General features: G+C 39.3%; 9 protein-coding genes across 14 annotated transcripts in view; 7 read left to right on the forward strand and 2 right to left on the reverse strand.

The window, feature by feature from the left end:
* Positions 1-4,731, forward strand: part of vangl2 (VANGL planar cell polarity protein 2) — a 21,071-nt gene extending 16,340 nt beyond the window's left edge. For both annotated transcript variants that reach the window (XM_063462699.1, XM_063462698.1), the window contains exons 5-8: positions 85-218; positions 419-554; positions 674-917; positions 1,768-4,731. In XM_063462699.1, coding sequence (XP_063318769.1) covers positions 85-218; positions 419-554; positions 674-917; positions 1,768-2,028 — 775 coding nt within the window. In that variant the 3' untranslated portion in view covers positions 2,029-4,731. The remainder of the gene's footprint in view (positions 1-84; positions 219-418; positions 555-673; positions 918-1,767) is intronic.
* A 6,277-nt stretch (positions 4,732-11,008) lies between these two features.
* Positions 11,009-33,974, forward strand: nectin4b (nectin cell adhesion molecule 4b). 2 transcript variants are annotated; one of them, XM_063462187.1, is made up of 11 exons: positions 11,009-11,261; positions 16,118-16,318; positions 19,332-19,499; positions 22,574-22,852; positions 25,634-25,751; positions 29,332-29,483; positions 29,787-29,952; positions 30,090-30,165; positions 30,438-30,494; positions 30,695-30,880; positions 31,978-33,974. In XM_063462187.1, exons 1-11 carry the CDS (start codon positions 11,210-11,212, stop codon positions 32,239-32,241), a joined length of 1,719 nt encoding a protein of 572 aa, XP_063318257.1. In that variant the 5' UTR covers positions 11,009-11,209; the 3' UTR covers positions 32,242-33,974. The 2 variants fall into 2 exon arrangements, with proteins under 2 accessions (XP_063318257.1, XP_063318258.1); XM_063462188.1 differs by having other exon boundaries at positions 32,014-33,974.
* Positions 33,975-36,646: 2,672 nt separating this feature from the next.
* LOC134616478 (zinc finger and SCAN domain-containing protein 22-like) lies at positions 36,647-40,150 on the reverse strand. The gene is made up of 2 exons (XM_063461298.1): positions 39,877-40,150; positions 36,647-37,913 (listed from the first exon to the last, which is right to left on the reverse strand). Exons 1-2 carry the CDS (start codon positions 40,148-40,150, stop codon positions 37,006-37,008), a joined length of 1,182 nt encoding a protein of 393 aa, XP_063317368.1. The 3' UTR covers positions 36,647-37,005.
* Positions 40,151-40,178: 28 nt separating this feature from the next.
* tesk2 (testis associated actin remodelling kinase 2) lies at positions 40,179-75,711 on the forward strand. Of its 2 annotated transcripts, none has more exons than XM_063461295.1 (13): positions 40,179-40,282; positions 47,168-47,580; positions 47,840-47,953; positions 51,744-51,865; positions 55,199-55,247; positions 60,597-60,743; positions 61,994-62,076; positions 64,313-64,397; positions 64,661-64,744; positions 65,595-65,681; positions 67,777-67,915; positions 69,552-70,082; positions 72,969-75,711. In XM_063461295.1, exons 2-13 carry the CDS (start codon positions 47,458-47,460, stop codon positions 73,256-73,258), a joined length of 1,854 nt encoding a protein of 617 aa, XP_063317365.1. In that variant the 5' UTR covers positions 40,179-40,282; positions 47,168-47,457; the 3' UTR covers positions 73,259-75,711. The 2 variants fall into 2 exon arrangements, with proteins under 2 accessions (XP_063317365.1, XP_063317364.1); XM_063461294.1 differs by lacking the exon at positions 40,179-40,282 and adding an exon at positions 41,845-42,254.
* Positions 75,712-75,820: 109 nt separating this feature from the next.
* Positions 75,821-81,237, reverse strand: si:ch211-155e24.3 (uncharacterized protein LOC100150696 homolog). Of its 2 annotated transcripts, XM_063461297.1 has the most exons (5): positions 81,140-81,221; positions 80,745-80,977; positions 80,542-80,660; positions 79,825-79,927; positions 75,821-78,437 (listed from the first exon to the last, which is right to left on the reverse strand). In XM_063461297.1, the coding sequence occupies exons 2-5, from the start codon at positions 80,956-80,958 to the stop codon at positions 77,476-77,478; spliced, it is 1,398 nt and encodes a 465-aa protein (XP_063317367.1). In that variant the 5' UTR covers positions 80,959-80,977; positions 81,140-81,221; the 3' UTR covers positions 75,821-77,475. The 2 variants fall into 2 exon arrangements, with proteins under 2 accessions (XP_063317367.1, XP_063317366.1); XM_063461296.1 differs by having other exon boundaries at positions 80,745-81,237.
* Positions 81,238-84,286: 3,049 nt separating this feature from the next.
* si:dkeyp-68b7.12 (rho GTPase-activating protein 30) lies at positions 84,287-97,501 on the forward strand. Of its 2 annotated transcripts, none has more exons than XM_063461782.1 (14): positions 84,287-84,327; positions 84,887-85,265; positions 87,225-87,327; positions 87,428-87,572; positions 87,664-87,746; positions 88,506-88,613; positions 88,940-89,058; positions 89,155-89,326; positions 89,548-89,645; positions 90,008-90,085; positions 92,096-92,803; positions 93,506-93,714; positions 93,855-94,471; positions 95,532-97,501. In XM_063461782.1, exons 2-14 carry the CDS (start codon positions 85,178-85,180, stop codon positions 96,862-96,864), a joined length of 3,861 nt encoding a protein of 1,286 aa, XP_063317852.1. In that variant the 5' UTR covers positions 84,287-84,327; positions 84,887-85,177; the 3' UTR covers positions 96,865-97,501. The 2 variants fall into 2 exon arrangements, with proteins under 2 accessions (XP_063317852.1, XP_063317853.1); XM_063461783.1 differs by having other exon boundaries at positions 92,096-92,755.
* Positions 97,502-99,067: 1,566 nt separating this feature from the next.
* On the forward strand, positions 99,068-103,775 carry LOC134616898 (zinc finger protein 250-like). Its single transcript, XM_063461963.1, has 2 exons — positions 99,068-99,431; positions 100,846-103,775. Exons 1-2 carry the CDS (start codon positions 99,161-99,163, stop codon positions 101,787-101,789), a joined length of 1,215 nt encoding a protein of 404 aa, XP_063318033.1. The 5' UTR covers positions 99,068-99,160; the 3' UTR covers positions 101,790-103,775.
* Positions 103,776-104,972: 1,197 nt separating this feature from the next.
* On the forward strand, positions 104,973-117,716 carry LOC134616896 (sal-like protein 3). The gene is made up of 4 exons (XM_063461961.1): positions 104,973-105,362; positions 108,551-109,138; positions 114,111-114,866; positions 115,377-117,716. Exons 1-4 carry the CDS (start codon positions 105,125-105,127, stop codon positions 116,183-116,185), a joined length of 2,391 nt encoding a protein of 796 aa, XP_063318031.1. The 5' UTR covers positions 104,973-105,124; the 3' UTR covers positions 116,186-117,716.
* A 3,464-nt stretch (positions 117,717-121,180) lies between these two features.
* LOC134616897 (zinc finger protein 8-like) lies at positions 121,181-125,713 on the forward strand. Its single transcript, XM_063461962.1, has 4 exons — positions 121,181-121,529; positions 121,770-121,834; positions 123,822-123,915; positions 124,007-125,713. The coding sequence occupies exons 1-4, from the start codon at positions 121,322-121,324 to the stop codon at positions 125,071-125,073; spliced, it is 1,434 nt and encodes a 477-aa protein (XP_063318032.1). The 5' UTR covers positions 121,181-121,321; the 3' UTR covers positions 125,074-125,713.
* Positions 125,714-127,871: the final 2,158 nt, after the last annotated feature.

Below are 127,871 nucleotides of genomic sequence, written 5' to 3' on the forward strand. Positions count from 1 at the left end.
CTGCAGCCTGTCCGTTGTGCAGTCAGCAGCTGTTGTTTGACCTGTACTTACTGTGACACTGACGACAGATACTCTGTGTTTTAGCATCCAGCGGGCAGCTGTCTGGGTTTTGGACCGTTATTACAGCGACTTCCCCGTCTATAACCCAGCTCTCCTCAACCTGCCCAAGTCCATCCTGTCCAAGAAGATGACAGGCTTCAAAGTTTACTCTCTGGATGGTAAATATAGTTTCATGCTGGCTCTGACGTCTGTCTTTAATCCAGAAGTAAATCGTTTTTTCTTTAATTTTCGTTGCCGTTTGTTGGTCTACGTCAGAAGCAGGTGGCTTTACAGCAAGAACGGGAAACATAAAGAACTTCTTAAACTACCTGTCTGAGTTCTAATGTGCAGTCCAATAATCCCTCCTTCGGTCTTACAGAAAACACGACCAATAACTCCACAGGCCAGTCCCGGGCCATGATAGCAGCTGCTGCCAGACGGAGAGACAACTCCCACAACGAGTATTACTACGAGGAGGCCGAGATGGACCGAAGGATCCGCAAACGGAAGGCTAGGTCAGATACACTCCACGCTCCTCGTCGGCCTCGAGGGCCATTTATCACCTGCAGAACTTTTCAGTTTTTCATCTTTGATCTGTTGGGTATGTCACCACAGTCCTCTGTTACTCTAATAGGTTGGTGGTGGCGGTGGAAGAGGCCTTCACGCATATCAAGCGCCTCCAAGAGGAAGAGGTGGCCTCATCTCCCAAGCACCCCAGAGAGGTAATGGATCCTCGAGAGGCAGCCCAAGCCATCTTTGCCCCGATGGCCCGGGCCATGCAGAAGTACCTGAGAACCACACGGCAGCAGGCCTTCCACAGTATGGAGAGCATCCTCACACACCTTCAGTTCTGCATCACGCACAACATGACACCCAAGGTGAGTCGTCAATAGTTCCAATACAGCAAACAGCCTAATTGATATTAAAAGATTTGTTTGTTGGTCTTTGTGGGTTTTTTTTTTAAACATGTTTGAGTATTGATGGCTGTTTCTCAGCAGAATTTTCTACTAGAGAATCGAATACATTTCTAACTCAGAGGTGCCTAAGTCCCTGATGATAGCAGCCACTTGATACTGTTTTCAGTCTTGTCCTGTGTGTACAGATACTTTCTATTGATTATCAAAACCCTTCTATATTATTTACCATAAGGATGGTTTTATTTATTTATTTATTTTTTGCTATTTAAGCCCAAACAGTCCCTCATTGAGTACAGATGTACCTACCTTTACTCCTGAATACTCTCTCTTTTTGGGACACTTTCTTTTATTTAAAAAACAAAACGGCTTCTATCATTTGCTGTCTTATTCACAAGAGGTCAACACACTGGATCAATGTGCATATTTGATCTGGTATGGATGCTCCTTCCATCCCAACATGGCCCGTCCGAGGGATTTGTGCTTCCTTTCGGTCTCGAGAGGGGAGATGCCAGGGATCTAGTGTTAGCCAAATATGTTACCACTGTACGACAGAGCCACTTTAATTAAATATAAAATAAATACAACACAATAAGGGGATCTTTGCCACTACAGAAAGGCAGAATTATTGTAGGATAGTATTTCTTTTACTTGTTTTAGCGAACAGTGTAGATCGATGAAATGATCTTCAAAGCCGCATCATTAGTGACGTAAATGTAGTTAAGTGCTTCGTGAGTGTACTTGGGCACGGTACTTCAGCACTAAGACAACTGGTGTTTCCCTGGTGATTAAACTCCAACATCCTCCTTTTCAGGCTTTCCTGGAGCGTTACCTCACCGCCGGCCCCACCATGCAGTACCAGCAGCAGAACGGTAGGGGGCGCCAGTGGACTCTGGTGAGCGAGGAGCCGGTGACCTCAGCCCTGCGTCAGGGTTTGGTCTTCTCCCTGCGACGCCTGGACTTCTCCCTTGTTGTGACGGTGACGCCGCTCCCCTTCCTGCGGCTCGGGGAGGAGTTCATCGACCCAAAGAGCCACAAGTTTGTCATGAGGCTACAGTCTGAGACCTCGGTGTAAAAGCGTCCAGTAAAACATCTTCTTTTTCCTACACTTTCCTCTCCCCTCGTGCTCACTCCTCCTGGATCACTGATGCGGTGGGACATGCGGAGGCCATGTGGTCTATTCTCGCCCAATCATTTCCCCTCTCATCAACAAACAAACCATTCAGAGAGGAACATCTCTGCAGGCCTCCTCCTTCCTGTTTTGTGATCATCACAGATGCTTTGCGTCAGACTGTGATCAGCTCAACGATTGTTCAAACCCTGGAAGTAAACAGATGCCTTGACCTTTTCTTTTCTTGACAATGTCTTTACGGCACACTGTAAAATTCTTTGTTCCTCTAAACGGGGACTTTTCCTCCTTTTGCCTCTTCTTTTGCTGTAACCACTGGACTAGTTTACTGTGCTGACTCAACACGTAAACACCAGAGGAAAGGGATTACATCACATGTGTCACTTCCTCTTATTTGTGTCTTAAAATCAGTCCAACTGGATTTCAGCTCTGACTGCAACGCTGATGTACCACTGCCCTCTGGTCCCCTGTCAGTCGTTGTGTTTAACATAAGCAGGACTGTTGTTGTTTTTTTACATATATATGTTAGAGGAGTGACTTTTTAACTTTCAGAATGTAGCATTTTGTGCAGTGAGTTAACATGTTTCTCTCTTGTGGCCTTGAAGGGCCAGTATGTCCTTTTTTTTAAATTTTTATGTGACTATTAAGCAAAATGGAAGTACATTCCTAACTCATTGCAACTCCAAACTGTATGTTCACGATTGTTTAAATATGCAGCTTTAGTTTATTTAACACTGGTACTTTTACTATTGATGTCACAGTTTTAGCAGGCCATGTTACAGAATAAAAATGACATTTTCACCTGGTATTAACTGAGATTCTGAACATTACTTGCGTGAGGATCTTAAAGTGTGAGCTTGACGGTGTTCTGAATTTTTCATACTGTCAACAAATTCAGCGAAAAGACCAACAGTGCACTCGTCTCGAGTGTCATTACTTGGAATCTATTCATTGCTGCTACTTCCTAAGAACAACTCATACATGCATTATGTTGTTATTCTTTTTTAACTCATGGATACTATGTTTTTGGAAATGTTACTCATGCCTAAGTAGTAAGTGGATTTACTCAGTGCTATTTATAGCTGGTGACTTTTAGATACAATTGAGTATTTTTGGCAGCAGGATGGCGTGAGTGGAAGAATAAATTGCACAGCAATGGAAAAACTGGAGCCAGTAACAGGCCGATGCCACTCTTTACAGAGTAAAATATTTCTAATGTCACATAATGGCTCATATTTTCAGAATATTACTTAGATTCTTTGATAAGTTATACTCGCGCTTTATGTTCTGTCTGCTAGTCAGAGTCTCTCCAATGGACAAACTAAAAATACGTCTTGATATCAGCTCGTATCATGCCGATACTGAAATATGTGTACTAGTGGATTTTAACCTGATATATTAGCTGTGCTTTAGAGAGAAAAAAATAATATCACATGGTATATTAGTGTTCTGGGTGTAGTTTTTGGATAGACCAGTAAATTAAATCAGGCTCTCAGTACACATACAAAGCGTGTTTGTTTTTATTTGACAATATGAAAAACAAGAGTATTACCAGCCTCACTCTTTAATGCAAATGCAATCTGTGCGTCCGATATGTTGAAATGCTGGTAAAATCTTTGCATTTTAAGCGATAAAATCTGCAGATTTTCTGTGACTGACTGGAAAAAAAGCATACTCTGTGCTAAATTCAAGTTAACTGTTTGTGCAACCATGTTTCAAGAGTTTCCTTAACAGATACCGACAGAGTTGCTGCATTATTGAGGGTATATTTAGATTCTGCGGAAGAAGTTACGCCTGCACACCAACTCTAAGCCACCCTAATAATCAGATAACAGCATTTCGAGTCACTGTGTGCAGGCGCTCATCTGTCATAAAACTTCACTCTATCTGAAAATGCCCTGATTATTAATATTGGAAGTGAAATAATACAGTGTATCGTTACAGTGTAATACCAGGTGTAAATGTAGTCACTCACACTTCTTACACAATTAAATGAATCCAGATGTGGCAGCTGTAGTTTAACTATGAGCTGGCTTATTGTGGTTTAATGTTTTTTTACATGCATATCTACAAGAATCCCAAACCAGACATGTGATTGTAACTCCTCTCTGCAGCTCCTCTGCAGCAGTAGCTTATCACCGCCTCGCCTTGTGCCACGAGCTGAAACGGGCACAGTGAACATGCTGCCTATGACCTTTCCTCAGCCTTAGTTTCCAGATGTGGAGGAGCAGCAGACTCTGACTCCCCCACCCCTTCGTCTGCAGGTCCCGATACTTAACCCGATGTTTCCACCCCACATGCTGAGCCACAGAAACAGACAAAAGCAGACTGACTGCTTTTGTCAAATGCGGTTTTAAAAAGTCCTTCACATTTCTGAAAAATGAAACCAACAAACACCAGGTCCGATTTGTTCGATATTTCATCTGATTTTTGTAAAAAAAAATAAAAAATACAAACGAACAAAAGAATGCATGCATAGATTTATTTTGGGCTCCAAATCCTTTTTATAATAAGTTGTTTTCTATCATTTTTACGGTGCCTAAGTTATGATAATGCAATTTTCAGAATGTAAAAAAAAATTGTAGATCTGTGTTGTATTTTGTTCTTTTTGGTAACTGTAGCTTGTATAGTGTGCTAGGCTTTTTCCATTATTAAACCATTTATTACTTACAAGTCTCCTTGTTTCCTAACTTGCAGCATGGGGAACTTTAGTCTGTAAAGCAAAACATGTGACTGAAGCTAAGAAGCAAAAGGAGCTGAGACTTCTTTTTTTAATGTGGTTGAAGAAAATTAATATCTGCATTTGATCATTTTGGTTTGCTTTAATAAGAATCTGTTCTTGAATGCTGTTACCAAAGGCCGATTTGGGCCTTTGGACGTGAACAATTTTCACCAGTTTTTCACAAGACTTTTAGAGGAACTTCTGTCAAGTTGGGGGATGGCAGTGTGGTAGGCGTGTGGTTTCATAGCTTCAAAACGGACAGAGAGCCACTGACTTCCTGTTCGCTGCTTCTCATCTCTGTGAGTATAAGACATTTCGCTGACAACCTACAAGGGGAAAAACAAAGCGGATCAACCATCTTATCTTCAGCCCACCCGGTAAGAGCACTCATTGCTCTCTTTTTGATCCTGCTCTAGTAGGAGTACTTTTGAGATACCTGTGGCATTGAAAAGGGATGACACGGAGTTAGTGTCTCTTATCATTTTTCCTCTGTCTGTGTCGAGGATCGCAACTAAGTCTGTGTGTTATGTGTACAGACAGCATTGAAGGCATGGATATATGTTTTATCCTGGATGGTATTCTCATCCTATATGGCATCATCCTCACCGTGCTGTACTGCAGACTGAGGGTAAGGCAAACAAGAACCACACATGAACACACACAGATCGCCATGATGGACTGTAGAAAGTGTACAGCTGTTCCTTCTTCCTTCTAGACAGCGCGTGAAGGAAATGCACTTAAATGCAGCAGTTTGTTTAAAGTTGCTCTTTATGTTAGGCTGGAAAAAGTATAGCAAGTGTTCTATTACTCTTATAAAACTAACTCAATCTCTTTAGATAGACAACTTTCTTTTAAAACTTGTGTGTTCCTTGCAATAGCGTACGAGCATTCTTTTGAGTCAATTATGTAGAATCATTTCACATCCTCTTCAACATTTCACATGATTAATAAACTACTATGGGAGTCACCCAATCACATGCTTTCTGATTTCTTTTTTGACAGATGAGTCCGTCCAGCAGCTCGTCTGGCAGTTACCCAGAGGTAAAATTAAATCTCTGTTATTGCGGAAAATTATAAAGAAATGGGGAATTTAATATAAACTCAAGTATGTATAGGAAAGGGTTTTTTGTAACATCATATTTCAGCTTAAACACCAACCCTTTTTTATAATTTCCTGTAAGCAAGCTGACCACCGACCTATATTATTTATACTCTATGTATGTCGTCACAGTTTCCATCAGTGTTTTTTTGCACCAAGTAACAGTGTCAGATCCCACTTCCTGTAAAAAGGGTCTAGAGTTGCACATTACTCATATCTCAAAATCTTAGAGTAAATGAAAAAAAAGAAAAGAAGAAAGACTGCCAAATGGCAGTCAGTACCTGAAGAAGCATCTAGTTATTTCACATGTCCAACACTTAGTTGAAAGAATTGCCCATGAACGCACTCTTGATCATGTCTTTATTTCCATTCACGCAGAAACAACCTGCCGGGGGAGGCATCTATGCGGTGAGGCTTCTCATTCTAATGCTTAAAAACATATTTAAAACGGCACATGATGGAAAAGTGACAGCACATTGCACAGTAGATGTTTTTCTTTTTTATTTATCTCGCTTGCTGTCACAAAATCACACTTAAGAGTCAGTGCAGGAAATGAACAGTGTCGTTTTAGAGCAGCTTTCACATCAGGTTTGTAACACTTCACAGTATGTGTGTCTGTCTGCTTGCGTCCTGCAGGGTCTGACCTCCCAAAGTACTGACACCTACGAGACCATCAGAATGGACAAAAAGCCCATTGTCTGAAATAACACAGATCTGGTTCAATGAGGATGCTGTTCACAAAAAAACAGTGTTACACCTGTTGAAGCTTTATACTGTATAATACGTTGTGTTGTCTTGTAGCGGGCCGGGGCATAAATTTTCTATATGCACATTTTCACATTAACTTTGTAAAAAACGCTTCCTGTATTCTTGAACTTTATAGTGTGCATGCATGAGATGTAAAATTACTAAATTAATTTAACTGTTTACTAATAAAAGCTGTGTCGATGAATTTAAACTGTGTGACTCTTTGTGTCTCACAGCTGGTCTTACTGAAGTTAAAAAGAAAAGAGAAGTTTGAGGTTTCTGTTCAAGTCTTCCCTTTTTTGATTTGAGCTGTCTGGACTAGAACTTCGAGTCGTGCAAACAGAGCTTAACTTCACTAACCGACCTTTAGGAAAAGCTTTATAATCCCATTGCTTTAATCTGTCATCGCTTTAGTTTAATTCTAGCTGATCGATGCTCTGTGTCGGGAAAATTCTGATGACTATAAATACCGGTTTCTTAAAAGCTTCTTTTAATGTCTTTAAGAGGCTTTATTTTTAAAGATCTGACTAACAGGTGAAAACACAAAGACGCTCAGTTCACAGATGACGTCAAAGAGGTTTATGACGATAACTGAGAAGCTGGAACCAAATTGACAATAATGAAACAATTGTTTCTGCATTTCTTCCTTTCTTAATAAAGACTTTATGATTACTTATTAATGTCAGGTAACGCTTTTTAGACTAGTTGCAAAACCAAATGTAACACAGTGACTGATGCAGAAAGATTTTTTTTTTAATGTTGCCCGATTCCTACTTTGGAAACATCTTATTTCTTTGTGTTAGTTTTTTCATAATAGATGTCACCTTTTTAGAAGAAAATTCATTTCTGAACCAACTATTATGTAGTGGCATTGCTCATAACTCAAAATGTTTCAAACAAACTCAACGTATGATGGTATTTCACAAGTAATCCAATTTATGCAAAAAGTCAGTATTTTACAATTTTGATCCTTTTTTTAATAACTTGTGCTGATCTCTGAGGCCCACCTTCAGTGATTCATCTTTATCACAGTTTGTATAGCAGAAAAGTAATTGATGATACTAAAAACGTCCTCAAAGACCAACTTCTTCCAAAGGCCCTGAAAGTTTTCTGTATGATGAAGTACCACATTAAGAGCCAAATGTGATAATTAAGTTGCACAGAGATCAGCAATTCAACACTTTGGATCCTATCCCCTGATCTTAAGCCAATCAAGAATCTACTGCCAGGATGTAAATGACAGGTGGACAAGCAGGACCCCACAAATTGTCATCAGCTTCCAGCAATGCTACAGCAGGAATGGATCGCCACCAAGCTTTGGGTCAAAAGCTGATTTCCAGCATGCCACAAAACTGTAGAAGTTACATTAACTCTCTGGAGAAATTTGATTTATTGGCCAATAAAAGCGTGCACAAAATGAACAAAAAACCTAAATAAAAATGTAGGTGTATGAAAAAACTACTCAACCTTTTTTCTTCCTTAAAAACAAATATTAGAACACATGTCATAAGACAAAACACACAAATACTTTAGAAAACTGTCAAAAAGGTTAAACTATATTCTTATTTTTTTAGGAATTAAAAAAAATTGGCCTGGCCTACATTTGTATAGCGCTTTACTCAGTCCCTAAGGACCCCAAAGCGCTTTACACTACATTCAGTCATTCACCCATTCACACACACATTCACACACAGGCAATGGCAAGCTACATTGTAGCCACAGCTGCCCTGGGGCGCACTGACAGAGGCGAGGCTGCCGGACACTGGCGCCACCGGGCCCTCTGACCATCACCAGTAGGCAAACATGGGGTTAGTATCTTGCCCAAGGATATTTGGCATGCAGCCAGGGGGCAGCCTGGGATCGAACCACTTGTTCATATTTTATCATATTTTAAAATTTAAAAATATGATTTTGATTTTTTTAAGTATAAATTAGAAAATAATTGTAATTTAAAAAAAAAAGTATGTTACATTTTTTGTAACATCCTCTCTGTTGATTGCAGACGCAGGGAAGACCAGATGATACCACCAACAGAAAATCCTGATATGTGACTGTTCTGTTTAGGTGTCTAGATCTCACAGATAAATGTAACAGCTGCAACAAAGGACGTTTAAAATGTCTTTATTTGTCTCACCTGCCTTTGACATGGAAATATAACTGGAAATATATTCAAAACAGACTCACAGGAGGCTGTACTTACCGGCTGTGTGCAGTTTTCCCCGAGGCTCCTCGCAATGACAGGACAAACTTGCTCACACTGAAGCGTCACACGAGCATTCTGCTGTTACAACATACCTGCATTATCTCGTGAATCAAAGGAAGAAGTAAACATCTATGTTTGTGATTCCCACGGCTCAATGACGCATATTTTTTCCTTTTAATATCGGGGGGTCTCCCCCCCCTCTCCCCCCTTTACTGCTACGTTTTTTATAGTCTGCAAAATGATAGATGCGTCTTTAAAAGGCCATTTAAAAATATAACAGGAAATGGTTTAAATAAAAAGCTGATATGTTTCAGACTAAGTGGATCGAGTGTTAGAAAGTGCAGCAAAGGTCCCGTGTATCAAGTCTTGCTGAACAAGTGTTGTCAGAAACTGCCCTCAAGTCTAAAGCTTCCTGTTTGCAGTCTGGGTTTGTGGATCAGGCCATCTGAGCTTAAGCCAATAAATAAACCACTGAAACTAAAAACAAAAACCCTCACAAACTTTCAGGTTATTTTGGAAAAATAGAACAAACTGGCATCGATAATGGTGTTGCCTTCAAGTACTCCTGGGGAACTCAGTTCGATGAATGCTGTAAAAACAAAATTTATCCACCCGTTTTCTTCCACAGAGAAGAATTGGGGTCACATTCCGAAAAGAAAAAAATGTCTCAGGGTTAATTATATATTTTAAAAAACCTTGCCGTTTAAATTGCTGGTATAAATGGAAGATGAACATTAGGGGAGGAATTAAAGCATACACGGTTATGTGAGGATTGTTAAAGAAAGGGGGCCAGAACCAGGCCGCCGAAAGGGTTAAATCTAGGCCACAAGCTTTGGATAACGTGAAAACAGCGATGACAGAGGGCATAAATGCTTTCTATCAAACGAGACAGTGTAAAAAAGGAGAAAAATTCATAACATAATGTGTTACTAAAGAATAACACACACATTATGTTATGTCTAAAAACAACTTGGTCGTACGCGGTATGCATCCTGCCCACGTAAGACTATGTTGTGGCCCACCGTGTAAGATAAGTTTGACACCCCTGGTTTACACAAAGAAACATCAATAACATTTGCACTATTGAATCTTCACCGTCTCCCCACAATGAATACTTTTTAATGGCTAATGATACTTGCGGCTTTTCAGATCCTTTAGATGCTGTCATTAAAAAAAACGTAGCATCTAAAATTCTTCCTAACAAACAGGAAAGTAACTATTCTACACTCATACAAGCATGAAAGCGAGTCATTTTAAACCATGTTTGTCCAGTTCACCTGTTTATTTCAGTTTCATTGTCACTGGTAAGCCACAGTAGTGGGGGTTTTAACCACACAATATTAACTACTGTTTTATTCTTTGTGTTCTTTTCTCTCTTTGACCCCTTTTCCTTTACTTTTTGATCTTGTTTTTCTTCTCTTATTTTGTTCTGGTTTTTCTTTGTGATCTGTTATCTTGAATATAAAAGGTTCTTGATTTTGGTGATTAGCAAAATGGGAAAAACAAACAAACAAACAAACAAAAAAGAAAATGCAAGTTTAGCTGATAGACAAAATAGATTCATAAATAAAAAAGTAGCCACTACTAATACAGTCGTTTCAAACAAATCTGATAAATACTCTCCAGAGTAAGGATTTTATTTACTTGCGTAATCGTAAGAGGACATTGTTGGATTTGTCCAAGAAGAGTAGGGGTGTTAATTAGTGTTACTTTTATAGCTTATTGATAAAATTGCAGACTACAATCAAATGATCAACAGTTTAACTGTTAATTTGATCCCTAAACATGTGTAGTTAGATATAAGAAGTTAATCTTGTGAAATTGCTTGACATAAAGTATATTTTTGGTTAATTTTCCGACCCTATCACTGCATTTTCATCTTGCCTCACCTGAACGCAGCGCTAGTGGGCGTGTCAGTGGGCGGGGCGGAGGGAAACAGGTGTAGCGACTCAAACCAAACCTGTATTCTGGTGCTTCTGCCTTCGCGTGACAAGCGAGGTTGTTCTTTTATAAACACGAACTTTATTTCTCTGTCGTGTGCAAGCTCTAATGCAGATTTAACAGTTTCCGTTTATTTGTTCATTTCACTGGAAATGAAGGCAGAGCCTCTATCAGCTTTTTGCATTGTTCTTCTATCGGTGGACGTGTGATTTTTTTAAACATTATCTCTCAGTTGAACAGGAAACATCTGCTGCCACTGGCATCTTGCTCCGGATTTTTTATTTTTTATTTTTTTTTTAAGTTCTTTAAACCTGCCCTCAATTTCCCAACTGAATTTGAACATGGAAGCTTAACACGAGATCTGAATTTCCCAGAAGGAGGCTAATAAAGAGAAACTTTTACTTTGGAACCAAACATGAAGTCAGCTGGAAAAAGTGCTGCGCTCCTGGCATTGCTTTCTTTAATCGGTGAGTTTTCTGTTACATTGATTTGCATGTAAATTAACAGTGACACTGCTTCATAAAACACGAATCACCTGTCTAAGCAAGTGATTTGGAGAATTCTGTGTTCTCCTTTCTGTTAATTGGATCTGTGACGATTAAACATTTGACACTTGGATATAGTGTCTAAAATCTATACATTTTGGACTTCGTGGTAGCTTCTTGTGTTTAATGTTGGTGTAATTAACCCAGCAATCTTCCTATGAGTGTTAAAACAATGTCCTTTAATATAGGAGGGCTCTTTTTTTTTAAGATACTGAATTATTATTATTGCAGTCTTCATAAGTCTCTCTGCCTTGCTTTACTTGCCATGGTTTTGGCCCAATTGTGCAAAATTGTTTTGTTACAACATGCAATGATTTCTGTCTCCAAATCTTAAGCTAATCATGTCAACAAAGATGTATAAATTTAGAAAACTTTTTAATTTTTGCTTTTTGTAAATAGACATATTGGATTTTTTGGCTACTTCTGATCTTTTAGTTGCATTAACTCAACTGGAGAAATGAATGAAAAACCTGAACTACAGCCATCTTTAAACTCTTTAACTTGTGACAAGCTGTTACAAGCAGGGGCGTTTCTAGGATTTTTTTTAATGGGGTGGCTGGGGGCATGGCAAAAAAATCAGTCAGGTGGGGTGGGGCGGGGGCAGTTTTGCTAACCTGCACTGCAAAGGCAGAAAATGATCAACCTCGCAATGTAACATCTAGATAGACAAAATAAAGCTGACTGCGTCACTAAACGGATATCAGATCACCTCAAATCGTCTCAGTCTAAGCGAGTAATGTCAGAATAAAGCAAAAAGACTAAATTTCCAGTTTTTGTTGTTGCAGTTTAAGGTGCTGGTGAGAAACCATATTAGTTTCACATTGTGTGTAGTTCTTTTTCTTTTTCTTTTTTTAATTGCAAAACTATTGACTACAACTCCCTACAGAAATGTAAGTTTTTAGATTGCAGTGAGATTCTAGGGTGTGCCTCATCAAATTACCTTTACATTTTTAATTTTTGCGCACAGATGTACTCGAAAGCAAGAAAGTAATAACCAGGGTAGGATTTAAACCTGTACAACATGCATAAAAGGAACAATAATTTACAATAATTTAGAAGACAGTCTTTTGTTTCCTTTCCTTCTTTGCATGTGCATTAGCTGCACCATCACATAGCTAGGCTTTTTTTCTGCTGGCTACTAAATATATATATATATTTTAAAAAAACCCCTCAAATGAATCAGAGTTCATGGACAGGTGCCACCTCATGCCCTTCTGGACCTGCCCTGGGTTGCAAGTAGCTTTATATGGTACAACAAGCCAATAAAACAAATGTTTGTTTTGGACAACAGTGTCCTTCCAAATTTTTTTGCAATATATTTGGGAATGCCTTTTGCTTTTTTAGATAACCTGTATTGACCTGTGCAACAGATCTAGCTACCCTCAGATAAATGGTTCTCAATTCAATTCATTTCAGCTGTAATTATATAATGTCAAATAACCACACAGTCACCCCAAGGTGCTTTATACTGTACATACTGAACAATAAGTGAAAAATAAATTCCCTTTTAACAGGAAGACACCTCCAGCAGAACAAGGCCTGTTTGGGGGGGGGGGGGGGGGGGGGGGAAGCGAAGTGCTCTGCTGGGACAGTATAATACTATGAGATCTTTGATATGATAAGGTCTGATTATTCAAGATTATTGAAGAGAAGGTAATATGAGAGAAATATGCTCTCTCTCTTTCTAGTCCCTGTCAGTACTCTCTCTGCAGCATTTTAGATCAACTGAAGGCTTTTCAGGGAGGTTTCAGGACAGCCTGATAATAATAAATTACAGTCCAGCCTAGAAGTAAGCAGTTTTCCTCATCACTCTGAGACAGGATGTTTCTAGGCAGTCCTACATATTTGCTTAATGTCAGCACTGAAAGAAATATCCTGGTCAAAAATGACTCCTCACAGTGTTATTGGACACTATTATTAACACTGATGGTCTGTTTGAATCTCTGCAGTAAAATGTTGTGATCAAGGATAGCAAATGCTGCACAGAGGGCTAGCAGGACACGCATAGTGAACTCCACCTTCCCAATACTGTTTCAGTGATGTGACTAACTCTAAATCCTGATTCGTGTTCTTCAAATGAACCATTCCTCTTCCCACAATCACATAACTGCACTAAAACTCCTTTTTGAGAAGCTTTTAGGTAAAGGTGGGATTTGCTAAGACAGCTAGATCAAGTAAATGCTTTACAGACAGCTTAAAAGTCTGTAGCTTGAAGCATCTTAACAGAGATAAGTTGATCGTATTTAAAATTGTAGCATTAATTAACAGTCTGCTGTTCTGCTGCACTCGTGAGGCCAGCTGACTATCTCAGAGTTATCAGTAATTCTACAGCCATGAACATGGGTGAACTGTTCTGGTGTCCACATACTTTTGTCCGTGCAGGTGTGGAGAAAGAAGCAGCAGAACAGAATGCAGCTCCGTCACATTCTTACTCTTACTAAGTGATTTAGAAGTCGTGGCCCAACCTGCGTCTTCCTGTTTTTTTTTGGTGACTAATTCTGATAATGTTCGTCTGCTTTTGTTTCCTCATCTAGTGGAGATTAACATCATTTTACATTTAGTTTGGACTGTTCTGCTCCAGATGAAGGAGCAAACAGATGATTGTGAATGTGTTGTTTTTACTCTTGACCGCAGCTGTGATAAAGTTACGGTCAGTTTGAACGAACAAGAAAAGCTTGTACAACAGCTTTGTGGCGCCCCAGTGTTTGTCTAGAGTGTGTGTGTGTTTGTATAATTCTTTCTTTCAGTTTATCTCTCGGCTCACATTGTCAACTCGTCTCCTTCCTCCAAAAATCTGAGTCTATGTTTATCTCGAGCTGTCTCTCTCGGTCTGGTCCTCATTTAGGTCAGCCACACTGTAGTTCTTTGTACCTACTTTTGAACTTTCTGTCTGTGTGAAGAGGCATGTCGCCTCTCCTGTCTGTGCCACCGCTTTGTCAGTGTGTCCTTGTACTGACTATATCAGATCTGTGGGAGTCCCTGTCCTATATTGGCTTCTTTGTAATCATTGATTAAGCTTGTGAATCAGTAACCACAGAGCAAGGAAGAAAAAAAACTTTAAACCCAGAAATCAAAGTGCAAATGTTTTGCATCTCCTGTTTGAGTTGTTGATGTGGCTCTCACACCCATTCCTGTTTGTCTCGCGGTTACACGTAGACATTTTACCAGGTGTGATAAATGATCCAGCCATTAGTCAGTTCCGATTCATGGCTTTTCAACAGTTTTGATAGTGAAATGCGTCACTGAGAGTCGACAAGAACCAGTAGTTGCCTTTTTGTGCTTGAGTTGCTAAAATGTTGGGTAAATCCTGGATTTTCTATAGAATATCATTAAAAAGCATCTACTTTTGTGCCAGAATGGATTCAGTGTGCAGGCAACATTTTGCAAAACACTGAATTTCCTTAAACACGCAGCACTGAGTTAATTAAATGCAAGTTTTTATTCATCAAATCTACATTTATTCCTCACACAGAAACCTGAGCTCAGGTGATGAAGAATTTGTTTTAGTTTTACTCTGTCGCAAAGCATTCTTTAAAACCAAAAGCAAGTCAACCTTGAAACATGGAGATGCAGAAAGACAATACGAAATGAAACCGAATAAAGCAAACTTTGAACAGCGGGAAGATCATTGGAAACAAAATGAAATCAGTCAGCAAACAATGAGACAGCAAAACAAAAAAACGAGTTGAGATCCAACGGATAAGATGGAAATATGTTTCTAATGCAATCAATGTGAAATGTAAAACAATAGAAGCGTAAACATGTGTTGGCGGGCAGATGTTCGTAGTCTTCACCCCCTTGGACCCCTACTGGGAGTAAACCTTGTTTCTCTCTCTGGTAGTTCAAGCCTGCTTCGAAAAATTAATGACTGGTTTTACATAAGGAAAAAAAAAAGCAAATCCAAGACCTATTTTAATGGTGGTCAAACCACGTCTTTATTGATATATACTTAGGTGTCAGATCTCGTTATTAAGGGCTCATTGGAGTCAAATGCTCTTTTTATGTGGGAAAGGGTTAAAAGAAACTACACACGCAGAAACTTTTCCGTGTTTCCTAATATAAAGGTAGTCTGTCTGAATTGTTTACTGTCAACAAGGAAATATGAAGTAACAAAGTTTTTGCTCTGTCATGAATAGCAAGTTTGTTCACAAACAAGAGGCAATTTCTTCTTTTAAAAGTCACCTAAAACCAGTTTTTAGCGACTTTCTCGGTGTTGGCATGTCAACAGACAAGCTGGTTAGGTGAATGAGCGAATGCCTGTAGTTGTAAATGTTTGCCTATACACAAACCTGTATAGGCTATACCCGACCTTCTGCCTGGAGCATTATAGGATAATGTCGAGCTTTTTATGATCATCCTGAACAGGATTGGTCATAAGAGCTGTCTGGAAGGAAGCACAAACAAACACTAACAAAAGAGTGGCAAAAACACTAAATAGTAGCAAAATAGTTGTCACAGGTTCCCAGGCCCTAAGGTCATATCTGTTTTGTATTTCTTCACTTTGAGGAGCTGGAACAAAATATTTGGGTGTGTTGGCACTGACAGTCTGGCGGGTCTCTGTGAAATTACGGAGAGATTACTATGATGAGTAAAAATGACTGCATGCTACATCACTTGATTTGGAAATTCCATGTTATTGCGAAATACCATAAACGTAATTTAGTCTTCAAAATGTACAAATGCCAATGATTTGCTGTGTTTCCTAATCCAAAATCGCGCTCTCCAAATATGCCTTATCTTCCACTGATTAAATCCACATGTTTCTCTTCCCTCCTCAGCCATGTGCGTGGAGGGTGGATTTGTGGAGCCTGCTAACCCCGTCACCACCCTGCGCTCCGTGACAGAGACTCAAACCAGACTCCCCTGTCAGTATCAGGTGGAGGGTGAGGAGCAGGCGGTGCAGGTCACCTGGTACAAGGAGCTTTCAGACGGCAGCAAAGATCAGATCATCACAGCTCACTTCACTGACGGCCATACAGGTACTTGACTGAAGAAGCTCCTGTAAAGTCCCTGGGGAAAATAAATATTTCAGTAATAACATCTTGGCAAAGCTTTTTTCTTTTCTCTTTTTTGGGGGGGGGGTAATGGGCGAGGTGCAAGTCAAGCATTGTTTTCCCAGCAGATACTACAGCTGCAGTTGCAGCAGTCCTTGGACATGATACTTAGCGCAAGCATTTATTATCAAGACCAAAACAACTATTTGGTGCATCCTTTGGTTCCAAATACACTTACAGACACTGCCCTCATCAGGTTATTGTTTATGGATTTGAACCTCAGTTATTAAATGCTACATCTGCTTTATAACTGTTTTATCTTAAAAAATATATAGATAATGCAACCTAAGCATTAATGACTTGATGCCAACCATACCTACACTTATTAGAATATGCTCTATACTAATCAGGAACACTAAGGTAAGGTGGTTCTTCATTACTGCAGACCAAAGTTCACTCAAAACCATAAGCACATTTAATAAATTGCACGTGACTGCGCATATAAGTTAAATCATATTGTGAAAGAAATACTAATAAAGTGGTCAGCTAATAACAAAATATGGGAAAGACTTTGCTCTTTGTAACTTTGTTTGCTTTGATACTAATAACATTAAGAATATCTGTATTTCATTTAATTGTTCCATTTTTCAGGTTATTAGAAACATGTATTGTTGTCTTGCTAAAGTTAAAGTGTACCAATAAAGCTCAGTTTCAGCTCTGTATTCTTGTTCTTGGAGCTTTACTTGATTTACAGCAAACACTTCTCAGTTTAAAGATACAATCAGAAATAAAAAAAACAACAACATTATTTAATAATATATATATATATATATATATATATATTTTACTAATAAATACGCATTAGTGTTTAATTATGTCTTCTAATAACTGATGCATTGTGATCAACTCAGAATTAATCAATTAGAAATGCATAGAAGCAGGCGATGGTTTGTCATGTTGGCCTGCCATCTTGGATACAGTGGCTGAGATTCACACATAAAACACGATGTCAATAGAGACTGGCCACGTGCGCAGTATGCCAAATATGGAAGAGAACAGGGCTCACAGTTGTTTGCATGCTGTGGTGGCAAATTTGAATTTGTATCTGAACTTTCAGACTTAAGATATAAAGAATCATATTAATGTTTTATAATCTGAGAAGGGTTCATTTCACCAAAGAAGCAAAAATGCAAAGGAAAGATACAACACGGCAATCGTCTAGATCAGGGACGTCAAACTCATTTTATATTGCAGGGCACATACAGCCCACTTTGATATTATGTGGGCTGGATCGGTTAAACTCCAATTTCTGTCAGTGTAAAATGTTTAGCTACGCATTCAATCAATGAGATGTCTTAATATAAGACGTGGAAGAGCAATTTCAACATTATGGCTTAGCTTTTCTACATGGCAAAAAAATGCTGCTGTAGTAAATAAAGGAAATTTGTTCACATTAGTCTTTAAGCTTCAGTTGTAAGAACTTATGTGTAAAATTACAGAAATCTATAATTGAATTCTTTTGGCATATTGTGAATGGCCATGAGAGAGGTTTTATGGGTGGGAAAAGCTGTTAAAAAAAAAAAAAAAAAGTATGCTGTCTCTCACATTTTCCAAAGCCATCCAGCGGGCCGGATTGGGGTCTTTGCCAGGCTAATTGCGGCCCCTGCCCTTATGTTTGACACACCCCTGGTTTAGATGTAATATCATCCTTTTCCTCAAGCCTCAGGCCTCAAGCCTCATCTCCTGATCTCAAGTCAGGGCTCTGACACATAAAAACGTGCATAAACATGCTTATCTATTCCCAATATTGTCACAATTACTTTGTGTCAGCAGATTTGACATCAGCATGAACATCATTGACTCATCGACTCATATCAGACTCCTTTCACAAAGTTTTACAGCTCCCTCCCAAATCAACATGGACATGTATTGACAGCTGAGGTAAACAGCGGACTGTCAACCTGCGCTCACTACAGATGAACTTCAGAGTTTGTCCTACAGCGAGTATTATGCACTTCAGTTGGGAGAGGCAAGAAAACAGAATGCAGTTCACTGCAATCTGTAATCTATCGACATCTAGCGAGAGATTTTAGATACTGTAACTTTAAGCAGACTTTCTTCTGATTGGCTGCCCCTCATAAAGTTTTGAACAGAAGGTGGGTGGAGCTTCTGTGCTCATAGCCAGAGCTTTGTGCCTGAAATTATGACATTAGGGATATCCACTTTCAGTAACACCGTATGGAGCTAAGAATAGAAAAAAATGTCTGAAACTGAACATAAAGAGCAGTCTGAATCCCAAGCTTCAAGGAAAAGCATTTTAACATTTACAGTTTTGACTAATCATAACAGCCTCAGTGCAAGATCTGGAGGTTGGAGATTTGCTTTGTGAATTGGTGGAGAAGTCAGAAGGTTGAGGTACATGTGCTGGTTAATGGAAATGTATTTTGATCCAGAGGCCCACAGCTGGTCCAGTGGGCCATGATTGTATGAGTGAATGTGAATCATGCGCTACATCTACCTTTGTTAATCGTTTAAATACCTTTTTCCTCACTGCTGTTGTTAAAGAGTACTCACTACTATGAGTAGACCTGATTTAACGGCTGTTACATTACTCTGCTTATAACACACATCATTTCACTTTCAGATTTATTCATGTAAAGATAAATTAGACGCATCATCTTTAATAGCAACTTTATCCATAAGTTCAAATTAGAGTCACAAGTTAAAAGTACACACACGAGAAAATAAAACAAAATAATTGTTGCTGTGTTTGTCTCTAATTGGGATGTGGTTATTTGAAATGAGATCATCCCAGCAGCTGTACCTGGATTACTCTTTATTATTTGTCTGTTGTGACGCTGCTTGATAACTGGAGGCTTATTTTAACAATGTCTAACCATTTATTCTCCTTTCCTGGAGCTAATGCTTTTGACAAAGGGTCTGTTTGACGTTTTGTGAGTGTTGAAGGTGCTCACCTGAGGTTTTTGTTGTTTGTCAGAGTTTGGGCGTTACTCTGGTCGGGTGAGGTTCGAGAACAGCAATCCCATCAAGAACTCTGCTCTGATCATCCTGAACACAGAGCAGTCGGACGAGGGCAGCTACACCTGCCATATCTCCACCTTCCCCAGTGGAAATTTTGAGAGGAAGATCGCCCTCACCGTCTGGAGTAAGACTCATCATCCTTTCTCTCTCTCTCTTTTTTTAATCTTCTCGCCCACATGTCCCTAATCCTGAGAGAGCTGCTGTAATGATGTTTACACCATCATATCTTCATAGAGGAACTGGTGACTGGGGGAATTCAGAAGGTGTACCAACGTGGGCACAAGCACTGCCAGCTTACTTTAGGTTTTAGCGTGTGAAAAGCCAAAAGGGAAATTCTTTTAATTCTATATTATTCTATTACTCAAACTAAAAATTAAGAAAAAGTTTAAAATATTCTCAAGTATAAAAAACACCACAGAATCTGCAAAAATATGTTATGCAGATTCTGATTCTGGTAGGTAGATAGCAGCTCAGCTGTCAAAACATTTACAAGTTTATTTGGTGTTCCAGAAAGGTGGAGAGGGTTTTTCCAAGATCCAAGATAAATAGGTTTCTACCACAAGGAGTGATTGAGTTTGAGATAAGTTTGGCATTGATGTAAGTTTCGTATATAGCCTTAAATCACAAGTTTACATAAAGAGCTTTACACCCCCATAATCTTTATAATCTTAATTCTTCCTCTCCAAAGAAGGGAGGATGATAGAGAAACGACTGGAAAAAGCATGTTGTGTATATACAAAGAAAAGCGAAATAAAAAAGTATAATCACTATTAAAAAGTATGATATAATTGTGGAAACAGGGTTATGCTTTAAAGAGCTGCCAACTTCGATTTCCCAGGTCTGTGGCAGAAGAAAAGCTTCCTCTTTAGCCTAAAATCACCTGTTTCCACTCCTTAGTTTGTCTTTTGAAAGATCTTTGGAGAGGTTTTGCACCCAACTAAAGCCTGGCACAAGTAATTTCCCACTGAGAAAGGAGCTTAAAATTCTGTCCCCTTTCAAATGTTTTAAAAAGTCATTTTGATGTATACAGTTTCTGTGGTGCCGCTGTTGTCCCCGGGCTTCCGCCTTTACAACCATAATAACAGCCGTGGGAATACTGTTTTTGGACGGATCCTTTGTGAAGTAAACCCTGGAATGATGCTATCATTTTTAAACAACTTTCTCATTTCGCTGCCAGTCATCTGCAGTAACAGACCTGTCTCAACACGCCCCAGATCTGACAAATCAACAGAAACACACAGAGTAGTAAGAGACAACCTCTAGCACTGAATTCCCTCCATGTTGGAACATTCAGCTGTAAAATGTTGATTTGTAAGTGGAGAAACTGATGCAGGAGGCTACCTGCCCACGTGTTACTGTCAAAAACTGTAAACTGAACAAACTGGGCATGTTGTTCTTAATGTGAAACAATAGGTTTTAGAGAAATTACCCTACTGTGAATGCACTATGCCGAAAAGTCACATTTGGACTTGGAATTTTTGTTAAAAACTGGGTGTTTGGTTTACAGATACATTTATTTTAATTGGATGAAAAATGACCAGGATAGATGTATCAGCATGTTTTACAACACAGCTTCTTTCATGAAGGCACTTTTCAGATAAGTTTGTCAGGTAAATAATGTGAGAGCTGAAATATTTGGAGGGGAGAACATCTCCCCTGCTCACTTTTTCTTGAATTGTGTCTTTTCTTGGCTGTGAGTCAGAGTCATTTATCACTGTGGAAGCTGGAATCATTCCTTTATTGCTGTAAGCTAATGAGTGCAGCATATTTCCCTCGCTGATATGCCGCACTGTCCTTTTGTGTTTTTTTTTTTTTTACTAGTTTCTGTTTTTAAAGGTTTGAGCTTTCCTCAGGTGGTGCCCTTTTCTTTGTCAGTTAATCCATAATAGTTGTTGTTGTTAATGCTACCTACTTGTTTTGTCTGATGTATTAATAATCCAAACATTAGTGGAAAGAGTTAACCAGCCAGTGACTGTTTACAACAGTCATGACTTCAGTGTGAATCACAATCGTGTTAAACCAGTTGGTGACAGGGCAACAAAAACAAAATGTAGCTGTGTGAAAACATCTTAGGGGACCTGTTCTGAGAGAGTTTTGCAACTTGGTGTTCTTACACAATTCCAATGAATTTGATGGTACTTTTAGTTGGAAACCCACAACTGTAATATGTGGGAAATTCTCCAAAGTAGAAGTGGGCACATTAAAACACAAAAAGAGTACTCTATTCATACACTGTATATAAAAATGGAAGTAGATTTGCATTAGCTGGATAGCTTTTCCCATTTTGATTTTTTTTTAACCTTTCTTTTTGGTGTTGCGACCTGCTAACACTTGGTGCAAGTTGCATTAATGCACATGGTACAGAAACGGATACCTGCTAATGTATAATAAAAAAAACCTATAATTTAATTGTTACATGTATTACATCAAAAATACATCAACAATAGTCAAATTCCACAAATACCATGGAGAGGTCCAGTTCAGTGACTCATTATCAGGTGAGGCTGAGCAGACAGCTAGAGCTACACGAGTGTCTGCCTGCACCTGTCAGTCACATAAGCCACACCCACTAACAATGCCCAATTCCAGCAAGGTGGAACGAATGGGCGACGATGACTGTAAAGTTCAAAACCTTTTCTTTCTTTCTTTTTTTTAACCAGGTTTTAAACATGTCCACATGTCCAAGTGGTTATTTGAAGAATAATCTAGAGGGATCAATGAAGGTCACCCTGCTGGTGGCACTAAATAGAAAGTCAGCGGATCTGTAGCTGGTTCAGCAACATAGAAGATTTCACTGCACTCTGTCTGTTTTTTTTGCTTTAACTTTGCATTTAACTTTCGTAGATCAAATAACATTTTTACAAAAGGTATGCGGAAAAACACAAATGTGAATCTGTTGTTGGTACTGCAGGAACGTTTTTGAATCATTAGGCAGTTCTATGACTTGAAAGTCTGTACAAACTTTCATGCTAATCCCTCAAACAGATTTCATTTGCCAGTCAGGACAAGTGTTGGATCATCTACTCCCTTACCTCTAAGAGCCAAGAAGTGAAAAATAAACTAACTTGGGAAAGAGACTTTGTAATCTGATGACTGAACTCATTGTGCATTTTTTTTTATTTAGTACTTCAGCAAAGGATCAGCTAGAAAGTCCAAACCAGAAGACTTAAGTTAACCTCTTTCCTTTTCGTTGTCTAGTTTTACCCATCTCCTCCCTGGATCCAGTAACTCTTGTGGAGGGCCAATCCTTCCGTGTGGCAGCCACCTGCCGGGCTATAGGTCACCCACTTCCCATTCTCTCGTGGGACACCGACATCTCAGGAACGGTCCAGAACCGCACCAGCGAGACTGGGTCAGTGTCCAGCTACTTCTCGCTCCACCCCCTGCGTAGCATGAACGGCAAAAAGCTGGACTGTTTAGTGTGGCATCCCGGCCTGGAGGAGCCACGTAGGATCAGCAACCGCCTGGAGGTTCAATGTGAGTATAGCTGTGGAGCAGAAGTAAGACAGACTGGAGCTGTGGCATTAACATCATATTTTTAAGTGCAGAGTTGGGTTTTACTGCAGAAATAATATTGCTGGTTCAAGGAAGAACAATAGAAGGAACCAGAAAAGTCACAGAGTATGATATGGAAAAATAAGGGAGAGATTGGTACCCCTCACTGGCCCCTTCCCATTCTTTACAGGTCGGGGATCACACATCGCTCATTCTTGCCCGTCAGAAAAACATTTCCTGAAATAATTCAAGCAAATATAAAATGTGGAGAAGTTAGAATGTTATCTGTTTTTACCAAGTTATTTGGTAGCAAATTCTGTCTCCATACAATATACAGCTCTATAATTTAGCCTTAACATACAGCACACCAAGCTCGAGCACTGATCAGACGTCTTAAATCGCCTCAGTCATGGTGGATCGTTGCCAGCGAAACTGTCACCACCGAGTCGCTCACTGATACTGCGACAGTGACAAAAGCGCTATGGCGGTGACCTTTTTTTCCTTCCCCTTGTCTGAAACAAATGTCTCACTTCAAACTTCATTCATGGGAAAGTGCAGGAATGTGAGCTTTGGTTTTGTATACACTGTCCATCCATCAGACACATGACTTGCAGAAACCAGAGAGCGAAGGGTGTGGATATTGAACAAAGCAGTTTTAGTCAATTAACCATGAAAGTTTCAAAACAACATGAAATAATTTATCTTGACATTCATCAGTAACTAATTTGCACATGTACACAAAGGTCACGTGTAGTGGTGGCTGCTGCTTAATAAATGCCTGGACCTGCTACTATTTACTGGTTTAATTAGTAGATCATCACGCCCCAATACTGCTTTCTCAGTGACATCCATGTTTTGTTTTGGTGTGTTTTGCAGCTGTAAATAGATACTCTGTAACCTTGCATTGTATGAAACAGTGTACGTCACTGCAAAGAGTTTTAAATTACTACACTTATGCTGTTTAGTGCAAACATTACACTCATATAGAATATGTAAAGAACTGGGACACACCTGGCTTTTTAGTTAATAACAAGAACAAATAAAGGAAAAAATGACATAAGTGTTTTTACTCTCAGATTTCTTAAACACTGTTTTTATAGTCCCACCTTTCTCCTTTCACTTGAAGCTTTGCGCTGATCCTTGACGTATTGCGATTTAATCCTTCTTCCCTCTGCTGTTAAATATTTATAGGTTACTACTAAAACCAGCATACGCTGATGTTTTAAAAGCGGAAATTTGAGTGCATAACAGCAGTTATGCCAGTTATAGAAGGTAACATGACAAAAACAAACATTACATTCATGTTTTTTGCAGATTTCTTACAGTATTGTAGAAACTATGAACACTCCCAAATGACAAAAAACTATTAGATTAAAAAAAAAACATTTCTCCTACATCTCATCCAAAATAGTAATATTCACTTCAAATGGACACTTGTTAAATATTCAGCCCATACCAAGAATATCACAAGTTGACCTAATAAGTTGGTCCCTCCCTTTTATGTAGGTGTGTTTGCGACGATACGAAGCCACTAAGTTAATATTTATGTTTGAACAACTCCGAAGACTAACACTTAAATGCAACACAGCTATAACTAACAGTACTAACCACGCCCATGTTTTTCCTCTAATGGTGTCAAAATGTCGGCATTGAAATCAATAAAAATATTACATTTTTAAAGTTTTTTATATTTTATACTCGAGAAGTTAAAGTTCTATAACCATTTTTGATACTGCCAAATTCTCCCATAAAATTAATACTTGAATACAGTATGTATACTACCTGTATATATTAATAACATTACATAAATGAAGATATTATGGTGATATAAAAGAAGCATTATGTGTGTGGTCCGCCATCCATCAGTCTATCACTGATAACTCAACTTCATGCATCTGAGCAAAAGTTACTTTCAAAATATTAAATTTATTCTTTATAACCTGCAGCATTCCTGCACTTTCTTCAGCATGTTTTCATTCTTTGTATCTTTGAGTACCGCCTTAATGTCTCGTTTTTTGTGAGTGTGTTGTGGTGGGAAAGACAGAGCTGTTTTCAGCATGCAAACTAAATCAGCTCATACTTATTAGTATGCTATATGGAATGACACTGCGGTTGCTCTTTGCTGGGCTATGGGCCAAATTTTAAGCTCTTCCCTTTAATGGGAACGAAAGCCAATTAGATTTTTTTCACTCTAGTTGCCCAGCAAATTATATTTATAAGGCTTAACTGTCAGTCTTTGAGATTAAAGAGCTGGGTAAATATTAGCTACTATCGGCAGATTTGATCCTGCGGTGGGAAAGTTTATCAGTAATAGTCTGTCCTTGACTACTGTTACTGTATAACTGTGCCAAAACTTTAATTGTTTCAACAATTCCTCTTTGTCTGATTTGAAGGACATTTGTTAAAGGTGTGGACTTGAGCTGTGCCAGCTTGCTTTTAAAATGGGATTAAATACAAGGTTTCAAGCAAAAATTTTCTGCTAATCTTATGTACTCACTGTCACTGTTAAAATCACTGAACTGGTGCTCAATACCCTTAGTAATGACTCCAAACCTCCCAGATAACATTTGAAATTTTGAGACTTGCGAAAATCTTTTTGTAGATTTAAGAGGAGGAAATAACTTCATCTGTTGTGTTTAGGTGCAAACAAACTTCTTTGTATCTTCTCTGCTGCTCTACAAAGTTCTCTATTTGATCTATTATGCAGCATAGGAGACACTAGGTTGTGATGCTGCTTACTTAATATTTGTGTTTCTGTGTCAGACCCCCCAGATGCTACGATCACGACGTCCTCATCTCGTTGGTATGTGGGTTTGGAGAAAGCTGAGCTGGTGTGCGAAGGCAGGGGACACCCCAAACCTCAAAACTTCACCTGGACGTGGTACTTTCTGCATTTTCACATACACATCTGTCACTCTGGCAGTCAACAAGACTGTGATGATATCATGTTAAATCCCACCTCCCCCCTTTCTAATACTATTTATGCTGCTAATGTTCTTTTTACATGGCGCTGGAATGTAAGTCAAAACATAGATAAGCCACTACTAACACACATACACATGGAGTACACACCTGCAAACAACAAAGGAGTCCGCTCCCATCTAAAGGGGGGGTCCTATCCTCTGCTGGCTCAAATCACTGCTGAATAAAAGGTGCGGTGTCGCGTTGCGAAATTTGAAGTTAGAAGATTGTGTTTCACACGAGGGAGGGAGTGAGCGACACAAGGAAGAGCAGGAGACACATGCTAAGCGTTTAATCATAGTGCCATGCTTTAAATATCACTCTAATGCCTGGTAAAACACTGGGTCTGTACTTTAATTAAAGACGCCAGCCATTACAGCTCTCCCTGTGCACACAGTGATCAAATGTTTTGTGCTGAGTGAAAAATATTTGGGTCATGAGGCAATCTTGAAATATTAAAGTTGTGCTAGTTTCAACCTCTCCACTAAGCCATCCATCACCGAGGCCCCACTGTGAGGAAATCCACTGATTAATTTTAGTTACAATGTCAGTAAACGTTTTGAAATGTTGACTTTCTTTTTCCTTTGTTTGCTTTTTAACAATGTAAATATATAAAAATACAACCAATAGTCAATATGACTGGCTGACTGCTGGTCTCTCCATGTGAGCATTCACAGAACAAATCTGTAGTTTAATCTGCGTTGAAAACACTGCGTAAAAGAAGCCATTTGTCATTTAGTGGGATTATATAAAAGATTGTTGACTAAGGAAATGATCCTACACGTAAGCCATGTGTGGAATAAATAAACTATCATTTCAGCTTTAAATATAAGAAGTCATGCTAGCTGTTTCCGTGTGTCGAGTCTTAATGCTAAATTCTTGGTTCCACTTTTATATGAATTGGCAGATAACATAAATTTTATCAGCAACCTGTGCATTTCCCACAATGTCTCACTGTTCCTCTAATGGTTTCCAAGTCAGCATTTATGTACATTACATCTACACACGCCATCCACTTTATTAGATATAATTGTGCTCTCGGCTCCAATCAGCCGTGGAAGCATGTAGACGTGGTCAAGACAAGCTAGTGAAGTTCAAACTGAGCTTCAGAACTGGGGAAAAAGTGGGATTCAAGCGACTTTGAGTGTGGAATAGCTGAGGGTGCAAGCCAGACTATTTGAGAAATAGTGGATCTATTGGGATTTTTCTCAAGAGGCCATCTGTAGAGCTTACAGAGATGGTCATGTGGGTGTCAATTCTCTGGGTGAAAATCCCCTGTTGATGTCAGAGGTCAGATGAGAATGGCTAGACTGCTTTGAGCTGATAGGAAGGGAACAGTAACTCAAATAAGCACTTATTACAATCAGCATATGCAGAAGAGCATCTTTTAATGCACAATACTATTGGACTAGAGCAGCAGAAGACCAGCCTGGGTGCCACTCCTGTACGAATATCCACTTGATCCATCTCTATCCACAAGACAATATTTTAGATGTAGGAGAGTCACAGCATGTACAGTACTGTTAAAAGTTTTAGGCAGAAAAAATGATGTAAACAAAGAATGCTTTCAAAGATGGAAGTGTTAATCATTTATTTTCATCAATCAACAAAATGCAGTGAATGAACAAAAGAGAAATCTAAATAAAATCAGTATTTGGTGTGACCACCCTTTGCCTTCAAAACAGCATCAATTCTTCTAGGTCAGGGGTGGGCAACTCCAGGCCTCAAGTGTTGGTGTCCTGCAGGTTTTAGATGTGTTCTTGATCCAACACAGTGGATTCAAATGGCTAAATTACCTCCTCAACATGTCTTGAAGTTCTCCAGAGGCCTGGTAATGAACTAATCATTTGATTCAGGTGTGTTGACCCAGGGTGATATCTAAAACCTGCAGGACACCGGCATTTGAGGCCTGGAGTTGCCTACCTTTGTTCTAGGTAGACTTGCACACAGTTTTTGAAGGAACTCGGCTGGTAGGTTGTTCCAAACATCTTGGAGAACTAACTGCAGCTCTTCTGTGGATGTAAGCTTCCTCACATCCTTCTGTCTCTTCATGTAATCCTAAACATACTTGATGATGTTGATATCAGGGCTCTGTGGGGGCCATACCCACCACCATCACTTCCAGTACTTCTTGTTCATTAAGATAGCTCTTAATGACTTTGGCTGTATGTTTGGGGTCGTTGTCCTGCTGCAGAATACATTTGGGGCCAATAAACAACTATTTATATTTCTGAAAGCATTCTTTGTTTACAGCATTTTTTTCACACCTACCTACAACTTTGGCATAATACTGTATGTGCAGCCCAAAAATCTGCAGCAGCTGTGTGATGCTGTCATGGGAATATGGACCTAAATCTCTGAACAGTGTTTCCAGAATCTTGTTCAATCTCTTATGAGGAGAAAGGGGGCCATCCAACCAGTAGGTATACCTAATAAAGTGGCAGATGAGTGCGTATTTTATTAATCAGAGCAACCCTAAAATATAGAATGTGTATGTACAACAAGTGTATCAAATTCACAAATACCTTTCTTGATCTTCTTATAGCTGCTTTACGTTGCTCCAAAGACAAAGTCATTGTTAAGTGTAACAGATAATACCATAAAACATGTAATTTGCTTTATCGAGTAAACTTTTACTTTTGGCGCTATCGAGGTCAGCTACGTTCTTATCCTCAGTTTTTTGATTAAAAAAAGTGGCAGTAGTTTCATAATATGTTTTTATGTATAACCCATGTAGTGAAACTATATTGTACTACTCTAGTTTCAGTCATTTCACAATAGCTCTTTGCTTCATTGCACTGATACTGTGGTAAGTCACAAAAAGAATAAGTCACGGGAGAGATTAGAATCTTTTTGGGCAGTGAAGCTGTATTGCACACCTTATCTGTATCATTTCCACCATCCTCGCTGTGGCAGATGCAATCTCTACCTGTGACTCGATTTAGAAAAGGCTGGTCAGAGAAGCTAGGCGGGGTGTTGAGAAAAGAAATCTGACCCGGGGCGACTTTGACGGGGGGGTAAAGCAGTAGTTAAATAGCTGGTGGAGCACAGTGAAACCAGGGGGGAATATGACCCCTCTCAGTGGACCTGATCAGAAACTGCCTCTCCATTATGTGGCCTGTACAATTTAGGGCTCAGAAGTTGGGCTTGTTTCAATCCCCAAACCTAGTATTTACCTGGTTTATACAGATGAGCCCGGCATGCTTTGGTTCAGGTGGTTTCACTCTGTGATGAACCTGATCCTTCTAAGTGTTTACCTAAGCGGATAACTTCCTTGATTCAAACCAGTTTTTGCATTTTTCCTGTTGCTTGCGAGCAAATGTCATTAGATATTTGTATATTTCCAGCTCTCTGGTTTGAACTCTGCGCCTTTCATTTTGTTGTTTGCAGCTATGAGTCACAGCTGTTGTTTCAAACAGTGAGTCATAGGCTTCTGCGTAGTTCACCTCTTTGTGACATCTGCAAGTTCATGGTAACATTTTTCTTTTGATTGCTTGCAGGAAAGGGGGAACTCTGCCTGACGGGGTGTCTGTGGTTGGAGGGAAGCTCGTCTTTCAGCGGCCCGTTCACTTGAGTGACAGTGGGGCCTACGAGTGTATGGTCACGAACAGTGTGGGAAGGGGAAAAACTGAGTATATGCTCAATATAGATGGTAAGTGCAATAAAGCTAATTTTGCATACATTTGCATGGGATTTAATGGAGAAACTGTTCTGCTGCTGTGAGCTTTGTTGATGTTTTTGCAGGTGGAAATTTAGACTTATTTGCCAAACTCCTTCTGAGTTGGTGTAATTTTGAACATTTGCTGCCCCCTCCTGTTAGATACAAGGCATTAACAGTTGAACTCAGTCTGGATTACAAAAAAAGTATTAAAGGAAAGATGTAGCTGTGTTGTTGTTGAATGTATTTATATGCGAGAGAGTCATCGGATCTTTTCATATTTTTATATTTTTTTAGAGATGCAATGGCGCATTGGTGAAACCCCTCCTGATAACCTGCTGCTGATCATAATTTGTGCCTCCACCGGAGGTTTAGTCCTCCTCCTGATCATCATCATCTTGGTGGTTCACCGCCATCATCGACGTAGAACGAACAAGCTTAAGAGACAGCTATCTGAAAAATCGTGAGCTAAAGCACATATTGTTAAAGAAGGCTTTTATTAATAACTTCAACTGGGATTTAAACTGATCTATTTTGTGAACATGCAGGTTTTCCAGAAATCCTCAAAATGTGTGTGTGGTTTTTATTTTTTTCTCCCAGGGATGAAATTAGGAGTTTCTCTAGGCAAGCCTCTTTCAGGAGAATAAACTCTACCAGCACAGACTTCAGATACCAGGTAGGAATACGCACACAGACAGACACACACACTCTCCTGCTGACAACAATAACCTGCAAGCTTGAAGGAAACCAGGTTTGACACACCTGTCCTGCTCGGGTGGAGCCGCTGGCAGCTCAGGCTGATGATTACAGGCTGCTGCAGCTTCAAACAACACTAAAATGTGCAGCGTTCATAGACACATATCATTAATATCTAATTTTTGGCGAGTTGTTATATTCCTCTTTGTGTTCTGGTTCACTGATTTTTTGCGACTTTCTATTTTTCTCCAGGGTGAAGACTCCATGCTCAGAATAGACAGCCGAATGAAAAACAGCCAAATGTCTCTGGTGAGTGTCTCATTGTGATGAAATATATCCAGGTAGAGGTAGAAATTGCTGATCTTGGTTCTGCCTGCGCTGTCTCTAAGGAATTGTTCATATAGCTTCTTCTTTCTAATGTTGAAGGTTTTTTCAAAATAAAATGCTTTAAGATCTTGTCTCAGATTTGCACTTTATCATTACATTGAATGTCCTTTCCCTGCCTACAGGAGCATACCCATTCCACCCTGGGTGGGAGGTGGGGGCCAGAAGATGTAGAACTGGATGAACTGGGACGTCCGGTCATCTGGTGTGAAGGCAGCGATATTCCAGGAGGAGCTGAGGTTGACGGAGGGAAGGAGGCGCAAAGGAAGAGGGTGGAGTCATACGTGAAGAGCAGTAGCAACATGTCGCTGGTATGTGTCAGCGTCTGAGAGATTAAGTTTGAAATGTGTTTAGATTTGTTTTTAATGTATCATATGGTAACAGCATGCTGTATTTATTGCTGAGTTTGCATAATCACTGAGGGTGACGTGGTATGTGACATAAAGACGGGTGAAGGACTCAAAACAAAAGGGATTCAAATGACAGGAAACGTTTTAGGAAACAACAGCAAGAAACGTCATCTCTGTTTTATTAGTCACTTTATAATTGTTCCTGTCTTCTACAAATGATGACGCTTTATTTGCTTTATTTAGAAACAGGATCAGGAATGTAAACATGACTGTTTTGCTAAATCTGGATTACAACCTGATGTCGTCACGACTGGCTAATTTCTTAAAGGCTTACCAAAGCTTCACTTATTAGAGGTTTCATACAACAGAGATTGAATACCAGTGTGCATTCTCTCCTAGCAATTATTACCACAAAAAAGTCATAAGAAATATTGGATGGTAGGATACGGTCCATGATGTGTTAGGAGCTTTTGTTTTCTTTTTTTTTAATCTAGACTTTTACCTCAAACTGGTTTTCACTGATCCCATAGACAGTTTTGGTAGAAATATAATGTTTATCTACAGATTATCCAGCTTGAATTTGGATTTTTAGTGCAAGTATCATCAGCCCAGTTTTATCCCCTCTGTGCCTTTTTCAGTCCAACTTCAATTTTTTGGTTATATAAAGGGGACCTATGATGCTCATTTCCAACTAAATATGTATTCTTGGACTCCAGTAAAATAGTTTTGCCTGACTCACAGTTTATCCTCTTTATGGAGCAATCCATTTGAGCCATTTTCTTTCTTAAGGCCACCATCTCCTAGCCAACTTTCATCTGATTGGCTGATCATACAGAGCCAAAACTAGAATAAACAGCGTGAAACCAAGTGGTAGGGCAGATTGAACCCTGAGGTTCATCTGCTGACCTCAGTGTTTAAAACTTCAGTTTCAACATTAGCTGTTGTAACTGTATATTTGAGAGAAAATAAGGAAAGGCATAATAGGTCCTCCTTAATATTGGTAACTTTCAGGACAAATCAGGAAAAACGGTATTCTATTTTTATACTGTTTCTACCAGGACTCAGGTCTTCCTTCATCTTTGGTTCCTCTGAAGGCTCAGCAGGATGACGGCAGCGGGCCCAGAGAACCAGACGCCTGCCAGCCCAGGGAGAGAGAGGACTGGGCTCCCACACAGTCTGAAGGACACGACAGTGACGAAGATGGGAGCTCCTACCAGTTATCACAGACTCTCAAGAATTACTTTGACTACAGTAATGGGGCCCTCAGGCCCAAGCCAAGTAACAATTCCATTATTCTACACCCCAGAGGACAGCTGATCTAGACAGGACTCTCATCTGTGATATGAAAAGAGAGACTGTCTGTATCTCTGCAGTGACTCTGACTGTGACTTTTGATGTTTGCTTTGAATATATTGGAAGGGTAATTCGTCTCAGGTACTACCCCAATGCTGATGATTTTTGATTTTTACTTTAGAGATTCTTCCTTATTTCTATTAATCAAAAGAAGGTTTTGAGTTGTTCTTTTGAGCATTTTATGACTTCAACAGTGAGGTAATAAAAAAGAGATGAGGAATAATTTGGGGGAAGAGAAAAAAAAAAGTCCTGAGCCAGATACGACTGGTATGGTAGAACTGGAATGTTTTGGACCCAAATTATTTTGAAGTTCCACTAATGTAGAATTAAGTTTATAGAGAGTTTTGCCCTGAAAGGTATGCAAATGAAAAGTATTTTTGTTCTTTAATGTATTGTATTAAGAATCCTGTTACAAATGTTTACTATGTTTGGTGCAAAGCTGAGTTTTGCATCCAGTGCTTCTTGTTTAAATACATGTGAATAGATACAAAGGACTTGAGAATCCTGCCTCATGCAGGACAATATGTATATATTGCATATGTCTATATACACTGATCATCCACGACATTAAAACTGTTAAAAGGTGAAGTGAATAACATTGACTCACTTGTTACATCGCTTCGCCCTGTAGAGAAACCTTAGATCTGGCACACCTTTCAGCAACTCCACATCACAAAAATTACTTGAGGAACTTGGCAAAGAGTCCAAGGTGCTGATACAAACAATCAGCTCCTCAGATCCAAATTGAATTAAGGTTTTTGAGGCTGATACTCGCCCAAAGGATCAAGTAAAGACACCCTCAGCGATCCAGTGCTCTTGCCCCGATGGGTCAGAGTTATTTTTACATTGTTTCCACATCAACTCCTGCACATTAGGTGTTCTAATGTTAATGTCTGATATGTTTGTGTGTACATTTGTTTATTAATACATCTTTACAGCCACCTGCTGCTGTCAGCTTAAAAAAAAAAAAACCCTCCTTAATATGAAGAACAAAAGAGACGATGCTGAAAGTTCTTTGACCAGCTGGTGTTGAAATGCAGCAAACTGGGTCAGTTTCATCTATATAACTATATAACTATAACTTTTTAGTGCTGTAAATACCTTTTGTAAAAAAAAAAAAACTATTGTGATGATACAAATACACTGTAAATTTTTCTATGCTTTTTTTTTTAAGAAGATCAGGAAGTGATGTGTATATGTTGAAAATCTTTATTTGTAAAAGTGCAGCTTACAAACGTCCTTTTAAAAAAAAACTGGAACATTAAAGCTACTTCGGGAACTTCATGAAACAGCAGAAACTTTATAGGTTATTCTGTTATAGGTTGATGAATTTAAATAAATTTTCTATTGAAGAAAAAGTTAGGATTTTTGAGAAATATTGTTTTTCTTGTCATTATTTATAGATGCAAACACTGACACTACCTTCATATTTGAATGATAAAGACATGGAAGACAATTAACTTTGATGCAAAATAAAACATGGTTGTAGTTTGAGCAAGTGTTTACAGGACAGATCTTTGCTTGGCCAGATGCCCTAACTCTGTTATGAGGTTATTAGGGACTAGCAGGTCACTGCATTCAGCTAAGTAATAACCCATGGCAGTACTACTGTAAAAAAGATCCTAGAACTAGTACAGGCCACTGTATTTGGCATTCATTTTGTACCAGAAATAACACTGTACCTGTAGGGGGAGTCTTAGACAAAAATGCACTAAGAAGATTGAATAAACATGAAACATGAAAGTACTGAGACTGCGCTTATTATGGTGACAAATGATACTAAGAACTGCGGATACTGATGAATATTTTATTCATGTGCTGCTTGATTTAAGTGCACCATTTGACACAGCAGACCATAAAGTTTAGATTGAGAGGCTCCAGGACTGGGTTGGTAAAGGTCAAATGGATTAGGTCATATCTGACAATCCAAATTTTTTTGTTTTCATTGGTGACAAACAGCTCTCCTTACTCTATAATAAGTTGTGGAGTTCCTCAGAGATCCATACTGGGACCTATCCTTTTTCCCCCATCATATATGCTACCAGTGGAACCTTAGGAATGTCCCAAGGATAAACTCGATACTGAGTTTTACTGACTCTCAGGCTATTATTCATGCTTTTATTTACTTTCAGTTGGGTTTTTGTAATGTTTTTTCAAAGGTACCAATCGGAAATAACGATAAACAGACTTCAGATTGTGCAAAGTGCAGATGTAAGAATGCATTTTGCACATGTGAACATATTATCCCAGTTTACCCCTCTACAATTCAATTCAACAGTCGCCACAAGCTGCTTTATATTGTAAGTTACAGACCCTACAGTATTACAGAGAAAACCCAAACAATCAGACACTGGATGCCCAATACTTTTACAAACCCTAACCCCTAACCCTAACCCAAACAGAAGCTTTGGACCAAGATTATTTATGTAAGAGGTGGGGAACTCAGGCCTCAAGGGCCGGTGTCCTGCAGGTTTTAGATGTATCCTTGAGCCCACACAGCTGATTTAAATTACTAAATTACCTCCTCAACATGTCTTAAAGTTTTCCAGAGGCCTGGTAATGTAGTAATCATTTTATTCAGGTGTGTTGACCCAGGGTGATATCTAAAACCTGCAGGGCATGGGCCTTTGAGGCCTGGAGATCCCCAGCCCTGATATATGTGAACAGCTGTTTGCTGTACCGACCAGTGTGCAGCCTGAGAGGCTCAGGCAGAAACCTGCTAACTGTTCCCACTTCATACTTAACCTCCTAGGACCTGGCGTCCACATATGTGGACATCACATTTTGGGTTGTCTAGACCAAAATACTTAATTTTTCTCCACAAGGGCCTGATATCCACTTAGGAGGACATTATACTGTGACTGTTTTATCAAAATTTAAAACGAATATCCTCATATGTGGATCTTATTCTTCTCAGAAACAAAAAATAGGTAAAAAAAAAAAAAAAAAAAAATCTGGTAATTCTTTGTTTTTACATTCATCGGGTCCCAATCAACCCAAATAGCAAAGAAAAATAAAAAATGCATTCCATGACAGAGTTCGGGTCTTAGGAGGTTAAAGCAAAAAGGTGATTGAGTGTCTGCTTTTAGGGCTCCATGGCTGACTCATTTATATTATAAGATTAAAAAAACAAACATTTTTAATACTGGTATTGATAAGTGCTACACAACCAAATGTTATTATTTCAATAGGATGCAGCTGCTCTCCAAGGTTGGAGCTGACATGGACAACTGCTGCAAACCTTTGGCTGTCATCCTACAACTATAGCCCAGTTAGAATCTGCCCCCTACTGCTTGATGATTGTGAGTGCACATGTAGTCACTCTTGAGGTTGTTGAAGGGTCTTAATTAAAGTATAGGGTACAAATACAGTTGAAAACTCTGTGATGCCCTTATCTCTGTGATGAAACTTACGTCTTTGATGTTTTACACAGATTGGAATTAAGATGATGCCTATCATTTCTAAAATGCACTTATTTCATCGCGGTTTCACTCAAGGATTTTCAAAATTTCATTTTCTTCACTGCTCTCCTTCCCTTTTTATTAGCATTTATTTGAAAAAATCAATAACAAAGGCTTTTAAAAAAAGAATATAGAAATCATATCTGTAAGCATGTGGAGTTTGTTCCTATGGATATATAACATTTGTGGTATATGTTAAATTCTCTTACAATTGTCTTACATGTGAAATATCCATGGTTTGAGCCCAGGAGGACACACAAACCCAGCCTCTGAGAATTACAAGCTCGTGTACTCTTTGTGCCAGGGAGTCTTTTGTCGGGATGGCAGTTGTAAACTTGGTGCCAGTTCAAACTTGCACTGTGATGACCCCTTGGGAAATAAGTGAGGAGCTGAAAGTACCTGTCCCTCCACATACCAGACAAAAATGATGTTTTACTGTAAGGAATGGAGTTGATAAACCTGAATTAAGGCTGATGTTACATTAAATGGCGTTATTTAATGCTAGTTTAATGCTAATGCTAGGTTTAGAACAACACTCAATGTTTCTGACCCTCCAAGTGAACAAGCAAAGTGTGTACGGGGAAGGGATTAAGCCTAGGGCTACAAAGTCTACATCTCCTACCATGATTGGCTCTGGATCCTGTGGAAAAACTTTGGAGGAAGTACCTGAATGTTTTGGAAGTTAAAGATTCTTCAGAATAGGAAAATTTTAACTTGACTGACCCATGAACATCTAAGCGGCAGTGCAAGGGTGAACAACATGTTTTTTTCCCTCTACAAACAGAACACTGAAATCTTAGTTTACCTTAATTTTCTGCTTAGGCAGCATCACAAAGACACAATTTAGGCTGTCGTGTGGTGACCAACAAATTCTTTGTCCTTTTTTTACATCCTTAGTGCTCTGTGGTGAACCAATTTATCAAATGTCTTGTGACTTTTCCTCACCGTCTTTCCATCAGGTCGAGGAAAACTAAGCGATTAAATGCTGGATTTTTCCTGTCTAGCTTAAACTGAATGTCTTAGAGGTCATATGTTCCTAGTATGTCATATGTGTGTTAAAAACCTCTTTTCTGGCAGTTCATATGTTCCTGTTTTAGTTCTTAAAAGCCACACGGTGTCAAAATTTTTGTTTATTTCACAAAAAGAGGGCACAGTTAAATCAGTCTGCTACATTATTTTTCCAGAAATATCAAAAAACAAGCAGAATTTGTTAATAAATCTAGATCTAAAAGCCACTTAGATATTTCTAGCTTTTCTTCAAAATCTACTGAATTAAACTGCATTTTGTGTGAGAGCCTCTTTGTGAGTCCTTTGATGAGTGCGAAGGTTACTCCTCTGAGAAAAGCACTTGCCACACGTGTCGCATGTGTACGGTTTCTCTCCTGTGTGAATTCGCTGGTGTATCTCGAGGTGGCTGATGCGATCAAAGCTCTTCCCACAGAACGGGCAGATGTACCACTTCTCCCTAATGCGGCGCCCCGCTATAGTTTTGTGCAACTCTGGGTCGTTTAAATGAAAGAGTCTGTTGTCTGTGTTAAAGGTTGACATGTTTTTAGTCTGTGGTTGCTGTTTTTCTGAGAGGAATCTAATGGACATTCCTCTCTCTGAGTGATTTATTGCTTCTATAGGTTGACTTGGCTGAGACTGGCTGAAAGTCACAGGAGCCCTTGATTTACTTGATGCACCTTGAACCGTTTCATTGTCCCTCATAAACCTGTCCGAGTATGCTCCCTCTGCTGAATTATCGAAAATGTCCAAGGCATTTTGAATGAGCAAGATTTCGGAGTCCAGATTTTGAGACAACTGCTTTGGTTCGAAAAAGCACTCCGAGTCATCTGCAGTGTCGCTGTCTCCCACCGAAACAGTCAGCCACTGCTGCGACTCTTGCTCTTCCACAACCTCAGCAGGCTGGTGGTTCAGATTCAGCTCGTGGGGACCTGCTCCACTGTTAACGCTGTGATCCGAGTCCACGACCTGCTCCACGATCTGGATGTCATCCTCGTCTTCTAGCTTGACTACTAAGTCTTCGTCATCTTTGCCCGCACTGTCAGATTTGCGCTGCTCACTGCGTTTCTCTTCTGTTTGAGGAGGTGATGACGTTCCCTGATTTGGTGAAATATCCACCTTGTCTCTCACGCTCTGATCTGAAGACAAAGTCTGCACCGACTCTATCGTGGGCCCTGAAAGGACACAACAGATTGTTTAAATTGTTAAAGGAAAATCAAAGTTCTCTTAAAGTCATTTTTAAAAACAGGTTAACTTTCTAATGAATTGCCTCAGCAACAGAGGTAGCAAATACTGTGAATTATAAAGAAAGGTACCCAAATAACATGCACCTGCTTCATTACAGCGCTGTCTGAAAATGTGACTTTAAACACTGGGAAACTTTTTGACTTAAGTAACAAGCAGATACACCAATGCTTTTAATGACTGTTAGCTGCAGGGACAGTCAAGCCAACTACAATGACATATCACTAGGAAAAACATCATATCACAGTGGAAAAGCTGGCAGTAGAAAGTATTTGACAAGTTTTCCTACAAAATGGCAAAAGTAACTTAAAAAATTTTCTGCCTGTTGACAAATTAGGTAAATCTAGAGAACACAGACCTGTTTGTTATCTACAAACCCAATTCTGAAACCTTTGGGACACGATGTAAAATGCAAATAAAGAGACTGTAATGATTTTCCAAGCTCATAAACCATTTTTTAAAAATTCACAGCATAACTTAGAAAAAATCAACAGGTAAAACTGAGACATTTTACTAATTCATTAAAAATATTAGTTTATTTCAAATGTGACTGCAGTGATGTGTCTCAAAAAGGTTGGATCTTTTGCCAGTCTTTAGGCACATTTTTTCTTTCTGATACTTTGACCTTTTTCTTCTTTAGTAACCCGGTGTGTGTAACTTTGGCTGTGTTCTGTGGATCATTACCATGCTGATATACACCTCTTTTACCACTTGTCTTGTTAGTTAATATTTTGGTGGATCCAGTGACAAAGTCAGGAACCTTGGCCTCATTTTGGACAGTGATCTCAGTTTTGATAATCATATTAATCAGGCCAACCAGAACTGCTTTCTATCGCTTCAAAAACACATCAAATGTTAAAAATCCCTATCTCAAACTGAATCTCAGAAATCGGCCCATGCATTTATATAAAGCAGGTTATACTACTGTAATGCTCTGTTTGCTGGATTATCCAAATCACCAACAGGACGACTTCAGCTTGTTAAGAATGCAGGAGCCAATCCGTAAACGCACATGGAAATTTGACTATATAACCCAGTACTGAAGTCACTTAATTGGCTCTCAGTTCAACACAGAATTACCTTTAAAATCCTTCTATTAGTTCATAAAGCTCTCAATGATTCCTACCCCCTTCCTGTACATCTCCGGCTTACTCAGTGTTTATAATCCGATTAGACCTCTCAGGCAGGTGCAGATCTTTTAACACTTCCCAGAATTAGATCTAAGTGTGCTGAAGGTGCTTTCAGTTGCTGTGGTCCTGTCCTTTGGAAGGAGCTAACTGTTATCAATTACAACTGTGCCTAAACAAACTTAAAACATTTTTATTCTCACAGGCTTACAATAAATAACAGTGTAAGTGGGTGTATATGTGTATGTGTGTGTATTAAGTTTCATTTATTTCTTTGTAAAGGTTAGTTTTGCTGTGTTTAAATTAATTTTGTCTTTACATCATGTGGTAACATGCTGGATATAATGTCTACCTAAAACATTCATCAGGCTTCTTTTCATCATCAAACTTAAGTCATGCAGGTTTGTGCCAAGGAGCAAGAAAGAAACTACTCTCCTTCTAAACCCAATGTTGACATTACTGTGAGCTGACACTGTTTTAAGCTGCAATATTAAACAATACAGATGTGCTAAAACTCCTCTTGTGCACACTTAAAAATAGAAGGTGCTGTATAGAGAATATAGTTGTTATATTGTTAAATATGAGAGAATATAATTGTTTGGAAACGCTGTACTTAAACAAACACATGTCCTCATATGTGCACAAACATTACAGTGTGCAAACGGATAGTGTGCAAACTGACTTTTTCATCCACGGGGTATTAAATTGTGTCTTTTAAGACAAATATCGTTTATTGATCCCCTGTTTTTGCCACGGTTGTTCTTACCATCGCCGTCGGGCGGCAGCAGCTTATTCTGCTGCTCTCTCTTGGAAAAAGATGATGAGTTATTTGCAGTCTGAGCCCGAGCCGCTAACCGCTCCTTTTCCATCAACAACAACTTTCTGTTCAGAGCCTCGATTTCAATCTCTCTCCTCCGAAGCTCGACCTGGACCAAAGCGAAGCCGTCCTCCCACAGTTTGCTGATTTCCACCACGGCTGCTTTAGTTAGCATCTCCATGATCGAGGTTAACTTGCTCTGGAAAGCTACACTGTTGGCCATTTTCCCCGCGATCAGCAGCTCTCCTGGACTGTAAGGACGAGGCAGGACGTTAAACGGACTCGGTGCGTGGGGACAGATCACACAGAAGGAGCGAACTCACCGCGGTAGTTTACATCACAGACGCTCTTTGAGGTGAAAAATATGGAAGTGTAATACAATAGCAACAGGAAACTGGAGTGCTCACGTGATGCTGAGAGTTTACGGTGCCCCTGATGGATCAAACTTTCTCACCAGCGATATAAATATAATGAAGTGTGGCAGTGTTTGGTCGTTTAAATGAACTATATAAACAAACAATAGCAGTTTTGTAATTTCATAGGCTGTCTGTAATAAATACAGGGTGGAAATAATCAGTATATTTATTGTTTTTTTTTTTAAATATTAGATTACATTATAATACAACATGTGTTATCTATTCTCGAATAACTGAGGTCAGCTAGAGTCCAGGTAGGGTCTTAACTATGAGTATTTCACGCAATTATTATTATGAGAAAAAATTATAATAACAAACGTTGAACATGTGAACATATTGACAAAGCAAAGCAAGTGCCTTGTCAATATGAAAGTAACCTTCGAACTCATCAAAGGACTCACAAAGAGGCTCTCACACAAACTCAGTTTTATTCAGTAGATTTTGGAGAAAAGCTAGAAATATCTAAGTGGCTTTTAGATCTACATTTATTAACAAATTATGTTTGTCTTTTGATATTTCTGGAAAAATAGTCATATGTGAACATAAAAAATAAAATTATATATATATATATATATATATGGCGTTATTTAATGCCATAATATATATATATATATACTATGGCATAGTATATATACTATACTATGCCACTATGCGGGCCTCACTCACCCATGTTAGTAGTCAGGGTATTTGTTATGCGGTTCAGATTCTGTTTGTTACTCTGACAGTATCAGGACACGCAGGAGTGGCTGAGAGATGTTCTAAAAAGCAGTCAGCGCCTATTCAAACTTTACTATCGTTCGCAAATAACTACAGACCTTTTCTTTGAAAGTTATTGGAAAATGTCATCTAGAACAAATTCAGGTGTGCCGCTTGTTTCTTGATTTTTGTGAGCTGACTTGTGCTGACTAATTTTCTCCGCTAGATGAGGCTGTTTTTCCACGAGAGTACATAAAAGCTGGCGTTAAAGCACCTTGCGAGCAGAAAAAGTCATTATAAATAAGACTTATTAAATATATGGTGTTCAAGTTTGTGATTATTTTACCAGGCAATATATACCAGATTTTAAATGTGACCACACAAAATAGATCAGAAGTCTTAACGTATCACTGAATGAAATCACATGTTTTATTGGCTAATAAACCAATAAAATGTCACATGAAAATGGGATGGATTTAACAAAAGCAGTGGGGCTGCTGGAGTTGTCAGCAAAAACTTTAAAAAACAAACTAATACAAGTTATTGGGCAATTCAAAGTACAAAAATACTTTTAAATCTAAATGAGTAAGGGTGAAGTCGTTGTTATGAAACATAGGCAATGAACTTAACCAACATTGCAGATGATTCCACTTATTTTTAAAAATTGTATATATAGGTACATAGCTATATTTCTCTCATTTTACAACTCCGACAAGTTAACTAACGCTCGCGCAAATTTCAGCGTGCTCATTGGCTTGTAGACGTGCCAGTCGAATGTGGGCGGGGCCAGTGGGAGTTACTTGGATGAGAGACGAAAGACGACGGAGCTGTCAAACACCAACAATCGACTGAAATATTATCCCGGGCGGTACAAAAACACGGTCATTTGGTCATTTGTGGATACAAGGACAACATAAGCAGCCTCTGAATTGATTGTGACGCTTGAGCCTTTGGGAATTTGGACTTTTCAATCGTCGCGACGAGAAACTTCTTGTTTTGTGTGTGTTTGCAGGATCCAGGGGCTAATGTCTGTTAGCTCTCTGCTCAGCTCCAGTTTTGTTGACAAACTAGCCCGTCCGCTAGTCACGAAGCTAGCCTCGCTCCCAGCTCTGCTGTTTTGGCGTTAATTGGACGTTTTCTTCAAATGGCACCTGGTAAAAGACACGAAAACGAGTTTGCACTGTTACTGCAAACACCTCTATGAAATAAAAACAGGTGAGTCAGCTGAACTCGAGGGGAGCACACGCCAATGCTGACTGTTCCTTCTGTGGTTTGTTTACATTTCTGTCGCGGCCAAAAAAACACTTAAAATAACAGAAGAAATGCTGATCGAGAAGTTCATTATTTAGCATATTATTTATACTTTACAAGATATGAATCGTGCTTTTTTCCCTTCACTCGTGCTGTTTATGGCTCTCAGGTATATAAAGTAGGTTTTTCCCCTCGGTTTGTTTCATTATTTCAAAACTCTGAAGAATGAGAGGTATGCATAGGCTCACGTATTCTGTAATAGATTGTGGTCAGATATGATGCTATTCTCTTTTGTTAAATTTGACCTTGTTTAAATTTTTTGCATGGCTTTTTCCAGTTAGTTGGTATCTATAACTCACCAAACAAAGGGCTTATCAGATTACTGAAATGCTGAAAATTGTTTACAGAAATTATCATTAGAGACTATCATAACTTCTACATTGTGTTTGAATGTAGTGAGAACAGGTCTGTGCTCATTGCTGATCTGTGTATGCAGACTCTTACACGTTCACTCACGCCCATTTAATTCCTCTCGCTCCTCAGAGACACTAACCCTAGCTACAAACCTATCATTAGAGCATCACTTAAGTATTTTTTTCTTTTTATTTATTGCTGACATTTTCTATTAGTCTCTGATCCACTGAGACACAGTGGCATGGTGTTCAGGCCCCCAAACTACTGTTAAAACATTTGGCCTGAGGCTGCTTTGGTGATGCCCCATCTGTTTCAGAGTAGCAACAAGCCACATTTTACAGACCCCAAGAAAAATTCTGCCTTTGAAATTTCCACCCTTTTCCATGTAGAGTGTCTTTAGTGTGGTGTTTTTTAAGTGCACGCCTTTTGGATATGTAGGCAGCAGGCTATAGTTTGGAAACAAATATAGTTATGAACTCTGTTGGTTTGCCTACATTTTCTTTTTATCATTTCCAGTGTGATAGAGGGTTATCGTATTCCTCAAAATTACAACTTTCTGTGGTATGATCTTATTTTTTTAATAGGACTAAGTCATGTTGTAGTATGCAGCTGTGGTTGTTTTCCCCATAATTGAATTCTTTTTTTATTGCCAGGAAGTGACTCTGAATGATGTGTGTTTCATTTTTACCTAATGAGTAGGCGTTTAAATTATTACAATGGTTGTCATCATCTTTTGCATATAAAATAATCATTCTGACTGAAAATCCTTTTGTAACCACCCACTGAAGATTAGGCTTTTTCAAGTATCATGTGTGTGTCTGAAGTGTTTGTGAGAATGGGAAGTTTTTATTTAGTCAGTTAGGGCAGCTTTGACCACTAATGTGGGTGTGTGAATGCAGAAGCTCTTCTTTGTTGCTTCTCGGTTATGAATATAGGGAGAATTTATGTTCTACTTGCTGACCTATTCTTGTCTACTCAGATACAGAATAGATGTGATGTATCTGTGTTCTTGGTCTTGGACGGAAACCCCACTGAAATTAGATAGGAACGCTTGGGCCTGGTACTTGTGGCTTGCATTTTTCTTGGCACAGCCACTTTTATTCCTGCCGTACTGTTTCTGCAAGGCATAAAATGAGGTGTCACTGTTAGGGGAAAAAAAAAACAGAAAGAGGAGGATGAAAAGCCTTTTAAGGATGTGGCTGGGACAGAGAATGATCTCAGAAATTGTCCAGTAGGACTACAGCAACTCTCTTAAGAGTCTAGTGTCACTGCTGTTTTTAGGATCTTATGAAACCTCATCTGGGCCCAACATTGACTTTTGCATTTCTGCTTTGGTTTAATGGGCCTCTTTAGTATATTCATTTAAAACACTGCACCTGTTTTAAGCTTTTGTCATTATTCCTCTCAAACACAGAAAGGCCAGAGTACATAATGACAGTATTTATAGCATTAGCGATAATGTGAAGTCCGACTTCTACGTATGAGCTCATTGTTGGAACCCGTACTTAAAGGAATCGTTTAACCACAACACCTAGTCTTTGTTTACTTTCTGTTCTTACATCAGGGAAGAAGTTGAAGTCAAATTTCCACATTGGCGCAACATTATGCAAGCGTTTCTAAAATAGCAAAAGTGGATGAGAATAAGGACGAAGTCGTTGTTAAAAATACCCGTTACAATTTCCTGAAACCCAAAGTGACATCATTAGATGTCCATTTTTTTTGTTTATTCACTAGTTCAGAGCCTTTTTTTTCATATTTTGAGCTTTTTTCTTTTTTTATGAGATCATGAGTCCACAGATCTCAGGCTCAGGGGGAGAGAGTTCCAGAGTCTGCAGGCAATTGTTGCAAAAGCTCTGTCTACTTTGTTTGATGCACAGTCAGCAGGCCCTGATCACATGACCTCAGACACCTGGTGGGGATATATTGATGTTCTCTGATATCCCCTGGTGCTTGTCAATGCAGAGTTAATACCAGAATCTGAAATGGACTTTGAAGTTAACAGGGAGCCAATGCAACTGAATTTTACTTTCAGCGACATACTTGCTGGGTAGCAGTTATAAAAATGTTCCTAAATGTGCTTAAAAATGTGCAGAAGAGCCAACAGGTATAACAGAAACAATAAAGAACTTGTAGGCAAGAGAAGTGGAGCATGACCTGTACTTAGAAGCAGCCACAAAAAAGAATCATTCAGACACATCTGAAGAGAACTACCCCAGAGCAGACCCTGATACACCCACCTACTATCTCAGCCTATCAATGTGATGGTCAACAATATGCAAAGCAGATGTCAAGTCACAAATCAGAATCTTTATTGCCATTGTAGCAATAAAACATTGAACATTGAAAAATGAAAGTGCAACATCGGCATCCGGTACCTTTCTGTGTGGACAAGGGAAACAATAGTTTTGTTTTGTGACATCAATAGTGTATGCCTGTGTCAGACTGTGCCCCGTGTTATTGTTTGTAGGCTTATGATTGGCCAACATTTATATACAGTTAGAATTATTGCTACCTGTTGCACCTGACATCATTTTTTTGTATTGTCATGTAGATGCAGACATCTTTAAATATGAAAGCAGAAAATCCCTAGTGGCAAAACTTGAGGTTGTGAAATAATTTTATTGACCTGAACACATTCAATCCATAAAATCAAACTCAAAAAATCATTTTAATTTCTGACTTCCATGGATAAATGGAACAAACTCCAGCCAACCCTAGTAATATTAATGCAGTGTTACATCAGCATTGTGGTGACAGTTCACCTCTGTTTGAGGTGACTTGACTTCTGCTGCTTTTTTGTTTTTGTTAAGGTCCAACATTGTGGGGAAAAAAGTGGTTCTAAACTTTACTCAGAAATTATAAAACCCCCAAAACAAAAGTCAGAATCACAGACTAACCTACATTTAGAAGTAGTAATGGTTAACTAGTTGACCCAAATGACAGTAAGTCATGCTGTCAGGTCACATTGCCTTTATTTCAATATTTCTAAAGTCTTCTGTTTGCAAGTAGGAGGACATTTTTGGAAAAGAAATGGCAAATACTTGTAAAGCAAAATTTCTTGGCAGGTTATACCTGTTTTTAATTTGTTATAGACAATATAGTCCATTATCTTTAAATTCAGCTGGCAAACAGTTTATAATTGGATGCTTCTTTCTTTATTACATTAATATTAATAGGTCACAAGCAATTTGCTGCGTGAAAGGTCATTATTTCTCACTGAACTCTATTCTTATTTAAAGGTGTATCTTCTATTTAGCACACATAAGATGCTCAGTCGTCAGGTTAATTTTTCACTTACTGTTGAGACATAGGATCTCAAAACTGTCTTCAGTGGAAATGTACAGTGAGTGGAAATTTTCTGCTTATGACTTTAGGCGAAGGAAGGCATTTTTTTGTGTACTCTTCAGCATTTATAGGGAAAGATTTATAGAGTGGCTCAACATGTTTTTATCACCTAAAGAAATCTTCCTCTTGCATGACGTATTCTTAAGATATGAAAGCCACATTGTTTACAGGCATTTAAAGACCTTTAGCTGCAGACGTGCTTTCCTGTTCCCCTTTGTACCCTGCTGACTTTGTTTTGGATGGCAGAAAGGTCCAAGACCTGAGCTATTCCTTGGCTAATCTCCCATAATTGGACAATGGACCCCTATTACAGCCATTTCATTTGAGCCTGTTGAGTAATATTGGCTTGTCTCGTCCCTCCTGAGACAGGACCCAGTCCAAAGTTGCATTTGCTTTTAAATACCTTTAGAATAACATGAAATTGTAACTTGCTCCTTCTTTATTGTTTAGGACTATGTGTAAGACTGCTGGTCAATAAGGAGCCGTAAAATGTCCAGGGCACATTCAATACCAAAAAGTTGTAGTAAAAGTATTGAATTGACTTAAATTCAGTTTGCACAGGTCTTAAATGTGTCTTTTAGCCTCAGACACTCTCTAGACATTTTGTTTTTGTGACATGACTGCATCAAAAAGGTCTTGCTTTATAGTTAGATAGATAGATCATGTCAAAAGGATAATTTTAAATATACAAAAATCTTTGTTAAATAGGCCTGATGACTTGAAATGGAGAATTTATGGGCCACCAAGTCTCGGCACCTGAAAATAGTGATGAAGTAAACCATGCTTGGTAACATGCTTGTGAGTCACTGGAAATCCAAAGGCGGAAGTTTAACAGCAAAAATGATCAGAATGTAGACTGATACCTGGAGATAAGTAGATATTTTTTTATGAAAACAATATTTTTGTCATTTGGACACTTTGCTTAAACTCATTCAAACACTTAAAATTTTTCTTACTGTTCATTTTATGTTTCACTTAAAGTGGGAATAAATGTTAAAGCCTTAATTTGCATTTGCTTATACCTCTCATTGGCTACAATGGCTACTTCAATCAGCAGCATAGGAAAAAAAAAGTCTGCCATGGGGCTTACCCATTAAATTTCTTCTTTCTTTCTACAGGTCTCCAGGGATACACCATACCTCTGTCAAACATGTGAAATCCTTATCTGGGTGAAGTTCTCAGTTACAAGCAGTGATGATTTGGATTACTTGGAAAATTCTTGGGTTCAGATTCAGAAACAGAAGTCTATGTGTGTGATATATTTTCTCCCACAACACAAACTGTGCAAATACTGTTCTGCCGTGAAACCCTCGGCTCTGCTAAAACCAACCAGTCCACTTGTCATGCGGGTACATTACAGAAAAACACCCATAATACCCTCACTGGTATCACCGTCATTCACGTCACCATGGAACGGAATAAACGCAACTCCATTGCTGGGTTTCCTACACGACCTGAACGCCTCAATGAGGACAGAGATGATATCGGAGGGGTAGGAGTGTGTGAGATGGGAATGGCTCTACCTTTGCAGGTTGGTTTTTAGTTTAGTTTAAAATTGTTACATGTTATATACTATACAGGGCTCGTGTGCACTCTACAACTCAATGTAAAGCCAGTGTAGAGCTCGGACAACAGTATAATTATAACCTGTACAGTGCTCTGGTCTGTACTTAGCTATAGATTAGTGGCTTTTTTCAGAAACTGTTTGTAACAACCTCTTCAGCCCAAACAAAGTTGTGGTATGGTCCCGCAACATGCTCATCAAACATGTCCTTTTCTGTGTTCTCCAGGTGTCTTCCCCATCATCCTACCGAGCCCTCATCAGTGCCTTCTCCTGTCTTACACGCCTTGATGACTTCTCCCGCGAGTGGATTGGCTCAGGATTTTTCTCTGATGTATTCAGGGTGTGTAGAGATCAGATATTACCTCACTCTTTTCTCAAGTTCAGTCTTTTCTTTCACTGTCTTCTCATTTTATAACCGTGCCTCATTTCATACCTCAAGCAAGAGTGTCAGATTTGACCTCAGCTGAATTCTTCACCCTTGGTGCCTGACATAGTTTATTTTGTGGTTCGATTGCACTCAGTCTAATTATTAGTTAGGCTCTGCTAAATGAAGCTGCAGCAGAAGAAACTTTTTTTTTTTTTTTTTGGTCTGTTGTATTATCAATCCACCATGACAGTTACAAATATTTGCATGACTCATTGTGGTTTAGCTAAGCAGTGTGACTGCTCATCTAGGAATAGAGCCCGATTGCATATATTAGAAATAAATGATGATGGCCTAATAATGTTTGACTTTGTTGGTTTTAGTATATCATCAGATGCATTCTTTCTTGGGGGTTTATTCTAAGACAGACAATAACATTAACATAGAAGACAACAGTGACAACTTTGGGGTAAAGGGTTTGTTATCTTATTCATTAAGCAAGTTAAGCTCACTTTTATGTCACTCTATTTTATTTATCAAACTGTATTATAATTTAATTTTCCTTGTCAGCTTTTGTGTATTGGAATTTTAACTTGGCCTTAGTGCAGGAGGATTTGCCATGTACTGGATTGTATGCAACATGAGACCTCCAGTGGAGATGACCTGCTTTGACATTTGGTTTCCATTGTGTCCTGGGTGGGCTGATTGATGATACTGTTGTTGGTGTCTGACAGCCAGTGGTGTTTGAGTGACGTGTGTGTTGTTAGGAACAGCTCAAGCTAATTCAGAAGATTTGTATTGGAGCGGATCTAGGCATATTGTAATTGGTTTTTATTAGCCATATTAAGCTTGTAGAAAGTGCTGTTATTCAGCACTATTCTAACCCATTGTGTACTTTGTATGCCAGCTCTCAGAAACATGCCATTGTTATCGGTGTAAAACCCCTGGAAGTTATTCATAACTCACAGTGCTGCAACCGGGCTAAAGAGTGGATTAAAAAACAAAAAATAAACAAAGCAAACACCATTAATGAATGATTTTAGAGACATTTGGGGTGTGTTTCATTGAAGGGAAACAAGCATAATCACTGTGAGATAAGCATTACTCACTTTGTTTCTATGCTGCTATAGAAAATGATCAGAGCTGAGGCAAAAGAAGGAGTTTAAAGAAGAGGGACGGATTCGGGTGGATGCTGGGGTGGTGTGGAAAGACTGATGAACGGGATGTGGTGCTTCAGAAGAGGTTTTAGGTGTTTACTGAGTACAAAGGAAGGCAAGGATGAGGGCTACAGAGGAGAGGAAGAGGAGTTTGAAGAGGAGGGGGGTGTAAGGATTGGTTAGAGGTTGAGTTATTTTGGGGTGGCAGGGGGTTGGTAAAGGGTTTGAGACAGACACTAGGGTTATGGTTTCCATCTGAGAAGGGAGGTGGAAAAATGGGGAGACACTAGAGAGGAAGATGGGAGAGGGGGGAAAAATGCTACCTCTACAGACTTGATGATTACTTGGGCATGATGATTTGCTGGAGCCCACAGAGGGGAGAAAAAGGGGGGGATGAGGAATAACTGCAGATGGGGGGGATGTGAAGAGTGAGGAATTGGGGGTCGGACGGATGTGGGGGAGGAGGCCTTTAGAGGAGTGGCCATCTGTTGTTTCTGCTGTCCTGTGGTGGGGACTGTCAGCTCTTTTAGCCATGCTCACTCCTTTGAACTTGAACAGAGACATTTTTGTTTGTGCATGTGTGAGACCCAGAGAGAAGTCGATACAGAAAACTCTCACAGACTAAATTCAAGTTCATTATATTTTTGGAAGTTCTGCTTATGCACGGTATATAATATTGATCATCTTGCACTAAGTAATGAACTTGCAGTGCAGAGGAACCAGTGTTATTCTGTATACTTTCCTTTAATTGTTAATGTTGCTTGTGTAATCCACATTGATTTTTGCCTGTGTTGTCAAGTTCCCATCCTACTGATGGGATATCACAGTGGCTGTGTAATGGAAGATAGTTGCTATAAGATAAGATAAGATAAGATAACCTTTATTAGTCCCACATGTGGGAAATTTGTTTTGTCACAGCAGGAAGTGGACAGTGCAAAAGTTATGAAGCAAAAATTAGAATAAAATAAAATAAGAATAAATACAGTATACAACTGTACAGAATAGAATAAAATAAAATACTATATACAGTAGAATAAAATAGAATAAAATATGCAATAAGATAAAAATAGAATACAAGTGCTATATACAACTCAGTAAAAATACAACGATACCAGAAAAGATTATTGCACATGTGTGAATGTGTGTGTTGATCAGTTGGAGTCTTTGTTGTGCAGTCTGACAGCAGTGAAGATGACATAAATGTGCCTTTTATTTATTTATTTATAGTTAATATAAGAGTGTTTTTGGGACTGTATACCCCCCTCCCCCAGTCTTTATTGAATCTAATCAAATGTAGCAGTTTGGTATAATTTCTCCAATCATCTTGTGTTAATATGTGCTTACAGAAAAGGGCAGAATTGTTTGTGCTTTTTTTAAAAAGGTATGCACAACTAAAATTGACCAAAACTCTTTTACTAACAAACCACGTTTACCAAACAAAGAATGCACAATGGCTCATACAGTAACATTAGCAGCAGTGAAACCTTTTATTCACTGTGCAGTTTAAAATGATCTTTTAAGTGTTGGTTTAAGTTGCAGCAGAATAAATGATAGCATAACTGCTATACTAATGTGCCAGTTAGCAGGTCTGTTTTGCATGCGTCTATGAATAATTTCCCACAGTTAACACCTCATCTGGAGCTTATGATATTTGAATAGTTGCCTTATGTACTGAAGCTCGTCTCTCCTTAGATACAGGATTAATTTAGGCTTCTGAAATGATTTTCTTAAAAGCTTTTTAAATGCTTCTGATGGGAGGAAAGAGTTTGCATGTGTAGGTAGATAGGTTTGCATACAGTGTCTTTGTCATTTGGTTCTCCTGATGTCTAGACAGGCACATTGGGGCTTTCTGCCTTTAATAGTAACCACAGGAATCTATAAAATAATCTGTATTTCCTTCAGTAGATATTAAATATACTAAGCAAATTCAACTGCTGATATTTTAGAAAGTGTGTGTTTGTGTGTGCAATGGCTCCAAAGTATATCTTTAAATTTGGGATGGGATGGGATGACAAATAAATGCTAGTAGATTGTTTAAAAAAATAAAAAAGGTTGCTATTATTTCACTTGCTATGTTATGTGAAACGGTCTGTACTGTTTTAAAGCTTCAACAGGAAATGTTTTAAAGTTGTCACAATCCAATGACCTGTTAGGTTAGGTTTGCCGTGCTGGGATAGTCTCCAGCCAGCCATGGAGGGATTGACTGTGATGCCACAGCTATGTAACAAATCGATGGAAACTAAATCCTGACGTAGAATCATACAAAATTGATTGTGGAGCACTGACCTGACTGTTTCCTTTGTCATGGCTGGTCAGCATTGACTGACCTCATTTCACTTCTCTTTTATGTCCTGCCCTTTTTTTTTTGGCTTCCTCTGTTTTCTTGCCTGAAGAACCAGATTTTTTTATATAATTTTTGGGTTATAATTGCAGAAGAGCTTGGTTACAAGCTGTTCAAGGCCTTAACTGTTGTGCTCATTTTAGGCATTATGCAATCATAGTTTTCTTGCTACAAGAATATAGTTAATCTGCCCTAGATATGAAGGATAAGACAGTGTTTGGTTGTATTTGAGTGTAACTGAACACATTTTCATTTGACTTTTTTCCAGGTACGTCATCGAGCTTCAGACCAAGTTATGGCTCTGAAGATGAACAAGCTCAGCAGTAACAGGGCTAATATGTTGAGAGAAGTCCAGCTTATGAACCGGCTTAATCATCCAAACATACTCAGGTTAGTAATCGAATGAGAGTAATTTCTTTTCCAGCCAGGGCTCTTATAAATGAATAAATAAATAAATAAATAAATAAATAAATAACCTTTGTTAATCGAATCTTAATTTAAAATGTTGGTTGCTTGTAAAAGCTGCATTAATTTAACTTTTAAAACAAAGCAAGCAAAATAATTATTTTGTTCTAGATAATTATTGCATTATGATGCAGATTTTAAGAAACTCATTCTTAGTAATGATTTCAGAAACTCCAGATTATATTCAGCACAAATGACTTTGTGCAGAAAATAATTTCTACTAACACCTGCCTGTGTGATGATAAACGAAATATATTTATAGTCTTCCACCCCCTTCACCACCACTTCTCTTCTGTCATTTGCTCATGTGCTTGTGGTTGTGACCTGTTTCCTTTGGGGTTGGTTTGAAACTGTGTCAAACATAGAGCCTATTAGCAATGGATTTTCTAAGCTGCCAACTCCTGTTAGGGTTTCACCAGATGCCTGGAGGCAAGAAGCAAGGAGGGCCCTCTCTGTCACAGGGAAGGGGAAAGGCAGAAGCTGTATACAGTCATGAACATTTTCTTTTCAGTTATCTGCTGTGTGATTAGGAAAGTGTCATAAAGTTGGTGACATTTGTGGTTCTTGCTGATTTGTGTTGTCTCCATTTAAAATTTTTCAGACTTTGAATTAAGTAGAAATCAATGTCAAACAGTTTTAAAAGTGCAGTTGCAGTTTTGCTTTTCTTCTTTTTTTGGACCTAGTACTAAATAAATAGTAACACGGGTAAGCATGATGCATTGATAGACTCAACAAGTGCCTCGCTCAGCCAGAGATACCTGCTAAACAGCACCAAGTAATGTAGAAATAAAGTGGCTACTGTCCTAATAGTATATTAACTTTAAGCCTTAATAAAATTCAGAGGGGTGAGATATACACAAAAAATTGGCTACATAGTGTAGTAGTTTACATGTTTGCTTAACAAGTGAAAAGTTCCCAGTTCGATTCTAGGAGGAGACACAAATGTCTTTGGGGTTGCATCAGAAAAGGCATCTGATGTTAAAGTCTGCCAAAACAAATGTGATCCCCTGTGAATAAGTGAGCAGCTGAAAGTAGCTTTTTTCACTCTGTGCTGTTGTTGTGAAAGGGAAAATTGGATACATGTAGCAAAGCCTGTTTTAGTTGTAAAGTTTTAACATGGGATTCTAGAGGACTTGACTCACTTTTGCAGCCTCAATTTGCCATTTAAGGAACTCTTATTTTTGGAATTTGTGTTTGGGCTTCACTTTTCAGCACCACAGGTTGCAACTTGGTCAGAACCTAGGCATCATGATGAAATTGACTTTAAGTTCCACCTTCTTTAAGATCCAACTTCCTGTTGAAGTTAAATGCACATAATCTCTGGCCACTTTCAAACTTGAATCTATAATTACGCTGCTGTCCTGTTGACTAATTTCTCTAATGTCCTTAAAAGTCTTCTGTTTCTGTAGTGTAACGCCACTTTTCATGACTTTATTTTGTTTTGCTTTGTTTAAACATTAGGAACATTGACATAAATGATCACTGGACAAAGGCCAAAACAAAACTGGAAGCTAGTAAAGATCTAAAAAAGATACATAAATATGTGAAGACTCCTAACCCTGTGGATTTGAGCAAGGCTGCCTCTGTTAATAGTTAAAGTTACTTATGTATGTATAACTTTGCATAATCATGATTTTTCCCAGTCTTTTTAAAAGTGTGCTTTTTTCCAGTTTCAGTTAGTGAGCTGTTAGTTACAGTTTTCTTTGCAGCTGCCAGAAGAATCTTACAAAGGTATTGGTGTTTTGGATGTACATGTCCTTTAAGGTGACCTGAGTATAAAATCAAACGTGCTTGTGGAATTATATAACCAATGGCTGCTGTCCCAGAAAAGTTTTAGTTTTCCACATCTAAAAAATATGAATAGTATATTTTAATTCATTGGATTGTATTTGTTTTATGGGGTTTAAATGCGGATCTTATCCATATTTAAACCTCTTCAAATGACATCTGTGGTAAAATGCAAAGGCTATGCAAATATGTTTAACTTTAATTTTACTGCAGGAAAGTATGGAACGTGGGTACACTTAATAAAACGTTGAATATGAGATGTTATTTCAATTAGAACAACTGTTTTGCTACAAAATAGGTTTGTTATTTTGTCTTTGTAGTAAATATTTCACATTCTACTTTGGGCATGTGTGTGGGGGAGTGTGTGTTTATGGCCATGCACACATATGCATAAATATCTTTGTGTGTTCACGGACACACAAGCACACATCTTTTACAATGCCATCTTTGTTAAGCGTGCCTCATGGATTGTGTGTCTGTGTGTTAACAAGCTTGCACTGAGGGGGTCATTGTTAGCTAAAGTCCAATAAGGGCCCACAGAGTTGACCTTTTCATTGCCTTCAGAATTATGAGGTCCTCAAATGAGTTTGTGAACAGTTGGTTCATGTGTTGCTCTGAACACACACCATTAGATTTCAAGTGAAGGGGTGCACAGCCCTCTCTGGGCTCAATATATTTTATAAATAAAGATGAATAAAAAGTCATCCAAAATTGAGGAACAATGATCTGACCTCATGATAAGTTGAGGCAGTGTTTATCCTTGATGTTTGTCATTGTGGTAGATTTATTTATTTATTTATTTAGTTTAATATCAGAAATCAAATTTGTCAGTGTGATTATGAAACACTGACACAACAGAAAGGGTATTAGCATGATTGTGGTTTTGTTTATTACTAGATTAAAATTTGCAGGCAAGACAGAGGGAGAAATGGAAGGAATGCAGGTGAAGCAGCTGAGCTGTTATTATCCTGCTGTTATGAGACTGTCTCACAGTAATCACCTGTCCGGTCTTGCCTACTGGAATTTTAATCTTTTCTCAACTGTTGTTGCTGCTTTCTTCTCTTCACTCATAACAGAAAAGGTCACAAAGTATTTTAATCTATTTTTTATACACACTACATAGCAAGTGATTATATAGTGTAATGGTTAACACATTTTCTTGGCAAGCAAAAGGCTGTTACTTTGATTCCAGCTGGAGGCACAAATGCCCTTTGGGGTTGCATGAGGAAGGGTATCTAGTGTAAAACACCTCCTGTGATAAGGGAGCAGACAACTTCTTCTAGCAAGTTATTGAACTAGTTAGAAACTGTGTTTGTGGTTTGCAAAGATAAGAACATGTGTCTGTCAGTGTCTCAACCATATTTTTCTTTTATCAAGTCAAATTATTACACATATCTTCAATCAATCTTTGAAATGGTGCTTATAAAACATGTTTTAACAACAACATTTTTCATTGCATCTGTCTTCTAGGTTTAAAGGAGTTTGTGTCCATGAGGGCCAGCTTCATGCTCTCACAGAGGTAGGAGAACATATGCACAAACACACAATTTCACACTGAAGCTTCTGTGCACACTAATATGTGAGATCAAAGCGTGGCTGCTAATGAAAGGTCGAGCACTGGGGCACCTATGCTATAATTCTTTTTGTGTTAGTGTGGCTTGTGTGTGTTCCTGTTATTTTCAAGTGAACATCACGTAATCCATGAGCACAACACAGAAGTGCACAAGCCTGTAATTGTGGAAAACCAAGAGAACTGAATGTCCTTAGTTATGTGTAACCCTTGGCCTCTGTGTGAGTAAGAGGGAGGGAGAATTTGATACAGGCAGCTAATCTAGCTTTCCAGGGACGGTAAACGTTTGGATATCTTTGTGATTAATGTTATTTAAATTCACATAGCCCCATTTTAGAAATGTAACATTTTGGTTGTGATAGACAAAATTAGTCACAGAAAATGTCCGATAGGCACATGACATATCTGAGTCTGAATGAAAGGATGAGTTGCACAGAACATCAGGTCTTATCCTCCAAATTACAAAAGAATAAACTGAGCCTGAAACAGAACCCTTGTGGCGTTTATGTTATAGTAAAGGGCCCCTCGTTACCAAGTAGCTTTGATTTTTCTTAAGTCATTCTGAATACTGAACAGTATTCTCCAACATTGCTAGTTGCTTTTTGCTTCTCATGTGTGTTTTTTGGGGTAATTTAAATAATAAATACAATGGGGTAGCTGTAGCTCAGGAGCTAGAACAGGTCATCTACTAATTTGAAAGTTGGTGGTTTGATCCCTGACTGCTTCACAGTACCTTTGGGCAACTACTGAACCCCAAGTTGTTCACCGGGGTGTGAATGCTAGATAGAAAACAGGCGTAGAAAAAAGTGCTTCTATAAATGTGAGTGAATAAGAGAAGTTGTATAAAGCAATTGAAAAGTGCTACACAAGAACCAGTCCATTTACTATAAAATAAATTTGTCTACATTTTTTTGATTGGGTTTTTAAAGTTGTGGATCATGTTTTCTGTTATTTCTCTATAATTTTTCTTCTGTAAGGAAACAGCAAAAGCTCTTTGCTTCTGTCAGTCTCAGAGCTCGAGGCATTCAGACAAAGATTTCTTTTTGTCTGTATTTCTGTAACAAAAGGTTTTAACAGGAGTTTATTAGCCTTGTTCTAACCCCTAACATAGAGATTACTAAATTATTAATTAATTAATTTTGAAATAGTAATGTTATGCAAACTACAACTCCTGTTTTCTTGCAACACGTGTTGCACATGTTGCATTAAAATTTGCCCTCTGCTGCTTAATGCAGTGTAAATTTAGTCATATCACAGACTGCGTTTTCTGTTTGATAGGTTTTAAAATTTTATACACACATAATCTGCCTGAACACTCATTTTATGACAGATGTGCTAATCTCAATCTACATGAACTTTCATTTATGCAGATATGCATCAACACTTCAGCCACTGATGAGCCAGTTCATCTCTGCAAATTATTATATATGAATTTGCATGATATGGTCAGTTACATGTAAATGTGGGGTGATAGTCATGGACTATCTGAAGAAAGCATACACTGTTAGAGATGCTCCCAGACTCGCACATATGTTCTAAATTACACTGCTGTGCTGCACAGTGAATGTGCTTATTGTAGAATAGAGACTGACACCAGTTTTATAATAGGACACATCTTGAGATGCTGAATTTGCACACATGGTTGATCGTAGTTGCAAAGGGAAGTACTGCATATTGTACTATGCATACGCACTGTGGTAGGTCTTGTATTCCTTCCTTCAGCGTAAACAGATCCTGTTGTGTCGTGTCGTATGTATGCTCTGACTCTGGTAGCAGGCTCATGGCGTTTTGTTACCTGACCCCCGCTATGTGGCTGTGCTCAGAGGAAGAGGAGAATGAAGTTACTGCATGGCCTCAAGCTGCTTCAGTAACACTGACTGACACACAGACACAAGCACATCCCATGTTAGCACATATGTTAGCTTGAAACTGAAACACTGAAGTGCTGTTAGCATTAAAGAGAGCAAAAGTTGAAAATGATAGATTTGATTTTATTATTGTTTCATGCACAGAAAATAAGTCCAGCATGAAAGAGCTTATAAGACACAAATAGCAGAAGAAAGAAGAAAAGAAAAAGAAGAAAATTAAATGGTGTTGGAAAAGCACCATTACTCACAACTGCTAAATAAATAATCCAGTCTGACGTCTTCTCCAGGGTTTAGATATAAAGGCATCCAGTTAATAAACAACCTTTTCATTCTGTCAGTGCACAAAAACACGTCTGGATTTTGAACAGACGTTTCATTAAATAAAGTCGTTCTTAACTCGTCTAAATAAGAATAATCCAGGAGAACACTGAAAAACTGAAGAGTACAACCTGCATACCTCACTTGTATTAATTCTAAAACTTAAAATGATAGTTTTAGCATTTTTTTTCCTTCTTGTTTCAAAGATTGGCTTTGAATGGTCTATAGCATATGATAGAATTAAAACCTTTTTCCCCATTTAGGTAAGGAAATCCTTGAGATCTACAACTGTTTTTTAATCTTTATTGCATTATGATGATCTGCTCTTTATAAATGTGCCTGATAGTAACTAGATAAGGTATACCTGTACATAATTATGCGTTATGTTTTGTTATTAGCTATGTAAATTGTACACACATCATTGCTGTTTGTCTTCAAACTTTCCTGTTGGATTCTTTCTATATAGAACTCTCCCCTCCTGGTTCCCTCTTACGTCTGCGCATACACGTGTATCAGGAAGGCTTTTGCTTTTATATATTTGATAAATGTTTCTCCACAGAGTAAGAACAGAATCAGACAAAAACTTTGAAATTTGTCTGTTTTTCCTGGAAGTATATAAAGAAGGGCCTGAAATTCTCAGAACTGGTTACAGTGGAGGATTTGAAATCAATTTTAAAGGATCATGAAAATGCTGCTCTTGGTTAATATAGTTTCTCCTCGATTTGCACTGAAATTGGTTTTAACCTTCATATTTTATTAAATATGTTTTGGATATTGTGCTGTGCGCTGTCCTCTTGGCCAGGACCCTCCTGAAAAAGTATCTTTGACCTGCATAAATATATATAGGCTATAATAAAGGGTATAATGTAGGATAAATATAGGATATAATAAAAAGAATCGTTGCAAGATGTGGGTATTTGGCATCTGCACTGGATTACCGTTTCACAGGCAAATTATCTTTTGAAGACTTAGCACAATGTACAGTGATCTAGACCTCAAAGACTTGTTCTGCTTCTGCTCAGCTTCATTTTAATGCATCTTATATGAACTGCTTCTGCAATCGTAATCTGGGCTAATGGTAAGTCATGACCCATGCCAGGATTATACTGCTGTTTGAAGCTGCTCCCGGCAGCAAACAAGAACTCTTTGTTTGAGTCTTTCCAGGTTTTTTAACCTGAAACACAGACAGCCCCCCAGAACAGTTGTGACCAGCCATGTGTTTCTTATTTCCTCAGCTCACTGCATCTTAAATGATCATGCTCGGTACTTGCATGGCCCAAACGTGCCATGTTTAATGATCAGTTTGGTACATCAGTACTTCCATAAACAGGATGAGGTAAATTCCGGGAAATACACAATGCATGAGTGAGAGGCTTTTTAAAATATAACTTTACTTCCACTTTGCTGCTTTTAGTTTACACGACAGGTGCACTCTTCTGTAAAATCGTGTGATTTGCTTTTCTGACTAGGCATACTTTGTGTGTATTCTGTTGGTGTGCTTATAAACTGTGCGAAGCAGGGAAGTTGGATTAGTCTTTTTTTTTTTTTTTTTTAATTGACTGCACTTGGGATTTCTCCTGTTGTGTTTCTCTGTTTGGAAACTCCAATCAGGCGTAGACAACAGATGTTGAACTCTGTGGCTACTGAGGAATTTACTGGGCAAATACTGTAATCCTCTGACATCTTGAAGCGGTGTGTGCATGTGTGTCACAGTTTATCTGAGGGTAAAAGACCGCAGGCAGCTCAATATTTTGGGTCCAATCGTCCAGTTGCTTGAAATCCACAAACATCCAAAGGCACAAAAAGCACCTCTGCTGATCCCCTGTAGAAATTGAGAAAGACCGTAGTCCGGTACATGGAATTATCATCTGTGGAGATTAAGACAAACATTTCGGCAAACTTATGTGAAGAATATTGTTGGTAGTCACTGATGACGGGACACAGTTTTTTACTTATTTTTGCAAAATAATTTGCATTTTTTATTCTTTTTTTTTTTTTTTTTCAGTTTTACGTAATGTGGATTTGTAGGTTGAATCTAAACCTTTATGACACTTAACCCTGAAATGATCTGGCTCATATTCAGTTGTTTAAAAAAAGATTCTGCTTGATTGGTATTAATCTGACTAGAAGCCCAGTTTATTTATTGCATTAAGAAGTAGAGGACAGTTTCAGCCCTCATTGCTCTAATTCAACTCCTGTCAGTCATACAGTAACCACAGTTAAACCCAAGCAACTCCTTATCTCATCTCTCACAGTTTTAACTACAGTTGTTTTTGATACGTGACAGGATTAGAAGGTCTTTGCATGCAAGACCCGAGGTCAGCCATGTTCTTCTGGACCAAAGCTGACGGACAAACTGAAGGCCCCAGCATAGCTTAAACCCACGGAGCAGGTTTACTAATTCGCCTGCACGCTCTTCAGCCTACATGGTGGGCAGATGGTTCCCATTCATGTTAAGGAAACCAGCCATTTTGCCAGCCAGTTGAACAGGCTGCAGGCCAGATTTTGTTCAGGCAGTTGGTCGATACATCACCTAACCCACCAAGCAGGCTGTCAGTAGTCACTGAATCCAACTGATCAGTCCTCTACTCTGAGCTGTCAAATGAGCAGCTAGTTTGGGTAACCTGATTAGTCAGAACCTCTGTGCAGCTTGAATTTACCTCTGTATTTTAATGATGATGAGTGTGATTGCACCATTGTGACTAATGGATTGTAAAGCCAGCAAGTCATTCTGTTCTGTCGCTGGCAACAGGGAGTGTTATCTTGCCATGACTGGAGTATTCACACTAACTCTGTATTGAATTCCACTGAAAGCAGTTTGATATCTCCCCATCTCACTGTTATAATGACCTGTGTAGGAAGGAAATGTTTTGTTTTTCAAGCATAGTAAAGCAGTTCCTGGTTCAGTAATACCAATAATATGAAATAATTTGTTCTTCCGCACATTTTGAAACCATATTGCATGTTGTCTGTTCTCGAGCTTCAGCATTTTAAAAACAATTTTCTGTGCCCCACTTTGTTCAGGGTTATTTTAGGTCTGAATGTAAATCTTGTTTAAAAATAATCGGATATTTACCAGTTAATTTATAGATGTGTCTTTCTCTTCCTGTAGTACATCAATGGTGGGAACCTGGAGCAACTTCTGGACAGCAACAAACACCTGAGCTGGCCAACCAGGGTGAAATTAGCCTGTGATATCGCCAGCGGTCTGGCCTACTTGCACTCTAAAGGCATATTCCACCGGGACCTCACCTCCAAGGTTAGCTAAATGGGTAATTGTGTCATTAAGAGGTGAAACGGGAGCTAAAAATGGTCTGCTTATATCCCCCCAAAAATGAACACTTGGACATCTTCAGATTAGAACCCCTGTGGTGTATTTCTTGCAAGTGTTTTTGTGTGGAGAACAATATAAAATGTTTGACTTTGGCTTCTTTATGAGTTTCCTGTGGGGTAGTATATAATGAAATACTAGCTGGACTAAACAGATAGTTGTTTTTCCATTTTCTCATCCCAGGATAATATTCATAAGACTTTCTTAGTGTTATTTAGAAACCTTAAAATATGTTCAGGTGTGTCCCTGTAACACAGTTTACAAAGAGGTCAGCAGGTTTAGGAATAAGTGGAACCTAAAGACCGCTATCACTGTCAGATGTGATATTTTGTACCAAGCAGCTTCTAGTTTTCCAACTTGATCCAGAGCCATGTTGGCGCAGCGAGGGAACATGAGCAGTATGCACTCTGCTGTAAAATCATATTTATTTCTCTCTCTGCTTATAGCTCTTCACCTGTTTACAAAATAATAATAATAATAAGTACCTGCAAAAAAATAAAGCGTGTGAAATTTTCCACTGGACTAGATGAAAACGCAACACGCAAGAAAAGCCTTTTGTGGTCATATGTGTACTCATAGCCTTGCAAATTATACTTCCTCAAATTAATAGAGAGTCTATTTACTTGGACTCATACCGGTCGGGGAAGTAAATGAACAAAGCAACATTGTCTGCTTTGTATTTATTTAAAGCTATGCACTGTTCTAAAGACTCTCTCCTCTTATTGTACTGTCCTTCTTTATTGTAGAAATTATTTTGTAGTTTACAGAGCAACATGTTGGTGTACCATTTATAAAGGCAGGATAGAAATCTAGTTGTGCACTCACTGTGTCCTACGTTACTCCAGTCAGTTGAGCTGAATGTTAATGTTCTGCGTACTCACAGTTTATTTATATGCCAGTCTGAGTAGCTGTGACTACTAAATGTCACAGTTAAGTTACACAGGGATGTGCAGACGAAGTCAGAAGTGCATGTGCATTAGAAATTTCAATAAACAGCATATTTACAGCCTGTTAATTTAATCTGAAGAAGAATGTTCAACAGGAAAGATGCAACACCATGTACAGTAATGGTGAGGAAGTAGAGGTTTGGACTGGTATTACTAGCTCACAAAAGTTTTTTTTTTTTTGTTTTTTTTTATGCAACTTCCTCAAGCTAACGTGTCTTTCTGCATTCACAGAACTGCCTGATCAAGAGTGATGACGGCATGTACACAGCAGTGGTGGGAGACTTTGGCCTGGCAGAAAAGATCCCTACCAATCTGTAAGGAGGACTCAGTGATCTCAGCACATATTTACACCTGGATCATAACTAGTATTAAAAATAATAAACAGTAACTTACATGACAGAGAAGCATTTGGAGGCCGTGCTTCTGGTTTTCTACCAGTGTTACAGTCATGCTTACTCATACTAACACTGAATCTAAATTGCGTTGTAAACGAGGCCGGCTGTAACCGTGAAGTCATTGATAATTATCACCCAGTGTTAGCTTGATCTGTCCTTGTACCCTTTCATTCACTCACTGTTTTTAGTTTTTACATTTAGCGTGTTTGCGTCACAGCTGTTCTGCTCCACCTTGTACTAGACTCAGTAATTTACAGCTGTCAAAAACCACACGTACCCCACGTACTGATCGACAAAGAGTAGGGGAAACGCTGATGAACAGAAGCACATTTAGTAGGTAAAACCACCGGCCCTTTTTTTTTCTTTTCAAAAACCCAGATCTAAAATTAGATTGATTTTAAGACGGATGACTCAAAACTGAAGGTTAACAAGGCTGATGTCTGCTAGTATGTAACCAAACTGAGATATCCGTTCGCTTGTTTTATCTGGTTAAAAAAAAGTTTATAAAACTTCAAAGCTGTATTGGACCAGTTTTTTTGCAGTAAAGTACTTGCTTGTAGTGGCTACTAACATCTCTTGGTGTGTCACATAGTTTGGTTTATGTAATTTAATTGACTGGGATGATGTATTTGCAGGGTCGCCTTTTTAGCTTTGTCTTGATTTGTTTTAATTTATCTGCACCACACTTCCATTTGTGTCAGGAATAAATTATCATATTGCTACTCCATTCAAATGCTGCTCATTGTAATGAGTGCCAGAGAATATTACAGGTCATAAGATTAATTCCAGCCTGTTTTTTGTTCATTACTGCTCTCCACATGATTCTTTTTGTACCTTTCTGTTGTTGCTGTTACAGCTAACTCACTTAAGAGTCTTCCTCCTCTTCTTCCTCCTCCTCCTCATACCACTCACAGGGTTATTTACTGACACATAGGTCAGGCACTAACATTAACAGCCGCCTCTACAGTTCACATTCTCTTCTTTAGTGTTTTGATAACAGTAGGATAGTATCAGTGCCGGGTTTTACTTTTTTAATCCTGCAGCAGAGTAAAGAAGGAGTGTCTCTGTTTTGTCTTTTCTAAACTATATTCAGGAGCGCTGTGCATAGAGACCAAATAATAACTTATGTAATGCTTTATGCATGTGCATATGTAAACATGTATGGGTGTTACTGTGCTGAAAGTAGCCACTCCCGTTATTATTTATTATTAAGTGGGAGAGTGCAGTTTGTCAGGAAATGATGAATCTTGGCTCGCTTAATCCAGTTTAAAAATGTATGAAGCAAAGGTCATTTAAGTGAACGAATTAGAGAGTTAAGAGAAATGTTACTATATCATTTTAAATGTCATAAAAGGTGATTAAAAGGTCTGCCTGGTAGAGTCAATATCAAAAACCATTGGTAGTAAATGAAAATAGAATGTGGTTATTTGTAAATCTTATAGACCTTATAGACTTCTTTTAATAGCAGTTTGGAAAGTGTCTGAGAACTGAGGACAGCTGCTGCTAGACCTTTGGCAGAGAAATATTGCCTCATTCTTGTCCGATATTTGATTCTCGCTGCTCAAAAATACTGGGTGTTCTTTTTTTAATTTTTAATTTTCATGATGCACCAAATATTTGCAATTGGTAAAAATCGGCCTGCCTGCAGTCCAGACTCTTCTATGACAAAGCCATGCTGCAGTAATGGATGCAGTATGTTTTTTAGCGTTGTCTTGCTGAAATATGCAATCTCTGAAAAAGGCATGGTCTGGATGGAAGCATATGTTGCTCTACAACCTGCATGTACCTTTCAGCATTAATGGTGAGGTTAGAGTTTGCATGTTTTCACTGATGTTCTATATCCATCTACTCCACTAATGCACTCAAACAGGCTTTTACTTTTTATCACACAGGTAATATAAAGCCTCATCTTGTATTAAACATCCTTCCTTTACCCACTTTGTGAACATGGTCAGGTCTCTTCCTCGTTCTACACTCACTCTTGCCTTCCTCAAGTTAAAAACAACTGAGTAGAAATATTTTAGATCAGTGAAGCAGGAAAACAGAGTTCTAGATTAATCTTAAAGCTGCAAAGTTTCTTACATTCTCTGGCTTTTTTACTATGATGGCATGTTGCATATAATAAATAATTCTGTGTCTGTGATGGTGTGTTTAGCGCTGAAGGAGAGAAGCTTTCAGTGGTTGGGTCTCCTTTCTGGATGGCTCCGGAGGTGCTGAGAGATGAACCCTACAATGAGAAGGTAGATGTTTATCTTTACAGCCAGTGTTGCTATGGCCTCAGACTGGATTGAACATAAACTTTGATTAGATATTGTTAGAATAGTTTTGATTAAACCTAAACAAACCCAGATGGAAACTGAATCTTCGGAACTGTTAATAATAGCAGATGATTCGCAGTTACTCTGATCTGAATTGTTAGAAGGGGGAATGTTATATTTTTATAAGCAGTCTGTCTTTGCTCTTGTGGGTATGTGTGTAAATATTAACGTTGATCTGTTTTCAGGCCGACGTGTTCTCCTATGGAATAATCCTGTGTGAAATCATCGCAAGGATTCAGGCCGACCCCGACTTCCTTCCCCGCACAGAGGTGACTGCTCATCTGCCTCGCATCACTTTTCCAGTCACATGACCTTGTAGTACTAAGTCTACATGTTTGCACTGTACACAGACTAATCTTGTTGCTATACCGTGCCTCTCACCATGTGTATACAGTAAAATAGTTATTCACAGAACAAAATGAGTGTCATCCATTTTCACACCCATTTTAGAAAAATATAAGTGAACTTCAAATATTTACTATTTATTCATCTAATGAACTTTCTCATTGTGCTTATGTCCAGGCTCTCTTTGCACAAGGCCGATGTTTACCGTTTATGATGTGAAATATGTAAAAGGCTCAGAATGTAGCTGTTCAAGTTAGTTAAAACCACCCTTTTCAGTCTTATTTATAACTGCAGTAGCATCTTACACTGGCATTAAAATTATGAAATGCATGTTAATAAAATACAGAAACTTTGATCACCTGTACATTTGTTTTGCACACAGTTTACCATTTAAATCCTTTACCAAGCATCTACTGTATGCAAGTTGGCATGAATTCATTAAGAATGATAACTGGTCAAAAGGGTAATCCTTTGCATTTCAGTGTGAATTGTGCCCTTAAGCCGGGCTTACAAGTGAATCCAAGTTAATAATAAAGCAATTGATTATTAGTTCTTGATGGTCTAAAGCAAAAGAAAACTTGGCAGCCAGCAGGATCATGTCAGAGGGATTAGTTTGACATGAAGCTGGCTTTGGCAGCTGAGTTACAGTATGTCAAACATCTGCTGAAGCGCTGTCAGTCTCGGTCTTTATCCCACTGTTAGAATATGAATTTCCTGTTTGTTCTTCATGTATTTCAAACCTCTTTGTCCCTCTCGCTTCGCCCTCCTGACCAGAACTTCGGCCTGGACTATCACACGTTCCAGCACATGGTTGGAGACTGTCCGGCTGACTTCCTCCAGCTGGCCTTTAACTGCTGCAATGTGAGTCCATTATACAACCTCATTTTTTGTAATTTCAGAAATAATAAAACTTTAAAGCAGGATTCAAATAATCCAAGTAGTGTCTGTGAGGCTTCAGGCTGCTCTAAATGCTCCGTTTCTAAATTTTTTCCTACTATTTAAATCAGTATCATGTCAAAAAAGAGCAGATATCTGTCATATAGCCATTTGAGGCCCACCCACCTGCTCTTCAGTCTTTGTGTTTGCAACCGGCAGCCAATCGGAATAAAGTTGGCTTGATAATGGTAGAGAAGCTAACATAGCTTATTTCAGACCAAGTGAAATGAGCGGCTTCATCAAAACCCATGAGATAAACTGTGATTCATTTAAAGTGGCTCTTTTAAAGTCCAATAAACAGCTTAGGTTTATTTTAAGCATAAAAACATGTTGTTGTTTACTGGGAGATGTACGTGGTCATTGCTTATCGATTTCCAGTCCTCTGCTTTCCACCTTGTGCAACAAACATTTAGGGCTGCTTATCTCTGACCAGCATTTACAGGAAGTAAACAAAACATAACTGTTAAATATTTAAAATTCAATAGAAAAAAATGAATGTGCTTGTTAGCACTAGTTCACTGATAATAAACACCCACTGTCTGCTTGTGAGAAAACAGCTTGCAGGCAGCAGTAGCTTTAAAGTAGCTCATAAAGTTGAGGCTTCAGTCTGTTTTTATAATGTGTTTACCACAAACTCTGCTATGTTGAGGCAACATTTCCCAATTGGCTTTGTCCTGGAGTTTCTACTGTTTTATTTCTAATTAGTTAAGTAACGTTCATTCCCCTTTTCAGAAATAAAGGAGCAATCTGATTATGTGAATAATCGGATTTAGCTTCCTCTCCAGAAGGGGTTCTGTTCTCTAAAAGCGGACCCACTAACTTGGCACGTTCTGCTTTTCTTAAGTCATATACTGGGTTGTTTTAAAAGTATCTAGAATAAGCAGCAAGTAAATTAAACCATAAAATAAAATATATTTGCTTATAGACTTTAAATGAGATTTTGCTGCTTTGTTTTACTCACATAATCACTGAACTGAAAACACGAGTTCTTTTTCACTAAAGTTAATTACAACCACAGATGATGAGAGCATTAAAGATCTTACAGCACCCTGCTGATTAAGACTAGATAGGCCTCTTCTATCCCTTCTCATCCTTATCTCTTGTCTTGCTTTTATCATCCTTATCCTTCTTCAAGTCTGTTTCCAAGTCTGTCTCTTTCTGGCATTTCCTTGTGACTTCTTTTGCACTTCTTTGCCAGTTGAATATCATCTTTTAGCAACACTTTCATTTTTTTCACACTTTGTATTTCCTCCCAGCTGTCCATTGCCACAATTTCTTCTTCTTCCATCTGCCTCCCTTTATTTCTCTTGCTTTTATTTTGCCTCTCAGCTTTATCATTTTCATTTTAATTTCATACATTTCTATCCTCATAAATTCAGTCAGTCACTATTCTTGGAAAGGAGGGGCTTTCCTGCATAGGGATTTTTGTAATTTTCTCATAGGGATTTTTAGCTAGAGCCAAACGTTAATCAACGGCTATATGATTACAATATTAAGCACGTTTGAGTTTACATTTCTGTCACATAGGGTGACTCATTGCCTTTAATGTAAGGATATGATTGTACTTGTATGTGCTGGCACCACCCAAAGGTAAATCAAATTCTTAGCCATAAAAGAAACATTTTATTACTAGATTTTATTGCTAAGGACAGTCGAAAATCGTAGTGACCTCAGATGTTCGTTTTACTACTCGTCTTAGTATTATACCACAGTCTGCTGAGCAACTGAACATTTCCCAACTAGAGTGCCAATAATATTATAAAACAGTCCTTTCTTTGTGCCACTAAATCTCCAACTTGTAAACTACAGTTTAAGGGTTTTGGTGTCATCGAGTAATGTAATGTGAACTATGACATTGTTACATAATCAACACAGTTTTCATGTTAAGATAAGTGTAACTCTGTGTGTGTGTGTGTGTGTTTCCCTTTACCTAGAAAATAATTTACAAAGTGCAACCTTTGATAATGTTTATTACTGTCACCATCAGCCTTCTTCATATCTCCTTTTTCTTCTCCTTTAGATGGATCCTAAACTCCGTCCATCCTTCTCAGACCTCGTCAGGCACCTCGAGGAGATTTTTTCACGCCTTAAAGTTCAAGATATGGAGCACGAGTGTGTCCCGCTCACTGGGGACAATGACAAGAAAACCATAGCCAAAGGTAACAGTCCCCCCTCCCACCCTCACATAAAACTTCAGCTTTACAGTCCATAAAGGCCACGTCGTTTTATTTACACGAAGATGCTTGTAAATTCCTGTAAGGGGAGGTGAAAGGAGGGGAAACTGTAAGCAAACAAGGCAACAGAAATTTCTCCCACCTCACCCTTGCCACTTACAACAGTACAGACTCTGCTTGTCTTATCTTCTCAGCCTGTCAACTATTTCACCATTTATCCAATGTCCAATCCAACTCTTCTTTTTCCTCCTAACACCACAGTGCTTCTCATCTCAAAGCAAACGGTCACTTACAAAGGTGCTGTTTACACTGCCCTCACCCTAAACATACAGCCAGGCTTGCTCAGGCCAGATTTTGCTCCTTCGAAACAGCCTGGTCTTCAGCCGTATAATGGCCCTTATTTCACTGACGTCTGTATTCACTATTATCGCACTCAAGCGAGCTATTTAAAGTGCATCATGTTAACATTTATCTGAGTGTCCCTATCACTGACCCAGAGCTCTAACCGTGAATCACTTTGATTCCTGAAAATATAAACTTCATCCACAGTAGAAGAGGAAATTTGGTCAGAGATCAACATTCCTGCTTGAGACACTTAATCCATGCAGGCCCAGGTTTCACTTCTAATTTAGTCCCACGTAGAGTCGCCTGCATGTCTGACACATCATGGAGTCATGAGGAGCCAGTAATGATTTTGTTTAGGCAATGCCCAGAGCTCCTCTCCTTTTTTTTCCCCCCACTACATGTTATGTCACAGCTGTGACAGAAAGCATTTATACAGCTGTCAAGATTATTGTTTTCTTTTTATCCGATGAAAGTGACAGAACATATAAAACGCAGTCTTAGCCTGCTGGCATGAGGGTGATCCCTCATGTAGCTGTTACTGTGTGGAAAACAGGGCCTGACTGTGACACCTCTCATCAGCTGTTGGTTGTTACATCATAAACTTCCTTTTCGCCGTTCCTCCTCCCGTCTGTGTACCCATCCTCCTCCACCTCCTCCATCTCCCTCTCTCTGCTGATAACATCAATGTTTCCCGAGACCAGGATCGCCCTGACAGTAGGAAATGTTTCTGTTGCATAACAAAAACGTAAAAGCCAAATATTTTTCCAAAGTAGCCTTTTTTAAGTCCACATGAGTAAAAGGAGGTTCCTGGAATAAAGGAGACACCTGGGGGTGCACTACAAGCTTTGAGAGGAGCTCTTTTGTTTAGATATATTTATGCTATGCTTGGAACAGTTTTCTCAGTACTTTAAAAAATATTTATACAAGTAAACCCTTTGTTTTTGAACAATGTTTAACAACCACCGGCGAGACTGTTTCTTAATCCTCCTGTTTTTCCTGCCATGATTTCAGCGCTGCGAGAATTAAACCCGACCACACCACTGAAAACGTCTGTTTAAATAATCTCATGCAGCACCTTGGGAAACTGTTAACATACAGGCTTTGATGGAATATCTGCATACACGGACTTTAGCCTATTCTGCCATCTAGTGGTTTTAAAATATTCCTGCTTCACCTTCAGTATGGCTGTGTCAAAAGAAAACTGAAATACATGTCTGTACATTGTGTAGATTTTATGTAAGATGATCACAGAAAGCTCTTGTTCTCTTCATTTAAGGTGAGAAGATCCAAGGCTTCAAGCGAGGGAATCCTCTTGGTTTCCAGAACGATAAAATCCCTCCTAAATCACCCCGCCCCAGACGGAACATCTGGCTCAGCCGCAGCCAATCGGACGTCTTCTCCTGCAAGCCAGGAAGAAAAGTCAATGTCCAGGACCCTTACTATAACCCCCCTACTGCCAAGAGAGCCTCCAAAGCCCGCAAGATCAACCCTTTTACAGCCCGAGAAGATCTGTGCGGTGGGAAGATTAAGTTTTACGATGTGCCCAGCAAGTCCGTCTTCTCCCTGGTGTTTGACCTCCACTCGCCACCTGGGAGTGTGTTCAGTAACCAACCGTGTGCTCTCGGGCCCGGAGGAGCCCAACAAGAGGCGTCTTATTACTGGCAGCAGCTGCCGGGAAGACAGTGTCACTCCTTACCGGTATCGCCCCAGCTTCCTCGCTCTGAGATCTTCCACCTCGCCGCTGCTGTTAGCACCAACAACGGTTCTGTTAACTGTAACTCCAGTCAGCTGTCCACAACTCTTCCAGGTGAGCTCAGCGAATGTTTGTGGAAAGATAAAAGATGAGCTTCAAGTAGAAAACAATCAACTAAAATTAGATTTTAGTACTTAAAAGGTGGCTAATGGTCCCTCTTTGAAGTGACATGTCAGGGACATTTGTGAGTTTGCATGTAGCATGCACAGTAGTGCTGGGCGATATGACGATATATATCGTGTGGACGATAGAAAAGTGTCTATCGTGCCATTTGTCTTCTATCGTTTCTATCGTTTCTAACCCTAATTTTATAAATTATTACATAAAACATATCATTAACCATTTACAACCGGTCGGAGCAGGCACACTCCGTTTTCCCTAACTATTTTTAAATCTCTGTAGAACTGGAACCACCTAAGGTAGCGCAATAATTGTTTTTGCATATGAAACCGTAGGAGTTGTACTTACATCTTATTCCATTAGCTTGCCCTAGGTCACGGTTTCCTTCCACATATAGCTTTGCAAAAATTGCATAAAAAGCACTTCCAGCAACAAAAACATAATATTCCAGACTTGCAAGAACAAAAACATAATATTCCAGAAACACGCTTTGCCCATCTGATCAGCTGTTCATAGCACTTCCTACGTTGGAATATAAGTCAGCGCGAACTATCGCATGTCCTCCATTACCTGTCCGAAACCGGAAGTAACGTCACTTCGCGGAAAATTTAGTTTTTTACCTTCAAAGCCTATGTTGGTGTTTTTAAAAGTCATGTTTGACTTTATGCTTTTCTGTATCGTTTCTGGGATGCTTAGAACTCAAATTACACTGTTGGAAATAGTTTATTTTGATGCACATGCTGTGTTTTTGCAAATTTGCATTATAATATTTATTTTCATTTTTCCTGTAGTATATTAAAATTAGTGTATCTCAAACATAAAACTATGAAGACACTAAAAATAAATTTCTTGTGGTTGGAAACTATTTTGTGCAACTTTTTTGTATTTACAGTTTTGAGGGATAAGCCTCTTAAATTTCTCTAACTAGAAATATATCTAAAAAACAAAACAAAAACGATTTTCAATTTTTTTGTAGTTTATTGCACTTTTTTTTGCAATTTATGTAGTTTCTATGGACTTAATGCATACATATTATTAAAATCTGGGCTATAACGGTTGTATTGATGTATAGCAACTTGAAATGCTCCCACAAATGGCACTACAGCATGTAAAATGTAAAGATAAGCTCTGGCGGACTTGGTTCTATGATAGGTCTTAAAGGGTTAAATAGCCTGTGCAAATATATTAATGTTGTCTTCTCACTATACATACTCTTAACTTTATGCAAGAGAAAATAAAGTATAAAAAAATGATATTTTTCGCAAAGAAACTCTGTCTTGTGGTTTTGCGACATGGTGCTGCTTTACGTGCACCCGGATTTGCGACATGCTTTACGGTAACTCAAAACAAAGACTGCACCCTCTCCACTCGCTGTTTACAGACTGCATACTTTCCAGATGACCACAGGTCAGGTGGTATATCGTGATATATATCGTTATCGTGATATAAAATAATTCATATCGTGATAAATATTTTTTCCATATCGCCCAGCACTAATGCACAGTGTGCATTGTAAATAAATAACATTTTTAATTGCTGAGTGTGTAAGTAACTCTTTGCTTTGCAGTTTAAATTCTAAGCTAGAGGATTGTGAACTCATAATATGCTTCTTTTCAGCTAAGAGTGCTAAGAGTGCACCCTACATGAGGCGAGTAAGGTGATAATAACCAGAAATAAGGAACTCATGTTTAGTGCTGCTTTAGAGCAGGAGAAAAGATCATGGTTTTAAATAAGAGGATAACACGTTATCTTCTGTCAGTGATGACCACAGTAATGACCAAACCATATGTGTCATATTATTACATTACCTGTTCACTTTTAGGTTACTGTAACAGACATGAGTCATCATCTGTGAAGTCAGTTTCATTCAGTCTGTTTCATATAAATGAAATGGGGTGGGCCATCTCATTCTGCAGGAGCAGGAACAGAACAGTGTGTAATTATTAAGGCGAGTTTCCTCGTTCATCAGTTTTTGCTCCTTTAGTGTAGGTTGACAAGTTAATGCGATTATTTAAGTGTACGTCTTTTGGGACGCATAAGAAAACTATTTGAGTTCCAGTGCAGAGAACACTGGAACGAGGACCATTACCATATCGATATGGTAATGGTCCTAGATGGTCCCACATAATTAGTAGCTAAAGTTTGGAAACTTGCATGCTTTAAATGATAAGCATGAGGGTGATGATTAACAGGCGATATTTGTCTGCAGATGCCGTGTGTGACCTTATTAAAGTCGTCCTTTATGATCTCAAAATAATAATGCACTTTGAATGTCGGACAGGCAATCAAATAGAGCAGCCATGTAACTGATAGTAGCTTTCCATGACTTAGTGTCACCGATTTACCCTATTTACACAAGTTTATGTTTAGCCATAGATCAACATGTGTATCCTACTCATAGTGTGAGAAATCTGTGTTCATCTGATCAACAACACTGCATCCAAACTACTTCAGACTTGGTTTGATGAATTATCAGGAGCCCGAGTTAAGTGCACTGCTGAGTTTGATGCTGCTTGGATGAAGGATTCCCATAGTTTGACTATAAGTTGTTTGACCAAATTGCATGCTCCGTTCTGTGTGATGGAGAAGTGACACACACGCACAAGCTCACACACACACACACGGACACACACACACAGACTATTTTTGTTGCTGTTCTTTTTACAAAACAGTAACTTTATGATTACCTATGTGTGATGCATTAATGGACATCTGTAAATTGTAGCTACAAAGAGTTAAACTCAACATAATTTACAAGTACAGCAGTATCTTTGTTGTAACCTTTTATCCTTACTCTTTCGGCTTTTTTTTTCCCCCCAGGTACTAACTCACGGTCTGATGCAGGCCAAATGGGAAATGACATCCGGCAAAAGGCGGTGCTGAGCAGCTGGGCGAAGAAATATGTCGTGGTTGAAATCCCACCCTACTGCGGGCAGAGAAGAGGGGAGGACGACGGGGAGGTAGAGGGAAGTAAGGAGGACTCGTTAGGGGAGAGCTGGTCTCCGATGATCCCCAGCAGTGAGAGAGACAGTGGAGAGGCCATGGACTGCTCGAGCAGCCCGGAGGACGAGCAGGAATGGGAACGGGGGACAAACACATGCCCAATGTAATGCACCCGCGCAAAACGCATCAACACACTGAGGTGGTGGAAAAGAAAGCGGGGAGGACTCTGACTCCACAGAGGCAGCCGAAAATGGCTTTTAAAAGTAGACTGGACACATTTCAAAATTTTTTGGAGAATAAAAGATAAAAGGAAAAATCACTTGATTGTGATCTTTCAAGTGAATGTATCACCTATTGACTCAATCAAGCACACTTGATTTGGATAAATAATTATTGTTCAAAGTTTCCACCCAGGTGTGAAAGTCAACAATAGCACAAAAAGCTTTTTATCAACACAACGGACCCTCTGCATAGAGATTATTTTTCTGAAAAGGTTGTTTATATTTAATATTGTGAGATGTAGATTTTTTTCTTTTTCCTCTAGTCAGTGTTTTGTCTATGAGGAGAGATATTGAAGAGCCATTGTGTTGTGTTTAGGTTTTGATACTTTTTGTGTTCATTGAGAAACAAATGCTTATACTGAATAAAAAAAAAAAAAATCCGCATCAGATTTACAAGACCATACGCTGATATTCAGATGAGAACGTGCCTAAAAGCACTCATGAGACAGATGTTTAATCTCTCCCCCAGGAGAAAAAGGGTGACAGAGTTTGTCACTGATTTCTCTGTGAAATTGGGAAAAGGGTGATTCCTCACTGCTCATTTCTCCCAATTTAAAAAAAAACAACAACAACCTGGTGTCAGGCGACTGAAATCTTTCAGGAACATTTCTTGTTCTTTTGACATTTTTTAGCCCGCTAACTTAAAAGTACAGAAATCTGGTAGCCACTTGAAGCCATTGTGGTCTTTTGATGCGATCAGAGGAGAGATAAACTAGTCAAACTAAAGCCAGCCAGTCTAAGCATTTTTTATTTCTACCCTCTGTAGGAAAACATAGATATTGTAATAAATGTCTTGTACATTTCTGGACTTAAAAGTTGCTGTCAGGCCAGATTTCCAAAACAGTCCCTTGTCCCTCCAAAAAAAGAAGCAAGCCAAAACACAGGTTATTTACTTGGATGTGTTCCAACTCAAGACAAGTTTAAAGCCACACGATGCAACTTTTAAAGAGCAAAATTTAAATAAAAAGACAAATGTCTGAGATCATACCACCACAAAGGCTGAAAATCCTTCCACGCTATGCACTGAATTATCCCTGGATTCAGAAGGATATCTGGATCTAGCTTCATATACATCTCAAAAATATATCACAACTCTGTCTCCCAGTTTTGATCATATAAAGTTTTGAAGCAAAGTTTCCAGTTTTTCACCATCTCTCGCTGGTGATAAATCCTTAAAAGAATTCCTGCATCTAGATTTGTGTGTACTCCAAAAATTAATCACTCCTGAGTCTGCCAAGTCTCACCACTGATTTAAAAAAAAAAAGAAGGGAAAAAAGAAGATAAAATAATAATATTAAATAATCCGTCCATAATATTTGAGTGCTTCTACTAGCAGACGAACCATCCAGTGTGTGATGGGTTTGAAGTAACAACCTGCTTCCCACTTTACTCTTTAAGTATTACAGGATGAAGCTACTGAAGCATAATTAAATCCACTTTAAGGTTGATAATTGTAGCAAATGTTGGTAAACTATATAAAAACCGGTCTTACGTCAGACTTATAAAAAAACAGGATTACTGTAAGTCATACAAACAGTGTTATCCAAAAGTCCTTACAGATTTGTGCGTTGTCAGAAACTTTTCATGGTGGTGTTGTTTTAACATTGCTGATACTGGAATCACTTTACTTAAAGGACTCAGTTGATGATTGGGTTTAAATATGTTTTCCAGTTTAACGTCATAACCTGGAGTTTCAAAGTCTTTCATAGTGATTTTTCTGCTCTAGTGGAGGGAAAACATTTAGGCAACAGGAAGTGCCGCAAATAAATGCAGTTGTTATTTGGTAAAACTGAATAATTACAGCGTACAGTACAGATTTTTTTAAAGCTGCTAACATTTGGTTTGGTTTGTTTAATGAACTATGAGACCCTGTGACTTGTTGTACTTTACACTCCACTGAATGTCTGATTTGAATCAGTCGTCTTTAGTTTTTCCATCTCCACTTTAATGAGTATTAAAATCCTTGTAAATGTCTATCCAAACAGCTCTCAGTGTACAAACTAAATGGCTCATAAAGATTAGATTCATAGTGTTGAACATCAGCGCCGGTATTTTTTCCCTCGTGTGGCTTTTGTTGCATTCTGCTGATCTCAGTCTGATCCCTCCAATAAGAACTAAAATGCACATGTAGAGTGATATATACAGTCCTGTCCTATCACTACTCCTCTATGCAACTTTTATCACAGTTTTACAGGATAAAAGATCTAATTTCATATTTATATTGAAAAAAGTAATGTCTTACCTTTGTATATTTGTGTAAAATGTTTGTGGTACTTGCCTTGTCGAATACAGATTAAGATGTTTTTTGTTTTTCTGATTGAATAACAAGTTTGCCTGAGTTTTTCTTGCATTTCTCATTTTGTCTTACTTCAGGATGACTCCCCTCACCCTCAGAACTCACACTTCAGATTCCAGAGCCTACTTTAGGTTTCAGAAAAGGTCAACCAGTCAGTCTTTAATCAGTTTATAATCACCAATAACTCTAACAAGCATCACTGGATTGGAGGAGGAAGCTAGAGTACCTGAAGCTACACGGGCAGCATGGGAACATTGAAACTAGACAGATTCAAACCCAGGAACCTTCTTGTTGTGAGGCATTTGTGCTGACCACTGCACCATCCTAAGCGAGATCTGTTTCTAAAATAAATGAAACTTTGGCTCCCCAATTTGATTTCCATGCCGAGACTGAAGACAAGCGATGCCAAAAGATCGTTAGTTTAATTCTCATGAGTCATATATTTAAATAAAGCAGTTCTGACACTTTCCAAAATCCTTCAGGTCTAATGTGGTGAGCGGTAACAGCCATCCATCTGCAGGTTATCCAGTTCAGGGTCATGGGCTAGAGACTTATCCCAGCTGTCACAGGGTGGGAGGCGGGGTATGGCCTGCAGAGGTCGCCTTTCAGTTTTATGACCAGTAACATTCAATAAAATTCAAATCAAACTTAATCCTCGATTGACTGTTTGTAAAAATGTGACCTAGAGGTTTAAACATACCACAGTTCCTACTTCAGTTTGCAGTTGTAAGAAATTATTTAAAACATACCTAATTTATAATCAAATGATTTCCATGCAGAGTTTACTGCTTTTGTTAGAACCAGACAATCTCTTCTTCTACCCTCTGACGGCCCATCAGTTCTTTGGTACTTCTTTGATTTACCTCCAGCATGAGTTACTTTGATATTTAATGGAAACACCAGAAAACGATGTAATCTCTGATAGGGCTGAGATGTGTTCAAGGACCAAGTTCAAATGCAGAGCAACTTTATTTACTTTTCAAATTTGCAGTTTAGGCTCCGCAGGGAAAAACTTATCAGGATTAAATTAACATAAGTTACATGTAATAACAAAGGCAATGAATATGAAATTGGTAATTTAGGAAAAACAACACGGTTGAAAATAAAGAGAGAAGAATGGGAGGTAGAAAGCCTCTTTAGCTTTTCATTAGCCTCTCATTAAGGCTGATGGATTAACACATAAAGCTACGTTTCATGAGTCTTTAAGGTGATTTGAAACCAGTAATTAAAAGGACTGAAGCTAGCATTAGTACTGCAGTCTGATCACAGACTGTATATGAAAGATTGACACATCCTTCAGGTCTGAATTTTAAGCCATTGGAGAAGTGCTTTAAACCTGCATTCTTTTTAAAAGCCAGTAGAGGGCGACTCTATGAAAAAAAGAACTCCGTTTTACTCAGTTTGTGACCTCAATTAAACATTTCATAAACACTGAGTTTATGTCTCACTGAATAAATTTGTTCCTAGTTGGAGTAAAACAGATCTGTTATACGGGGCATGTTTGAGGACAGCGTACCCTGTCTATGAGTTTATTTGCACCCTTTACTCACCACAGCTGGCTTAAAAAAGAAAAATAAACATAAAATGATAAAACACTTAATAACAACTTTCCACAATCCATCTTTTCCATGCAGCCTGTGAGGAGATGATGGAAACACATTAGCAGGGCCATAAACTTGACTGTAGTTTTATAATTCTGTACCACTCAGTCTAAAATTATGTGTATATGTAACATCACAATAACAAAACCAATTATAAAAGCCATGAAAATGTTCTCCACACAGGTGGCGGTTGTATAAAATAAACGTTATAAGTGTGCTGTTTTCTGATGAGACTTGAGGCTGGAGCGCTGGGTGAAGCACTTCCCGCACAGCGAGCACTCGTAGGGCTTCTCCCCGCTGTGGACCACCGCGTGTCTGATGAGGTTGCACTGTTTGGTGAAGCTCCGGCCGCACTGCATGCAGCTGAACGGCTTCTCGCCCGTGTGACTCCTCAGGTGCTCTTTGAGCTGGCTGAACCTGGTGAAGCTTTTGTCGCAGTATGTGCAGCTGAACCGCTTCTCGCCGAGCCCGGACCTCCAGGGCGTCCTCATCCTCCTCGCCAGGCTCAAACTGCCTCCAACTCTGTGTGTGGCGAAGGGGCCTGCGGGGTTCGGCCCAGTCCGGCCCTCGTCTGGATTACTCGTTTGTGTACAGCTCTGATGCTGTAACTGTTGAGCAATCAAGGTGGGATCTGTGGAGTTAATCTGAGATGCAGAGTTTTGTCCTTCCTCTGACTGTGGCCTCTTACATCCCAAACTTCTGCCTCGTCTTTTCACTCGTGTGGAACTCAGCACAACAGAATTTAATTTCCCAACAGAGTGAACTCTGGGTGCCGCATCCTCCAAATGCAACAGGGCTGAAGATGCAAATGCAGCAGGAATCTGCTCAAACTGCTGCCCGGTGTACGGGACACCTGGGTCACCCGTGTCTCTGCACATGCTGGATGGCCACAGCTGCCCCTCAGCTGTCTCTGTCACAAACGTGTGGGCTGAACCGAGTGGAGCTGCGTCCTCATCCGCCTCTTCCTCTTTCTCGTGTTTCACTACGAGTTCGATCTCATTTTGGCCGCTGTTCAGCTGCTGTTCTGGGAAAATGCTGTAGCCGTCTACTTGGGAAACCAGATCTTCAGAGAGGGCTGGGTTTTCAGCCGAGTGGTAAAGCTCCGCGAAGCTGTCGCCCTGGGCAGGTTTTGTTGTGTCGAAATACGACTGATGCTCGGCTCCAGAGACTAAAGAGAGCACATTACCAGAGAGATGCCTTTAATAAAACCTTTAATCATTTAGAGCAAAGGTGTCAAACATAAGGCTAAGTCTCCAGAGTCACCCCACTGGACAGCTTTGGAAAATGTGAAGGAGGGCGTAAATTTTTCATATATTTATTTTCATATATTTCTGTATTTTCATAAATTTGACAGCTTGCCCTACTATTAAAGCTCTTCCCTGTGGCTATTCATATTACACCAATGTAATTAAGTAATAATTAAACAATTAAATTAGAGAAAATCTCCTGTTTTTTTCACAATTTTTCCACAGTAAAACACATAAATGAATAAAATGGGACACTTTTGTGAATTAACAAAAACTTTCTGCTTTATAACTACAGGACAGTCTGAACAATGATAATTTTACACAGTTAAACCTCTTTGCACCAATAGAAAGGGAAGTTTCACTGGTCTGACCCACTTGGCCTCTGAGTTTGACATCCCTGATTTATAGTCGGCAAATAACAGTTTGGCTCATTTGAAATTAATTTATAGTTGTAATTCTTATCAGATCATATCCTGGGCTTTGAATTCAGTGCAATGCTGTTAAACTGCAAACCTAGACAAGGGTCTATATGGAGTGCAATATCTTGCTGCCAAAGAACATAAAAACATTAAAAATATGTGTTTAGTTATTGTACTTACAGCAGGTAGAAATCACTACACGTGTTTTTGCCATATGGCCCGAGTCACTCACCGGTTGAGCCTCATTGTAAGAGAGTGCATGTAACAGTGACCAACAGAGCTCCTCTACACTGAGTTTAGGAGAAAGCTTGCATAGTTAGCATGCCTTCTTTCCCTTTTAAGATCTACAACACGTCCAGTGTCTTGTATTCAGGGGGTGATGTATGGAGAGAAAGCGCCCTGTTGTCAGAGTGGCACACAGGGTGTATGGCTCCTAAATGTCCTCAGGTGTAATTGATGGACTGCCTCTGATTGACTGCCCCACCTTCTTTTGCGTGATGTTCTCTTCTTTTGAGATGGAAGCCCTCGTGGTCTGTTTTTTTCACCTTTCATTCACTATTTAGTTTAGGGAAGTAAATACTGAGTTCTCCGGCACCTGTTTCTGTTAGCCAGGCCTCCAGACCCCGTATATTTCTTATGTCTCTGTTTACAGAAAATAATTTGTCTGTAAACTGAACCATGGGTGTAGCATCAGCTCTGGTGCACATTAGCACACATACATATTAATTTGTACTCAGACTCAGGCTTCTCATCTTATGACCTGTATATAAACAGTGCATTTATTTACCTTTACAGCTTAACTGAGTAAAGTATTCCTTGTGCCTGAATGAAAAGTTCCTCCTAAACATCACATTGTTTTATTTCTTCACTATTAAAGGTGTGGACTCACTTGATCTGTCCTCTGCATCATTTTTCCACATATCCTCTTCTGCACACTCCTCTTTGATCCGTATGCGATCAGGCCCATTAGCAAGCTTCACGGTCTCAGCACACTGCAACAGCAGGCTCAGGGTTAGTGCTTAAATAAGATGACACATGCACTGCATGGTCAAGCATCAGTGCTTATATGCAAGTTGTGCTAGTAGAGCTCTAGCCCATCTACAATGAGGTTAAATAAGGTTAACATCACAAAGTTATAAAGTTTTGTACTTATGAGTCAAAATAAAATAATTATTACATATATTCTAATTTACTTTCCCGTGTTTCTATCTTAAGGATATAGGTTTAAAAAAAAAACTTCCTTAAAGCAACTGGTTCCTCGCTGAGCCTGGTTCTGCCAGAGGTTTCTTCCTGTTAAAAGGGAGTTTTTCCTTCCCACTGTCGTAGAAGTGCTTGCTCATAGGGGGTCATATGATTGTTGGGTTTTTCTCTGTATATATTATTGTAGGTCTACCTTATAATATAAAGCGCCTTGAGGCAACGGTTGTTGTGATTTGGCGCTATATAAATAAAACTGAACTGAATTGAATTGAACTGAAACCAGACTGGGAGCTGGTTCCACAAGGGGACTGGGCTCTTCTAGTTAAAGGCTCTGTCTCTCACTCTCACTTTTGGAACTTCTATGAATGGGATAATATGGTGCACTGATATAACAGCCGTACCCTACCTGTTGGGGTTGATCTGGAGCCTGAGCTTCCACCGGTGTGTCCCAATGTGAGCTCTGAGTTTCTTTGTTGAGAACTACTTTGACCAGAGGAGATCTCCCCGCTGATGGATTGTTAAACACTAAGAGAGAAGATCACACAAAAACTGTCAGTTATAAACAACAAAAACATGACTCCTCAGCATCTCTCAGGCAGGTTTCCCCACCTTTTCTCCTGGCCCTCATCCGGCTCTTCCTCAGCTCTGCCTCCATCACCTCACACTTGCTCTTCAGCAGGTCGATGTCCCGCCGGCTCTGGCTCACCTCCAGCCTGAGCACCGTGCAGCTCTGGTCCACACGCCGGTTTATCTCAGCTACAGCCGCCTTGGCCAGGACTTCCATGACGGACAGCAGCTGACTCTGGAAGTCGCAGCTCTCCATCTCGCACCGGTTTCGGCTCCTTGTTACAGCACAAATAAACGTTTTAAGCTGCACACGTCTACGCGTGCTGTGTGTGAGTCTGTGTGAAAGTATTAGAGCAGTGCATCCATCACCGAAGCAGAGTGGCAGATGTATCTGCAGGTTCTTCCGCGTATGCTAGAGGGACGCTTGTTTTCAGTACCTCTGTGATCCAGACAGACGGTCACGACTGAATCCTCCCAGACAAAATTCATGCAAAAAACAACAACAAGCTGATAAATGCGTCTCTGCGTGTTTAAAAATGTAGTTTCCACCATTACAGGAAGTACTTAAACGACACACCAAACTCACTTGCAGCCACAGGTGACGTTGTGCTATTACCGTAATTATTACATAAAAGCGCACTGCGCGTGTAGCAGGTGTGTTTGCGGGTGACCAATTATAATTTATTTAGCTTTTTGTTAACAAGTTAAGCATCTACAAGAAGTTTGTGAAAAATGTAAAGGCCTTTCCAGATTTAAATATTCACATTTTATGTGTAACTCCAATTATAATATGCTGTAACCTAGCTACTAGCTTTATAAACAGCCAGATATGGACTTAACTGTACGTACAACAACTGATTTTTTTTGCGAGATACAGATGTCTGACATATTAGATGTGTAATATGACTTTTAAATTTTGGAGGGTTACTTTTTAGGCATGGTTTAGGTTGTCATGTCCATTTAGTGACTGGGCCGCAAAAGCCACAAGGAAAGAAGCTCCTCCTTTCTCTGTAGTTACAGTGTGCGTAGCATGACTGATATGGCCAAAGGAGCATTTTTCTGCTGTTTCAATACTTTTATTCTAAGAAGAGACTTAACCTTCCTGTAGCATTTATAAACACATCTGAAAAGAAAGAAAGAAAGAAAGAAAGAAAGCCATAAGAAATGTAACAGCCAATTTAAGTGGTGAAAAAAATATGATAACAAAAAAAAAGAGAGAAAGAAAAACATCATTAACATTAGGTTACAGTTACTAATATAAACCACTCTCTGTCCAGGTTTTACCCCTAAGTTTTCGTTCAAACTTTGAGACACTCCACCTTAGATGAAACAGCTCACTGCAAATAAGCATTAAGTTGTTATGAGTGATCGGCTTCACTCTGTAATCAACTCTTACAGGATGGTGATGATTATACTGGTCTTTATATACTATCTTTTGGAAGAATGGTGATTGTCCAGTAGAGTTCATGAGACTTGTACAGTCAATCAGTGGGCATGCGGTGGCCCAGCACCTTACTAACACACTTTTCCTTGTTTTTCCTTTAATTTGTCCTGTATGCTGTTTTTTGTCTATAGTCTAATCATCACATAAAATTATTCTGAAAAAAGTTATGCAATTAATGTAAGAATAAATGAATAAATAAAAACTATCATGGCGTGAATGACGCAGGAACACACAAAGGCAGGCTAACAGAGACAAAGGAGGGGTTATGTAAACCCACATGAGTAGGTATAGTAGAAACACCAGGGTAAACGAGATGCAACTGAAACTAATTAGAACAAAAACAAAACAAGTTTAACTAATGACTAAGAAAACAAAACAAAACAGAAAGTAACTAAATGGGGAATTCCATGACCAAGACAAAATCTTGAGGAGGCAAGAAGAAAAGAAACATAAGAAATCAAATATAGATAATATTAATAAATTGTTTTTTAAATAAAACACACAGCCTTAAACTGAGGCTAAACCAGCAAATATACACTAAAAAACAAAACAGAAACAAAAAACCCCACAGGTGGCCATCCATAAAAATTACCAAGTTGCAAGAAAACAAAAAGAAATAACGATCCATCCATTTTCTTCTGGTTATCAAGTTCAGGGTGGCAGCGGGGTTGGAGCCTGTCCCAGCTCTCCTTGGGTGAGAGGCAGGGTACACACTTGAAGGTGAGGGCACCATTCTGCTGCAGGCCTAAAACAAACAACCATTCATGCTCATGCTCACACCAACAGCCAGGTTAGAAGGCGGTGGATTTGAATCCAGGACCTTCTTGCACTGCACCACTATGTAATTTCTTAGTTAGAGCCTTCAAAATTTTGGGAATGCCTTGCAGAGTAATGGCTCAATAACCTACTGGAAAATTCAAAACCTTAAAATCCACCAGGCTAACTAAAAGATTTTCCAACAGTTGCATGTGCAATATTAATCAAGTACACAACCTGGCAAATTTAAGGTTATTGTTAAAAAAAACCTGTATAAAGCACTGATATAAACCCATTACTTATGACCTAAGAGTGAATTATAAGTGGTGACTATGTTGTGCCAATTTGTTAGAGATGATACAACAAGAAAATTGCATGATAACAGCTGAAGAAGCAATGGAGCATATTAAAATACAGGAAGTTACGAAACTGTAGCTCAGAGATGCAAATAAGTAAAGTAAACCATCCAGAGAAAAACAATCGGAGAACAATCAGATGTGATAAGTATTCCACACTTACCTGCTTTAACAGGGATTCTTACAATGAAACCTTTTACAGTAGAAACCATCTGTGATGAACTGTAAAAGGGAAAACGCCCAGCAGGTCCACAGAAACTCATCATAAACATCATGTTTTGAGGGCTTTATTTCAAATAACAGGATACTGCAAGAATAGCATCAACACAGACAGTGTTTAATGTACACACACACACACACACACACACACACACACACACACACACACACACACACACACACACACACACACACACACACACACAAACAACTAGACTTTGTGTTTCTCTGCAGTGCTTTGTGACTCTTTCGTTACTTTGTGGTGCATTCGTGTCCTTTGTGGTTTTCTGAACTACTTTTCTTGATCGTGTGTTTGTCTTCTCCTTCAGTGGCACAGTGTGATACGGCTTCGTGATCTGTGGCCATTTGTATTTGGTAATTAGTAACTAGCTTTAGTTTATCTTATGATTTCACTGACATACTGAATCTTTGTATGACAGCTGTGTGGAACTCCAGTGATAATTCTTGAACCCCTATGTGATACTTTGCTGGTACTTATATAAGTATTTATATTTATATGTAGCAATGATGTAAAACTGTTAAAATGGAAGAAAATGTAATCAGATTGGTGTCCCTCATCTTTAAGGTACGTTCAGATCTACTTATTTCAGTCAGGGTGATGGAGCTCAGCCCACAGAGAGACAAACACAGCGCATGTGAGGGAAATAGATGAAGTGTACAGATACTATGAACTGATTTCCCTACTCAGCAGAGGCGGAGAAACAGAGGGCCAAATACAGAGAGAAAGCACAAGAGAAGGAGAGACACTCAGGAAGTTAAACAGGGGAAGTTTAGTGGTTTGTTGCGTCATCGTTTTATGCTGCTACTTGTGTGCCGATGCAGAGTGAAGGTAGGAACACTTGTGTTCGCTTTTTAATTTGTTTGTTTCCTCACATTTAAAGTCTTTCCAAAAACGTGGACTGATTGGGAGGGGTGGTGGATGATAGGAGAGCAGCAGCAGGTGTCAGGAAGATGGAGAGAGTGGGGAGAGAGTTTAAACGTCTCTGTGAATCTATATGTTCAGTGCTCGACTTCCGCTGAAATGAGAACAGGGCCGCGATGGCCCTGACATGAGGGCAGGGAGGACAGACCGGGCTCTGTAGTGAGCGTAGTCCTCAGGCAGGAGCGGAGATGAGAAGCTTAAGTTGGTCCACCACCTCAGAGAAACCTTATAGCATGATTGGAGCGAAACGTTCAAGGGCTCTTTTCAGTGAATACGAGAAGTACAGACGCAAGGGTGTGGCCTTTCATTCGAAAATAAATTGAGTGCATCAGGGGGAAGTGAAGAGCCACATATGCAAGGCGAGCATTCAGTGCAGTTTGTTTGATTTCGGCTGTGAGATTGTTCATTGTTACAACGTGAAACTGCTATATCCACAAAGAAACCGTTATCATTTCTGCTTTTGCAGGGAGGAAGACACAACAAAGTATGTCCTAACACTCGTTTTACGTGACAGCCCCAATGCAGCGCAGCTCACAGAGGAAACAACCTGCACCTAACAACATGCACTGAGGCAAAGGAAACTGAAGCAACAGCAGCACAGTCAAATCTCTGAAATGTGCAACGTTTTATCAGAGTCATCGTCACTTTAACCATTTTGGTCAACACATCCAGAACAGACAGTCAGTGAACCTGACCGTCACCAGCAGGGTAGAGGGGACCAGTCTGAATGTGAGGTGAAAAGAGAAGACAGGAAGAGATGAGGAGAGTTCGAAGAAAAGGGGGCAACAAAGAGAAGGTGTTTGGATGTGATCTGTTGGAGCATCTAAATACCTCTGGTCAAGAGGGTAAGTGAGCAACCCTGACTAGAAAACATGTCCTGCTCTTGTTGTTTTCTGCTCTTGTCATAGTTTTCTTCATTGCATTAAACACCATCCTGCAGAGATAAATCATTTGGGTGTCAAACATCAGCAGAAGCACCGTTTATACCATGTAGATAAAACATGTCATAGAAGTGTTACTAAACTGAACATTTAAAAGTACAAATTTAATTCACTGACAGGTTTGCTTTAAGCAACCTGCTATTAAACACATTTCATGGGATATTTCTCATGTTTCTTAACTCTTTAGCATCTCACTCTGCAGTAACACTTTGAGAAGATATAAACCCAATAAAGTGCTTGCCTATGCTTTTTTAAAAAGCATAGGCAAGTCGTGAAAGGCCAACGTTCAGATTATGACTTTGCTTGTCAAACCACACGAGGCTGAGTCAAACATTTGAAAAAGTCTTGATCATTTTATAATGTGACCCCGACTGACTCATTGTGGGCAAAGCGTGGGACATCGCAGAGCAAATTACTTTGGGGGTAAGTGAAAAAAAGGTAAAGACTTTTGGGAAAGTCGACGAAAAACGGTTTACTTTTTTGGAAGAACATCAGACCAACAGTCATAAGTGGGCATAGTGTGATGGTCTGGGGCTGCTTTGCTGCTTCAGCACGACTTTGTGTAACCGATGGAACCATCTCTTTACCAGAAATGCTCAAGGAGAACGTCTGGCCAACAGTTTTAGCATGACCTTAAACTGGCTTGGATGCTTGAAAACCCTCCAGTGTGGCTTTATTAATTCATCCTGCAAACATGAGTGAGCCAAAACTCCTCCAGAGCAGAGTGAAAAACTCATTGCAGTGATCACAAATGTTTCATTGCAGTCGTTGTTGCCAAGGGTGGCAAAGCCAATTATGAGGCTTAGGGGACAAGTGAACAATGAAATTACAATTTAAAAGCTGCATTTTGTATTTATTCAGGTTGTCTTTGTCTAATATTAGAATTTGTTAGATAATCTGAAACATATAAAATATAACTGTGACAAATATGCAACAAACTAAGAAATCAGATGGGGGCAAACACTTTTTTGTGGTACTATAAGTGGAGAAACAATAATTTATTTTCTGGTATTTTAAGATTTTAGCAGGGATGCAACACATTTCTTGTCAGTAATATTTTCACTTACATAAAATAAACAAAAAAAATATCGGACATAATGTCAATAAATGGGATGAAAGGACGAAGAAGGTATCTGCTGTGCGCCTGGCCAACTTAACCGTGACCCTTAGAACAGAAATATTCCTCTCAGGGATCCATGTAGTCTTTGGCACTTCTGTGCTTCAAGTTAAATGCCCACATGTCAACAATGACAAAGCAAATATGATTGTTTTAAGCAGACAGAATATTTGCTGTGTTCACAGTCATAGTTAGGTATGCTAATTTTTCTCACTATCAATAAGCAAAGACAAAACAACAACAAAGCTGTGGCTGAAATCAGTTTCATGTTTGTAAGTGTCAAATCTCAGTATTACAGAAATTTACTTAAAAATAACCTGTTCAACTACCACAATATAAGTTTTATATATAGTATAAATGGTGTGGTGACTTTGACCCTAAAATAAGTTTTTAAAAAGGTTTTGAACCCTGGAAATTATATTCATTACAACAGTCTTTCATAGGTTTTGATTGAGGAGTCTTTGAGTCATATGTCTGATGCTCTGCATGAACCTCTAGATGTCAGATGAGAAACCGGGCAAATTTTCATGGTCAAAAGTCATCAGTATGCTTTAGTTATAAAATTATAGATTTGATAGACTTATTGACTGTATATGTACCGAATTTCCAGAATTTCCCGGAGGAACCAACCCGAGGGATTAATAAAGTTTCATCTAAATATTTGTATCTAAAGATGACAGATTGAACATGTTCCATGCTTTTATTAGGCCAATATCCAGGTTATTCATTTGAGTCTTCTTTCACAGTTCCACTGGTGCTGCGATGCTGCAGTGAGTTTGTGGAGCATCATGGGATTGTTGATGGGATCTACAGGTTGTCTGGAGTGTCATCCAATATACAGAAACTCAGGTAAAATGTCTCTGTGTGGTAAACCTTTACCTGTAAACAAACAATATAATCCACATATATTTTAAAGGATATTCGATTATGTTATTATCATTCAAAACAGGGGTGAGTTTGAGAGTGATGGTAATCCTGAACTGAGCAAGGATGTGTACCTGCAGGACATCCACTGTGTCAGCTCTTTGTGTAAAGCTTATTTCAGAGAGCTGCCCAACCCTCTGCTCACATATCAGCTGTATGACAAATTTGCTGTGAGTACCTCAGACATGCGAAAAAACAAAATAAAATCCTTGACGGGTCTACTACAGGCATGAAAACAGAAAATAACACATATTCTTACAGGAGGCTGTGGCCATCCAGCTAGAGGAGGAGAGGCTAGTAAAGATCGGTGATGTCCTGAAAGAGCTACCAGCACCTCATTACAGGTACAACCCTCTGCATCCTAATGACAGCCGCTTTTACTATATAATAACCTGTATTTCTGCACTGAAGCAGAGGGCATCTCCTTCTGTTTCTCTCCAGTAACTATCACAACAGATCAGCTCAATTTTATTACTTCACCAGAAATTAGTTTTAGGGCTTTTACAAAGTGCACACTATTTGGAAAAACATTCTTTACAGGCTTTAGTAAATTCTTCTATATGTAGATTTTAGTTCACTGCCACAGGAAGTCAGGTAGGAAAATATTACAAAACTGTACATTTACAGATAATAACACTGGACCCTGTGAAGCTGCTTAATTACATATAAATGGGCTGAAGTGGCAGACCAGAACCTAACTTCACGGTTTTGATCCGCTATCATCCATCTATTATCATGGGGTAGAAACATAAGCACAGATGCCGACACTCTTCTCTCCCTAACCACCTCCTCCTCCAGGGGCATGCAAGGCATTCCAAAGCCAGCCAAGAGAGCGTGCCCTGGGTCTACCCTGGGCTCTCATTACAGTTCAACATGGCTGAAATACTTCACTTAGTTGGATCACACAGTCCAAAAGTCCAGTACAGCTACCAATTAAAAAGTAAAGAACTGACCAATAACAGTATTTCCTTTAGGAAAACCAGCATTAATCCCACATTTACAGATGGTAATATTGATTATTACATGGTTGATGTGTAAAATAATACTGTTTCTAACAAGGCTGCAGATTTAAAAGCTGATCATGTATCATGTGTGTCCTACAGGACTCTGGAGTTTCTCATGCGTCATCTTGTCAGAATGGCCTCGTATTCGTCAGAAACCAACATGCACGCCAGGAACCTGGCCATTGTCTGGGCCCCCAACCTGCTCAGGTGTGTTAATGTCAGCTGGAAAAATCAGTGTGTGTCGGATATGTGCTCTTGTGAACTGAGGGATATACTACCTGCTTTCATTCTGAGGGAAAATACTATATATATATAAACTGCTGAAAGTTACAGTAATTTCAATTTATATTGCATGCGATTCAATAACCTTGTATCGTGTACCGCTGCCTTTGCTTACCTGTTCCTTGTTCCTTTTCTGCTTCACTTTGTTCATCTGCTGTTTTCATCCATTCCTTCTTCTCCTTTAGCACATAGTCATGTCTTGCAGTTGTGATAATCAATCAGTAAACCAATCTATCAATCTGTATGAAAAGGTCTAAAGACATTGAAGCGACAGGATTCAATGGCACTGCAGCCTTCATGGAGGTCAGGGTCCAGTCCATCGTGGTGGAGTTCATTCTCACACACGTCCCTCAGCTGTTTCCCGACGCAGGTCAGAACACAGATACGCATCCACAGACACTCACGTGCAGAGAAAGACGATAATCTCATGTACCACCGCTTAAAATCTTTCCTCTGACCTCTTCAGACATATCAAACGAGAGAAGGAAGTCCCTCCCATCCCCATCAGCATTCCCCAACCCGGAGGAATGTTTATTCCGGCCTGTTCCCACCCCAGCTTGTAGCTATGGGAACATCAGTCCAGGAGACGGTCCACTTCCCATAAGACCTTACCATGCCATCATTGAAGGCACAGACAAGTGAGTAAACCATTTCTTTATCTGGGTCACCATTACTGTCAGTTATACACAAAATCTTAGTCGCTTACACTATTTAGAGTATCAGGTGAAGATGAGATGAACTGAAGTCAGCAGGAAGTTAAGCTTTTCTCAGGAATAATGCAAGTGATGCTTGTATGTTAGAAAATAACATTTCTTTTCATATAAACTTCTTGCAAATGTGCGTGTCTTGCTCGCCTCAGGAGGAAAGGATCTCTTAAAGGCAGGAAGTGGATGTCCATCTTTAATATTGGAGGACGATTCCCGGATCCACGGCGAAAACACAAACCTTCAACCAAAGGTACAAAACCTTCACATAGAAATGAGTCACATCATTTATTCCTACTAAGTTAATTTCTCCTTTTCCATAAACAGGTTTGCGTGTTTATAATTTATTCTCTTTGGGGTTTTTTTCTAATTTCTTTTCACTTTTAGGAAATAGTAACATTTAAACTGACATTCAAACTCACATATTTTTAAATATAAATATTTAAAAATGTAAACATAATTTGTTTGTGTTTTGGCACATTTTATTAATGTACTTTTAGAAAACTGTTGCTGCTGTTTTGGACATCAGTTTTAAGTCTCCCATAGATCAGTTCCAACAGCTTCTCTCTATATATTATCTCACTTATCTTAGAAATATTTTTTATATTTTTTCAGCTCCAGAGAAAGAACGGCCTGCTCTGAGACCTGCAAGAAGCATGGACTCCCTCAGCTCCCCATCCTATCCAAATGAAGGTATCATCTTCTGAAACATTAAAATGATGAATTTGTTACTTAGAAAAATAATTAAATGCAGTAAAAATGTTAAGAAGTAAGTGAAGTTCATATTTATTTAGATATAAACTCTTCTCTAAAGAATTTGAAATGTTGATTTAATTTGTATGATTTGATTAAGCTGTAAGACTCTGAGGTTTGTTAAAATGTGAACTCACAGTGCTTACGTATAAGAAAAAAATGAACAAATAAAATTTCATTTAAATGCATCTGGTGATAGTGAAAGGCCGACTGTGAACTTCCACCATCACCACACAATAGAGTTGACTGGAGTTTGTTTTCTGATGTCTTGAAGAAAAAAGCGCTTTTACATCTCGTAGAGTCCTGCTTTGAAGCAATTAAGCCATCCCCATCTCAGTTTTTGGACTGTGCTGGTATTTATATAGTGCTTTTAATTTTTCTAGTCTTACTGATGTCTCAGAGTACTTTACCAGCAGTGACTACAAGCCATGTTTTGAAGTAAGAAGTGACCACATTTACTAGTGGTTTAACTACAACTACTAGCAAGAATGGCTAGCTAGAAACATTTATAGACTGCATCAGTGCAATGCAAAGAGTGACACATGCAAATTAATCTTAAGTAGCACAAAGTAAAATGCTAGAATTTAACCCAGTCTTGTGACAAAATGTGAAATCCATTAACGTTTATAGACACGAGCTGATTTGTTTTTTCCCATGAGAGCTAGCGTAAATTTGAAGCTAATGTACAGAGTGTACCAAAATGAATCATTCAGTTTCAAGAGGCTATGTTTTTTAAAGTAATGGACATAGAAACTTGCGGTAAATCTTAAAATATTATTAATGTTTTACATACTAAACAGCGCTTTGCACATCATGTTCTACCTACATTTTGCCTCCCCACCCATAACCTTCATTTAATTTTTAATTTTTAATTTATATTCTAACATCTGTAGGTATTTAGTATATATTCTTATTTAGTGTATTTATATAGAGAAATATAGATTATATATACTGTAAATACTACATATTCTGTTTCTGTATCAATGGCACCAAGACAAATTCCCCGTTTGTGTAAAAGCTTTGCAAAAAACGTGATTCTGATTCTGAAAATTTACAATGTTCAAAAGTGCTCCACTTTGAGCAGGCCATATGTCCATGCGATAGTCAAACTCATACCATACTTTTATGAGCATATCTGGAGTCACTGCTGTTGTTAATATTTAACCTACCGTACACCATGTGGAACTAACAAATCTCTAACGAACTCTTAATAGAGCAGTTAAAATAAATGTCCTAAAATACCCATTGGCGCCACCAATTTCTAAGTCTCCAAATGTGGACTTTTTCTCCACTTAAACAAGAGAAATGATTTTGTGTACCTGGAAAAAATCCCTACATATAAGATGAAATCGTTTGGAGTAAATGAAAATACAACACAAAATACATGAATGAAGTTGGTATCAGACATACACAAACTCATGTTTGAAAAAGAGAAGGTAGAAATTTAACACATCAAGACCTCCCCTCTAATATAAATACAAATAGAATGAATAAGTATGTGAACATAGAAATGGGATATTTGTGTACAGGAAAGACACGATTATTTTACAAACTGCTGTGAGAATATTTTGCCACACTGGTGCAAAGTACACTTTACTAGATTTTCACTTGTCAAACCTGGAGCACAGACCTTTTGTGGGTTTTTTTAATACAAGTAAGCACAAAGAAAGCCACATCATTAGATAAGTTCAAAATACTCCAAAAAGCACCAAAAGCACAAATAGTCAAGAGGTCATGGTTCAGTCCAGCCCAGTTAAATTAGTTGAGATCAAGTCAGCGCCCAAGGTGCACAGTTGGGTGTTTTAACATGGATAATCATGCATAAACTTGATTTTGTCAGTCTTGGAGGATTCATTGTTGATTCAAATGATTGTTTGCAGGTTATATCAAAATTTAGACTCAACTTTACCTTTCACTTATGCTAATTCTTATTTGTCATTATATTTTTAGGTACCAGGCGTTCTGGCCAGCGCCCTCCTTCCACCAACCTGTCTCCCCTTGTCACTACCACCCCTCAGGCTGTCTCTGAGCTCCCAGTATCTTCAGGTGGATTAGGTGCCAGTGAATATGCTGTGACCTACCGCAGGGGAACAGGGCTAGTAAGCGGTGGTGCAGGCGTACAGGGTACCTACACAGCTCTTGATCCAGAAGGTTTAGGATTAGCAGGCAATGACACTGTCCAGTCCAGATCTCCAGGAATATCCACTAAAGCTGGTCGGAGAGCAGCCATGCACATCACAGGACCCACCATGGTTACTGTGCCACTACATATCACCTCTAACCTGGCTTTAGGGGTTCTTCAAGGGGGCGGGGCTGACAGGATCATACACCGTAGAGACAAAAATGGGAGTGACAAGGCGGGAGCAGAAAAGGCAGCGAAAAAGGTAAGCAGAGTAATGGAATGGAATGTGGAAGAAACCAAGAAGGAGGAGGAGGAAGTGAAAAGTGAAAAGGAGAAAAGCAGTGAAGAAGACGTGGCGACGACAGAGGATTCGGTGGCAGCAGGTGGTGCTGAGGAGAAAACAGAAGAAGGAACAGAAGAGAAAAGAGATGAACCTAAGAGACAACGAGCCAAAAGCCTCCTGTCCAACTCAGAAGAAGATAACAAAGGTGACTCCAAAAATGCTGAACAAAATGTTGAAGATGATGAATATATGGGTAATTTGAACTTTTTTTATTACAGTGACCACTTTTCCTTATAAGGACTGCAAATAATAACTGTTTTGCACATCAGTTATTGATTTTCTGGTTCAAACTTAAACGTCTTAGCTGCTACTACAAAGATTGCTTTAAAATTTGGTACAAATAGTCAAGAGCTCCAGTGGACATATCGAGGAAACACTCCCAGGGAGACTAGTGATTTTTCTCTTTGTTAACTTTTTCTAATGTGACCCTGAGTTCTAATGTGGTTTTCTCTAAAATTCCACAAACAGTTCTGCTAAGTTTCATAAACGGGTCAAACATTTGACCTTCGACCTTTCCGATGGTGCCCTTTAACAGGAATACCAAATACCTGCCAATCTGACTTCTGTATGTGTTTTGTGCAAATTACCACATTAGGGTAATCTGAAGGATGAAATCCACTCAGCTGCTCTAAGTCTTTTTTGCCCCAACCTTTGACTGTAGCCTTTTAAAACACTTGAGCATTTTTGTTTTTATTTATTTCCTCCAAGCACATTTTGAGAATCAGTCAAAAAATAAGCCCAATAATCTTACACTCGTATGTTCCCCAGAAATTTGTTTTTTCTCTTTGTTTTTCTGCAGCTGTCTTAGAATTAAACTATTGCAAGTACAGTGCAACAAATGAATTTTACTCAGTCGTTGAAACTCATTAACTCATGACCGTTGTTTCATTGACAGAAATGAAAGTTAGTGAGACGTCTGAGCTTCAGCCAGAGGACCCTCAGCATGAAGATAATGGAGAGTTCGATGCTTCTGATGTTCTCAACTCAACAGAGGTGACAGGTGACAACCAGAATATGTTTGGCTACATTCAAGACAACTTTGAATTCCTGGACCAAATGGACTGCAGTGGAATGGACCATATGGACTGCAGTGTCTCTTATCAGGTGTGTTTTTTATGGTTGCAAATCTTTCTCAGCACATAAGAAGTTGGAGGTTTGCAGAAGAAAATGGTTATTTGCACAGGAGCAGTATTACGCTGTATTTGTGAAAGCCTTTTAATGTGGTTCCTCTTTTTTCCCATTAGGTGCAGGAGTTCTCTGTTGAACCTCCTTGTCACTCAGACGATGAGTATGAAACAATGGCACAAGCTCAGACTTCTCCTTGTCCTCCAGAGCCACAGTCACGCCTGCATCCAGGCCCTCAAAGTCCGAGCGAGTCAAACCCACACAGACCGCTCAGCCTCGACTTGCACAATCGACACACAAAATCCCTCAGCCTGCCTTACATGACCTCGCCTGTCCACGGACCGGATGAGTCTTCATCTGAAGACGAGGCTATGGGGGACGACATTGATGATAACGAATACAGTAGCGAGGAAGACGAGAGCATGTTTGTTAAAAGCCTTCCACCGGATTTCTTTTTGAACACAATCTCTGGGTTGGAACCAGAAACTGATGGACAAGAAAGTTCCCCTCATGATAGCGTTTCTGTGCATTACATAGAGAGCTCTGAAGAAAGAGACTGCCAGTCACTGAAAACTGAACATTCGGCATGTACAGAAACAACTATGGGAGAGCAGGAGCAGGTAGAAGTGAACGACAGAGAAGATAAAAATGGACTGGATGAAAAGGAGATGATAGAAAAACAAGAGGAAACTAAAGTTCATCAGGAAGGAGACCAGCTGGAAAACGACATGCAAAGGTGACAACTGATTACAGTCTCAGATTTTAGTATTTATCATTATAGTTACCATGCATGTGCATTTTTGTCTTAATCTTTACTGACTGGCAGACAGAAAAAGCACAATAACAACTATTTTATCTATTATTTTACACTAACAGTGAGTCAGATACCCCCAACAGTATGTGTGATTGTAGCTTGAATGCTTGATGTTTAATTAGAATGTGACCAGGTTCTGCAGTTCCTATCTGACATATGATGTTTGAGCATCTTTCAGTTCATTATTTTGGTTTTAAACTCGCCTTATTGTTTTCGTCTTTCTCTGCAACCGGGTCCAGCAGCAGGAGCAGCTATTTTCAGAAACAAACAAACTAATAATCTGAATATACCCAGACAACAGTCAGCCAGTGAAACCTTTAGACTGTAATGACCCAGATATTTCCCTCAGGAGTTTGAGAAGGCCAAACAAAAATAGAATGGAGAGTGAACAGGCTATTTGACCTTACTTATGAGAAACGTTATTCCACATGAATGATAAAGATGTAAATAGTGCTAGCATGCTTAACATATAAACTTTCAAAGGTTTACATGTCAGTTATGTTTTTGTGGCTGATTTTGGAGAAGAAACCCAACTGCACGCTTTTCAATAGACACTATAATCACTTCACTCTTGTTTTGCTGTGGTGTTTTGTTTTCCAGTATCCTGTAGTTAAGTTGTGTGGTCACAGTGGCCACTACTTGGATGATTTGAAGGCTAATGTCTGAAACCTGTGTGCACCCCCTGGTGGAAAAAGATAAATAGTACAGTGTGGCAGATAGCACTCTAATGGATCCCGTCCCTCCATTAGAAAATTACAACGAACTGAGGGGAATTCTCTTTTGATACATTAAACTTTGTGTCATCAGATTGAGAAATGCTACAAGAATAAACTGCCACACGTTTAATTAAATCAGGAAGAAATATTAAATAAGAAGCTCAAAATTAGAGCTCAAAAAATTCTATAAACAAACGTTAATATGTCTTAAAGTCTCACTTACATTGTACGCATCTAAACTGTTTTTGTCTCTTATTTATCTGCAGCAGAGAAACAGAGGAACATCTGGATATTATGAAAGATGCTGAAAGTGAAATATCCTCAACAACCTGCTGTACAGAGTTTCCAGTGCCAGTCACCGAGGACACTGACGAATCCAGCACTGTGGTGGACATGAGCGTTGAGGAGGTGAAGGAAGTAGTTGAAATTGCTCACAGCGATGGTCCATCTCAGGAAATGATGAACCAGAAAGAAACTGAATCAACAAGTCATACCAGAAGCTGTAATGGAGGGGGTACAACAGAGAGAGACAATAAGGAGGGGGAGAATGGTGTGATATGCAATGAAATAGAGGACATGTGTGAACAGTTTGTACTGAAAATAGAGGAAAGTGATGAGAAAATGAGGGAAGAAACCTCAGAGGGAAAAGCTGACAGAGAACACGACAGTAGCAATGAGCAGGATACCCAAATCTGTGGGACACACATTGACATTTGGGAAGAACTTGAGGACATTGTATCTGAAGTGATAGAAGATGAGGAAAAGGCGCAGTCTGAGAGGGAGGGTGATGTTGGGCAAGAACATTTGGTAAAAGATGAACAGGACGAAGAGCACGGATCAAAGGAAATGGTGGAAGACGACAAAGAGGAGGCGAAGAAGACGGAAGGTATGATAGAAGTAGACGGTGAACCAGTGGAGACGGCTGAAGGAGCGCTAACAAGTTTAGAAATGCAACAAGAGTTTAACGAAGATGAGACCCAGAGAGAAACTCATGAGAAGATGGCCAGCAAGGAAGACTCTCAGGAACATGTCACAGCAGAAGCGTTTTCAGATCAGCCAGAAAATCAGAACGATGGTAAACAGACAGCTGATGAGCAACTTGAAACTGCGCCAAGTGAAGATAACCAATTTAAAGAGGTGGGCTCTGATATGAAAGAGGGAAGAGAGAGTGAGAAGAGTGACGGCCCCTTAGAGGGTGTCGGAAGCACGCTGGTCTCCTCACAGCCGAAGATCTACCAAGTTAAAGCCGTGCCGGTGGTGCCTCCGAAGCCGCAGCATTGCAGAATAACCGCCCTGACCATCCGACAGCAGCAGCAGCAAAGAGAGAGGAGAGACGGCGACAGAGGGAGAGACAACACGCTGAGATTCCCAGGAGAGCAGGACAAGGACGGAGACCAGAGCGACGAGGGCTCTGAGAAAAAAGAGAGTCCAAAACTCAGGGGAGATAGCCGGGAGAGAGAGGGGAGGAGGGACAGGGCCGAAGTCAGAAACAGTCCCCTCAGCATGTGCTTTGATGAGGCTGTGGCCATTGCAACCATGAGGCGAGAGAAAGAGAGGGTGAGAGAAGGAGAGGCGGAGGCAGAGGCGCTGGGGAAGTGACGTAGAGATTTGAATTGTACAAACTAGTTTTCCGCACACAGAGTTAAAGGCTGTCTTTTCTTATATAGAGGGGTGAATTTATTCCATTATACATTACAGCAACAGCAGCCCTGCCTATGTAAGGCAACTGATTTAGCCGTTTCGGTGTTTCTTTGTAGCATGCATAAACTCGACGTGCAGTCATAACCAATAGTTTTCTGATATAAATATTGTTCAAGGGAAGATTTGTTCTCCGTTCATTAACCAGAACAGAATAGACCGCTGAGATGATATAAAGGGAATCAGATGGGGGTGGGGGGATTTACACGGTCAGCATCTTGAATCCCGATGTTAAGAGGAATAAACTGAAACAGATGACAAACACTGAAGTGCTGAAGTGCTGCTCCAGTGTGACAAACCATCTGGATGAACTGCTAGTTTCAAGACTCAGGGTAGCTAATCTAAAAGTAAAAAATATTCGCATTGAATACACTCCCTGTTACACTCGGTGTTTGCACGAGTAACGAGTTTTCTCTCTCGTTACAGAAAAGTGTACATAAAAATAGATGTTTGATGCCAAATACAAATGTGTTTAAGATGCATAGACGATATCATTTAGCAGGAATATGATGTCAACAGATTCAAAGTTGTTTTGCATTGTGTGAATAAAACATGTTTTCAATATGCTGTGTCTTCTTCAATCCTTCTTTATTTAAACTTTATCAGAGCAAACAAAGTGTTGGTGCTGAAGCTATAAATAGCTTTTATTGTTATGTTATAATATTGCTGCTGGTATGATATTTGCTTACATCTTCAGGATTTTAGCTAACAGATAAGCTGATAAGGTAAATACAACAAATCATTAAAATAATTTCTTGGCTAAATGAGACTACTGTGCGCATCACCTTTAAAAATCACTCCAAAACTAACTTGACTTTCTTTTCGTTGAAGACACGTCTAATAAACATATATCACACATCACTACCATCTTTTTAAGCTTCATTTAACTCTTACTGCTATCCTTGTGTCACAAATCACCCCCGACACTCTTCTCCACCCACCCCACCCTACCTGCACTCTTCTTCACCTCTCTTGTGCACTGTTCATTGCTTTTGATGGTTGACCCCTTGCATTTATACTCATCCACCTTTACTGCCTTTGCTCCTTACATATTCACCTTTTTCTACCTGCCTCCCTCTCATTCACACACATGTATTCTGTCTTGCTTCTGTAACCTGAAGCTAAAGGTCCTTAAAACAAAAGAACTCATAATGAACTTCAGGAGGCACAGACAGGTCCATTCCCCTCTCATTAGAGATAGAGAATGGGTGGATTCTGTCTCCATCTTCAGGTTTCTGGGCACCCACATCTCCGTTGATCTGTGTGGCTGCACTAACTCCATGTCCTGAGGAAGAATAACCTGGACCAGAAGCTGCTGCTGGCCTTCTACTGCTCCTCAGTGGAGAGCATGCTCTTCTACTGCCTGAGTGTTTGGTACGCAGTGGCCACAACTGACAACAGGAAGGCTGTGCAGAGGGTAATAAACACCTCCCAAAAAAATCATTGGCTGCCCTCTGCCTCTCCTGGAGGCCATCTCCAGATCCTCCTCCAGATTCAGGAGAACCAGGGCCATCACAGGTGACCCCTCAATGCCCCACTGCCCTCTGGTCGACACCTCAGGTCAATCAGGTCCTACACCTCCAGACACAAACAGCTTTTTCCCGGGGCCAGTGACAAAACAAACAAACACTGTCCTCCCACACCCCACCCACCTCGCCAATCTGAGCCATGGTTTGAGTAACCCCCATCACTCAGGCCACTCACACACAGACTCTATTCAGACCAAGTCTTTTCTTTGCAATACTTCCAAACACTTTGCAAGTATTTTGTTCTCTAATGTGTCTTTTATATCTATCTATCATCTATCTATCTACATATATATATATCAACTGTTTGCTATTTATTTCTGCTGTAAAGTCATAGAAACAAAACAATGGGTCAAACAGAAAAGAACACATTAAACATTAATGTTTAATGTGACATTAATGTGACATTAAATGAAACTAAAGTAACGAAGTCTTGATAGTTTTTTGTGAGGAGGAGATTGTAGGCACTGCTCCGTTTATTATGAGAGATTTATAATCATTATTATGTTTATTAGAAGTTTTACAGCCGTCGGTTTTACATCATATCCGCCTTTTAATTTTCCCGGAAGGGAACCAAAATAACAGCAGGGGAGTTGGATCTCACCACATTTATCAGCTGGTAGTGCAGCTTATATCTGACGCCTGCTGGGTTTTAATCTTCGGGTGGGAGGATGTCTTTTCCCTCTTCGTTTCCTGCGCAGGTCGCAGCCATCATGGACGTCCTGGCGAAGGCGGCGGTGGCAGAAATCACGAAGCTGGTGGAGGACGGGAGTCTGGTCCTGCGCCTGGAGCTGAGTCGGAGGGAAGACGAGAATCAGGAGCTCCGAGCAAGTTTGAAGCTGATAGAGGCTGAGCTCAAGAAAGCCCAAGAAGCTGCCGCAAGCGCAACTACAGAGGCCAAACACACACAGACGACAGCCGAGGACCTGGTGCTCCGAACGGGTAAGAAACTGCAACATCTGGAACTGACCCAACGAACCTCATTCAAAAAATCTCAGATTTTAACTTCCTTTGCTTATAAAAATGTTTCCTGCACATTAGAACATAAATGATCATCCCTATCATGTTGTGGTGGTTCAAGGTTAAGTTCGGCTTAAATATGAATCATTAGTAAGTGAAATGTATTTATAAAGCACACTCAAACACTGCTTTCACTTATGAAGGACCACAATAGCCACACACATCAAAATAAAGAATTCTGTGCTTAAATAATGAATTCTGCATTTGTAAATTCATTTTTGAAATAACTTTATTTATTCAAACATTATTAAATAATACATTACTTTCGCAATTTATTTTAAATAAAAACACTATTTTAAAATCTATTTTTCAAAATTATTAATCCATCAATAAATACTTCAAACCAAAAATGAATTTCACAACAAAAAGAATTAAACTCTCAATAAAAACCTAACTTCTAAAACTATTTTCGAATTCCAAATTAAAAAACTGATTTTCAAAATCTTTTTTTTAAAATACAATTTGAAAAAAGAGAAATAAGTAAATGGTTTCAAAAATCAACGATTTACTTCTGACAGTTAAAATAGTGATTCCACTCCTCATTTGAAAATCCATTTCAAATGGAAAGCGTAAAGGGAAGTTAAAGTCCAGACTTAAAAGCACAGATGGAGGATGCCCTCCTTATATCAAGCAGTAACAGTCTAAGGAGAAAGCTACTGGACTTCTTTATGTTTCGTTTAGACTTTTCGCCTCTCATCCAAGAGGCTTCTTCAGTTCTAAAACCAGTGGCTTATGTGTTTATGTTCCTCATCACATGAGCCAAGGTCATCACCACCAGATGTTTAAGATGAAACCACTGTGAGACCTTGCCTCACCCTATCGTGTGACCCACTGAGGTCATCTGATGTGAGGTTAAGGTGCCTGTGAAGGAATCCCAAGAGTGCATTATAGGTGACTGAATCCTTTAGTCTTTGTAGTTCATTTATAAAGATAGTTAAATATACATTTTTGTACACTGTCTTTCTAACTGCTGGGATATTTTTTTATTATGTCTTGGTCAAATTCGATGAATCAAAGCAATTCATTTATTACATTCATTTCATTTTCAGATTCAACTGACTATCTTCTTAGCAATATATCAGTCAGATAAAACTCTCAAGAACTCATGAAGATAAAACAGTTTATTGCAGTATATAAGTGACTTTCTAAACTTTTTAAAACAAGAGTTTATCATTAAGCGGTCCTTTATGACTGACATGTGTAACCTTTTCCAGTAAACAAGTAAAGCACTAAAACACTTCTACTGGTGAAACTGGTTAGATGCTCTGTTGACTTGCATTTGTTGGTTGAGAATTGAAATCGAGTGTTAACACGGTTGTCATTCTTTTGAATGCAGACAAAAAGGAAGCTCAGGACATGGTTGCAGTGTCTCTTCAACCAAAAACTGCCCAAAATGGGACCGAGGAGAGCCAAAACATCTGGCCAGTGGTGAAGCACGAGCCAGAGGATGAACCTGCTAACACCGAAACAGAAGAAAACATGGCGAGAACAGGTGTTTGCTTCAAGGCAGAGCAGGATGACTTGATGTGGCCTGCTTGTAGCATGTTTGAGAGTAACCCTGTGGTGTTGCAGCAGCACATGCAGATCCTCCCCTCTCACGCTGATCAGTATTCTCCTCAGAGGAACACAGAAAGTTCCTTTAATTCTTTACCGTCTATCGCAGAGGAAACTGCAGGCGTGCCAGTGAGAGTGGAGGTAGAGACGCACCCCACGTGTATGGGAGGCATCGCTTCAGAGTCTGTTCATAATAAAGAGTTCAGATGTATTTCACCCCCTGCAGGCAGTCAGGGTGACTGCTTGCGAGCTGAGCCGTTACTCCCTCTGCCTCAGGTGGAAACAGCCGCAGCAATCTCAGCAAGATTAAATGCTGATGCTCTTAACCAGAGTAGAGATGTCTTTAAAGCCAAAAGGCTGATGAAGGTGTGCAGATCTAATCAGAAAGTCTACATCTGCTCTATGTGCAACAAGAGTTTCTCGTGCCTGTTTCAATTGGAGAAGCACGTAGCTGCCCACCAACCCTCCAAACCCTTCAGGTGCCTCGAGTGTGGGAAATCTTTCACCCAGAAGACCCGGCTGAGGACGCACCAAAGCGTGCACACCGGGGAGAGGCCGTTTAGTTGCAAAATCTGCGGTAAGATGTTTTCGAGGCATGACAACTGCCTCAGACACGAGCGGTTCCACAGCGGGCTGAAGCCGTACAGCTGCAGGCAGTGCGGTAAAAGCTTCACGGTGCTTGGTAACCTCAAAATACATGAAGAGATCCACCTGCAAGGAAGATAGCGATCAGATACTACAGCTCTCAGAGATGGACTGCAGTAGTTTGAACATTTGCATGAACCTTTTATTTTACGAGTGTGCTTTGACAGTTTTATTGGAGTGAATGAACGGAAACATAAAAAGCCCTCTGATTTGCATTACAGGGGGGCAGATGCATGAGAGTCATTATATTTATCGCTTGCTTTGTCTTGCTTTTCCATTGGACGCACACCTCTTTGTGAGATATTACACATAATTAAACTAATATAATTTGACATTTTGTCCCATTAATGTGACAAACTTCATCTCCTGGGAAACCTAACATAAAAAATATTGAAACTATTATTTTGAAAAAAGTTTCTATGTCTTTTTTTCCCTAATGGCATGATTATAATTAACCTAAAAAAAAGAAGCACTGCTCTGGAGATTATTTACTTTCAAGGGAATATTATTGTGTTTTTGAAATAACATATAGTAGTGGGTAATATGTATTGATGGGTAACAGATATTAGGTATTGATTTGTAAATAACTGGACATGAATAATTTGAGTTTATTATCTAATTTTTCTGACTAGGCAGCTCATTCTCTTTTTCATGACCATATGTGATGTAGATGTGAAATGTAAAAGTGAGGTCAGAGGTATAATTAGATATTCAGAATCCACATATGGCAGTAACAATTCCTAAATGTTGCAAATAAACAAAGGCAGCAGACTTTTAATCAGTTTTAAAGATTAAAGACATTTTATGTAAGTTTGACCTTATTTGACCACAACCTACACAGACAGAAAAAATTAAATAAAACAGAAACTAAAAAATGACCACTAACTGATAAATAAAGGCATTCTGGTGTTGATGCAAGAGTTAACAGTTTAACTTCCATAAATGTCAACTATTGATTGATTCTCATGCTGGAAGTAGGAACTACTAGAGAGGTGGGGAAGATTTTCTTTTTCTGTGTTCTCATATAAATATTAGATGGCCTTTAAATGCAGTCTGAGTAGCAAAAAATTCTCTCAGGCATTGAAACTGCAAGAGCGTGGTGATATGTGAAGGGCTCAGAGGAATATATTCGGTCTTTGTTTTCAGTTTCCCTAAACATACCACCAGCAGACTGTGTAGTGTAGATGTTCCTGTCGTGTCAGGGGCTTCCTGGAGGGTGCCTGCACTCATTTCTCTGAGAACGGCTTCTGTGGTTAACTCCAACAACTTATATGAAACAGCACTCTTTAGATGGCACTTTGAACTGTAAAGATTTTCCATTAAATTATGTTAAGCTTTTCTTTAACCTGGTGGCTGGGAAAAAGGATCTCTTAAATAAAACCAGCAGGAAATGGAAGAGACCAACTTTGAGATGCCCTCCCTCTTCCATTGTGACTCTTTTATGTTAGCTTGCGTGCATACAAATGTCCTCTGTGGCACATTAGTAAGAAATGGTCTGTTTATTGATGTTAACCGTGATGCTGATTATGCTCCCATGTGGATGCGCACATGGACAGCTGTGGTCACCAGGGTGTGTTGTTTTATACTACTTTTGAGTCCACGTGCAGGGAGGACATTGCACTGTAGTTGCAGGGCACATGGATGCCTGATGATACCCTGCAGGTATCTTTCAAATTCACGGATGTGGAAACATATTTTTTTCCATAAGCCATTTGTGTGTTACTGTTTAATAGACATTTCTGTGTTTGGGACATTTTTATGTAGTTTTAGATTCTTCTTCAAGAAAATGTTTCATTTGGAAGTTTTAGCTACCTTAGTTTTTCCTATTTTTTTAATTCTTCAATGACTGTAAAAAATACTCAAAGAAAACTGTGATTGGTGTGTTTGTAACTTTGTCATACTTCTGTACTCAGAAGTATTACAGTGCCTTGAAAATATACTGGTGTCTGTTGTTGAACATGTCTGAAGCAATTAAATGGCTGGCTCTTTTCTAATATTTGCCCTTTTGATGTAGTTATTAGCAGGACAAACTTTGTATGTGACTGAAGATTACTTGTCAGATCTTAATTACACACATTTAATTAAAAAGTAAAAACTTTTAAGTGCACGAGGGATTATGATTGTGTGTGTGTATATTCATTGTCTTTTGTGGGGGGTTTCTAACAGTTTAACAAAGTGCAGACAACACAACAATGAGTTAATTGCATTTTTTTGAATTGAAAGTGCATTTTTCATTTAAAGCTTCAACTCTGGGATTCAAATGGTTAGATACATCTGTATAACTGCTCAAATATCTAATCAGATGACAGTAGCTCAATCCATTTAGGCCTTTAGACGTGGTCAGCAGGATCGGTTCAAATCAAGCATCAGCATGGGGAAGAAATGTGATTTAAGTGACTTTGAACGCAGCATGGTTGTTGGTGTTAGGCTAATCTGAGTAGTTCAGAAACTGCTCATCTACTGATATTTTCGTGGATCTCATGGCCCATTGTTAGTCAGTGGTTCTAGATTCAGTCATGCAAATATACTATTTATAAGGTTGGGGAAACCTGCGGTCAGCAGAGAATGAAGACGTCACTTTGCCTTTCTAATTTTGTCTCCAACCTGAGCTGTCCCTCTGATATATTCATTTCTAATCGTCTCCAATCTGGTCACTCGAAACAAAAATGTGAAAATCTTCAACTGAATATGTACAAGTCCCGCACATATTAATTTTACTCTCAGGTGTTCCTAAAACTTAGCAGCTCTCCATTGTGTTGGTGCATAGAACTGAAGGGAATTTAAAATAATCCCTAACTCTGGTTACAACACTTTTATATGAACATACTGTAATTAATCCAGATTCAAACGTTATGAAAGTGTATGATTTCTTTTGTCGTGTTGCACTTTGTAGACAGTCCCTGCAACCTCCTCTCACAGCTGCTGTGTGTGTTGTAAGGGCTGTCTTAAAGGTGTGATTGGAAACATTGTAAACTTCTCATGAGTAAATGCTTGAAGAGTAAAGCGATATCGATATGGTCCCTTTAAGATAAAACCTGAAAATAGCATGTTTTCTCTAGATTGTCGTAAACTTACTACTTTAGTCTTTTGAAGACTTTTTGCTTTTGGTTGAAAAAAAAAAAAGGTCCAGCAGCCCCAGAAGTGCGGTGACAATATGCGTTGCGCTCTTCTCCGCGTTTTTACGGTATGTGTGTCATCACTTCCGTAAAACGAGAAAGTGTTTATCTCTTTGTACTCATTAAAAACCAACATCAGGCTAACCAAATGCCTGCAGGCTGGGAAGAGCCAGCGGCTCCCGCATCGGCCTGCTTCGCTTAAACACGGCCGTTAACTCTCCTCCCTGACGTGGGACCCACCGAGCCGCTTCTCTGGCTTTAAAGTTCAGCCCTCCTTCACTCCTTGGTCGGTTCACGATAATGTTGAGCAGCGTTGCTCTGCGCTCCCAGATCGCCTCCGTGATTGATGCCTTGTCCAAAGCAGCCGTGGCAGAAATCGCCAAAGTTGTGGAGGATGGCATGGTGGTGCTGCGGCTGGAAATGTGCCAGCGTGAAAACGAGATCAAGAAGCTGAAGAGCAACATCGAGCTCCTGCACGGCGAGCTGAGAGTAACCCAGCAGGCGGTGACCCTGAGACCCGACCACCACGGGAGAGATGGTGAGCTGGACCCGAGCTAAACCACACCTCAACACCCTGTAGCTGCGTGCTAACCTGGCACCTCTTTGCTGAGGGGTGCCAACTTACTGGTACACTCATGCAAGGTTTGTCAGGGACAAAAATGCACAAATCTCAGTTTTCAAACTTTTATAAAGGGGTTGTGTAAAGGTAGAGAAATACTTTATTAAATTCTAGTGTAAAAAATAATTTAAGAACAAATGTTCGTGTTGCCACGTTGTGAAAAATCCCCCAGCACAAGGCTTTGGCTTTTATTTGCTCTGCAATAATATGGGAAATCGTTCCAGTGGTCATTTTGGATCATTTATCTTTTGGCTGCAGGACATGAGGACCAAAATAGGTCTTTTTAATGAGCTGGCGTGTTTGCAGTTATATAGTGTAAAGAAAAGAATGTAAGTATTACAAAATTGTTTCTCTTCTTTGCGATAAGATATTAGCAGAAGTTACTTAGAAATAGATTTTTGTCCAGATGCCATGTGGACCTTTTCTGGGGACAGATATGAAATACACAAATCTATTTTCTCACTTTGTTGTAGATCTTTGAGTGATTCGTTTCATTTTGAAGAACATTTGGTACAAATATTTGGTTTGTTTCATGAGTCTCTCCCGCCTGCTTACATAGGTCAGAATAAACAGTATTACTTACACGGGCATGAGTTCAGTGCACCAGTTGTGCTTACCATATTTATTGCTTAACTGCCATTAAAAACAAGAAAGAACATATTTTAGAAATCTGTCAAAAACATGTTTAAAACAAAAAATGACTGAATTCACATTTGATTATTCACACTGGAGCTGGCACACTGGACTTCTTTGAGAAGTCAGAAATTAATCAGACAGTTAACCAGTAAAATGAATATTATTTTTTGTTTGTGAATGCAAGTAAATAACAGTAATTTGTCATCTTACTTTAAAAAAAGTAATAGTTTTGTCTGCTTTTTTGTAAAACCAAATTAAAAAGTTATTGTATGTCAACAATAGTTATATTAAAGTATTAAAAATATTACTTCAATAAAAGAGCTTGTGGATACGGTGGGTTAACCATTACAGAATCATAAAGATTGATTTTGGTAATTACTGTTAATTTAGTGCAGCTGTGGCATAAATCTTATATTGGATGGTCGTCTAAAAAATGTATTAAGCGCTGTAGCTTTCCAAAATGTACAAGAAGTCGAGATAGTGGTGCTTTTACATATTACTAATATTCACATATTTAGTGAGCTGTACAGCTCATGGATTTGTGGCATAGGAGATAAAGCAGGTCGTCAGCTAATTGCAGGGTGGGTGGTTGAATCCTTGGCTCCCCCAATGAATCCATCAGAGTGAGAAATGGTTTGAAAGCTCTGAGTCAATGGGCAATATTAAACAAATATGTAGGGCTGCTGTCTTGCATTTGCGCAGTATCTCTAAAATTAGAAACATCCAGTCTCAGAGTGATGCTGAAAAACTAGTTCATGCATTTATTACTTCTAGGCTGGGCTATTGTAATTCATTATTATCAGGCTGTCCTAAAAACTCAGTTAATCCAAAAGGCTGCAGTGAGAGTACTGACAGGGACTAGAAAAAGAGAGCATGTTTCTCTCACACTGGCCTCTCTTTGTTGGCTTCCTGTTAAATCCAGAATCTAATTTTACAATCCTTCTCCTCACATACAACATCAGTTCAGTTCAATTTGATTTATATAGTGCAAAACACAACAACAGTCAAAGGTGCTTTATATTGTAAGATAAAGACACTAATCAAACAACCCCGCTTTGAGCAAGCACTTGGCGACAATGGAAAGGAAAAACTCCCTTTTAAAGAGGAAAAAACCTCCAGCAGAATGTCCTCAGGGAAGGTCAGCCATCTGCCAGGACCAGCAGGGGTTGTCTGAATAATCAGGCCCTGTCTTATCTTAAAGACCCCAATAGAGCAATTGTCTCTCGGATTCCTGGCTTACTTGTGATTCCTAGGATGTTTAAAAATAAAATGGGAAGCATCATCTGTGGAACCAGCTCTTATTTTTAAGATTTTTAAGATTACTTTTCAACTTTTCCTTTATGGTAAACCGTAGAGTTAGGGCTGGATCAGTTAACCCCGAATCCTCCCTTAGTTATACTACAATAGGCCTAAGTTGAGTATTTGTTCTTCACTCACCTATTTTCACTCACTATGTGTGGTTATGGGAGACTGCCCCGCCCCACCGAGCCTGTTTCTACCAGAAATTTCCTTCTGTCAAAATGGGAGTTTTTCCTTCCCACCATCGCCAAAGTTCTTCCTTACAGGGGATCATTTCATTGTTGGGGTTTTCTGTCTATTGCTGTAGATTCTTTACCTTACAATATCAAGCGCCTTGAGGCGACTGTTGTTGTGATTTGGTGCTACATAAATAGAATTCAATTAAATGAGGCTTGTAGTAAAAAGCATGTTGAATGCTCGTTTAGAGTATGAAAGCACTATGTAAGTACCTGCCAAATTTAAGCCTTAGTCAGGCTGTTGTGACAGTCAAGCTAGTGAAACACGATCATTAGAGGATTGATTAGATTCTTGAACAAAATCCAAAAGGGCATATTTACATTTACTCCAAGATCTCATTAGTTACATGCCATTCACAAGAATAACTTCTGGTTTGTTGAGGCGGGTTACATAACACTTTTAGCGCTGCTATTTATGAGGTCCAAAATAAATCTGTGCACCTTGTGAAAAGTTTTAAACTCACGCATGGTGCATAGTGTTTGGAGATATTGCCATGTAACAGTTTTGCAAGTTTTACCAAGGACGTGATTTCAAAACTTGAATAATGTGAAACTAAAGTGGTGCGTGCAGAGTCCATACTCTGCCGAGACCTATGTCCTGTTTTTCAAACTTTTAGAACGTAATAACAGACCAAAGTTTAACAAGTTCTTCCTTTGCCACTGCTTCACCTCTCCATTAAACTTCATGAAATGCAGATCAAAAGTTGTGTAAACACAAAATCAGATGAACAAATGGCATTCAACTAATGTCTATCTTGACTCTCATCTTGGGGAAGAATTAAAGTTACAACACTTTAATGTATGTTATTGGTTTGTTTCTGTCATTTCACATATCTCACCATCTTGAGATATTACTTCCTCCGGCTTCTAATTGTTTTGGAATTACGTTAGTGATGGTTTAATTCAGTTATAACATCAATGTTTATCTTTCTGCAGAAAGCCAGGGCGGTGCTGGTGATCTGAAGAACTCTCTTGAAAATGTGCATGCTGATGATGGACCCGGCATTCTGTCTGTACCTGAAGTGAAGGTCAAATGTGAACCTGTGGAGGAGGAAAATCGAGAGGCCAGCAGACAGTCCGACAAACCAGGAGAAGAGCTGCCTCTGTATGAAAGTGGACAGTGGAGAGCGACGACACAAAATGAGGCTGGACACAACAGCTCTCATTATTTACGTTTAGGACAGAACTCCCTGTCATGTCTTCCCGAATCATCTTTGGACAGTGGGCTGGTCGTGTCCTGCAGCAGCTCTGGTGGATTTCAGCAGAACCACTTTGGTCGTGGGTTACTGGGTTATAGTCTGTACCGCAATGCGTACAACACGGTACGGAGGAGGACGGTAAAGAGGTTGATGTTTAAGAAAGGCTTTATCTGTCCGTACTGCGGCAAATGTTTCGAGCGCGCGGGGCATCTCGAGCGACATAAAAGGATTCACACTGGTGAGAAGCCATACCGCTGCGAGATATGTGGGAGGCGGTTCAATCAGAAATGCAGCCTCAAGGAGCACACAAAGATTCACAGAAGATGTAAGTAAAATGCTTCCTACTATGAGGTTTTTAGTTTGTAGCTTTAAGTTGGATTGTAACCAGCTATCATCAGCGAAACACTTGGTCCGTTAAAGCTTGTGGTTAAGAAACTGTTGTGGAAATGAAGGCAGTGTTCATCTTCAGTGCTTTCAAGCACTCAACAACTGAACATGCAAACTATTCTGAGGGTGCAGATATAGACACATATTTCTCACGTACTCATCTAAAACGTCTCCCACCCTGTTTGCTGACTCCTTTTCTTTCTTCTTTTGCTGATATATGCCTATTAAAGATATTTATCATGCAGTATTATTCCTTCTACTAGCACATCCCCATGTATACTATTATTTGGTGTTATGTATTTTTGGCAGTGAAATGAAAATTAAATTTAGTCTTATTTATATAGAAACAAATTACAACAACAGTCGAATTTAGGTGCTTTATATTGTAAGCTAAAGACCCAACAATAACAGAGAGAAATCCCCAGCAATCGGACAAGCTCCTATGAGCAAGCTATTGCAGTATAAAAAAGGGAGGGTTCAGCAGCCCCAACTATATGCTTCATCAAAGAGGAAATATTTAAGAAGAGAAGAACAGGGGCCTGAAAGCTGAAGGATCTGCCTCCTATTCTACTTTTTAATCCCTAAGAACCAGAAACGTGCTCTGTTGGGGTGATATTGTATTATAAGGTCTTTAAGATAATATTGGGCCTGATTATTCAAGACCTTTCATGTGAGAAGAGTACGTATAATGTTAAATGGTGATTATGAGACAGAGTGTTTCAGCTATTTTACAGAGTAACATGAAAGTATTGTAACAAGTAGTATAACAAATAACTTTTTCCTGAGAGTAATGAGGTAATGTTTTAGGAAAGCCTGTTAATGAATTACTATAGTTCAGCATAGAAGTTTTTCAGCATCACTTTGAGACAGGATGTTTCTAATTTTAGAGATATTTCTTGAATGCAGGAACACAGTCCAGTCATGCTAGGTGTCGTAGATAAATAAATACTAAAACTTGATCATTTTAGCCTATTGCTAGGTGGTTCCGAAGCAACAGGACATGCCCGAATAAGTCTTTGTGGGTCTAAATGAGATGTTACTGTGAACTTAAAATTATACAAATTATACAATACTTTTTATAAGGTGTTATAGGTGCATACCTACCTATTGTTTGGTGGTTGCTAGGCAACAGGATGGCATGATATACTTGATAGAGATATGAACTTTGTTCATGCTGAAAGCACTTTGCTTGTTGCACTTTGCTGTGAAGCTGACAGCTGCTCAATTGCTGACATTCCAGGTTCTGGTTGCCTTGGTAACTCTCTAAGATTGTATGCTAGTCAACAGTTTCCTGTACTCTCATTGGTCCTGCACTCTCATGTTGGAGTCCTGTCCCACTTCAACTGCTAGCAGTTATTTCACTCATAGTCACCTGAAGTCACCAAATGTCATTCACGTTCTTTTCTCCTCACTTTTTTCTTCCATGTTGCTTCCATCTTTAGATGCACCTGTCCTCCAAGTTTGGTTGCTCAACTCACGATTGTTTAAGCGTAGTTGGCAGACAAAGAAACAAACAGATTTTGTATAAGAACAGTATGTCGACCAATTAGCTTTTCAGAAGCGACCAAAATGGTTAGTGCAGAAAGCTCGTTTAGATTATTTGAGACACAAAGACAAACACAAAAGCTTCTTATTATAGTTTTTCAGGAGCATCAACCACAGTCACAAACTCTGTCCTAGGCAACGTCTCTGTCAGATTAAGCCATTGTTCTGAAGAACTACAAATTGATTGACAGCTCTCCCTACTGGTGGCAGGTTTGGCAAAACAAAAAATAAATAAACATGATGCTTACATTTAGCGCCATATTTATCATAAAGGTTTGAGCTATTTTCACACAGGAACTTCATACAACGCTAAAAGGGAACCTGTCACAAAATGGTTCGAAGCTGCCTGTTCTCACTTCTAACGCAACAGGAAATCTGCTTCAGAAGGTTTCTTACTAGCAGAAGTACTGTTGGTTTTTAGGTGATAATGCCATTCAGGTATGGAACCAAAACTAACTCGAGTGTGACTTTATATTGACAGATGAAAGACAGTTGGTCTACATCCTCGCATGCAGCTCGTTTTGTACAATGACTAAAAAGGTTCAGGGTGAAAGCAGCCCTGGACCCAGTTAAGCTGCTTCTCTGCTTTTCTAACAGTCTGAACATGAGCAGAGAAAAAGTTGTGAAAACAACTGTCGTACATACTCAAATATTTCAGTAACTGCACAATCATTGTCGCTCTCAGAAGGGCCAAAAGATTTTGTGTTACACTTGGCAGTTTTCAAGTCTCCAGTAGTTTGGAGGTACATGTAAATCAGGGTGTTGCTGTATAATGGTGTGTGCACTCAGGCAGTATCCTCCTGATAAACGTCTGGATTTAAATTGTAGAATGAAGACATTCTTTCCTCTGTTATCGTACTGAAGGAGGTCAGGACCGGTGGCTGTTTGGTTGGTGGGGAATTACTGCATTGCTCAACGATTCTTCAGCAGGGCAGGATTAGGGATGTTCACGGATTTGTGGAGGATCAAACTTGGATGCCTGGGGTCATTGGCTCTCTGCCAGCGTACAGTATTTAGATTTTACTTATAAGAATGAATGAAAGATTAAAGACGCATTTAAAATTATATGTAATTTATATGAAACCTAATATATAGAAGCAGTAATTTTATCTTTTTAATTTGAAGGTTCATGTCACTCACATGACACGTTAGTAGCTAGTTGTACGCTGTGGTGTGTTATTTTTATCTTCTGTCTCTGAGTCTTGGTTCACAGTTTGAAGTCAGTAAGCACAGGAAAAAATTATGTGGGTTAGGTGTGATGACAGTGAGTGAGTGGAGGGGAAGGTGACTTAAAAGGTCTCAGTGAACAGCAGAGTCCCCCTTCCTGCCTTGTAGAGCCAATTGTTAGCTTTGTGCTACCCAGGGCAAGACCACCGACCTCTGTACAAGATCCATTGGATATTAGTTACCGAGGTTGAAACCCAGTTCATGCATGTAACATGACACTATTGAGATGTTCAGTGCCCTCAAGACCTTCAGACAATTAACCAATTTTCAGCTTATTTTCTGCTCATCTTAGCAGAGCATAGCAAGCAACACCGAGGACAAAAATGACCCTCTGTGTTTGCAGGCAGATGAAACATAATAAATCATTTCAGGGGTTCCCTCAAAGTATTTAGCATAGTTGGTAAGCCACCATAACTTTGTGTTCAATGTGTTCGTGTGTGGCGTCAAATCCAAACCGTTTCCAGATGTCTTCATAGACGACATCATGATTATTGTCAAGCAGGGGTCGCGAGTTTCCTTCCCTGTGGGTGTTTAAAGGAAAGAATTTCTAAAGCTTAAACTGCTTATGTTTTAAACGGCTTAAAGCTTAAACTGCTGATGGTAAAGAAGCAGGAGCATTATTTTCCATACCAGCTGATCACTTTGGTCTCAAGGAAACATTTTCAGGTATGACCTGCTCAAAAAACCAAAAAATGTTTACACCTCATATTTTTATCAATCATTAACAATAAAAAAGAAGTTTTTAACATTTAACTTAGGGGTGAGCAGAATATTCCTTTCACCCAATAAATAGACAAATTCAAAATGATTAAATACTTTTAATTGCAGTTTCTACCCTCAGTTGCTCTGTGGCTGCCAGTGGGGCTCGCTTTGCAGTTTTAAACCATTTCTGTAGTGTGAGGTTGAAACCTGCTAAACCCGTGAATATACCAAACATGGCTGCATGTTCTGGCTCTCAAGCCTCTGGAGCTAATTGCACCCACTCAAAATGATGATTACAGTTCTACCAGATGTGCTGCTGTGTGATTCAGAAGCATTGTAGGAGTGACTTGAGGTCTCAGTGCTGCTTAAAATGGAGCCGGGTCTATTTTTGATGAAGACGCCTCACGTTGCACGGAGCAGATTAGGGAGGCGGAGAATCTGGTCAGTTTTCAATATCAAAGACCCCCCCCAAGACTAAACGCTTCACTTCTGGTGTGAACTGACACTCTGAGAAGCGCTGAACAAAAAACTGGAGGTCACAAAACACCACAGACATACACCTGACTCAAATTTGAGAACATGCACCAGTTTAATCTTTGCTTTTGATTTGTTTTTTTTGCCTAAATAATGACTAAAATGACTTTTAAATAATAAAAAAATGCTTATTTTTGATTAACTTATCCATTAATTAAATAACTGGAACACCACAGTAGGCGTCGTAGCAGACCTTATTCCAACCACCATTTTCATTTACACCTCTGAAGTTGCAGTGACAGTGGGTTGAGTGTTTTCAGGCGTCATTTTCCCAGAAATGTTTTCTCCAGTTCCTCCTGGAGGTCCTGTGGTGCCTACAGGCCAAATTCTGGCCAAAAACATCAGTGTGTCATTTATATTCAGTCTGGACAGGAAACCTATATTTAAAATTAATTTTTCCACATTCTTGGAGGGTCTTTAAGTGTGCTTTAAATGAAATCTAGTCTTTAATTCAGAGGAGTCTGGCACCATTAAAAAATATTTCCTACTGGATAAGTTTACATTATATTAAATCATATCCATCCATCCGCTTCTGCTTATCCTTTTCAGGGTTGCAGGGGGTTGGAACCTATCACAGCTGTCTTAGGGTACACCCTGGACAGGTCGCCAGTTTGTCACAGGGCTGACTCATAGACAGAGACAAGCAGTCGCACTCACATTCACACCTATGGGTAATTTAGTGTTTCCAATTAACCTATCCCCACTAACTTTTTTTTGTCTAAGCACCTTTTTACCCAACATTGAATCAACAAGGTCAAATATCTATGGATACTTTGACATCCGGATTGGAGGAGCTAGTGATTGAATATAAGATGATCCCCTCTGAAACCAGAATAAACTCTAAATCGTCGATGTTTAAAAGGTGATTTGCCTTATTTGTCCTCCTCTCTCTGCTTAAACAGGTATTCAGTCAGGACCTGTTGAGATCCAAGTGGCTGAGCAGAAACTGATTCCTGAGGTGAATCCACCTATTGATGCGCATCGCCCTGAAGAAGCGATCGTTGAAGATGCTCTACCTAAGAGTGAGGACATTCTGCCAACGCCTGTACAGGTTAAATCTGAGCCCGCAGAGAAGAATATCACACCGCCACCGCTCTTTCACGGGGGGAACGAGCAGACAAGAGAAGGAGTTGAAATCCTCGGCGACACCTTCACAGCGTTTGAGAGAGACAGCCAGCAGTGGATGCCCAGACTACAAAACAACCCCGAGATGGGCAGTACAGAATTTCTTAGCAGCTCGGAGCAAAACATGCCATCGTTCCCCGGGATGGCTCAGTTACTCCCGCCACCAGCTGAAGCTTCTTGTAGCACCTTCTCTTTCCCAGGAAAACCGTACAGCGAACTCAAAAACAGCATGATCTCCCAAACGCCCTTTGGATCCTCAGACTCTCTTATGATCTCACAAGAAGGAGGCTTACACGGTATGACAGAGACCTTGATGAATCACGTGCATCAGAGGAGAAGCAGATCTTTTCAGGTAATCAAACCAAAGAAGTGTTTCATCTGCTCGTACTGCGGCAAGATCTTCGAGCGAGCCGGACACCTTGAAAGGCATTTGCGAATTCATACCGGTGAGAAGCCATACGGCTGCCACATCTGTGGGAGGTGCTTCAATCAGAAGAGTAGCCTCAAAGGCCACATGAAGACACACAGAAATGGTAAGCAAGGGGCAAAAGTATCGTTTGAAAGACAGAACTTCTCTATAACATTATAGATGATTGGAAAAAAGCAGGTACACGTTTTGGTAGCTGGAATAGTGCATTTTTGTTAAAGCTTAAAAACTCGTACTTTTTTCCTAATGAGACGCACAGGTTTCACAACATGGTAAGAAATTTATTTCTGAAGAAATTCATTAGGGAAAAAAAGCAAATTAACAGTATAATTCATTTAGTTTTGGTCATGATAAATATTATGAGTTTATCAATGCTGAAACCAGGAGTCAACTGTGATACAGCTTCCTGTGGAGCGGTTCATGTCAGTCCGGTGAAAGCTGTGAATTGTTTTTTTGTTTGTTGAACATATTGGAGATCCTATTTCTATATCCCCATTAAATGTGTATTTTCCAGTTTATGGGATCCATATGTGAAAACAACCAGCACTACTGTATATAAAATTTGTTGGCTAACACTATCTGCTAATTAACGTCTGTTCTTGTTTTTTCTGGAAAGGAGAAAACCCAGATGTGCTGGAGCCCCAGCACATGATGTTTACACTTCCTGATAACCAACTGTTGCAGAACATGGCAGAATCTAAGAATGGACTACCACCTTTTGAGGAACCCTTACCAGGCCCCACATACGGTGAGACGGCCAGGGAGGAAACGGTTATGGTAAAGCTGGAGCCTAATGGAGAGGATTTTCAGGCTGTAGGTCAGGTAGGGACTGACAATGGCACGGCAGCACCAGATCAAAGTCAGCTGTGGACATCTGGGATGGAGAAGAGCAGCGATGCCCCTGAACAAACCGTCTGTGTACTTCTACAAGATGTCAAGTATCACCTCAGTCCTGCTGCCGGAGCCGCGAGTGAGCAGCAGGGATATACGTCGCCGATCAAGGATCTGCCTTTTCTAGACAACAAAGAAAATGAAGAAATGATGCTCAGCGACCAGTATTCTATCATAGGCATGCAACCCAGCAGCTCTGATATAACTCTCACACCTGAGCCACACAATCAGCATATCATACACAAGGTGGCTGTGAGTGATTACAACACAGCGAATGACCGGACTCCTGAAGGGAGTGTTTTTGGATTTAACATGAACTCGTCAGCTGACCGTGAGGGAAACTGTGGCGAGGAATCTGCCACGCAAAACTGCTTCATATGCTCGAACTGTGGCCAAAGCTTTGATAGCTTCGATATATTTCAGAGACACCAGTGTGAGAAAATCACAGAGCAGCCTTTCAGCTGTGAGATCTGTGGAAAGAGTTTTAACCAGATGAGCATCCTGAAACTGCATCTTAAACTGCATGTGGACTGAAATATACAAAAATATATAAGCATAGCACACAAGTACAGTTATTCATATTATTTATATAAACACTTGTAGTAAAACTCTCAAAGGCTGAATCTGAAGAACAAAATCTTGAGGTAGGTTTTTTTTTTTCCAAGCACAAAAATGACTGATCCATCTGACTTCTGTGACATTTTTAAGTGCTCACAGAAATGCTTTCCTGCTGCTTCGAACCACTTCATCTGTTTTTGAATTGATTGAGGAGTGTAATTGCTCTGCAACACAACCGCTCTTTACTTGCTCTGTATTGTTCTGTGCTGGGCTCTTGAGTGCCTTTCACAATAGTGTAATTAATATGAGGAGAGAAACAAAGTTGAGAGTATGGAAGCGCGATGCATTCACTTGACATGAACAAAAATACACCTGTGTTTTTTCTGAATTACTATAATTATCTTGGAAATCCAAAGAAAAACTTGAGATCTTAAAATCCTAAAAGAGGAGAGAGTCTTTGAGTCATGTAGTTGATAACATTACAAACTGTTTGCTGTATATTCAAGTGTTTTTCTGGGATCCCTTAAACATCAACATACAAAAATAGCAGTATCTCCCAAAGTTTTAAACGTGAGCAAAAGTAAATCCATCCATCCATCTTCTTCCGCTTATCAGGGGCCGGATCGTGGGGGCGGCAGCCTAAGCAGAGAAGCCCAGACCTCCCTCTCCCCAGCTACCTCCTCCAGCTTGTCTGGGGGAACACCAAGGCGTTCCCAGGCCAGCCGAGAGATATAATCTCTCCAGCATGTCCTGGGTCTGCCCCGGGGCCTCCTCCAGGTGGGACATGCCCTGAACACCTCACCCAGCAGGCACCCATGAGGCATCCTTGTCAGATGCCCGAATCACCTCAACTGGCTCCTTTCGATGTGGAGGAGCAGCGGCTCTACTCTGAGCCCCTCCCAGATGGCTGAAATTCTCACCCTATCTCTAAGGGAGAGGACAGCCACCCTTCATAGGAAGCTCATTTCTAACTGTGTAACACTAAGTGGGGAGTCAGGAATTATCATTACTACTCAAGAAATCAAGCTTTCGTGTTCTTTTGAGATCTTACGTGAAATATGTTTCTTTGGTTGGCTCAAACAACTCATTTTTAGCATTTATGCACCTGCAACACTTTTATTTTCATAAAGGTGAATTATATAAGCCTAGAAAACCACATTTTAATGGGCTAAAATTACCGATTTTAGCATCTAAACAAAATCTGGTACCTGAGTTAACCAGCAGCACAGACAGAACAAACAGTGCTGCATGTGCATGGACTGGTCTCACTGATTCAGAAAAACAGGAGCGTTTTTGCACAAGTGAATCCATTATGTCTCTGTAGGTGAGAAACATTAGAAGCTGTCAGATGTTCTTGTCTGTAAACGGAGCAGTTACTCAGACTTGTCATTAGTTTATGTGTTACTAACCTTTTTTTTTTTTTTTTTTTTTTTTTTTTTTTGTTAGTAACAGGCCAAAAACAAATGTTTGATATTTGCAAGCTACTAACTAAAAGCTTTTTCTGTTATTTAAGTGCATAACTTCAAAAATTTTTTAATGTAAACTTCTCAAAGACATTTATTTTGTGTCAATAGTATTTTATTTTATTATAGTAGCCAGTACAGTCCTGTAATCAACCATTACCTCAACCCATATGACACTGTTCAGCTTTTTAATAGAATTTTAAAGGGCCCTGCTTCTTAAAATGTGTCCTTTTACATTTGAATTACATTTTTAAAAGATAGACAAAATAGTTACAAACATAGATTTCATTTCTCATTATCACATATCAATTCGAAAATATTTGATTGTTTTTATTGGTACAAGTGCATGCATTATTTTAACACATTACATTGAAATGTAGCGCTTTCTGCTCTTTTATTTGCTGTTCCATACTATAGCATATATAATGAAGCAAGTATACTGGACCAGTTTTTCTAAACTTTGGTTGAGACATCATGCCATTGCTGCTAAAGTAAAATATTTTAATTTTGCATCAGTAAAATAGATTTTAAGATATGAGCTGGTGTGTAGTTCACCCACACGGAGTTTAACTGTTGTAGAAGTTACTGTAAGGTAAGTTTTAAATTTAGTCGAAGACATTCAAATAGTTGCTTTGCAGCATTTTATTTCTGTCCTCTTATGGGCTGCACACTGAACCTCAAATCACGGTATCTTCTAGAGTTGCATGAAATTTGTGCTTGCACTGTAGTGCCACATTCTGCAAGTTTGGTCTTAAACAAGACAAATTACAGGTGGATAGTCTTTAACTTTCCAGTCGAGCCAAGATTTCAATTATGTGACATTTTCCGCTAACCAAAAAAACCCCCCCACAATTTCCATGAAGAAATGAAAGGATGAGAGTTAATGATGAAGAATCAAAGAGAAGGTTGTGCATTAAATACCTCATTTACATCTATGGTGACTATCAAGAATTTCAAATGGTCAAAGACTTTGAAGTTTCTCTTTGTTTGTTTGACTACCTATACCTACCCACGTTGATATTTATTATGTGAAATGTATTTTTATTTATGACCTGGGTCAAAGACATAATCCAGAAACTAGTTACTAAAGCAGTGTTGAGTATTTTATATAGACAACTGTCCTGAATTGTTAGATGGACAAATGGACTTAAAGAGGCCATTAAAATAGCACCGACCAAGCCTACAGAGAGACTGTCTGAGGCAGACATTGTGTCACAAAACTATTTCTTGTATCATTTGAGTGCTTCTGTTTTGTTTGTTTTGGGTTTTTTTTTCCCATGGAAATGAAATTCCTAACCTGCCACTGCAGTGTTGATGCCTCTCAAAAGTGCATCACAAAGTAAACCTCTTATAATTTTCCCCCTTCCTTATATGAAGTGTTTTCTGTTTACTTTAGTACAGTGGTTTATTACACAAGGCTGCTGATCAACAATTGCTGAAACCCAAGGCCGTTGTGGAAAGATTTAAATTCACTTTGTACATGAAGTTGGACTACATATTCAAGGATACGTAATATGTGAATAACAAAATATAATTTTCTTCTTTTGTATTTTCTAATAAATGCAAAATTCTGTGTTTGAGTTGTGGATTCTTTTCGTATTGATCAGTCTAAGTAATTACTAAATGTTAAATCTTTCAAATGCTGATTTCTTCCTTATCTCCATTCTGTTACATCTCCTACCTTCCTCCTAGTCTTCCAGTTTTTCCATATTCTTGGAAAAAATGTAAAATTGGGACCCTGTAGGGATCCTTGAAGGAGCCTAATTTACACAAAATGTATAAGTTCTAAAATCACAGATGGGACCTTTGACATTACGTTTTTTTTTTTTTCCAATTAATAAGATGCTTTATCATTTTTTAGGATCCCTGGATACGTCTGTTACAGTAACTGCATATTCTAAAGTGGGCCAGTGTGTGACTTGGGAAGATGAATGGCTGATGAGCAAAGCCTGTGAGTTAGTTGAGGCAGACATCACATCGCACCAAGTCTATTTAAGTGTAAAGAATCTGTCTCTCTGACATCTCATGCCAGCATCTACCTGTAGTTCTGGAGGACATTTGACTCATCACTATGCAGTTTCTATGTGTAGCATGTTTGTGGGGAGTAATAAGCTCAGTAATAAGAGAGTAGTTAAATTCAGTTGTGTATTTGAGATTAAAAGGAGGAGATTTAAAAGATGGGCGATGTTACCGTGACTACCTTGATCGGTTTGTAAAACCCTGATCTTGAACCCCAATAACGGCATTTTGGTTGTTGCCATGTTGTGTTTCTTAAGATCCTGCCGTGGGCACATTTGGATGAATACGTGGAGTTTTTAGTTATCACGTTAAGGCTTGTGAGATGCTGTTATGAAGGGAGTTATTACTTCTAGAGACAATCAACTGTCTGTGGCACCAAGCCATAAACATTTTAAATTTTGCTTGCCACAAATGCCCTGTGACAATGTGCACGTGTTTCTTTTGGCTCTTCGAAGTTGGTGTCTGCTTCATCCTGAGTCGAGGGCAGTGGTAAAGGCACAATTCCACAGTAACTTTAAACTGTCAGTGAAAGATGGTCTCAATGAAAGTTGGTATTAATTGTGACCCACCACGAGTGGCTGGATTTAGGTTTCTCAAATCTGTTTTGTGTGTTTCAAACTTTTTTGAAAACAGCACACTGGGTGCTGGCAGCTAAGAACAAGAAACTGAGGCTACAGTTCACACAGGCTCACCAAAACTGTACAATATGAGTGATGAGTCTTGATTTCTGTTGCAACAATCAGATTTTAGGGTCACAATCTGAGGAAAAATTGGGGTTCGGAGTGCTGCTGGTGGTGTAGCAGTGTGGTCGATCTTTCCTTGGCACAGTTCGGGCACCTTGGTACCAATTGAGCTTTCTTTAAACACCACAGTCTATCTGACCACAGTGTACCCATCTACAGATGGCTGCTTCCAGAAGGATAACATATTTTTGACGGGTGTGTTAAGGGTTTAGTCTAGAGGTATGATTAGTCTGGTACTCATTTGTATCAAGAGATCTATTTCTTCTTACACAGAAAAAAGGTCTCCAAACAAATTCATATAAAAGCAAATCAAATAGATTAAGGTATCCACGTATGTTTTCTTGTATTTTCTAAATATTGTACTGATGTCCTGGACTCCCAAAGAGAAGGTCTGTTGTTCCATTTGCACACATTTCCTGAACTTTCTTTATTCAAACATTTTTTCTATCTTTCTTTAGTTTTTACTACTGCTGCAATGAGTATTTGTAAGTACAATCTGACTTGTTTTTTGAGACCATGTGGCATATTTCCCAATTAAATACAACAAGAATCAAAACTAATCTTTGAGCTGGTTATTGACCTTTATCTCTATCTTATTTCTTAACCCACAATTTCCTTTCTACGTGCAGTTTTAGCTCAAATTTAACACCCATGGGTGATGACTCAGAAGGATGAAGGCCTCGTACCTGTTATTCCACCGCGCCTCTATTCGTGTATTTATGGTAAAGCCCTCCGCCACACGGAAGAAAGGTTTGAGCTAGCATGATGCTCACAGGGATGTAAAAATTTTCTACTGCGTCGCTTCTTTTCACATTTTTTAAACCACTGCTTGGAAGCACTTACTAATTCTTCATTTACCTGGCATATATTACTTTGAATGAGTCAACATGGCGACGTGCATTCCCTTTCAAACACAGTTATCCTCAATAATGGAGGTTCTGGTGAAGGCAGCAGTGGCAGAGATATCCAAACTAGTCGATGACAAATGTGCGTTTCTGCATCTTGAAATATCCCGAAAGCAGAGCGAGAACGAGATGCTGAAGAGGAAACTGCTGCTGATGGAGAGCAAAAATGCGCAGCTGCAGCGAGGATTCGGTAAGATTTTCATCACTGTTTGTGCCAACTGACAACTCAGTGTGTTGTGCATCTAAATGTAGAAGTAGAACCAAACGCAGGAAGAATTTGATTTAAAAAGCCACCGATGATGTGTTTTATATTAACCTCTGCTTATTTTTGTAAATGAATTTCGAGGTATTTTACTCCCCCTCCAAATAATATCTACTTTTCCTCGGCTCGAGCTTTCAAATTGAAATTTTTCTTTCCTTCTGCAACCAGAAAACTACATGGACAGAGGAACTGATGTGGGGAGCAACTGTCCGCACCCTGCAAGAGATATGAAGGTCTGTGTTTACTACATGCTCTAATAATTGTTGCCTTTTAGACAACATTTGCTCTTTTTAAAAAAACAAACAAAAAAACAACCTTTTTTGTTTTTAGAGAAGTTATACATGAAATGAACATGTTGCTGCAAGTTTCAATGTTTACACAGTTTAAAAACACACCAGCTACATAGAAAAAGTAACTATGCTTATTTAGATATTTTAAAAGGGCGACCTGGCCTTTAAACAACCATGAAGTGACATCTAAGGGATAATTTTGTAACAGCAAAAATGGTGATTGAAGGATAAAAAAATGTTTTGAAGAAAAGTCAACAAACTGTTAATTTTATTCCTTGTTAAATTAAAGTTATTTCAATAATCCTTCAAAATAGCACCTGTAGGTCTTTCATGGTGGCTACGATGGGGTAAGATTTGCCTCTAGAGTAATTTTGTTACCCCTCTATGTGTCACACACCTAGACTTAAAATCAGTTCCAGGTTAGGCGTCAGCGATTTGAGCTTCCTTTAACAGTGACAGCTGAAAGCTGTGAGGTTTGTGCTCTGCTGTTCTCTTTGCTGTTGAAGTTTGTGGTTGTCATCAAGACAATATCTGAAGAGTGTCTTCATTTAAAAAAAAACCAACACAAACAAATCAAAACAAGAAAACTTGTGCTGCCTGTGAGCATGGGAATTCAAACATATCTCCAAATGATATGAAATAAAAAACCCCACACGTGGAAGGTCAGTTCAACCCAGGGGTAGATTGACTGATGCAACAAGAAGTCTTGCAAAAACTTGAGCATTTGTTCATTTATTCTTTAGCTGTTAGTGTCAAAGTGTTAGCATCGGAAAAATAAAGAAACAGTAGAGCTGTATGGCTGGAGTAATAGTAGACATGTTTGGTGCAGACAAAAGACAGCTTTTCATGAGAAAAACTGTTCACCATCTGTGATGTTTAGTGGTGGAAGTGTTGTGGTTTTGCGCTGTTTCGCTGCCTCTGCAGTAAGGTCGCTTATAGTCATTTATTTACTTGTGAGTTCTACTTTATATTAAAAGCTGCTTAGATATAATGTGAGGTCATCTGTTGAGTTTGCATTGAGGGGATTCTCAAAAATCTTTCATGTCAGAGTGATCAGAAATTTTCACACCCAGACTGATGAACACTTCCGAAAAGCCTACAAAAAGTTACAGTGTTTGGACGTGGATATAAGATTTCTAGTTTTGTACACCAGCAGAGTGGATTTTAGATCAAACAATCGAGATGTGGTGAAAGCGCAGACTTTCAGCCTTTAATTGAAGGGGTTTAACAAAACTGTTGCATTAACCTTTCAGGAGTTATGGGCATTTTATGCACAGTTCCCCATTTTCAGAGGCTCAGAAGGACCTCACTGTATTTCTGCTAGGCACTCACTCACCATTTAAAGTAATTGCTGTTGCTGTTTTTGTACTGTAAATGATTGAAACGGTAACTTTATCTTAAAGCGTCATCTTTATTTTGTTTTCCAAAAGAATTAAAAGTTTGCCTTTGTAAATAAAAAAATCCAGAAATTTTTAGTGGGTGTATATATTTTTTTCACAAATTGTAAAAGAAAAATGGGGGGAAAATGGGCAGCTGACACTGGTGAAACTAGTTCAAAAACTGGATCAAAAACCTGTGTGTTATTCTAATAGTGTCAGTTGTATGATAAATGTCACCTCGCTGCGGAAATGTCACCTCTTAATCTTATAGTTTTGGTTTCATTGCTGAGACTTTGCTTATGTGCCACCACTCCCATAGGTGTTTCTATTTATGGCAGGTAGCTGTGTTACCAAAAAAAGGTTTAAAAACACCAAAAATGGTGGATTAATAATTAGTAAGTTGTTTGTAGAGGGGAAAACAAAGCTAAAAGAAGTGAAATATAAAACTTAATTTGGCAGATTCCGGTGTTGCAATCTCTATATTATTACCGTATATCTTAGAAGTTCTCAAGTTGAAAAACAAATCAGGTAATCCATGCCCTTTTGTGTAGTTTCCTGAGATTGAAGATGCCACTGTTTCCTTCACAATTAAAGAAGAAAGTCCAGATGAGGCACTGTGGATCAGTGATTCTGCTGGACCAATTGGTGAGTTGAAGACCTAGGTTTTGTGCAAGAATTAAACCTTAATTGAACTTTACACCCCCACCTGAAGTCTCCTAACACCTGTCACCCGCAGGTTCTGCTGTTCAGTACTCTAACACTGCTAGTGCTCCAGAGAACCAGCAGTTTGAAGAGGGCCACCAGTTAACCCATCCAGAGGTTGCCAGACAGAAGCCATCAGAGTTCAGTGACTCGTTTAACTCTGCCCAGCATGCAGTAGACATCAGTAGCCTTCAGTTCACAGTGAAGACAGAGAAGGAAGAAGACCGACTGGCATTCAGACAGGATGGGTGCCAGCACAATGTGGGGAAGCAGACGCAACTTGCTGCTGAATTTTCATTGGATGAAAGGGAGAACCAAATTTGGTCGTCCATAATTGAAGGTAATGACATTGACACTGGTTTCCCTGACTTCTCTAGTGTAGTAGAGGAGTATTCCAGCACGTACCCGGACCATTCAGATCCAAATGTAGCTTCTAACCCGAGCAAGTCGACTAACGTCCAGCAGTTGCCTTCTCAGAGGCTTTGCAATGGGATTTACAACAGTGAATATCAGAAGGATGTTCCACAGTCGTCAGATTTCCAGCCTAGGTCGCAGGCTCCGTTGTTGCAGCAAGACAAGCAGAAGGAACAAGTTTACCCGCAGAGAAACGCGCCACACTCCACTCACCTGAGCCAGCTAGAGGAAGACCCTGAGAGGGAGACCGCAACTCGGGATGGACCAGTTGTAACTCAGTCGCACAACACGTTCACACCGAGCAGCTTTAACCCTCACAGCCTACACAAACCCCTCTCCGGGACGGCCCGATGCTACGGGTGCTCGCAGTGCGGAAAGTCGTTCAGCCGCCTCCACCAGTTCAAGCTGCACCAGCAGAGCCACAAGAGAAAGCGAGCGTTTTGGTGCACGGTGTGCGGGAAGAGTTTCCAGTGCTCGTCGCACCTCAGCATACACCACCGGACTCACACGGGAGAGAAGCCGTACGGTTGCGGACAGTGCGGGAAGAGGTTCACGCAGCAGAGCAGCCTGAGGGTCCACCAGCGGACGCACAGCGGGGAACGACCATACAGCTGCTCACAGTGCGGGAAAACCTTCATCCTCATGCATCATTTAAAGCGGCACAGAATCATTCACACCTACAGCTGAGGTGGTGCGAGAGGTTCAGGTGAAAGACGACAGTCTGAGAATCAAATATTCAGTGAGCGGCAGCTTTTTTTTTTCCATTGGAATTTTTTTTTAACCATATGGCATTACTGAACAACTTTGTATACTAATGCATATTTTACTATGCAAAATCCATCTGCGTGGATATCAACATGTTTGCTTCTTTTTAAGTACTTAAAATGATCAAAATGTGAAACTGAACTGCACCCTCGTTCACATGTTTGTGAAACCCTTCCAAAGCTAGAAATCCAAAAAAAATGGAAAAAAAGGAAAACAAACCAAGCTCTTAAATGGCTGAGTCATCATCTAAAACCACGCGGCTTTGCTCTTAGTTACCTGCATAAGTGCAGATCTGCTCTGACTTCCTGTTTGTTTTTGCTTCTCATGTCGAACTGGGGTTCGTGTCATCTCAGTACTGAAACCTTACAAGCACAAGATGCTCATTACCCCCCATTCACTCTGACAAAGGTTTTTCATTCAAATTCATTCAAACTTTTCTCAGGTTTGTGCTTTAATGTCAGATGTTCTAAGCCTGCCTGACTCGTCCTCTCTGTTAGATTTTCCATGAAACTCTTCCCATAAACCCTTTGCTCTTTGTTATGCTTTATATTAAAACTGTTATCAAAACCAACAGATGCATTTTTTTTTACTGTTATACTCACATGAAAGACTTAAATTCAGACCTTTAGATGGATGAAGGGATAGAGGGTTTTGTCAGTGTTTCTGGTTTTGGACGTCACATTTTTTTCAACAACAAACTTCGAGCTCTTGGGTGCAGCTACTCGGGTAGAAAAAATGAATGTCACATTGTGGTTTGTACCCACAGTTATGTGACTATAACCCTCAGGTACACACTTCTGTTTGCTCCACTTCACGTGCCTGGCCGTGGAGCGCTGGCTGCTCTGAAAACTCTCACTGCGAGACAGGTGTGCCTCTCCTCAGCTGGCAGTGCTCCTATCACACCGCTCCAGCTCTCCTTCATACAGCTGAACCAGAAAACCACTCCCTGCTGACACGGAGTTCCTCAAACTACTTGCCTGAGTTCACTATCATTCAAAATTAGGCCTGCAAATATTATTTTAGTCCATTAACTGTCAAAAAAGATATATGACTGATTAACATGATTTAACTCATCCTCAGACCTTTCCAACACTCTTGTCACGTTGACCATTAAGTAATTCACCAATTTTGTGAGTCTTTAACAGTAGAAACAGATACGAGCTGAATTTTAGCATTAGTAAAACCTTTGGGGTTTTTTTCCCTTAAAAAGTTTCAAACCACAGCTTTAACTTTTTGTGTCTTGAATAACCTTTGCGGCACAATTTGGTCCAAAGACATCCAAATATGCAACAGGCAGACACACAGACATATAAACACTGTTGCTATGGGACCACCTTTGTAGCAGTTCTTGTTTGTTGAAACAAGGATGAAATTTTGCCCTGATGACACACCGACAGGTTCACAAAGAAAAACAATGGTCCAAAAACCAATTAGATGAAAGACATGAAAAAAACAAGCATTTGATTTTAAGATTTGATTTTGTAACACATACAAGATATTTAATAGGAACATTTGCTAATAATTTACTCGGTCAGCAATCAGACGATGCTCAGATTATATCATTCTACTGTAATCCACCAAATTTCTGTCTGCTTTTCTGCAAACTACAAAACTTCAGCAATAGTCATGGCAACTAATTTTAATCTTCTGAATGTCCTTATCTAGATTTAATTTTATTTTACCTAACAAACACCCACCAACATGTGAAAATGACCCTTTTTTTTAGCATTTATACACTTATCATTTTATATAAGCATCGTAACATTTTAATTGCACGACAATTAAACGTCTCTATTATTGTGGGCTCTTTAACTTGAGGTGACTGTTGGGATCTGGTGTTATATAAATCAAATCAAATTGAAGTGACAATAACATGATTTATATCTACAAAACTTGCCTGCCGACCACCGAACAACAGACTGAAACTGCGAACAGACACTACTGCATCATGCCATGTACTCATCAGATTTGCAGTCAGTCCATTAGATGAGATGCCAGCAGAGGGCGTTGTAACTCATCCAGGGTGACTGAGCAAAAAGGGAACTATGCTGCTGCCTGAACAGGAACAGGGAGTTCACACTTTGATGTTTATTACAGGAACTAACAGCAACCACCTGCCTGTGAACTTCATGTATTTTACAGCCTCTTACATAAACTACTCTCAGGACAGTCCTGCAACAGGCACATCAGCCTCTAGTGCACTTGTCTCTGTCTCTTTGCGTTATTCCACCTCTTCGTGCTTTGTGTTCTTCACTCGCTGTTTTCTCTTGGACTGTCAGGCTCTTAAAGAGGAGAAACCCTGTAACATTGAGACAGTAGATTGAGTCGTACACAGGCTGTAACAGGCCTGAGGTCATTTGGATAAAACTGCTTCCTGTAGTTTATAAGATAAGCCTTTTGGATTGTGGGATTGCTCCGGTGACAGTAATGTCAGCTCACTTGGTTTATACTGAAATCTCTAAACAGCAGTGGATTACTGCGAAATTTACTTCTATGGTTTCCAGATAACAGATCCATGAAATAACGCATTCATTCTTAGAAAAATAATGCTGGCATACCTGAAATACGTCTTTTTTTTTATTTTAATTTTGCCTTCATCAAGTTAATATCCCAATTTTACTACCAAATATGGCCTTACTCTGGGTTTGTTCTGTTAATAAATGTTGGAAATATAAAATTCTGAAGTATGATTATTATGCTATAATGTTAAATATTAACCT

The sequence above is a fragment of the Pelmatolapia mariae genome, linkage group LG18 (genome assembly GCF_036321145.2).
Source record: "Pelmatolapia mariae isolate MD_Pm_ZW linkage group LG18, Pm_UMD_F_2, whole genome shotgun sequence".
In the NCBI taxonomy this organism is placed as follows: Eukaryota; Metazoa; Chordata; class Actinopteri; order Cichliformes; family Cichlidae; genus Pelmatolapia; species Pelmatolapia mariae.

Coding starts and splice junctions, on each gene's coding strand:
- LOC134616896 (XM_063461961.1), top strand. CDS start 105,125: ATGTTGAGCAGCGTTGCTCTGCGCTCCCAGATCGCCTCCGTGATTGAT. Junction 109,139..114,110: donor CACAAAGATTCACAGAAGAT/GTAAGTAAAATG, acceptor CTGCTTAAACAG/GTATTCAGTCAGGACCTGTT. Junction 114,867..115,376: donor CATGAAGACACACAGAAATG/GTAAGCAAGGGG, acceptor TTTTCTGGAAAG/GAGAAAACCCAGATGTGCTG.
- LOC134616478 (XM_063461298.1), bottom strand. CDS start 40,150: ATGGCCAACAGTGTAGCTTTCCAGAGCAAGTTAACCTCGATCATGGAG. Junction 37,914..39,876: donor GCTGCCGCCCGACGGCGATG/GTAAGAACAACC, acceptor GTGTCCTTTCAG/GGCCCACGATAGAGTCGGTG.
- LOC134616898 (XM_063461963.1), top strand. CDS start 99,161: ATGTCTTTTCCCTCTTCGTTTCCTGCGCAGGTCGCAGCCATCATGGAC. Junction 99,432..100,845: donor GGACCTGGTGCTCCGAACGG/GTAAGAAACTGC, acceptor TTTTGAATGCAG/ACAAAAAGGAAGCTCAGGAC.
- tesk2 (XM_063461295.1), top strand. CDS start 47,458: ATGGAACGGAATAAACGCAACTCCATTGCTGGGTTTCCTACACGACCT. Junction 64,398..64,660: donor ATGAACCCTACAATGAGAAG/GTAGATGTTTAT, acceptor ATCTGTTTTCAG/GCCGACGTGTTCTCCTATGG. Junction 67,916..69,551: donor CAAGAAAACCATAGCCAAAG/GTAACAGTCCCC, acceptor TCTTCATTTAAG/GTGAGAAGATCCAAGGCTTC.
- nectin4b (XM_063462187.1), top strand. CDS start 11,210: ATGAAGTCAGCTGGAAAAAGTGCTGCGCTCCTGGCATTGCTTTCTTTA. Junction 11,262..16,117: donor GGCATTGCTTTCTTTAATCG/GTGAGTTTTCTG, acceptor TTCCCTCCTCAG/CCATGTGCGTGGAGGGTGGA. Junction 22,853..25,633: donor CAACCGCCTGGAGGTTCAAT/GTGAGTATAGCT, acceptor TTTCTGTGTCAG/ACCCCCCAGATGCTACGATC.
- si:dkeyp-68b7.12 (XM_063461782.1), top strand. CDS start 85,178: ATGAGGAGAGTTCGAAGAAAAGGGGGCAACAAAGAGAAGGTGTTTGGA. Junction 85,266..87,224: donor AAATACCTCTGGTCAAGAGG/GTAAGTGAGCAA, acceptor CTTCTTTCACAG/TTCCACTGGTGCTGCGATGC. Junction 89,059..89,154: donor TCAGCTGTTTCCCGACGCAG/GTCAGAACACAG, acceptor TGACCTCTTCAG/ACATATCAAACGAGAGAAGG.
- LOC134616897 (XM_063461962.1), top strand. CDS start 121,322: ATGGCGACGTGCATTCCCTTTCAAACACAGTTATCCTCAATAATGGAG. Junction 121,835..123,821: donor ACCCTGCAAGAGATATGAAG/GTCTGTGTTTAC, acceptor CCTTTTGTGTAG/TTTCCTGAGATTGAAGATGC. Junction 123,916..124,006: donor TGATTCTGCTGGACCAATTG/GTGAGTTGAAGA, acceptor TGTCACCCGCAG/GTTCTGCTGTTCAGTACTCT.
- si:ch211-155e24.3 (XM_063461296.1), bottom strand. CDS start 80,958: ATGGAGAGCTGCGACTTCCAGAGTCAGCTGCTGTCCGTCATGGAAGTC. Junction 80,661..80,744: donor GATGAGGGCCAGGAGAAAAG/GTGGGGAAACCT, acceptor CTTCTCTCTTAG/TGTTTAACAATCCATCAGCG. Junction 79,928..80,541: donor CTCCAGATCAACCCCAACAG/GTAGGGTACGGC, acceptor CTGCTGTTGCAG/TGTGCTGAGACCGTGAAGCT.